General features: G+C 45.4%; 1 protein-coding gene across 1 annotated transcript; it reads left to right on the top strand.

Moving 5' to 3' along the window:
* Positions 1 to 61,609: 61,609 nt before the first annotated feature.
* Positions 61,610 to 121,462, top strand: LOC138666500 (zinc finger protein 250-like). The gene is made up of 8 exons (XM_069754715.1): positions 61,610 to 62,066; positions 62,549 to 62,601; positions 102,979 to 103,128; positions 103,256 to 103,435; positions 103,518 to 103,641; positions 103,720 to 103,817; positions 104,016 to 104,106; positions 117,873 to 121,462. The coding sequence occupies exons 1-8, from the start codon at positions 61,610 to 61,612 to the stop codon at positions 119,147 to 119,149; spliced, it is 2,430 nt and encodes an 809-aa protein (XP_069610816.1). The 3' UTR covers positions 119,150 to 121,462.
* The last annotated feature ends 22,717 nt before the right edge of the window (positions 121,463 to 144,179 follow it).

Raw genomic sequence — 144,179 nt, 5'->3', positions numbered from 1 at the left:
TTCTTCTCACCTTCCCCAATAGAAAAAAAAAAATTAAAAGTTGAGCTTAGCATATCTCACACTCCCGTGGTAAGACAGATTAATAATATCGTTTCTCACATTTATTTATACAGTATGTGAGATCACAAAAGAACCTAATCTGTATAGAATAAAATAATTATTAGCACTTGCACTTTATAAACATGTTAATTTGTAAAATGTTTATTCTTTTTCTCCTTCCCCAATATATAAAAATCTATCACGGTAGAATTTATTAGATTTAACACTCCCATGGTAGGATAGACCAATAACATTCTCACATTATTTACTTTGTCACCTCACATAATATGAGTATATAAAAAATATATTTTTATTTTATTTTAATGATTTACGCACATTTTTTTCCTTTTTATTTTATTTTTTTATTTTTTTGTATATTATTTATTATTTATTCATTCTTATCCTTCATTTATTTATTATCTATCCCTTTTCATTATCTTTATCTATATATATAATTGTCTAAGGGTTTTTCTGTCTGTCTGTCTGTCCTGGAAATCCCGCGTCTCTGATTGGACGGGCTCAGCATGGCGACGATGATGTCATAAAGGTTGCCTCGACCAATCAGCGACGGGCACAGTCTGCCGTGAATTCGCCTCGACCAATCAGCGACGGGCACAGTATCAACGTAGATGTCATAATGGTTGCCATGGCGATGATGATGTCATAAAGGTTGCCTCGACCAATCAGCAACGGGCACAGTCTGCCGCGAATTCTGGAATTATCATTGTCCATATACTACGGGGACATGCATATTCTAGAATACCCGATGCGTTAGAATCAGGCCACAATCTAGTATTTATATATTTATTTAATATTTTTTCACACCTTACACATTTATCTCCATTTATTTAATCTTACTTATTACAGTTTTACACTGCCACCTGGTCTAATTGCCAGTCTGCACTTAACTAGTTCCTTAAAAACAACACTATGCACTTTATCTACTATGGGTAACATGGACGTAGTTTATCAAATCCAGACAATTTGTCTCTTGCAATATCTCCCAGCCTTCCACTTTTGAGCTCACATACAACATCGGTGAGCGCTTCCTGAGACCTCCGGTTTGTGGGTCTCCATGGTGAAGCGTCTGCATCACTGCTGACTCCGCCCCCTCTCTGACGCATCGGAGAGGGGAGTGGATCCGCTGCGTGAGACGATGAGCTGTGGACACATCATATCTGGAATAGGACAACAGAAGCGCCGCTACTAAGCCGCTGCCACCACTGATATTTTCTGGTATAAAAGGATCTCAGTATCCATCTCCCTTTACACAAAAAAAAACCCCAGGAAGAAGCTACCGTGAAACACGCGTCGGGGCCGGTCTGCTCTCACAGGTCATGTATCAAACTACCTTCTAACCTCTTCCTTGCTCCCACTATGTGTATTAGCACACTATGCAGCTAAACCTGCCCAATTGTCTTCATATCGAGCATTTGGCACTTTAATCTCAGATTGTTATGTACAATTAATCTTTATTTACTGTTAGTCTCAGGCTTGGATATTTACTTAATATAGCATTCATTTGCATTTGCTGGAGACTTTATGTTTACTTCTAAGTACATAGATATTGATTTTGAATAATATTACATGGACTTTGTTGAAGTATCTTTTTTTGAAGCAAACTTCATATTGTATTAGGTTTGTTCATGCTTATAGTGGGACTTTAATTATTTAATTATTCAATTAAATTCATTGAAATGTGATTTATTATGGATATACATGAATTTATTGATAATTCATTACCTCAAACGATATAGTACCCATATTGATTAATAACTTATTTCAGCTCATTGGACCCAATTAATTTGCATTTGATACATATAGTGTGTTTAGCAGTTTTTTGTGTCTGTATTCCCTTTTATATGTACTGATTTTATGTGTTATGTATTCTTGTTAAATAAAATTTATATACTTTTTTCATAATTTGGCATTGAATTCCATGTGAAATTGTATGATGTATTGATAGTGGAAGTGGCAGCTATCTAGGCCTAGTATTTTTTGATGTTTTTTGATACTTAAATGGAAGACGTTTGGGACCACCAGAAGTCTTCCTAGACTTGGCCGTTCAGCCAAACTGAACAATCGTGGGAGATGATCTTTGGTGAGAGAGGTAAAGAAGGACCTCAAGACCACTGTGGCCGAGCTCCACAGATGCAATAGGGATATGGGAGAAAATGCCACAAAGTCAATTATCACTGCAGCTCTCCACCAGTGGGCCCTTTATGGCAGAGTGGCCCAAAAGAAGCCTCTCCTCAGTGCAAGACATATGAAAGCCTCCATAGAGTTTGCTAAAAAAAAGCAGTCCCAGACTAAGGACTCCCAGACTATGGGAAATAAGATTCTCTGGTCTGATGAGACGAAGATATAACTTTTTGGTGATAATTCTAAGCTGTATTTGTGGGGAAAGCCAGGCACTGCTGATCACTTGCCCAATACAATCCCAAAAGTGAAACGTGGTGGCAGCATCATGCTATGGGGGTGTTTTTCTGCTGCAGGGACAAAGCGACTGGTTGCAATTGAAGGAAACATGTATGCTGCCAAGTACAGAGATATTCTGGATGAAAACTTCTTCCAGAGTGCTCTGGATCTCAGACTTGGTCAAAGGTTCACCTTCCACCAAGATAATGACCCTAAGCGCACAGCTAAAATAACAAAGGAGTGGCTTCATAACAATTCTTTGACCACTCTTGACTGGCACAGCCAGAGCCCTGACCTAAACCCAATTGAGCATCTCTGGAGAGACCAGAAAATGGCTGTCCGCCAATGTTGACCATCAAACCTGATGGAACTGGTGAGGATCTGCAAGTAAGAATGGCAGAGGATCCCGAAATCCAGGTGTGAAAAACTTGTATCATTCCCAAGAAGACACATGGCTGTACTAGCTCAAATGGGTGCTTCTACTCGATACTGAGCAAAGGGTCTGAATACTTATGACCATGTGATGTTTCAGTTTTTCTTTTTTAATATATTTGTGAAAATTTCTACATTTCTATTTTTTTAGTTAAGATGGTTAAGAAATCATGGAAAGTCTACTTCTAAAGCAGATAGATGAAGCTGCAACCCATAATGAGGTCCTGGTTATGGGGGACTTTAACTACCCGGATATTAACCCCTTCCCGACCTTTGACGCATACGCTGCGTCATGAAAGTCGGTGCCATTCCGACCCATGACGCAGCATATGCGTCATGGAAAGATCGCGTCCCTGCAGATCGGGTGAAAGGGTTAACTCCCATTTCACCCGATCTGCAGGGACAGGGGGAGTGGTAGTTTAGCCCAGGGGGGGTGGCTTCACCCCCCCGTGGCTACGATCGCTCTGATTGGCTGTTGAAAGTGAAACTGCCAATCAGAGCGATTTGTAATATTTCACCTAAAAAACTGGTGAAATATTACAATCCAGCCATGGCCGATGCTGCAATATCATCGGCCATGGCTGGAAACACTTATGTGCACCCACCCCACCCCACCGATCGCCCCCCCAGCCCTCCGATCTGTGGTCCGCTCCCCTCCGTCATGAGCTCCGCTCCCCCGTCCCCCTGTCCGCTCCCCCCGTGCTCCAATCACACCCCCCGTGCTCCAATAAAACCCCCCCGTGCTCCAATAAAACCCCCCCGCATTCCGATCCCCCCCCGCACAGCGATCCCCCCCCGTGCTCCGATCCACCCCCCCGCACAGCGATCCCCCACTCCGTGCTCCAATCCACCCCCCCGTGTTCCGATCCACCCCCCCATGCTCCGATCCCCCCCCCACCGTGCCCTGATCTCCCCCCCCTTATACTTACCTAGCCTCCCGGGGTCCGTCCGTCTTCTTTCCTGGGCGCCGCCATCTTCCAAAATGGCGGGCGCATGTGCAGTGCGCCCGCCGAATCTGCCGGCCGGCAGATTCGTTCCAGAGTGAATTTTGATCACTGAGATATAACCTATCTCAGTGATCAAAATAAAAAAAATAGTAAATGACCCCCCCTTTGTCACCCCCATAGGTAGGGACAATAATAAAATAAAGAATTTTTTTTTTTCCCCACTAAGGTTGGGGTAAGAACTAGGGTTAGGGGTAGGGTTAGGGGTAGGGGTAGGGTTAGTGTTAGGGGTAGGGTTAGGGGTAGGGTTAGGGGTAGGGTTAGGGTTAGGGTTCGGGATGTGCACACGTATTCTGGTCCTATGCGGATTTTTCCGCAGAGGATTTGATAAATCCGCAGTGCTAAACCGCTGTGGATTTACCGCGGTTTTTCTGTGCATTTCACTGCGGTTTTACAACTGCGATTTTCTATTGGAGCAGTTGTAAAACCGCTGCGGAATCCGCAGAAAGAAGTGACATGCTGCGGAATGTAAACCGCTGCGTTTCCGTGCAGTTTTTCTGCAGCATGTGTACAGCGATTTTTGTTTCCCATAGGTTTACATTGAACTGTAAACTCATGGGAAACTGCTGCGGATCCGCAGCGTTTTCTGCAGCGTGTGCACATACCTTTAGAATTAGGCTATGTGCACACGGTGCGGATTTGGCTGCAGATCCGCAGCAGAGTTCCATCAGGTTTACAGTACCATGTAAACATATGGAAAACCAAATCCGCTGTGCCCATGGTGCGGAAAATACCGCGCGGGAACGCTGCGTTGTATTTTCCGCAGCATGTCAATTCTTTGTGCGGATTCCGCAGCGTTTTACACCTGTTCCTCAATAGGAATCCGCAGGTGAAATCCGCACAAAAAACACTGGCAATCCGCGGTAAATCCGCAGGTAAAACGCAGTGCCTTTTACCCGCGGATTTTTCAAAAATGGTGCTGAAAAATCTCATACGAATCCGCAAAGTTGGCACATAGCCTTAGGGTTAGGGTTGGGTTGGAATTAGGGTTGTGGTTAGGGTTAGGGGTGTGTTGGGGTTAGGGGTGTGTTGGGGTTAGGGTTGTGATTAGGGTTACGGCTACAGTTGGGATAAGGGTTAGGGGTGTGTTGGAGTTAGAATTGAGGGGTTTCCACTGTTTAGGCACATCAGGGGGTCTCCAAATGCAACATGGCGCCACCATTGATTCCAGCCAATCTTGTATTCAAAAAGTCAAATGGTGCTCCCTCACTTCCGAGCCCCGACGTGTGCCCAAACAGTGGTTTACCCCCACATATGGGGTACCAGCATACTCAGGACAAACTGCGCAACAATTACTGGGGTCCAATTTCTCCTGTTACCCTTGAGAAAATAAAAAATTGCTTGCTAAAACATCATTTTTGAGGAAAGAAAAATGATTTTTTATTTTCACGGCTCTGCGTTGTAAACGTCTGTGAAGCACTTGGGGGTTCAAAGTGCTCACCACATATCTAGATAAGTTCCTTGGGGGGTCTAGTTTCCAAAATGGGGTCACTTGTGGGGGTTTTCTACTGTTTAGGCACACCAGGGGCTCTGCAAACGCAACGTGACGTCCGCAGACCATTCCATCAAAGTCTGCATTTCAAAAGTCACTACTTCCCTTCTGAGCCCCGACGTGTGCCCAAACAGTGGTTTACCCCCACACATGGGGTATCAGCGTACTCAGGAGAAACTGTACAACAACTTTTGGGGTCCAATTTCTCCTGTAACCCTTGGGAAAATAAAAAAATCTGGGCTAAATAATTATTTTTGAGGAAAGAAAACGTATTTATTATTTTCTTGGCTCTGCGTTATAAACTTCTGTGAAGCACTTGGGGATTGAAAGTGCTCACCACATATCTAGATAATTTCATTTTGGGGTCTAGTTTCCGAAATGGGGTCACTTGTGGGGGGGTTTCTACTGTTTAGTCACATCAGGGGCTCTGCAAACGCAACGTGACGCCTGTAGAGCATTCCATCAAAGTCTGTATTTCAAAACGTCACTACTTCACTTCCGAGCCCCGTCAAGTGCCCAAATAGTAGTTTACCCCCACATATGGGGTATCACCATACTCAGGAGAAACTGGACAACAAGTATTGGGGTCAATTTCTCCTGTTACCCTTGGGAAAATTAAAAAATTCTGGGCTAAAAAATTATTTTTGAGGAAAGAAAACGTATTTATTATTTTCACTGCTCTGTGTTATGAACTTCTGTGAAGCACTTGGGGGTTCAAAGTGCTCACCTCACATCTAGATAAGTTCCATTCGGGGTCTAGTTTCCAAAATGGGGTCACTTGTGGGGGGTTTCTACTGTTTAGCCACATCAGGGGCTCTGCAAACGCAACGTGACGCCCGCAGAGCATTCCATCAAAGTCTGCATTTCAAAACGTCACTACTTCACTTCCGAGCCCCAGCATGTGCCTAAACAGTGGTTTACCCCCACATATGGGGTATCAGCGTACTCAGGAGAAACTGGACAACAACTTTTGGGGTCAAATTTCTCCTGTTACCCTTGGGAAAATAAAAAATTGCGGGCTAAAAATCATTTTTGAGAAAATAATTTTTTTTTTTTTTTTCATGGCTCTGCGTTATAAACTTCTGTGAAGCACTTGAGGGTTCAAAGTGCTCACCACACATCTAGATTAGTTCCTTTGGGGGTCTAGTTTCCAAAATGGGGTCATTTATGGGGGATCTCCAATGTTTAGGCACACAGGGGCTCTCCAAACGCGACATGGTGTCCGCTAATGATTGGAGCTAATTTTCCATTTAATAAGCCAAATGGCATGCCTTCCATTCTGAGCCCTGCCGTGCGCCAAAACAGTGGTTTACCCCCACATATGGGGTATCTGCGTACTCAGGACAAACTGGACAACAACATTTGTGGTCCAATTTCTCCTATTACCATTGGCAAAATAGAAAATTCCAGGCTAAAAAATCATTTTTGAGAAAAGAAAAATTATTTTTTATTTTCATGGCTCTGCATTATAAACTTCTGTGAAGCACCTGGGGGTTTAAAGTGCTCAGTATGCATCTAGATAAGTTCCTTGGGGGTTCTAGTTTCCAAAATGGGGTCACTTGTGGGGGATCTCCATTGCATAGGGACACAGGGGCTCTCCAAATGCGACATTGTGTCCGCTAACAATTGGAGCTAATTTTCCATTCAAAAAGTCAAAAGGCACGCCTTCCCTTCCGAGCCCTGCCGTGTGCCCAAACAGTGGTTTACCCCCACATATGAGGTATCGGCGTACTCGGGAGAAATTGCTCAACAAATTTTAGGATCCATTTTATCCTATTGCCCATGTGAAAATGAAAAAATTGAGGCGAAAAGAAATGTTTTGTGAAAAAAAAGTACTTTTTCATTTTTACGGATCAATTTGTGAAGCACCTGAGGGTTTAAAGTGCTCACTAGGCATCTAGATAAGTTCCTTGGGGGGTCCAGTTTCCAAAATGGGGTCACTTGTGGGGGAGCTCCAATGTTTAAGCACACAGGGTCTCTCCAAACGCGACATGGTGTCCGCTAACGATGGAGATAATTTTTCATTCAAAAAGTCAAATGGCGCTCCTTCCCTTCCGAGCCTTACCATGTGCCCAAACAGTGGTTTACCCCCACATGTGAGGTATCGGTGTACTCAGGAGAAATTGCCAAACAAATTTTAGGATCCATTTTATCCTGTTGTCCATGTGAAAATTAAAAAATTGAGGCTAAAAAATTTTTTTGTGAAAAAAAAGTACTTTTTCATTTTTACGGATCAATTTGTGAAGCACCTGGGGGTTTAAAGGGCTCACTATGCATCTAGATAAGTTCCTTGGGGCGTCTAGTTTCCAAAATGGGGTCACTTGTGGGGGAGCTCCAATTTTTAGGCACACGGGGGCTCTCCAAACGTGACATGGTGTCCGCTAAAGAGTGCAGCCAATTTTTCATTCAAAAAGTCAAATGGCGCTCCTTCCCTTCCAAGCCCTGCCGTGCGCCCAAACAGTGGTTTACCCCCACATATGAGGTATCAGCGTACTCAGGACAAATTGGACAACTTTCGTTGTTCAGTTTCTCCTTTTACCATTGGGAAAATAAAAATATTGTTGCTGAAAAATCATTTTTGTGACTAAAAAGTTAAATGTTCATTTTTTCCTTCCATGTTGCTTCTGCTGCTGTGAAGCACCTGAAGGGTTAATAAACTTCTTGAATGTGGTTTTGTGCACCTTGAGGGGTGCAGTTTTTAGAATGTTGTCACTTTTGGGTATTTTCAGCCATATAGATCCCTCAAACTGACTTCAAATGTGAGGTGGTCCCTAAAAAAAATGGTTTTGTAAATTTCATTGTAAAAATGAGAAATCGCTGGTCAAATTTTAACCCTTATAACTTCCTAGCAAAAAAAAATTTTGTTTCCAAAATTGTGCTGATGTAAAGTAGACATGTGGGAAATGTTATTTATTAACTATTTTGTGTCACAAAACTCTCTGGTTTAACAATAAAAATTCAAAATGTGAAAATTGCGAAATTTTCAAAATGTTCGCCAAATTTCCGTTTTTATCACAAATAAACACAGAATTTATTGACCTAAATTTACCACTAACATGAAGCCCAGTATGTCACGAAAAAACAATCTCAGAACCGCTAGGATCCATTGAAGCGTTCCTGAGTTATTACCTCATGAAGGGACACTGGTCAGAATTGCAAAAAACGGCAAGGTCTTTAAGGTCAAAATAGGCTGGGTCATGAAGGGGTTAACTGGGAAACAGAAACCTGTGAAACCCATAAAGGCAACAGGTTTCTGCTAATAACCAAGAAAAATTATCTTTCACAATTGGTGCAGAATCGAACCAGAGGAGCAGCACTTTTAGACCTAATACTATCTAATAGACCTGACAGAATAACAAATCTGCAGGTGGTCGGGCATCTAGGAAATAGCGACCACAATATTGTACAGTTTCACCAGTCTTTCACTAGGGGGACTTGTCACGGAGTCACAAAAACACTGAACTTTAGGAAGGCAAAGTTTGACCAGCTTAGAGATGCCCTTAATCTGGTAGACTGGGACAATATCCTCAGAAATAAGAATACAGATAATAAATGGAAAATTTTAAGAACATCCTAAATAGGCACTGTAAGCGGTTTATACCTTGTGGGAATAAAAGGACTAGAAATAGGAAAAACCCAATGTGGCTAAACAAAGAAGTAAGGCACCATGGAAGCGCTAAAAAACTATAGGGAGAAAAATACTTTATCTAAAAAACTAATTAAAGCTGCCAAAAAGGAAACAGAGAAGCACATTGCTAAGGAGAGTAATACTAATCCCAAACTGTTCTTCAACTATATCAATAGTAAAAGAATAAAAACTGAAAATGTAGGCCCCTTAAAAAATAGTGAGGAAAGAATGGTTGTAGATGACGAGGAAAAAGCTAACATATTAAACACCTTCTTCTCCACGGTATTCACGGTGGAAAATTAAATGCTAGGTGAAATCCCAAGAAACAATGAAAACCCTATATTAAGGGTCACCAATCTAACCCAAGAAGAGGTGCGAAACCGGCTAAATAAGATTAAAATAGATAAATCTCCGGGTCCGGATGGCATACACCCACGAGTACTAAGAAAACTAAATAATGTAATAGATAAACCATTATTTCTTATTTTTAGGGACTCTATAGCGACGGGGTCTGTTCCGCAGGACTGGCGCATAGCAAATGTGGTGCCAATATTCAAAAAGGGCTCTAAAAGTGAACCTGGAAATTATAGGCCAGTAAGTCTAACCTCTATTGTTGGTAAAACATTTGAAGGGTTTCTGAGGGATGTTATTCTGGATTATCTCATTGAGAATAACTGTTTAACTCCATATCAGCATGGGTTTATGAGAAATCGCTCCTGTCAAACCAATCTAATCAGTTTTTATGAAGAGGTAAGCTATAGGCTGGACCACGGTGAGTCATTGGACGTGGTATATCTCGATTTTTCCAAAGCGTTTGATACCGTGCCGCACAAGAGGTTGGTACACAAAGTGAGAATGCTTGGTCTAGGGGAAAATGTGTGTAAATGGGTTAGTAACTGGCTTAGTGATAGAAAGCAGAGGGTGGTTATAAATGGTATAGTCTCTAACTGGGTTGCTGTGACCAGTGGGGTACCGCAGGGGTTGGTATTGGGACCTGTTCTCTTCAACATATTCATTAATGATCTGGTAGAAGGTTTACACAGTAAAATATCGATATTTGCAGATGATACAAAACTATGTAAAGCAGTTAATACAAGAGAAGATAGTATTCTGCTACAGATGGATCTGGATAAGTTGGAAACTTGGGCTGAAAGGTGGCAGATGAGGTTTAACAATGATAAATGTAAGGTTATTCACATGGGAAGAAGGAATCAATATCACCATTACACACTGAACGGGAAACCACTGGGTAAATGTGACAGGGAGAAGGACTTGGGGATCCTGTTATGATCAGGTGGCCTTGGAGCAGCATGAAAAGACCTTCGCTGGAGCAGTGGTAACTTTACTGGCCGCAAACCCTGATCCTATCATCGCAACTAGAAGTAGCCGTGGGGTGTGCCTAACCAGACCTAGACACCTCGACACAGCCTAAGGACTAAATATCCCTAAAGATGGAAATAGAAAAACTCTCTTGCCTCAGAGTAGATCCCCAAAGGATAGGTAGCCCCCCACAAATAATGACTGTGAGTAGGAGAGGAAAAGACACACGCAGACAGAAAACAGGGATAAGCAAACGAGGCCACTTCTACCTAGATAGGAAAGGAAAGTACAGGATACTATGCGGTCAGCATAAAACACTACAAAATATCCACAGCAGAAAAATACAAAAACTCCACCACCTAACTAAAGATGTGGAGAGTATATCTGCGACTCCAGCGAGTCCAACTAGACTGAGAAAAACATCAGGCACAGTCTAGCAGGAACAAAATAGAAACAAGATAAGCACGGAAAATAAACACACAGAAGTGTGTCTAAAAAATGAAGCAAACACTTAGCTGAATTGGCAGCAAGCAGGAGAGGCCAGGCAGAGGACCAACACTTCCAAAGGAACATTGACTACTGGCAAGGACTAATGAGTCCTGCACAGCTAAATACCCCAGTCAGAATTGCAATTAGCAGAAACACCTGTCCAAGACTGCTGCTCAGGAATAACTGCATTACCATCAACAACCACCGGAGGGAGCCCAAGAGCAGAATTCAAAACAGTACCCCCCCCTTGAGGAGGGGTCACCGAACCCTCACCAGAGCCCCCAGGCCGGTCAGGACGAGCAAGATGAAAGGCATGAACCAAATCAGCGGCATGGACATCAGAGGCCGAAACCCAAGAATTATCCTCCTGGCCATAACCCTTCCATTTGACAAGGTACTGAAGCTTCCGCCTCGAAAAACGAGAATCCAAAATCATCTCAACCACATATTCCAACTCCCCATCGACCAACACAGGGGCCGGAGGATCAACAGAGGAAACAACGGGCTCCACATATTTCCGCAACAAAGATATATGGAAGACATTATGGATAGCAAAAGAGGCCGGAAGCGCCAGACGAAAAGACACCGGATTAATAATCTCAGAAATCCTATAAGGACCAATAAACCGAGGCTTAAACTTAGGAGAAGAAACCTTCATAGGAACATGATGGGAAGATAACCAAACCAGATCCCCAAACCGAAGCTGGGAACCAACACAGCGACGTCGGTTAGCAAAACGTTGAGCCTCCTCCTGAGACAACACCAAATTGTCCACCACCTGAGCCCAAATCTGCTGCAACCTGTCAACCACAGAATCCACACCAGGAAAGTCAGAAGACTCAACCTGCCCAGAAGAAAAACGAGGATGAAAACCAAAATTACAAAAAAAAGGCGAAACCAAAGTAGCCGAACTAGCCCGATTATTAAGGGCAAACTCGGCCAATGGCAAAAAAGCCACCCAATCATCCTGATCAGCAGACACAAAGCATCTCAAATAAGTCTCCAAAGTCTGATTAGTACGCTCTGTCTGGCCATTTGTCTGAGGATGAAATGCAGAAGAAAAAGACAAATCAATGCCCAGCCTAGCACAAAAGGCCCGCCAAAACCTAGAAACAAACTGGGAACCTCTGTCGGACACAATATTCTCAGGAATACCATGCAAACGAACCACATGCTGAAAAAACAATGGAACCAAATCTGAGGAGGAAGGCAACTTAGGCAATGGTACCAGATGGACCATTTTAGAGAACCGGTCACAAACAACCCAGATAACAGACATCTTCTGGGAAACAGGAAGATCCGAAATAAAATCCATGGAAATATGCGTCCAGGGCCTCTCAGGGACCGGCAAAGGCAAAAGCAACCCACTAGCATGGGAGCAACAAGGTTTGGCCCGCGCACAAGTCCCACAGGACTGCACAAAAGACCGCACATCACGCGATAAAGAAGGCCACCAAAATGACCTACCAACCAAGTCTCTGGTACCAAAAATGCCAGGATGACCAGCCAACACAGAACAGTGAACCTCAGAAATCACTCTACTAGTCCATCTGTCAGGAACAAACAGCTTCCCCACAGGACAACGATCAGGTTTGTCAGCCTGAAATTTCTGAAGAACCCGTCGTAAATCAGGAGAAACGGCAGAAAGGACCACCCCTTCCTTCAAAATACCGACTGGTTCCAAGACCTCAGGAGAATCAGGCAAAAACTCCTAGAGAGGGCATCAGCCTTAATATTCTTAGAACCCGGAAGGTACGAGACCACGAAATCAAAACGGGAAAAAAACAAGGACCATCGAGCCTGTCTAGGATTCAACCGTTTGGCAGACTCGAGGTAAATCAGATTCTTATGATCGGTCAAGACCACAATACGGTGCTTAGCTCCCTCAAGCCAATGTTGCCACTCCTCAAACGCCCACTTCATAGCCAACAACTCCCGATTGCCGACATCATAATTGCGTTCAGCAGGCGAAAACTTACGGGAAAAGAAGGCACACGGTTTCATTAAGGAACCAAGCAGGGGATCAATTCGCCACATCAGCGCCCTTCTTCGTCAAATCAGTCAAGGGTTTAACCACGCTGGAAAAATTAGCAATGAAACGGCGATAAAAATTTGCAAAACCCAAAAATTTCTGAAGGCTCTTCACGGATGTGGGCTGAATCCAATCATGAATGGCCTGAACCTTAACCGGATCCATCTCTATAGACGAGGGAGAAAAATAAAGCTTAAAAAGGAAACCTTCTACACCCCAAAAAGACACTTAGACCCTTTCACAAGCAAGGCATTGTCACGAAGGATCTGAAATACCATCCTGACCTGCTGCACATGAGACTCCCAATCATCGGAAAAAATCAAAATATCGTCCAAATATACAATCAGGAATTTATCAAGATAATCCCGGTAGATATCATGCATGAAGGACTGAAAAACCAATGGAGCATTAGAGAGTCCGAATGGCATCACAAGGTTTTCAAAATGGCCCTCGGGCGTGTTAAACGCAGTTTTCCATTCATCACCCTGCTTAATACGAAAAAGATTATAAGCCCCCCGAAGGTCAATCTTAGTAAACCAACTAGCTCCCTTAATCCTAGCAAACAAATCAGAAAGCAAAGGTAAAGGATATTGAAACTTGACCGTGATCTTATTCAAGAGGCGATAATCAATACAGGGTCTTAAGGAACCATCTTTTTTAGCAACAAAAAAGAACCCCACTCCCAACGGTGAAGAAGATGGCCGAACATGCCCTTTCTCCAAAGACTCCTTAATATAGCTCCGCATGGTGGTATGTTCAGGTACAGACAGGTTGAAAAGTCGGCCCTTAGGAAACTTACAGCCTGGAATCAAGTCAATAGCACAATCGCAGTCCCTGTGTGGTGGAAGGAAACTGGACTTGGGCTCATCGAATACATCTTGAAAATCAGACAAAAACTCCGGAATTTCAGAAGAGGGAGAAGGGGCGATAGACATCAGAGGAACATCATTATGAACCCCCTGACAACCCCAACTAGTCACAGACATGGACTTCCAATCCAAAACAGGATTATGTACTTGCAACCATGGAAAACCCAGCACGATAGCATCATGCAAATTATGCAACACCAGAAATCGACAATCTTCCTGATGGGCTGGCGCCATGCACATGGTCACCTGTGTCCAAAACTGGGGCTTATTTTTAGCCAAGTGTTGTGAATTCTGTTGTCAAGCTCCCTCCTGTGGTCATGAATGGTACTTCGGCTGGTTCTGTCCATGGGCTTCCTCTGGTGGTTGTGAGTGGGGCTGCGGCTTCTGAGTTTCCTTCCACAGGTGACAAGGTTAATTCGTTAGCTGGCTGCTCTATTTAACTCCACTTAGATCTTTGCTCCATGCCACCTGTCAATGTTCCAGTATTGGTCTAGTTCGCTCCTGGATCGTTCTTGTGACCTGTCTTCCCAGCAGAAGCTAAGTTCCTGCTTGTTTTTCTCTTGTTTGCTATATTTCTGTCCAGCTTGCTATTTTGATTTTTGTCTTGCTTGCTGGAAGCTCCGTGACGCAGACGGAGCGCCTCCGCACCGTGAGTCGGTGCAGAGGGTCTTTTTGCACCCTCTGCGTGGTCTTTTTGTAGTTTTTGTGCTGACCGCAAAGTTACCTTTCCTATCCTCTGTCTGTTCAGTAAGTCGGGCCTCTCTTTGCTATATCTATTTCATCTCTGTGTTTGTAATTTTCATCTTAACTCACAGTCATTATATGTGGGGGGCTGCCTTTTCCTTTGGGGATTTTCTCTGAGGCAAGGTAGGCTTTATTTTTCTATCTTTAGGACTAGCTAGTTTCTTAGGCTGTGACGAGTTGCCTAGGGAGCGTTAGGAGCAATCCACGGCTATTTCTAGTGTGTGTGATAGGATTAGGGATTGCGGTCAGCAGAGTTCCCACGTCCCAGAGCTTGTCCTGTATTATTAGTAACTATCAGGTCATTCCGTATGCTCTTATCCACCAGGTCCATTATTGTCCTAACCACCAGGTCATAACAGCCAATGGTGTAGCATCAATGCCCCTTAAAGGAATAGGGTTCTGCAAAGGCTGCAAAGGAAAACCACAACGCCTGGCAAACTCAAAGTCCATTAAGTTCAAGGCGGCGCCTGAATCCATAAACGCCATGACAGAAAATGATGACAAAGAACAGATCAAGGACACAGATAACAGAAATTTAGGTTGTACAGTACTGATGGTAAATGAACTGGCGATCCTCTTGGTCCGCTTAGGGCAGACAGAAATGACATGGGAAGCGTCGCCTGTTATGACCTGGTGGTTAGGACAATAATGGACCTGGTGGTTAAGAGCAAACGGAATGACCTGATAGTTACAAATAATACAAGACAAGCTCTGGGACGTGGGAACTCTGCTGACCGCAATCCCTAATCCTATCACACACACTAGAAATAGCCGTGGAATGCTCCTAACGCTCCCTAGGCAACTCGTCACAGCCTAAGAAACTAGCTAGCCCTAAAGATAGAAAAATAAAGCCTACTTTGCCTCAGAGAAAATCCCTAAAGGAAAAGGCAGCCCCCCACATATAATGACTGTGAGTTAAGATGAAAATTACAAACACAGAGGTGAAATAGATATAGCAAAGAGAGGCCCAGCTTACTGAACAGACAGAGGATAGGAAAGGTAACTTTGTGGTCAGCACAAAAACTACAAAAAGACCACGCAGAGGGCGCAAAAAGACCCTCCGCACCAACTCACGGTGCGGAGGCGCTCCCTCTGCGTCCCAGAGCTTCCAGCAAGCAAGACAAAAATCAAAATAGCAAGCTGGACAGAAAAATAGCAAACAAGAGAAAAACAAGCAGGAACTTAGCTTCTGCTGGGAAGACAGGTCACAAGAACGATCCAGGAGCGAACTAGACCAATACTGGAACATTGACAGGTGGCATGGAGCAAAGATCTAAGTGGAGTTAAATAGAGCAGCCAGCTAACGAATTAACCTTGTCACCTGTGGAAGGAAACTCAGAAGCCGCAGCCCCACTCACAACCACCAGAGGAAGCCCATGGACAGAACCAGCCGAAGTACCATTCATGACCACAGGAGGGAGCTTGACAACAGAATTCACAACAGTCGCCACAATAATAACACAACCTATTCTGATGTCTAAAACCTTGTCGTTCCATTCTAGACAGAATCCTATCACATTGCATTGGCTCAGGAATTTGCTCTGAGGATAACGCCATAGCGTGCACAGTTCTGCGCTCCCGCAAGCGCCGATCAATCTGAATGGCCAGAGACATAGAATCACTCAGATTGGAGGGTGTGGGAAACCCCACCATAACATCTTTAACGGATTCAGAAAGACCCTTTCTGAAAATTGCCGCCAAAGCATCATTATTCTATTTAGTCAATACAGACCATTTTCTGAATTTCTCACAATACAATTCTGCCGCCTCTTGACCCTGAGACAGGGCCAACAAGGTCTTCTCAGCTTGATCCACCGAATTCGGTTCATCATACAGTAATCCTAACACCTGAAAGAAGGATTCTACATTAAGCAAAGCAGGATCCCCATATTCCAGGGAAAATGCCCAATCCTGTGGATCACCATGCAGCAGGGAAATGATGATTTTAACTTGTTGAATGGAATCACCGGAGGATCGAGGTTTCAATGCAAAAAACAGTTTACAGTTGTTTTTAAAACTCAAAAATTTGGACCCGTCACCAAAAAACAAATCAGGAGTAGGTATCTTCGGTTCTAAAGCAGGAGTCTGAACAATGTAATCAGAAATACCCTGTACTCTAGCAGCAAGCTGGTCTATACGAGAAACTAATTCCTGAAAATTCATGCTAGCACAAGGCTCTTCAGCCACCCAGAGATAAAGAGGGAGGAGAAGACAAAACAGAATGGAGAAAAAAAAATGGCTCAAGATCTTTCCTCCCTTCTTCTGAGATGCAATTAACTCATTGCTGGCCAGTAGTACTGTTATGATCAGGTGGCCTTGGAGCAGCATGAAAAGACCTTCGCTGGAGCAGTGGTAACTTTACTGACCGCAAACCCTGATCCTATCACCGCAACTAGAAGTAGCCGTGGGGTGTGCCTAACCAGACCTAGACACCTCGACACAGCCTAAGGACTAAATATCTCTAAAGATGGAAATAGAAAAACTCTCTTGCCTCAGAGTAGATCCCCAAAGGATAGGTAGCCCCCCACAAATAATGACTGTGAGTAGGAGAGGAAAAGACACACGCAGACAGAAAACAGGGATAAGCAAAGGAGGCCACTTCTACCTAGATAGGAAAGTACAGGATACTATGCGGTCAGCATAAAACACTACAAAATATCCACAGCAGAAAAATACAAAAACTCCACCACCTAACTAAAGATGTGGAGAGTATATCTACGACTCCAGCGAGTCCAACTAGACTGAGAAAAACATCAGGCACAGTCTAGCAGGAACAAAATAGAAACAAGATAAGCACAGAAAATAAACACACAGAAGTGTGTCTAAAAAATGAAGCAAACACTTAGCTGAATTGGCAGCAAGCAGGAGAGGCCAGGCAGAGGACCAACACTTCCAAAGGAACATTGACTACTGGCAAGGACTAATGAGTCCTGCACAGCTAAATACCCCAGTCAAAATTGCAATTAGCAGAAACACCTGTCCAAGACTGCTGCTCAGGAATAACTGCATTACCATCAACAACCCCTGGAGGGAGCCCAAGAGCAGAATTCACAACAGGATCCTAGTTAATGATAAACTTACCTGGAGCAGCCAGTGCCAGGCAGCAGCTGCCAAGGCAAACAGGATCATGGGGTGCATTAAAAGAGGTCTGGATACACATGATGAGAGCATTATACTGCCTCTGTACAAATACCTAGTTAGACCGCACATGGAGTACTGTGTCCAGTTTTGGGCACCGGTGCTCAGGAAGGATATAATGGAACTAGAGAGAGTACAAAGGAGGGCAACAAAATTAATAAAGGGGATGGGAGAACTACAATACCCAGATAGATTAGCGAAATTAGGATTATTTAGTCTAGAAAAAAGACAACTGAGTGGCGATCTAATAACCATGTATAAGTATATAAGGGGACAATACAAATATCTCGCTGAGGATCTGTTTATACCAAGGAAGGTGACAGGCACAAGGGGGCATTCTTTGCGTCTGGAGGAGAGAAGGTTTTTCCACCAACATAGAAGAGGATTCTTTACTGTTAGGGCAGTGAGGATCTGGAATTGCTTGCCTGAGGAGGTGGTGATGGCGAACTCAGTCGAGGGGTTCAAGAGAGGCCTGGATGTCTTCCTGGAGCAGAACAATATTGTATCATACAATAATTAGGTTCTGTAGAAGGACGTAGATCTGGGGATTTATTATGATGGAATATAGGCTGAACTGGATGGACAAATGTCTTTTTTCAGCCTTACTAACTATGTTACTATGTTACTATGGGGTGCAGAGTGTACATTAATGAAAAAAATGAACTTTTTTGAATTTACCATATGGCTGCAATGAAACAAAGAGTGAAAACTGTCAAGGGGTCTGAATACTTTCCATACCCTCTGTATCAGTAAAAATAACTCATCTTTATTAGATAAAGTATAAAAGAATTGCACCATTCTCCGATACCCATCACGTCTCCAATTTTCATAATCTCAGGTTGGGTGAGGGCTTATTTTTTTGCACTCCGAGCTGATGTTTTTAATGGATACCATTTTGGTGCAGATACGATCTTTTGGTCACCCTTCATTGCATTTTAATGCAATGTTGTAGCGACGTAAAAAAGAAATTCTGGTGTTTTGACATTTTTTTCTAGTTACGCCATTTGGCGATCGGGTTAATTCTTTTTTTATATTGATAGATTGGGCGATTCTGAATGCGGCTATACAAATATGTGTATGTTTGATTTTTTTTATTGCTTTATTTTGAATGGGGCAAAAGGGGGGTGATCTGAGCTTTCATATATTTTTTTATATTTTTAAAAACCTTTTTTTTAACTTTTGGCATTGTGAAGACATACAGCATTGTATCTTAATTAACCAGACGACTATTTTTTAGCAGACGAAGAATAATATAATGTTATCTGTATGTTGGCTTTAAATTTAAGTGTTAATTTCTGGTTGGTCAAGAAAACAGACTTTTGTAAGTGTGTGTAAGTATGGAATATTGACTTTTATTGTGTGCTTATCATTAAAGCACTACCTAATTATTTAATAAGTTAATTATGTATTGTGTTATGGAGTCAGTTTGTTGACTTCTAAAGCAGAGAGAGAAAAACTATGCAAATAGTATAATCAAGTAATCCTACTTGATCTCATCTCCATTCTTACAGTTTATGTAAATAATGAATGAGGTGTACACTTGTTAAGTCTAAAAATAGTTTACATGCCTCTGTATAAAGAGACTGATAAAGAGAGAGAGAGAGAAACAGCCAGAGAGATTCTGCCAAGACATCTATACATCCAAAGGACAAAAGACAGGACAGCAACCACAACATCATAAGGGACACTGATCTATCATTCTATAGGAAACAATCTAGGGGTTTTCAGCCTCAGTTGAAAGAATACAGATCTGCTCCATTAACCATCACTGAACCATGGATACATTTGGAGACGCCAGGTTGTGATCCTCAGATCACCTGGCTTTGTACCTTGAATGCAATAAATGGACTGTCATCTTCCTACACTTGTTGTTACCTCCTCTCTGTGTGCATGCTTTATCCTCACATGGAGGACGCCGCTGAATGAGGTTATGTCTGCCACTGCAGAATACCTCCACTAACCTGGACATTTAACCTGGACATTTTATTCCCCTGATGAACCCCCGTAACGGGGAGGGAAACGCGTTGGGAAGAGAAAGAGGACATATCATCCAGGGTGGTTATACTAACTAAAGGGCTTCACTAAGTAGGCTCAAACTTGGGGACTGCCCTTGTTAGGGCGGGAGTCTTATACACGGGGCACGACAGGGAAGATAGCTTCAAACCCTTCCCCCCCCCACCTATCTATATCTTTTTTTTTTTCTTTTCTCCCCCCCATTGGAAAAGGTCTATTGGTCTCCGTCCCATGCCATGCTCTCAATAAGCACAAGAATCTATAACAAGAAGAGAGACAGCAATTGGGTGAGATCATGCCATTTTTCTTGTCTAGTGCACGTTTAAACATGAGCACCAAATTGTTTTTAAAGTACACATAATTTTAGAGGTATACATATTAAATGTTAAGTTTTAGAGTCTAGTGGCTGGCTATGCTGGGTTGTTAGTTAAAAGTGGTCAGACGTGATTAGGAACGATACGTTCTGGTTTCTTTCTTTTTTCCTGCTGAATTCACATGCCACAGGAGGAGTAGTCGACCCTGGAAGATGAAGCCAGGTTGTGATCCTTGGATCAACTGGCCTTGTATGGACTATCGTCTTCCTACGCTTGTCATTACCTCCTCTCTGTGTGTGCCACAGGTGGGGTAGCGACCCTTGAAGTCACAGCAGCCATTTTCCTAGCGAGTTAGTGGAAAGGTGAGTGTTATCATCCAGACCGGGGTTTGTTGACTCGTCTGACCACTCCTTCGCCACCTAGCGGCGTCTGCACTGCCGCACTGTGATGCTACACTGAGAGCGCAACCTCTCTTCCTTCACCAGCTCCCCCTCGTGAAGGTTGCTCATATTGCACTGCAGCAGCATTACAGTGAGACTCTGTAATGGGCGCCATCTTGGGTATTTTGCTTTGCTGGGACTGTTCTATGTGTATTCTGCCTATTTTATGGTTCAATAAAGCATTGCTACACTATTTAACCCTCACCCTGTGTTGTCTGAGTAGCATTTTGCCCATGTTAAAAGGAGATTCAGAGGAAAAGGCGTGCACTCTGTAGGAGTGAAGCTGGTGCAGGCTGAACCTGGAATTAATCCAGCGAACTCATAAATTTGGACAAACAACCGCACTCAGAAACTGTATTCAGTGAGGTTTCATAAAGACCCATAGGGTCGAAACGTTACCTCAGAACCCCATTGACCACTGTGGTGTTACTCAATAAATACTTCACTCTTCTGATGCAATCTGAATACAGTTTCTGAGTGCGGTTGTTTGTCCAAATTCATGTTAAAAGGAGAGCGGGAGTTCGGCGGCACGATGCCTGGTCCATGCGATTTTGGCTAGCGGGCGGCGCTCATAGCAATCGAACAGTGACAGCCATAGAGGTCTTCTGGAGACCTCTGGTTGTCATGCCAACCAATCAGTGACCCGCAATCACGTGACGGAGTCACCCATGGACGGGATTTTCGGCGCGCTTGCTGGAAGTGCACGTTAAATGCCGCTGTTCAAAACAGCTGACATGTGCCAGTAAGGTGTGGGCTCAGCGCAGGAGCCCACATGAAAGGAAGGAAGTGCGACATTGGCGTACATTTACGCCCAATATCGGAAATGGGTTAAAGGGGATTTTTTTTACAGAGACAGAAGTGGTAATGAATCATGTACATGTACAAATAATTACAAAAATACACAGTTTATAATGATAAATAGTATATAGTTAAGACAAATATATATAATCTGTGTAAACTATGTGTGGATATAAAAATTCAGGCAAATGTTAAAACCTACAAGAGAAAAAGTAAGCAAAAACCCTGATGTAACTAAGTAAAAAAGCAAAAGTGCATTTAAATAACACAGAGTTTTTAGTAATACTGTTTTTTGATCAAATAATAGCACAAAAGCCATCCCACCGCGTCAAGGTAACTCTGATCGGAACAGTCTTACACTGTCTAATATTAAATCCTTACCATGTGTCAATGTTGACCTCAGTGTGAATAAGGCTAGGTTCACATTGCGTCAAGTACATGGCGTTAAACGGATTCGTTAAACGCATGTACAGAAAAGGAGCCAAAATATGTGTAAAATCGTCGTCACGGTAACGCTAGCGTTAACGCATGTGATCGCGTTTTTTTGTTTGGATGTCCATTACCGAAGTATCCGTTTGTCTGCGTTTGTCACTGTCAATAAAGTTGTTCTTTTTTTTTTCTTCCTTTTGTCATCGTCGGGTGTGGGTGCAGACTCATTCTCCATTTTGAAAGCATTGAGTGTACTTCTGCTAGCAAGATGTTTGTGTCTGAGCTTGTTAGATTTCGCTTGATGCGGTTGCGACTTCGGCAGAGAAAGCGTAGTTCACAAAGGAGATATTGGATCCACGAAGTGAATTTCTTGCGGAATACATATGGTGCCTTTCACACCCTGTATGTTCAGCTTCGGGATCATCCCTTCAAATTCCAACGCTATCTACGGATGTCCATTGAGACCTTTGATGTTCTGCTCTCACATGTGAATAATAATAATAATAATTTTTATTTATATAGCGCCAACATATTCCGCAGCGCTTTACAAATTATAGAGGGGACTTGTACAGACAATAGACATTACAGCATAACAGAAATACAGTTCAAAATAGATACCAGGAGGAATGAGGGCCCTGCTCGCAAGCTTACAAACTATGTGAAGGATGAGATACATCATCATCGCAGCACTTTTCGTGAAAGCATCTGTGCGGAGCAACGTTTAGTAGTGACTGTGAGGTAATTATACATTTTTTTATCATTCTATTGACAAAGACTAGATCTCGGTATCGTGTGGCCTAATGTTCATTTAGCAATTGTATGTTCTATTGTAACTAGCCTTTTAGTTGTTCTTTAAAATCCTAATTTTTTTTTCTTTTTGAATGCAGACAGATATCTGGCTACCGGAGAATCTTTTGCGTCACTGCATTATCAGTTTAGACTTGGGAAGTCAACAATTTGCCAACTGGTTCGGGAAACTTGTGATGCCATTTGGAACAACTTGCAACCACTTCTGCTACCAACACCAACATCAGAAATGTGGCTAGTAGGGTTGAGCGAAACGGGTCGTTCATTTTCAAAAGTCGCCGACTTTTGGCAAAGTCGGGTTTCATGAAACCCGATCCGACCCCTGTGCGGGGTCGGCCATGCGGTACGCGACTTTCGCGCCAAAGTCGCATTTCAATGACGCGAAAAGCGCCATTTCTCAGCCAATGAAGGTAAACGCAGAGTGTGGGCAGCGTGATGACATAGGTCCTGGTCCCCACCATCTTAGAGAAGGGCATTGCAGTGATTGGCTTGCTGTCCGTGGCGTCACAGGGGCTATAAAGGGGCGTTCCCGCCGACCGCCATGTTACTGCTGCTGATCTGAGCTTAGGGAGAGGTTGCTGCCGCTTCGTCAGAAGCAGGGATAGCGTTAGGCAGGGTCCATTAACCACCAAACCGCTTGTGCTGTAGCGATTTCCACTGCCCAACACCACCTTCGGTGTGCAGGGATAGTGGAAGCTACATTTTTTTTTTTTTCCTCAGCGCTGTAGCTCATTGGGCTGCCCTAGAAGGCTCCCTGATAGCTGCATTGCTGTGTGTACGCCGCTGTGCAAACCAACTGCTTTTTTCAAAGCACAAATCCTCTTGTTCCTTCCTTTCTGCACAGCTATCTTGTTTGTTTGTCCACACTTTTTATTTAATTTGTGCATCAGTCCACTCCTTATTGCTGCCTGCCATACCTGGCTGAGATTACTGCAGGGAGATAGTAATTGAAGGACAGTTCCTTTTTTTTTTTTTTGTGGGAGATTAAGATTGGCATGTCTGCTAGAGTGCCATCCCTGTCTGTGTCATCTCTCACTCAGTGGGCCATAGAAAGCCTATTTATTTTTTTGCTTGATTTGGGTTCTAAAATCTACCTGAAAAAATCACAACATCAATCAGTGGGAGAAAAATATTGGCTTCAGGGCTTGTGTGCCACTCCTGACTCCTGTGTGTGCCATCTCTCACTCAGTGGGCCATAGAAAGCCTATTAATTTTTTTGCTTGATTTGGGTTCTAAATTCTACCTGAAAAAATCAATAAATCAATCAGTGAGAGATTAATATTGGCCTTTGGGCTTGTGTGCCAGTCCTAAGCGTGCCATCTCTCTCTCTCAGATAGTGGGCCATAGAAAGCCTATTTATTTTTTGGGTTGATTTGGGTTCTAAATTCTACCTGAAAAAATCAATAAATCAATCAGTGGGAGATAAATATTGGCCTCTGGGCTTGTGTGCCACTCCTGACTCCTGTGTGCGTCATCTCTCACTCAGTGGGCCCTAGAAAGCCTATTTTTTGTTTTATTTGTTTTCTAAATTCTCCCTGAAAAAATCATTTTATTTTATTTGGTTTCTAAATTATTCCTGAAAAAATCATTTTTTTGTATTTTTTTTTTCTAAAGTCTCCCTGAAAAAAAAAAAAAAAATCAAATCAGTGGGAGATTAATATTGCCCTTTCTGCTTGTGTGCCAGTCTTGACTCTTGGGTGTGCCATCTCTCTCTCTCCAATTGTGGGCCATAGAAAGCCTATTAATTTTTTTGCTTGATTTGGGTTCCAAAATCTACCTGAAAAAATCACTAAATCAATCAGTGGGAGATAAATATTGGCCTCTGGGCTTGTGTGCCACTCCTGACTCCTGTGTGCGTCCTCTCTCACTCAGTGGGCCCTAGAAAGCCTATTTTTTGTTTTATTTGTTTTCTAAATTCTCCCTGAAAAAATCATTTTATTTTATTTGGTTTCTAAATTATTCCTGAAAAAATCTTTTTTTTTGTATTTTTTTTTTCTAAAGTCTCCCTGAAAAAAAAAAAAAAAATCAAATCAGTGGGAGATTAATATTGCCCTTTCTGCTTGTGTGCCAGTCTTGACTCCTGGGTGTGCCATCTCTCTCTCTCCAATTGTGGGCCATAGAAAGCCTATTAATTTTTTTGCTTGATTTGGGTTCCAAAATCTACCTGAAAAAATCACTAAATCAATCAGTGGGAGATAAATATTGGCCTCTGGGCTTGTGTGCCACTCCTGACTCCTGTGTGCGTCCTCTCTCACTCAGTGGGCCCTACAAAGCCTATTTTTTTTTAATTTGTTTTCTAAATTCTCCCTGAAACAATCATTTTATTTTATTTTGTTTCTAAATTCTTCCTGAAAAATTCATTTTTTTGTATTTTTTTTTTTGCAAAGTCTCCCTGAAAAATAAAAAAAAAAATCAAATCAGTGGGAGATTAATATTGCCCTTTCTGCTTGTGTGCCAGTCTTGACTCCTGGGTGTGCCATCTCTCTCTCTCTCTCCAATTGTGGGCCATAGAAAGCCTATTTATTTTTTTGCTTGATTTGGGTTCCAAAATCTACCTGAAAAAAATCACTAAATCAATCAGTGGGAGATAAATATTGGCCTCTGGGCTTGTGTGCCACTCCTGACTCCTGTGTGCGTCCTCTCTCACTCAGTGGGCCATAGAAAGCCTATTTTTTTTTTATTTGTTTTCTAAATTCTCCCTGAAACAATCATTTCATTTTATTTGGTTTATAAATTCTTCCTTAAAAAATCATTTTTTTTTATTATTTTTTTTTTTCTAAAGTCTCCCTGTTAAAAAAAAACAAACAAATCAGTGGGAGATTAATATTTACATTTGCGCTTCAGTGACAGTCCTGCGTGTGTGGCATCTCTCTCATTTGTTGCCACCAACAACAGAGTGTGTAACATTGTGCCTGATTTTCGTTGTGGTCTCACCCACCTGTAAAGGGGTAGCTAAATCATACTGAAGTTATAGCTCACCGTGTAAGTTGTGTGACAGCAACAAATACCGTTAGTTTGGTAACGTTTTTAAAACAATGAGGAAGTCTGGTGGAAGAGGTCGTGGCCGGGGGCGTTCATTGTCAGCTGGTAATGAGGGTAGTGGTAGTGGTGGAGCATCAGGTGGTCGTGGGAAAAAAAATATTGCACCTAAGTCTAGAGCTGTGGAGCCAGGTTCGTCGTCTGGCTACACAAGGCCTCGAACGCTCCCTTTTCTGGGAGTAGGAAAACCGCTTTTAAAGCCGGAGCAGCAAGAGCAAGTTTTGGCTTATCTTGCTGACTCAGCCTGAAGCTCTTTTGCCTCCTTTCGTGAAACTGGTAAATGTCAAAGCAGCGCGTCGTTAGTGGATGTTCACGGTCAGGGACAAGTCGCTTCCTTGTCCTCTTCAGCAAAAACAACAACAGAGAAGAATGCAGCAGGCGACACAACGGGTTACTCCATGGAGCTCTTTACACATACCGTCCCTGGCTTAGAAAGTGAAGCAGTTAACAGTCCATGCCCATTACAAGTTGAATCTGACATGGAGTGCACTGATGCACAGCCACAGCCAGACTACTATGCTGGTCCTTTGACTCAGACCACAACATTGCCCTCGCAGGGTGCTAATCAAGAATCAGACCCTGATGAGACTATGTTGCCCCATCACGAACGCTATACCACCGACTGACACGGTGACACAGACGAAGTCGCACACGAGCTACAAGAAGAGGTAATAGATGACCCAGTTCTTGACCCCGATTGGCAGCCATTGGGGGAACAGGGTGCAGGCGGCAGCAGTTCTGAAGCGGAGGAGGAGTGGCCGCAGCAGGCATCAACATCGCAACAGGTTCCATCTGCCGGGCCCGTATCTTGCCCAAAACGCGTGGCAAAGTCAAAACCTGTTGGAGTACAGCGTGGCCATCCGGTTAAAGCTCAGTCTGCAATGCCTGAAAAGGTATCCGATGCTAGAAAGAGTGCAGTCTGGCATTTTTTTAAACAACATCCAATTGATCAGCGCAAAGTCATCTGTCAAAATATGTTCAACTACCTTAAGCAGAGGGCAGAATCTGAAAAGTCTCAATACAAGTTGCATGCATAGACATTTAACCACCATGCATTTGCAAGCTTGGACTAACTACCAAACGTCCCTTAAGGTTGTAGCACCCTCGGCCAATGAAGCTAGTCATCAACGCAACATCCCTTCCGGCAGTGTAGGGCCACCATTTTCTGCACCACCTGCAGTATCTGTGCAGGTTTCTTTGCCAGGCCAAAGCAGTCAGGGTCAGGGAATCACCAGTTTCGTAGTAGCAAACACTGCATCTAGGGCACCGGCGGCAACAATACCATCTCCCACCGTCTCTCAGTCTGCCATGTCCACCGGCACCCCCGCTAGTTCCATGATCTCCAGCTCTCCAGTCCAGCTCACCCTACATGAGACTATGGTTAGAAAAAGGAAGTACTTAGCCTCGCATCCGCGTACACAGGGTTTGAACGCCCACATAGCTAGACTAATCTCGTTAGAGATGATGCCCTACCGGTTAGTTGAAAGCGAAGCTTTCAAAGCCCTGATGGACTACGCTGTACCACGCTACGAGCTACCCAGTCGACACTTTTTTTCCAGAAAAGCCATCCCAGCCCTCCACCAGCATGTTAGAGAGCGCATCGTCCATGCACTCAGGCAATCTGTGAGCACAAAGGTGCACCTGACAACAGATGCATGGACCAGTAGGCATGGCCAGGGACGTTACGTGTCCATCACGGCACACTGGGTAAATGTGGTGGATGCAGGGTCCACAGGGGACAGCAAGTTTGGGACAGTTCTGCCTAGCCCACAGTCTAGGAAACAGTTGGCTGTAGCCGTTCGCACCCCCTCCTCCTCCTCCTCGTCCTCCTGCAGAAGCGAGACCTCGTCCACAGACCGCAGTCGCACAACCACTCCATCCGCAGCTGCCACTGTTGCACACCAGGTCTCCCATTATGGGGCAGCTACTGACAAACGTCAGCAGGCTGTATTGGCTATGAAGTGTTTGGGCGACAACAGACACACCGCTGAAGTTCTGTCCGAGTTCTTGCAGAAAGAAACGCAGTCGTGGCTGGGCACTGTAGATCTTGAGGCAGGCAAGGTAGTGAGTGATAACGGAAGGAATTTCATGGCTGCCATCTCCCTTTCCCAACTGAAACACATTCCTTGCCTGGCTCACACCTTAAACCTGGTGGTGCAGTGCTTCCTGAAAAGTTATCCGGGGTTATCCGACCTGCTCCTCAAAGTGCGTGGACTTTGCTCACATATCCGCCGTTCGCCCGTACACTCCAGCCGTATGCAGACCTATCAGCGTTCTTTGAACCTTCCCCAGCATCGCCTAATCATAGACGTTGCAACAAGGTGGAACTCAACACTGCACATGCTTCAGAGACTGTGTGAACAGAGGCGGGCTGTTATGTTTTTGTGGGAGGATACACATACACGGGCAGGCAGTAGGATGGCAGACATGGAATTGTCAGGTGTGCAGTGGTCGAAGATTCAAGACATGTGTCAAGTCCTTCAGTGTTTTGAGGAATGCACACGGCTGGTTAGTGCAGACAACGCCATAATAAGCATGAGCATCCCCCTAATGCGTCTGCTGATGCAAAGTTTGACGCACATAAAGGATCAGGCGTCTGCAGCTGAGGAAGAGGAAAGCCTTGATGACAGTCAGCCATTGTCTGGCCAGGGCAGTGTACAGGACGAGGTAGCGGGCGAACAGGAGGAGGAGGACGAGGAGGATGATGGGGATGATTATATTTTTAATGAGGAAGCTTTTCCGGGGCCAGTGGAAATTGTTGGCGCGGCAAGGCCGGGTTCTGGTTTTTGGAGGGACACAAGTGACGTGGATTTGCCTGAAACTGCCCCTCAACCAAGCACAACCACAGATTTGAGAACTGGAACTTTGGGCCACATGGCGGATTATGCCTTACGTATCCTCAAAAGGGACACACGCATAACAAAAATGATGAACGATGACGATTACTGGTTGGCCTGCCTCCTTGATCCTCGCTATAAAGGCAAATTGCAAAATATAATGCCACATGAGAACTTGGAACTAATATTAGCAACCAAACAATCAACTCTTATTGACCGTTTGCTTCTGGCATTCCCTGCACACAGCGCCCGTGATCGTTCTAACACGAGCTGCAGGGGCCAGCAGACCAGAGGTGTTAGAGGGGCAGAAATCAGAAGTGGCGTTGGCCAGAGGGGTTTTCTGACCAGGTTGTGGAGTGATTTTGCTATGACCGCAGACAGGACAGGTACTGCAGCATCAATTCAAAGTGACAGGAGACAACATTTGTCCAGTATGGTTACAAACTATTTTTCATCCCTTATCGACGTTCTCCCTCAACCGTCATTCCCATTTGATTACTGGGCATCCAAATTAGACACCTGGCCAGAATTGGCAGAATATGCATTGCAGGAGCTTGCTTGCCCGGCAGCTAGTGTCCTATCAGAAAGAGTATTCAGTGCTGCAGGTTCAATACTAAAAGAAAAAAGGACTCGTCTGGCTACCCAAAATGTAGATGATCTAACCTTCATTAAAATGAACCACAACTGGATTTCGAAATCTTTTGCCCCACCTTGCCCGGCTGACACCTAGCTTTCCTATGTAAAGGTCTTGCCTGTGGACTATTCTGAACGACTTTTCCAATCTCGTAATTTGCAGCAACTGATTGTCCAGCATCCGACATGTTAACACCTCCCTAAATGGCCAAAGTCCCCACACGGGGCCGTGGTATCGCCACTTGGCGCCAGCACCCGTGAGAGTACTGTTTGTCTGAAGAGGTGGGTGTACCCGCTTTTGGTCGACGGCACTGCCACTAGGTCCCTCATAGTACAATAAAGTGTCTGGCGGTGGTGGTGCACACCCAACGTCAGACACACCGTTGTAATATGAGGGGCCCTGGGCCTGTACCGCCGGCCACAAGACAGTCCCCCCCCCAGGTCAAACAGTGCTCTACCACTTGCAAAATTTTCTCTCACAGCTCCACCAATGTTTAGTCTATGCGCTGACATCCTTCAATGCCTGGCACTGTCAATACCATTGTATTGACATTTTTCTTATGTTAGGCCTTCGAAGCCTGTCTGCGGTCACTCCTTCCACTAGGCCTCCACTGACCTGTCTACTGCTGCCCGTGTTCCCCTGGAACCAATTTTAAATTGCCTACAGCCAGCCCAATTTATTATGTTAGGGCTTCGAAGCCTGTCTGCGGTCCCTCCTTCCACTAGGCCTCCACTGACCTGTCTACTGCTGTCCGTGTTCCCCTGGAACCAATTGTAAATTGCCTACATCCCAATTTTTGTTATGTTAGGCCTTCGAAGCCTGTCTGCGGCCCGTTCTTTCCACTACTACTACACTGACCAGGCCACTGCTGCCCGTGTTCCCCTGGAACCAATTTTAAATTGCCTACAGCCAGCCCAATTTATTATGTTAGGGCTTCGAAGCCTGTCTGCGGTCCCTCCTTCCACTAGGCCTCCACTGACCTGTCTACTGCCACCCGTGTTCCCCTGGAACCAATTTTAAATTGCCTACAGCCAGCCCAATTTATTATGTTAGGGCTTCGAAGCCTGTCTGCGGTCCCTCCTTCCACTAGGCCTCCACTGACCTGTCTACTGCTGCCCGGGTTCCCCTGGAACCAATTTTAAATTGCCTACAGCCAGCCCAATTTATTATGTTAGGGCTTCGAAGCCTGTCTGCGGTCCCTCCTTCCAATAGGCCTCCACTGACCTGTCTACTGCCGCCCGTGTTCCCCTGGAACCAATTTTAAATTGCCTACAGCCAGCCCAATTTATTATGTTAGGGCTTCGAAGCCTGTCTGCGGTCCCTCCTTCCACTAGGCCTCCACTGACCTGTCTACTGCTGCCCGGGTTCCCCTGGAACCAATTTTAAATTGCCTACAGCCAGCCCAATTTATTATGTTAGGGCTTCGAAGCCTGTCTGCGGTCCCTCCTTCCACTAGGCCTCCACTGACCTGTCTACTGCTGCCCGTGTTCCCCTGGAACCAATTTTAAATTGCCTACAGCCAGCCCAATTTATTATGTTAGGGCTTCGAAGCCTGTCTGCGGTCCCTCCTTCCACTAGGCCTCCACTGACCTGTCTACTGCCGCCCGTGTTCCCCTGGAACCAATTTTAAATTGCCTACAGCCAGCCCAATTTATTATGTTAGGGCTTCGAAGCCTGTCTGCTTTCCCTCCTTCCACTAGGCCTCCACTGACCTGTCTACTGCTGCCCGGGTTCCCCTGGAACCAATTTTAAATTGCCTACAGCCAGCCCAATTTATTATGTTAGGGCTTCGAAGCCTGTCTGCGGTCCCTCCTTCCACTAGGCCTCCACTAACCTGTCTACTGCTGCCCGTGTTCCCCTGGAACCAATTTTAAATTGCCTACAGCCAGCCCAATTTATTATGTTAGGCCTTCAAAGCCTGTCTGCGGTCCCTCCTTCCACTAGGCCTCCACTGACCTGTCTACTGCTGCCCGTGTACCCCTTGAACCAACATCAGAAAATATAAAAATAAGTATTTTGCTTATAAAAAAGAAAATACTGGAGAGATATCAAATGCAGACATTTTAACATTAAAAACAAACACATACAACAAAAATCTGGTACAGTACTAAAAATGGCCACCAGCTACAATAACTTTCTCCTGCAAGTAGTTAACTGAAAGTTTTTTTCAATTTAAAACACAGATATGGCATCCACCGAGTGTTGTCCTGTCGCGTCTTCTTTATATTATTGCCAAGAAGATGCAAAACAATGAAAATAATAAAATCATTATTTACCAAAAAAATAGAGTAAGTCAAAACCACATTGCAAATAAACATTCATTACAAATAAAGAAGCAGGGCGCGTCCGAGGGTGAGTATATACCTAATAAGAATATAATCACCCTCGGACGCGCCCTGCTTCTTTCCGACAGCCTTCCTTCCTAAGAATCAGCCCTTCCGTGGTGTAGAGAGAGGGTGTGTTACACTCCAAGGTGTTCCCCAGGTTGCCTTTCCTGAGCTTCGATCTTCATGCTCTCGTTTAGTAGTTGTCGGAAAGTAGGCTGCATTAGGCCTACAAATTGGGTATGGGGTGAAGAGAGATGGTGTGTTACACTCCAAGGTGTTCCCCAGGTTTCCTTGCCATTGCTTCGGTATTCCGACTCTCGTTTAGTAGTTGTAGAAAACTACACTGCATTAGGCCTACAAAATGGGTATCGGGTGGAGAGAGATGGTGTGTTACACTCCAAGGTGTTCCCCAGGTTTCCTTGCCATTGCTTCGGTCTTCCGACTCTCGTTTAGTAGTTGTAGAAAACTACACTGCATTAGGCCTACAAAATGGGTATCGGGTGGAGAGAGATGGTGTGTTACACTCCAAGGTGTTCCCCAGGTTTCCTTGCCATTGCTTCGGTCTTCCGACTCTCGTTTAGTAGTTGTAGAAAACTACACTGCATTAGGCCTACAAATTGGGTATCGGGTGGAGAGAGATGGTGTGTTACACTCCAAGGTGTTCCCCATGTTTCCTTGCCATTGCTTCGGTCTTCTGACTCTCGTTTAGTAGTTGTAGAAAACTACACTGCATTAGGCCTACAAAATGGGTATGGGGTGGAGAGAGATGGTGTGTTCCACTCCAAGGTGTTCTCCAGGTTGCCTTTCCTGAGCTTCTATCTTCAGGCTCTCGTTAAATTGTGGTTAAATGGAACAACTGCATTTGGCGTACTAGTTGGTTTGGGGCCTACTAACAGTGTCTGCCGCTCCTTGCTGTTCTCCTGGTTTCCTGTCCTGAAATTCCGTTTTCAGGCGCTCGTTAAGTAGTTGTTAATGTTAGACTGCATTTGGCCTACTAGTTGGGTTGGGGCCTACTATCGGTGTCTGCCACTCCTTGCTGTTCTCCTCCACTGAACAAAGCTGTGCCGCCTGTTTACTACGGTTGCCAATTTTGAACTGCATTTCGACTACTTACTGATTTGGGCCTACTCTCTGTGTCAGCCTCTCATTCCAGTTGTCCTCCACTGCAATGCCCACTGGTTATTCCTGTGTTACCAATTTTGAACTGCATTTAGCCAACTTTATTCTTTGGGCCTATATCTGTGTTTCCTCCTCATCCTGCCCATTTCCCAGCCAGTGATAGATGAGTCTGCTGGTACATTGACCCATAACGCAACATTCCCCGTGCACGCTACACAACAACATTGTGACCCTGCTGAAAGTCAGGTTGCTCTTCCCGCATACCATACCACCTTACATGGGGACAAAGAGGAAGGTGCAGATGAAAGTGCAGGTTCCTTCATCAGGTGGGGGGAGGAATACTAGTTGGCGACGTCACTGGCACAGGGCCTCTCATAGTACGCAAAAGTGTTGCTGCCGGTGGGAGGCGCCCCCGCCGTGCAAACACACCGCTGTACTTTGAGGGGCCCTGTGCCAGTGCCAATGCCAACGAGTGGGCCCCCCTGCTTGCTCAGGTTCACAGCACTTGCAAAGTTGAAATACTTACCTCTCCCTGCTCCACTGCCGTGACGTGGTCCAGATTTCCTGGGCCCACTAATTACTTGAACCAGCCCTACCCACCACAACTTTAGCCAAATGACCCCCAATTTCAAATGCCTTCCAATTATTATAAGGTAAATTACGCTTGACAAGCTTCATTAAGAAGAATGGATGGTTTTGACATTAAAATGGGCACTCTAGGTGTTTTCCTGGCCCCCACTCACTGCCGACTATGCTGCCCCATTGACTTGCATTGGGTTTCGTGTTTCGGTCGATCCCGACTTTACGTCATAATCGGCCGATTTCACTCGACCCGACTTTTGAGATAGTCGGGTTTCGCGAAACCCGGCTCGACTCTAAAAAGGTCAAGGTCGCTCAACTCTAGTGGCTAGCGATTTCCCAACAGTTTGAGGATGTGGCTAATTTCCCCAATTGTATTGGTGCCGTGGACGGCAAGCACATTCGGATTCAGAAACCTGCGCATAGTGGATCCCTCTACTATAACTATAAGAAATACTTTTCCATAGTATTGATGGCAATTGCGGATGCCAGGTACCGTTTTGTTGCTGTGGATATTGGTGCTTATGGCCGGACTAACGATTCCAGAGTCTTCAGAGACTCCAACATGGGCCGATGTTTGTACAGCCAAAATTTCAACATACCCTCATCACGACCTCTTCCGGGGACCGAAGGCCCAAGTTTGCCCTATGTTTTAGTTGGTGATGAGGCGTTCCAACTCGGACAAAATCTCCTCAAGCCGTAGTCTAGACTCCAGCAGGCGCATTTTTAATTATCGCTTGAGCCGGGCAAGACGTTATGTGGAGTGTGCCTTTGGGATTTTGACATTAAAATGGCGGATTTTACTAACCTGCATGCAACTGCAACCAGAAAATGTGGACCATGTTGTGAAGGCGTGCATCTGTCTGCATAATTTTGTGGCGAGACATGAACCCCAGGTGGTAGACCCCGATGATTGTGAGTCGAACCTCATTAGCATTGAATCGAATGCAGTTCGGTCTACAGCACAAATAATGAGGATTCGTGATCAGTTTGCACATTACTTCACGCATGAAGGCCATGTTCCATGGCAAGACAGATACGTGTGAAAACAATTTAAAGTCTTCCTGATGTCGTGTAAAAAGTTACCATCAGCTATGGAGGATTACCATTAATTAAAACTTAACCTTTAATGGGTATAGCCTAAAATATAAGAACCCAACAAACAAACACATATATATATACACAAAAGTGCCCAAAATAACCAGTGCTCAAAAAAATATATAACAGAATGGAACGATCTCACCATTCATGACGGACACTTGGATCTTTCTCAGCCAATGGGGCTATGATGAGTAACGGTCCAGGGGAAAAAGCAACAGGCTAGGGCACCAATCCTGTCTACCCTGTAAACCCTGTGTAGCTCCTGTCCTTACAAGGACAGGCCCCAAGTGGACCCTGCTATGGACAACCACCAGGTGAGTAGGTGTAGATGAATGAATATCCTCTTCTCCCTACGCGTTTCATCACCAGTGTAGGAGACTCATCAGGGGAGTTTGAACAAGTATGTGTGCTAAAATGCACAGAAGTCCAAGCAAAAGACAGAAGGAAAGGAGGTCCGTATTTCAATGTGGGTCCCGCAGTGGCTGGGTACCCATCAGCAAGGTATGGCTGTAGTGTTTGCAGTCAAAATGTGTCCTCACTCACACCCCCACAAAAACTCCCTTTTATAATGCTAATCACCACCCCTCATTTGATAATATCCTATGGTAAGTCAGTGTAACCCAGATAGACATATATCATACTCACTCAGCATGTGTACACAGCGTGCAGCGATGTGTGTACCGGATGTGTGGCCGCGATATTGTGCGCATCACTTCCGCACATGCGCAAGAGAGGTGCGCTCCAAAGCTGGAACGCACAATCGCCATATTGTGGGCGTCGCTGAAGATACGTTACAGCGGCGCCAAATGGATATGCACAACAACATCGACAGCGCGCTCCACATAATGGAACGCATTGTTGTATACCCAAAAAGTTGTAAATATGTAGGGCTGCCTAACAGATAAAGACACAGAAATAAGTGAGGACACAACATAATTGAATAAAAAATTAAAAGGATACCAGTGCTATGCAAATATCCATCATTGAGGCAATACTCAATATGCAATAATATAGAAAGGAGGACTTTGAGTTTTAGCACAAAATACAAACTTTATTAGAAACCAAAAAAACAATACAACAATAAAAATGGATATCATAGGTCAAACAAGTAGTGATCAGTGAACCATACCCAGGTAAAGTTACTAAACCAGAGATTCACACTTAGAAAAATTCTATCTGGGTAATGATATAGAGTGTGGGTATATTGTGAATGTTTTCTCAGGGACTAATATTCCCAAGTTCCCAAACACCCACTGCTCATATACATAAGCCCACATGGGACACTCGTAGCCAGTACATCAATATCAAGTTTCAATCAATAATTCCCTAACCAGGGATTCAAGCTTCAGGAGGCTAATTTGCATATTCCAGGTGCTACATGTTCACAGATCGACCAGAAGAAGAATCCAATTTTACCTGTCAGAAGTGTAGACTAGTGGCCCTTTTAGAAGAAAAGGTGCGGGGTCTGGAAGAAAGAATAGCAACTTTGAAACTCATCAAAGAGAATGAAGACTTTCTAGACAGAACAGAAGCATCTCTACTGGTCACAGAAGGTGCAAAAAGTGTCAGAGAACCTCCAAAAGCAGATGAGTGGAAGCATGTGACCAAAAGAAGCAAGAAGACCATGGAGAAATCACCAACCACACAACTGAAGAACCGATATCAAATCTTTGTAGAGGATGAAGATGGCACACCTAAGAATGAAGCAATACCAGCAAGCAAAAAAGAAAAGGGCACACAGCAACAAGTGACAGCAAAAAGTACAGCCAAGAAGCAACGAAGAGTGGTGGTGGTGGGAGACTCACTACTGAGAGGCAGCGAAGCAGCCATCTGCAGACCGGACATAACTGCAAGAGAAGTATGCTGCCTTCCAGGTGCGATGATCAAGGATGTGACCGATAGGATACCAAAGCTCTTCAGCTCCAAGGACGTCCACCCATTTCTTCTGATACATGTTGGCACCAATGACACGGCAAGGAAGGACCTACCGACAATCTGCAAGGACTTTGAAGAGTTGGGGAAGAAAGTAAAGGAACTGGATGCACAGGTAGTTTTTTCTTCTATCCTTCCAGTAGACGGGCATGGCACCAGGAGATGGAACAGGATCCTTGATGCAAACAACTGGCTAAGACGATGGTGCAGACAACAAGGATTTGGATTCCTGGACCACGGTGTGAATTACTGGTATGATGGACTCCTCGCCAGAGACGGACTACACCTCAACAAACCTGGGAAACACACATTCGCCAGAAGACTCGCTACACTCATCAGGAGGGCGTTAAACTAGAAGAAGAGGGGACGGGAAGAAAAACATTAGACTCGAACAAAGACGACCCAGGAAAACATACTCAGAAGGGAGGTAAGAACATTTCTAAAACAATCCACAGTGAGGAGATTGGAACAAAACAAAATCCTCTAAACTGCATGCTCGCAAATGCCAGAAGCCTGACAAACAAGATGGAAGAACTAGAAGCAGAAATATCTACAGGTAACTTTGACATAGTGGGAATAACCGAGACATGGTTAGATGAAAGCTATGACTGGGCAGTTAACTTACAGGGTTACAGTCTGTTTAGAAAGGATCGTAAAAATCGGAGAGGAGGAGGGGTTTGTCTCTATGTAAAGTCTTGTCTAAAATCCACTTTAAGGGAGGATATTAGCGAAGGGAATGAGGATGTCGAGTCCATATGGGTTGAAATTCATGGAGGGAAAAATGGTAACAAAATTCTCATTGGGGTCTGTTACAAACCCCCAAATATAACAGAAAGCATGGAAAGTCTACTTCTAAAGCAGATAGATGAAGCTGCAACCCATAATGAGGTCCTGGTTATGGGGGACTTTAACTACCCGGATATTAACTGGGAAACAGAAACCTGTGAAACCCATAAAGGCAACAGGTTTCTGCTAATAACCAAGAAAAATTATCTTTCACAATTGGTGCAGAATCCAACCAGAGGAGCAGCACTTTTAGACCTAATACTATCTAATAGACCTGACAGAATAACAAATCTGCAGGTGGTTGGGCATTTAGGAAATAGCGACCACAATATTGTGCAGTTTCACCTGTCTTTCACTAGGGGGACTTGTCAGGGAGTCACAAAAACATTGAACTTTAGGAAGGCAAAGTTTGAACAGCTTAGAGATGCCCTTAATCTGGTAGACTGGGACAATATCCTCAGAAATGAGAATACAGATAATAAATGGGAAATGTTTAAGAACATCCTAAATAGGCAGTGTAAGCGGTTTATACCTTGTGGGAATAAAAGGACTAGAAATAGGAAAAACCCAATGTGGCTAAACAAAGAAGTAAGACAGGCAATTAACAGTAAAAAGAAAGCATTTGCACTACTAAAGCAGGATGGCACCATTGAAGCTCTAAAAAACTATAGGGAGAAAAATACTTTATCTAAAAAACTAATTAAAGCTGCCAAAAAGGAAACAGAGAAGCACATTGCTAAGGAGAGTAAAACTAATCCCAAACTGTTCTTCAACTATATCAATAGTAAAAGAATAAAAACTGAAAATGTAGGCCCCTTAAAAAATAGTGAGGAAAGAATGGTTGTAGATGACGAGGAAAAAGCTAACATATTAAACACCTTCTTCTCCACGGTATTCACGGTGGAAAATGAAATGCTAGGTGAAATCCTAAGAAACAATGAAAACCCTATATTAAGGGTCACCAATCTAACCCAAGAAGAGGTGCGAAACCGGCTAAATAAGATTAAAATAGATAAATCTCCGGGTCCGGATGGCATACACCCACGAGTACTAAGAGAACTAAGTAATGTAATAGATAAACCATTATTTCTTATTTTTAGTGACTCTATAGCGACAGGGTCTGTTCCGCAGGACTGGCGCATAGCAAATGTGGTGCCAATATTCAAAAAGGGCTCTAAAAGTGAACCTGGAAATTATAGGCCAGTAAGTCTAACCTCTATTGTTGGTAAAATATTTGAAGGGTTTCTGAGGGATGTTATTCTGGATTATCTCAATGAGAATAACTGTTTAACTCCATATCAGCATGGGTTTATGAGAAATCGCTCCTGTCAAACCAATCTAATCAGTTTTTATGAAGAGGTAAGCTATAGACTGGACCACGGTGAGTCATTGGACGTGGTATATCTCGATTTTTCCAAAGCGTTTGATACCGTGCCGCACAAGAGGTTGGTACACAAAATGAGAATGCTTGGTCTGGGGGAAAATGTGTGTAAATGGGTTAGTAACTGGCTTAGTGATAGAAAGCAGAGGGTGGTTATAAATGGTATAGTCTCTAACTGGGTCGCTGTGACCAGTGGGGTACCGCAGGGGTCAGTATTGGGACCTGTTCTCTTCAACATATTCATTAATGATCTGGTAGAAGGTTTACACAGTAAAATATCGATATTTGCAGATGATACAAAACTATGTAAAGCAGTTAATACAAGAGAAGATAGTATTCTGCTACAGATGGATCTGGATAAGTTGGAAACTTGGGCTGAAAGGTGGCAGATGAGGTTTAACAATGATAAATGTAAGGTTATACACATGGGAAGAGGGAATCAATATCACCATTACACACTGAACGGGAAACCACTGGGTAAATCTGACAGGGAGAAGGACTTGGGGATCCTAGTTAATGATAAACTTACCTGGAGCAGCCAGTGCCAGGCAGCAGCTGCCAAGGCAAACAGGATCATGGGGTGCATTAAAAGAGGTCTGGATACACATGATGAGAGCATTATACTGCCTCTGTACAAATCCCTAGTTAGACCGCACATGGAGTACTGTGTCCAGTTTTGGGCACCGGTGCTCAGGAAGGATATAATGGAACTAGAGAGAGTACAAAGGAGGGCAACAAAATTAATAAAGGGGATGGGAGAACTACAATACCCAGATAGATTAGCGAAATTAGGATTATTTAGTCTAGAAAAAAGACGACTGAGGGGCGATCTAATAACCATGTATAAGTATATAAGGGGACAATACAAATATCTCGCTGAGGATCTGTTTATACCAAGGAAGGTGACGGGCACAAGGGGGCATTCTTTGCGTCTGGAGGAGAGAAGGTTTTTCCACCAACATAGAAGAGGATTCTTTACTGTTAGGGCAGTGAGAATCTGGAATTGCTTGCCTGAGGAGGTGGTGATGGCGAACTCAGTCGAGGGGTTCAAGAGAGGCCTGGATGTCTTCCTGGAGCAGAATAATATTGTATCATACAATTATTAGGTTCTGTAGAAGGACGTAGATCTGGGTATTTATTATGATGGAATATAGGCTGAACTGGATGGACAAATGTCTTTTTTCGGCCTTACTAACTATGTTACTATGTTAATTACCCATGTCCAGAAAGTATGTGAATCCCGGTAACCCCAACGCGCGTTTCGCGTGCCAATAGTAGCCTCGCTTCCTCAGGGGGCCAATTAAAGGGAAATTATTGATTGAAACTTGATATTGATGTACTGGCTACGAGTGTCCCATGTGGGCTTATGTATATGAGCAGTGGGTGTTTGGGAACTTGGGAATATTAGTCCCTGAGAAAACATTCACAATATACCCACACTCTATATCATTACCCAGATAGAATTTTTCTAAGTGTGAATCTCTGGTTTAGTAACTTTACCTGGGTATGGTTCACTGATCACTACTTGTTTGACCTATGATATCCATTTTTATTGTTGTATTGTTTTTTTGGTTTCTAATAAAGTTTGTATTTTGTGCTAAAACTCAAAGTCCTCCTTTCCATATAATTGAATAAAAGTTGGATTCGCAAAATGGTGAAGTTACACCCCTTATTAATAGTGCAATATATCTAAGTGGATAAAGCACTAAATTAAGACACGCGGGGTGTCACCAATGGAGGGGAAGAGACAGTGGTCAAACCCCTGAGGGTCACAGTGAACCCATTAAAGACACACAGTACCTATAGTAGACAGTCACCAATGACCTATAGGAGAAATGGCCTAACAGCTGAAATTCACCAAGGGCCTTTCCTTCATGGATATTGACAAAGTTCGGATGTCACCTAGGGGTGGCGATCTAGATAGAATGCTCCTCCAAAGAGAGGCCAAATGGATATTTTTGCTCGATACATGTGATCCCAAAGGACTGAATGAACAGCTGAATTTCAGCTGTTTCCTTTGAATATGTCTCTTATGTTGGGTCAACCCAGTGATTTTGTTTTTCTCTCCCTCCATGCCTTCTCCCCCTCCCCCTCTCCTGCTCCCCCTCTCTTGCTCCCTGCTCATGTTAGGCCATTTCTCCTATAGGCCATTGGTGACTGTCTACTATACTGTGTATCATTTATCTGGGCGCTAGCTATTCAATCAGTCAAAGAAAGCAGAGTCTTTAATGGGTTCACTGTGACCCTCAGGAGTTTGACCACTGTCTCTTCCCCTCCATTGGTGACACCCCGCGTGTCTTAATTTAGTGCTTTATCCACTTAGATATATTGCACTATTAATAAGGGGTGTAACTTCACCATTTTGCGAATCCAACTTTTATTCAGTTATGTTGTGTCCTCACTTATTTCTGTGTCTTTATCTGTTAGGCAGCCCTACATATTTACAACTTTTTGGGTATACAACTACAGCATCATCCACTATTCTTTATGGCATTTACTATGTATAACTATCAAGTAGTGCCCCCCTATATACCAATAACCATTTCTCTCAGCCCTCATTGTTACACTATGTGTACTCTGTAAGTCGCTGTACCGTGGTACTCTAACTATGTCCACGGCATATTTTCTGGTGGCTGTTGTGACTATGCCCCGCCGTGTTGTACGATCAGTTATGCTCACAATACGATCATAGTGTTCATGCTTTCCATGAATTGGAGCCTGTTCTTATTTACATGCTATTACTATTTAGCGATGCGAACAATATGGTTACTAGACCTTCCTTTATAGGTGTGTTCCAGAGTGTGGGTCACGCTCTTCTTGGCAGGTATTGGTTGATATGGCATCGCTGCAGCGTTCTCACTGCGACACCCATATGTATGCGACTTCGGTGCGTTCCAAGACTAGGAGCGCACTATCTTAGCGCAGTGATACTATGCATGTCTCCTTTGTATCTGGCTCCGCTGCCTTGTATTTTCGGCCACGCCCCCAGTGGGACGCTCTTATTGCTACGCCCACAAGACGGCGATGTCTGTGCGTTCCATTATGTGGAGCGCACTGTCGACGTTGTTGTGCATATCCATTTGGCGCCGCTGTAACGTATCTTCAGCGACGCCCACAATATGGCGATTGTGCGTTCCAGCTTTGGAGCGCACCTCTCTTGCGCATGTGCGGAAGTGACGCGCACAATATCGCGGCCACACATCCGGTACACACATCGCTGCACGCTGTGTACACATGCTGAGTGAGTATGATATATGTCTATCTGGGTTACACTGACTTACCATAGGATATTATCAAATGAGGGGTGGTGATTAGCATTATAAAAGGGAGTTTTTGTGGGGGTGTGAGTGAGGACACATTTTGACTGCAAACACTACAGCCATACCTTGCTGATGGGTACCCAGCCACTGCGGGACCCACATTGAAATACGGACCTCCTTTCCTTCTGTCTTTTGCTTGGACTTCTGTGCATTTTAGCACACATACTTGTTCAAACTCCCCTGATGAGTCTCCTACACTGGTGATGAAACGCGTAGGGAGAAGAGGATATTCATTCATCTACACCTACTCACCTGGTGGTTGTCCATAGCAGGGTCCACTTGGGGCCTGTCCTTGTAAGGACAGGAGCTACACAGGGTTTACAGGGTAGACAGGATTGGTGCCCTAGCCTGTTGCTTTTTCCCCTGGACCGTTACTCATCATAGCCCCATTGGCTGAGAAAGATCCAAGTGTCCGTCCTGAATGGTGAGATCGTTCCATTCTTTTATATATTTTTTTGAGCACTGGTTATTTTGGGCACTTTTGTGTATATATATATGTGTTTGTTTGTTGGGTTCTTATATTTTAGGCTATACCCATTAAAGGTTAAGTTTTAATTAATGGTAATCCTCCATAGCTGATGGTATCTGTTTCCCCAGAGGGTGTCGTACGGTGTAGATTAGTCTGCACTATTGCTTTGTGCCGTGTAAAAAGTTACCTTATGTCGTGTAAAAAGTTATGTTGTTTAATACCTGATGTCGTGTAAAAAGTTACCTTAGGTCGTGTAAAAAGTTATGTTGTTTAATACCTGATGTCGTGTAAAAAGTTACCTTATGTCGTGTAAAAAGTTATGTTGTGTTAAAAGTTTAAGTCATACAAGAATCTTAAATTTGAAACAGTTTACTAAATGTTTATGGATTTTTCCAACAAACTGTTGGTAGACAGGTTTAACATATGATATCCCATAGGGATGAAAAAAAAGGAACATAGAAATTTACACAAAAAAAAAACAAAAAAAACATAAAACAAAACTTGCAACGCGGTAATTGCACCTGGCTGGGGACAGTGAACAGTACTAAAGACTTTGGTACTGCACGGGCGTATTGTCTGCCCAACTGTATGATGGACTGCTACATTGTCTATGAGGTTCCATGCTCGTTTCACCCCGGCCTCTATATTGAGGGTTGTAGGCCGGCATGTCCATTCTTCTTGTTCCCGATGGAGCGGGTTCCTGGGGGCCCACAAATTCCTCAAGAAGGTCGTTCAGTCTTTGCCTAAACATAAGGTTTCTATGTGCCGGGATATTTTGAGTGACAGGCACATAGGATAAGAAAAGTAGCTTCCATTCATTAGCAGAGTATACCGACTCGCGGGCTTGCAGGTCGGTAATTTCCCGCCTCAGGTCTTTGAGCTCACTGCGACACATGTCCTCTACCCGTTGGAGTCCATCGACTATAATTGCATCAGCTTCATCTTTTTGTGATGCTCGCTTGCGTCCATGCTGTGATTGCAACCGGGCACTCACACCTGCAGCAACAGTGCTTCTCTCCACAGATCGTGGCTCGCTGATGCCAGACACATCTTCAGGTTGGGTTGGTTCCACTGGAGAAGGCTCCAGCTCCTCTGCTGGTCTAGGCGCAGCGGTACTGCATATTGTGCTGTAACCCCCAAAAAAAAAAATTATTATTTTCCTTTAAACAAATATGTCTCGCACACAGACCTATTTCTACTTACGAGCGCTGAGACAATGTTTTTTGAAGGAAGAGCAATTGGTCGTAATGCACATACGGGGTCACCCGTTTGCCACTTGATCCGCTTGGTGCATTCTGACTGTTCCGGTAGTCACGGACAAAGCGATCGCGTATGGACTTCCAACGGGTATGGACAGCATCGGCTTTAAATGTAAAAAAAAAAATATATATATATATAAAAATAGTTGATAGATAGTTTGAAGATATAGAATGAAAAATTGATGATAGTTTGTTACGATAGTTGATATATAAATAGTTGATAGATAGTTGTTAGATAATAGAGAAATAGTTTAGAAATAGTGTATAGATAGATATATAGTGTACAGATAGTTGAGAATTGAGAGATAGATAGCAGACAAGTGGATAGGTTGATAGGATAGAAATTTGTTTTTTTATTTTTTCACATTTTGCAATGTAACGTCACCAATATTTACCAATTTTTTTCTTTGAGGTTGTCGACTTCTCCATGTATCGGGGATCAAAGTGACAGATAATTTGATCCCATAACTTGCGGTTCTTCACAATGTCATGGTGGGAGCTGTCGCTCTGGTCCCATATGGAGGGGTTGGCTTCCACAAGGTTGATCAGTGTCTCGTTGTGAATAGTCAATGGCTCTTCGTCAACGACAATCCTTTTTTTTTTGGTCGCTGACTTGGACTATGTAAACACAAAACGTTATGTTGATAGTGTCAATTTCACTGGATGGCCATATTCATGGATACAGAGATAGATAGATAGATACATACATACATAGATATAGCGATAGATAGATACATAGATATAGCGATAGATAGATACATAGATATAGATAGATAGATACATAGATATAGATAGATAGATAGATAGATAGATAGATAGATAGATAGATAGATACATAGATAGAGCGATAGATAGATACATAGATATAGCGATAGATAGATAGATATAGATAGATAGATACATAGATATAGATAGATACATAGATAGAGCGATAGATAGATACATAGATATAGCGATAGATAGATAGATATAGATAGATAGATACATAGATATAGATAGATACATAGATAGAGCGATAGATAGATACATAGATATAGCGATAGATAGATACATAGATATAGATAGATACATAGATATAGATAGATAGATACATAGATAGAGCGATAGATAGATACATAGATATAGCGATAGATAGATACATAGATATAGATAGATAGATACATAGATAGAGCGATAGATAGATACATAGATAGAGCGATAGATAGATACATAGATATAGATAGATACATAGATATAGATAGATAGATAGATACATAGATAGAGCGATAGATAGATACATAGATATAGATAGACAGTTGATAGATAGTTTATAGATATAGTAGATAGAAAGTGAATAGATAGATTGTTGATAAATATTGGATAGAATATTTCTAGTTTTATATTTACCACTGGCAGTTGTGGCGACGACAGACGGCTAGGGACCTTCTTTCTTTTGTGTCCTCCATGTGCCACAACCTATTGTATATGTAAAATGAAAAAAAAATTAACATTCATTGGATCAATAAATTTATGCCTGAAAAATTCAAAATGTGTGCCATGTACCTTTGTGGTTTTTGCCTGTTTTTTGGGGGGAGGTCTAGCAGCCTCGGGCTCAGAAGACTCCTATTCACAATAAAAACATGATTTTTATTACGTGCTTAGCTCAATACAATGGAGTTTCACACAACATTATTGTGTTTTTTTAAAGTGCAAGCCTACCGATTGAGAAGAAAAAACTGCAGACACGCTGCTGCTGCTGCTGACATCAGTATCCGACATCTGCGTGCAACAAAGCAATACATTTTTAGTACACACACATCCGACGGACATTACAGACTCCCATGATGTATACAGAGATATATAATATATAGAAATGTACTTACATTTCCTGTGATCTCTTGCAAGACTCTGTCACGTGCAGTAGGCCTCAGGAGAAAGGCCTCATTTGGCCGAAATCACATTTCCTGTCACATGACCACATGTGACCACCCTCAAACGCTATTAAAACGTGTGGTTCTATTTGGAAATGTTACATGATTTGCGTCTGACTGCGTCTGAAAGCATATAAACAATTAACAAACCAACAAACGAACAGACAACAGGGTAGGAGGCAAGGGAGGGGGGAGGGATGCCCGAGGAGGAGGGTATATTGTGTCCAATTCCAGTTAAATGATTCAATCAGAATTAGAAGGAACAGGATAGGTTAGATGAAATACAGGGTTGGCAAAGGGGGTGTAGTTGGCATACTCCGCCCAGGGAAGCCATATTTTCTCAAATTTGCTAACTTTGTCTCTAAGTATGGTGGATAATTTTTCGTTAATCATATACCACGAAAGGCGTGTTTTAACCGCAGATAACTCTAGATTTGGTTTTTTTCATGCCAAAGCTATGGTTTGTTTGGCTGCCAGGAATATGAATGTAATGAGGGCCTGAGTGTGTTTAGGAGTATTGGGGATACGTTTGTTAAGTAAAGCCTCCAAAGGGTTTTTTTTAGGTTTATATTTGTTATAGAGAAGATCAGGTGATATATTCTAATCCAAAATCTACGTACAGTCGGGCATAGCCATGATATATGGAACATATCTCCTGTGGAATTGCACCATCTAAAGCAATTTGGAGAGTAGTTAGCGACTACTTTAGCTACTCTGGCTGGGGTCAGGTACCACCTGGTCAACACCTTATAGTTAGTTTCCAGCATAAGGGTATTTAATATTCCACCAGTAAAGGAGGACCAAATTCGGGACCATTCTGAATCAGACAAAGTGGACCCAATATCGGACTCCCAGTGAGAAGTGTAGTTCAAACAGCGCCTATGGGAGGGGGAGTTGATATATGAGTAGAGGAGGGATATAGTGCCTGGTACATGTGGATTTTGACGGCATCTTTGTTCAAAAGGAGTAAAGGTATAGGGAGGGGTAGAATTTTTTTTATTTCTAAAGATTAATTCATTCAGGGTTATCATTTCCAAAATGGAGTCACTTTATGGGGATTTCTACTGCTCTAGTTTTCTGCCCTTATGTCATATTAGGTCTTCTGCACATAGTGTGCCCCATCTCCTCTGGGATCTGCTCGCGCAACGTCAGTTTCTGTCACCTGGAACCGCCTTATTCATTCTGCAGGCAGTGCAAGTAATGGAGGAGACCTTTGAACCAGAAGTTCCCGGCAGCACAGGTTTTGTCCAGCCAATAAGATTAGGGTACCTGAGTCCAGTAGTGCCATCCAGTCTGGCAGTATTGGTGTGTGTGCTATCCAGCTGTAATAATCTGCTTCCTGCTTCGACCAATTGAAAAGCACCACATGCTTGAAGGAGATTGCCGAAACCTGCTAGATACAGCCTTGTTCTCCACTGGTTCAGTCCTCTGTGATCAGCTCCCAGCTTGTTTGCTGTTGTGACACCGGCCTGTTTACAGACTACTCTTGCGTCTTCTGATTTTGTATTTTCTCTGCTTTCTTGGTTTTGACCTGACTATCTGACTACGAGAGTATTCTTCTTGCCATCTCGTGCCACTGAACAGCAGGTAACACCGTGGCCCAAGCATAAGTCTCTCTGTAGAAGTCCATATTCTTGTAGTGGGGTCAGTAGCGTAGCTACCAGGGGGGCAGAGGGGGCCCACGCTCTGAGGGGGCCCACCCGGAGCAACGCTCCTGTAACTGCATTGGTGCGCACAGCGCGCCTATATGTTACATTCTGCGGCAGAGCAGGGAGAATCAATCTCCCTGCTCTGCCGCTATGGGGCCCCTGAGCACGAGGAGGGGGCCCGGTGCCAGCAGTGGGCCCCCTGCCCGTCATCGCATGGTGAGCTGTATCGGCATCTAGCCAATACAGCTCACCGGATTGATGAGGGAAGGAGCGCTGCGCTCCTTCCCCGTCATCCCCCTGTCAGTGTCTGACATCGCAGACGCCGACACTGACAGCGGTCGCGATGACGTCACCACCCGGAGCCCGCTGTCAGGGCAAGAGCAGGAGCAGCGCTGGAACAAGGAGGAAAGGAGATGAGTATTTATTGTGCTTTTTTTTATGGGGGCTGCCTTATTACACTACAGGATCTGCCTATGGGGGGCTGCCTTAAATACTATAGGATCTGCCTATGGGGGGTGCTGCCATATATACTATAGGATTTGCCTATGGAGGTGCTGCCTTACATACTATAGGATCTGCCTATGGGGGGGTGCTGCCATATATACTATAGGATCTGCCGATGGGGGCTGCCTTATATACTATAGGATCTGCCTTTGGGGGTGCTGCCATATATACTATAGGATCTGCCCATGGGGGGGTGCTGTCATATATACCATAGGATCTGCCTATGGGGCGGTGCTGCCTTATATACTATAGGATCTGCCTATGGGGGGTGCTGCCATATATATTATAAGTACGTAGACTAATCCGAGGACTCAAAAACCGTCTCCCTCCTCTTTCTCTCTTGGGACCACTACATTATAGTATTATATATCTTTAGCTATCTATCTAGCATGCATGTACGACATTATGGGATGATGTCTTTATCTGATATGTCCACATATGTTGAAAATTCTATGCGCTGCTTGTCCGTTTTTTCTTGTTTCCCTTTAGGACATGTTCTTACTCCACGGCTATATGGGACCTATGTAATTTAATTTGTCCATTTGGCTATAGATTTCTTTTCTGTTATATGCACAACCTGTCTGTATGTTGATATATATGTGTAATGATTTGTACTTACTTTGGTTTATTATTTTTGTAGATAAATGCCTTGATAAAGGCTTTTTGGGGCCGAAACGTTGGCATCCTGTATGACTGGTTGTGACTTTAATAAATCTACTTTGTTCTCACCACTTTTTGAGTCCTCGGATTAGTCTACGTATATATTGTGACTTTTTTCCGAGAACTCTGCTATTCTTGGATTAAGATCCCCCTGACCTTCTTGTATATATATTATAGGATCTGCCTATGGGGGGGGGTGCTGCCCCAACCAAACTCCTGACTGGAGGTGCTGGTATTCTAATGGCTTTTACAGCCGACCCTGACCACAGGCATACATGACCACACTGGTGCAAAGCACATAAAATGATTAATACTAGCGCATGGCTGTGCGGTCATGTGAACCTTTTATAGCTGCAGCAACTACAGGACCTTCCTAGAAGGATCAATGGGAGGCTGCCACAGAACTTGAGCAACTTTAGGACCTTCCTAGAGGACCAATGGGAATTGCTGCAGTACCTGAGCATGTGACCCTTGATCTCCAATGAGAGATCTTACCCTGGGCATGCTCAGAAGGGGAAAAGTAGGACTTAGTCCCAAAGACGTCTGCTCACTGCTGACCAGTACTGGCTACAATGAAAGAAGCTGAAAACGCAGCAGTAACCCTTTGCACAATGTCAGACTGAGCGAGACGCTGGGACCGACGCCTCCGCTGAGCAGGCTCCACTGCGGCAGGAGAAGAATGGGAGACCGCAGCGGAGATGCCTTGAGATTCCCCCTGTGCAGAGGTGGGAACTCGACATCTAACATTACTCCCCCTCCTTGGACCTCGCTACGCTCGAAGGCAGCAATGAGCTGCAGAGCCTGAATGTTCTCAGCAGGCTCCCAGGACCTGTCCTCAGGACCATAAGCCTTCCAGTCCACCAAATAAAATTTTTTGCCACGTACCACCTTTCACCCCAAAATAGCAATCACCTCGTAATCATACGTACACGAACCCGATGTCCCGGCAGATGACTCGGAAAACCGGGACATGTATACGGGCTTCAAGAGGGACGCATGAAAGGTGTCGGTGATTCTCAGGCGTGGCGGAAGGGCCAGACGATAGACCACAGGGTTAACCTGTTCGAGAACCTTGAAGGGGCCCAAGTAGCAAGGTGCAAACTTAGTGGACTCAACTCGCAGCCTGATGTTATGGGCAGAGAGCCACACTAAGTTGCCAGGAGCAATGGTCGGAGCGGGGCGCCGATGTGCAAAGGCGGACGACCTCATTCTCTCCTTGGAGGCCCGAATGGCATCCTGAGTGCGGTACCAAATGTCCCATGCCTCCACAGCCCAGTCTGCTACTCTGGAGTCGGCGGAAGACACGGGCATAGGCACAGGAACCCGCGGATGCTGACCATAGTTAAGGAGAAATTGAGTCTGTCCAGTGGAGTCAGCTACAGCGTTGTTCAGCGCAAACTCCGCCCACGATATTAAGGATGCCCAGTCATCCTGCCTGGCTGACACAAAATGTCGCAGATATGTGACCAAGGTCTGGTTGGCCCTCTCTACCAACCCATTCGTCTCGGGATGATATGCAGAAAAGAGATTCAACTCAATGCTGAGAAGATGACAAAGCTCTCTCCAGAACCGAGACGCAAACAGGGGACCCCGGTCACTGACAATTTTGTCCGGCATACCGTGTAGGCAGAAGATGTGTTTTATAAACAACGCTGCCAAGACCCGTGCAGAAGGTAGCCGTGGAAATGGCACCAAGTGCACCATTTTAGAAAAATGATCGGTGATAACCCAAGTAATGGTGCAGCCACGAGACTTGGGTAAGTCCACCACAAAGTCCATCCCGACCATCTCCCAGGGTCTGTCTGCCACCGGCAAGGGATACAACAACCCAGCCGGCCATTGTCAAGGAGACTTAGTTTTGGCGCAGGAGACACACGCCCAAATATGATCTCCGACATCACTGACCATATGCGGCCACCAGTACGTCCTCGCCAGCAGCTCAGATGTCCTCTTTGTCCCAAAATGTCCACCCACCCTGGATGAATGAGCCCAAGAGAGAACCTCCGGTCGCAAATTAGTAGGTACAAAAGTCTTGCTCGCAGGCACTGACTCTAGCGAAACCGGAGCTATGGTTCTCAGGCTCTCAGAAGAGACAATAAGCCGAGGCTCCCCTACCTCCTCCTCAGAAGACACAACGTAGTGAGAGAGAGCGTCAGCATGAATGTTCTTCTCCCCAAAGAGAGATAATGGAGGGTGAAGTGGAACGGGGATAAGAACAAAGACCATCTGGCCTGACGAGAATTTAGCTGCTGGGCTGTTTGTAAGTATACCAAATATTTGTGGTCAGTGAAGACTTGGAAGGGAAAGCAAGCCCCCTCCAAAAGATGTCTCCAGTTTGAGAAGGCCAACTTCATTGCTAGCAACTCCCTGTCCCCGATGGAATAATTCCTCTCTGCTGGTGTGAAGGTCTTGGAGAAGAAGAAGCAAGGATGCTTCCGACCTTGAGCATCCTTTTGGAAGAGGACTGCTCCAGCACTAACGGATGAGGCATCCACCTCCAATATAAACGGCTTATCAACATTGGGATGATGTAGGGTGGGAGTGCTAGCAAAATGAAACTTAATAGAAGTGAAAGCCTTAGAGACCTCTTCAGACCACAATTTGGGATTTGCTCCCTTCTTGGTGAGGGCTACCAAGGGAGCTACCAAAGTTGAGAAGTGGGGAATGAACTGGCGATAGTAATTAATGAACCCCATAAAGCACTGCACCGCTTTAAAAGAATGGGGTTCTTGCCAGTCCATCACAGCCTGTAGTTTGGCAGGATCCATAGCCAATCCCTGGGCGGAGATGATATAGCCCAGGAAAGGTAAAGACTCCTGCTCAAACATGCACTTCTCCAACTTTGCATAGAGGGAATTTGCCCGTAAGAGGTCGAAGACTCTGCAAATATCTCTCTGGTGGGAGGCAATATCTGGAGAGAAGATCAGAATATCATCCAGATAGACTATGACCGAGGTAGAGAGCATATCCCGGAAGATATCGTTAACAAAGTCTTGGAAAATGGCTGGGGCATTACAGAGCCCGAAGGGCATCACCAGATATTCATAGTGCCCATCCCTGGTATTAAAAGCCGTCTTCCATTCGTCCCCCTCACAGATGTGAATCAGGTTATAAGCACCCCGCAGATCTAATTTGGTAAATACTTTTGCTCCCCGTAGCCTATCAAAGAGCTCAGAAATCAGGGGCAATGGGTACTTATTCTTAACAGTAATGGCCTTAAGACTCCTGTAATCTATGAATGGACGTAATTCTCCATTCTTCTGCATGAAGAAGAACCGCGCCGCTGCAGGTGACACTGACTTCTTAATGAACCCTCTTGCCAAATTCTCCTGGATGTATTGGGACATAGCCTCCATTTCTGGGAGAGAGAGGGGAAAGGCCCGTCCCTGAGGAGGTTCTGCTCCAGGCATGAGATCAATAGGACAGTCATAGGGGCAGTGAGGCGGAAGGGTCTCCGCAGTCTTTTTGGAGAACACGTCCACATAGGACCAATAGAACTTGGGAAGGGAAGTAAGATCTGCGGGTATCTCTGTAGTGGTAACCTGAACGCACTCCCTCACACATCTGCCCTTACATGATTTACTCCAACCCAATATCCTCCCAGAGGTCCACTCAATATATGGGGAGTGGAAACGGAGCCAGGGTATTCCCAGCAGAATCTTGTCTATTCCCTCGGGAAGGACAAGAAGGGAAATAAACTCCTGATGGGAAGGGGACATGGAATAATGTGAAAGGGATAGTCTGATGTGTGATTTGTGAGGGCAGTGTCGACCCATTCACTACTCGAGCAGTCACCGGTTTGGCGAGCATCACCATAGGTATGGCGATGAGCAAAGGCAGAGGACATGAAATTGCTCCTGCTCCTGAGTCCTCACAAAGCTCGACTGTTAGAGTGGATGAGCATAATAACTTTTTTTTATTTTTTTTATTGTCCCTTTAAAGGACAGCTTGGAGGAAAATGCCGCTGTGTCTAATGAACCACCTCTAATGGTTACTAGGCGCAATCGTTTTCCCGACCACTGTGTACATTTATTAGCATAATGTCCTAACTGTTAGCAAATATTACAGACCATGGGTACTCGAGCGGCCAAGGACTTAGGTCCCGCTCGAGAAACCTCCATGGCCTCATGGGAGTCGGACGCCTGAACGGAAGATTATAGAGGTCTGGCGAAGGTGGGAGCCAGCCGGAACCTCTGCCTACACTGGGTCCGCTCTAACCTCCACTCGTTAAAACGGAGGTCGATGCGGGTAAATATCGTAATGAGCTCCTCCAGAGTGGCGGGAATCTCCCTGGTGGCCAAGGCGTCCTTCACATGGTTTGCCAGTCCTTTCCAGAACACCGGAATAAGGACTTTATCCGGCCACTCCAGCTCTGAGACCAGAGTCCGGAACTGGAAGGTGAACTTGCTGATCATGGATAAACTGTTGTGAATTCTGTTGTCAAGCTCCCTCCTGTGGTCGTGAATGGTACTTCGGCGAGTTCCGTCTATGGGCTCCCTCTGGTGGCTATGAGTGAAGCTGCGGCTTCTGAGGTTCCTTACACAGGTGACGTGGTTTATCCTTTGGTTGGCTGTTCTATTTAACTCCTCTCAGATCGTTACTCCATGCCAGCTGTCAATGTTTTTGCATTTGTTCAGTTCGCTCCTGGATCTCTCTGGTGACCTGCCTTCTCCTGCAGAAGCTAAGTTCCTGATAGTCATTATTTGTTCACTGTTTTCTTGTCCAGTTGGTTATCATGATTTTGTCTTGCTAGCTGGAAGCTCTGGGATGCAGAGTGGCCCCTTCCGCACCGTGAGTCGGTGCGGAGGTCTTTTTTGCACACTCTGCGTGGTCTTTTGTAGGTTTTTGTGCTGATCGCAAAGTTACATTTCCTATCCTCTGTCTATTTAGTTAGTCTGGCCTCCCTTTGCTGAAACCTGTTTCATTTCTGCGTTTGTGACTTTCATCTTTACTCACAGTCAATATATAAGGGGGGCTTCCTTTACCTTTGGGGAATTTCTCTGAGGAAAGGTAGGCTTTATTTTCCTTCTCTAGGGCTAGATAGCCCTTAGGCTGTGACGAGGCGCCTAGGTCTAGTCAGGAGCGCTCCACGGCTATTTCTAGTGTGTGTGATAGGATTAGGGCTTGCGGTCAGCAGAGTTCCCACATCCCAGAGTTCGTCCTGTATGTGGTTTAACTATCAGGTCATTCCGGGTGCTCCTAACCACCAGGTCATAACAGTACAGCTGGCCCAAAGTATTAATACATCTCAATAGAGGGATAAGAGAACTTCTGAGACCATTTTTTTTCTTTGCACTGTGTTTTGTCTTTCTTTTCCCCTAGACCTTTGGGTGGTTCAGGACACAGGTGTAGTTATGGACATTCAAGGTTTGTCCTCTTGTGTGGATCATCTCACTGCAAGAGTACAAAACATTCAAGATTTTGTGGTTCAGAATCCTATGTTAGAGCCTAGAATTCCTATTCCTGACTTATTTTCTGGGGATAGATCTAGGTTCTTGAATTTCAAAAATAATTGTAAACTGTCTCTAGCTTTGAAACCCCGCTCCTCTGGTGACCCCGCTCAACAAGTAAAAATCATTATTTCTTTGTTACGTGGTGACCCTCAAGACTGGGCATTTTCCCTTGCACCAGGAGATCCGGCATTGCGTGATGTTGATGCGTTTTTTCTGGTGCTTGGATTGCTTTATGATGAACCAAATTCAGTGGATCAGGCAGAGAAAATCTTGCTGGCTTTGTGTCAGGGTCAGGATGAAGCGGAGGTGTATTGTCAGAGGTTTAGAAAGTGGTCTGTGCTTACTCAGTGGAATGAATGTGCCCTGGCGGCAGTTTTCAGAAAGGGTCTTTCTGAAACCCTTAAGGATGTCATGGTGGGATTTCCCACACCTGCTGGTCTGAATTAGTCTATGTCTTTGGCCATTCAGATCGATCGGCGCATGAATGAGCGCAAAGCTGTGCACCATCTGGCGGTGTTCTCTGAGCATAGGCCTGAGCATATGCAGTGTGATAGGACTTTGACCAGAGCTGAACGGCAGGAACACAGACGTCAGAATGGGCTGTGTTTTTACTGTGATGAATCCACTCATGCTATCTCCGATTGTCCTAAGCGCACTAAGCGGTTCGCTAGGTCTGCCACCATTGGTACGGTACAGCCTAAATTTCTTTTGTCCGTTACTCTGATTTGCTCTCTGTCGTCCTTTTCTGTAATGGCATTTGTGGATTCAGGCACTGCCTTGAATGTGATGGACTTGGAGTTTGCCAGGCTCTGTGGTTTTTTCTTGGAGCCCTTGCTGTATCCTATTCCATTGAGAGGAATTGATGCTACGCCTTTGGCCAAGAATAAGCCTCAGTACTGGACTCAATTGACCATGTGCATGGCTCCTGCACATCAGGAGGATATTCGCTTTTTGGTCTTGCATAATCTGCATGATGTGGTCGTTTTGGGGTTGCCATGGCTACAGGTCCATAATCCAGTGTTGGATTGGAAATCTATGTCTGTGTCCAGCTGGGGTTGTCAGGGGGTACATGGTGATGTTCCATTGCTGTCAATTTCGCCTTCCACTCCTTCTGAAGTCCCTGAGTTTTTATCAGATTTCCGGGATGTATTTGAAGAGCCCAAATCCGGTGCCCTACCTCCTCATAGGGATTGCGACTGTGCTATTAATTTGATTCCTGGTAGTAAGTTTCCTAAGGGCCGTCTGTTTAATTTATCTGTGCCAGAGCACGCCGCTATGCAGAGTTATATAAAGGAATCCTTGGAGAAGGGTCATATTCGTCCGTCGTCGTCACCATTGGGAGCAGGGTTCTTTTTTGTGGCCAAGAAGGATGGTTCTTTGAGACCTTGTATTGATTACCGCCTTCTTAGTAAGATCACAGTCAAATTTCAGTATCCTTTGCCGCTGCTGTCTGATTTATTTGCTCGGATTAAGGGGGCTAGTTGGTTCACCAAGATAGATCTGCGTGGTGCGTATAATCTTGTGCGAATTAAACAGGGTGATGAATGGAAAACGGCATTTAATACGCCCGAGGGCCATTTTGAGTACCTGGTTATGCCATTCGGGCTTTCTAATGCTCCATCTGTGTTTCAGTCCTTTATGCATGACATCTTCCGAGAGTACCTGGATAGATTCATGATTGTATATTTGGATGACATTTTGTTTTTTTCGGATGATTGGGAGTCTCATGTGAAGCAGGTCAGAATGGTGTTCCAGGTCCTTCGTGCGAATTCCTTGTTTGTGAAGGGGTCAAAGTGTCTCTTTGGAGCTCAGAAGGTTTCATTTTTGGGTTTCATTTTTTCCCCTTCTACTATCGAGATGGACCCTGTTAAAGTTCAGGCCATTTACGATTGGACTCAGCCGACATCTGTGAATAGCTTGCAGAAGTTTCTGGGCTTTGCTAATTTTTATCGTCGCTTCATCGCTAATTTTTCCAGTATTGCTAAACCGTTGACTGATTTGACCAAGAAAGGTGCTGATGTGGTCAATTGGTCCTCTCCGGCTGTAGAGGCTTTTCAGGACTTGAAGCGACGTTTTGCTTCTGCCCCTGTGTTGTGCCAGCCAGATGTTTCGCTCCCTTTTCAGGTTGAGGTTGATGCTTCTGAAATTGGAGCAGGGGCTGTGTTGTCGCAAAGAAGTTCTGATGGCTCGGTGATGAAACCCTGTGCCTTCTTTTCTAGAAAATTCTCGCCTGCTGAGCGCAGTTATGATGTGGGCAATCGGGAGTTGTTGGCCATGAAGTGGGCATTCGAGGAGTGGCGACATTGGCTTGAAGGAGCTAAACATCGCGTGGTGGTCTTGACTGATCACAAGAATTTAATTTATCTCGAGTCTGCCAAACGGTTGAATCCTAGACAGGCTCGATGGTCGCTCTTTTTCTCCCGTTTTGATTTTGTGGTTTTATACCTTCCGGGATCTAAGAATGTGAAGGCTGACGCCCTGTCAAGGAGTTTTGTGCCTGACTCTCCGAGTGTTCCGGAGCCGGTGGGTATTCTTAAAGAAGGGGTAATTTTGTCTGCCATTTCCCCTGATTTGCGGCGTGTGCTGCAAAAGTTTCAGGCTGATAGACCTGACCGTTGTCCTACGGAGAAACTGTTTGTCCCTGATAGATGGACTAGTAGAGTTATCTCTGAGATTCATTGTTCAGTGTTGGCTGGTCATCCTGGAATCTTTGGTACCAGAGATTTGGTGGCTAGATCCTTTTGGTGGCCTTCTTTGTCACGGGATGTGCGTTCTTTTGTGCAGTCCTGTGGGACTTGTGCTCGGGCTAAGCCCTGCTGTTCTCGTGCCAGTGGGTTGCTTTTGCCCTTGCCGATCCCGAAGAGGCCCTGGACGCATATTTCCATGGATTTTATTTCTGATCTCCCTGTTTCTCAAAGGATGTCGGTCATTTGGGTGGTTTGTGATCGCTTCTCTAAGATGGTCCATTTGGTACCCTTACCTAAATTGCCTTCCTCCTCTGATTTGGTGCCTTTGTTTTTCCAGCATGTGGTTCGTTTGCATGGCATTCCAGAGAACATCGTCTCGGACAGGGGTTCCCAGTTTGTTTCGAGGTTTTGGCGGTCCTTTTGCGCTAAGATGGGCATTGATTTGTCTTTTTCTTTGGCTTTCCATCCTCAGACTAATGGCCAAACCGAACGAACTAATCAGACTTTGGAGACATATCTGAGATGCTTTGTTTCTGCTGATCAGGATGATTGGGTGTCCTTCTTGCCTTTGGCTGAATTCGCCCTTAATAATCGGGCCAGCTCGGCTACTTTAGTTTCTCCTTTTTTCTGTAATTCTGGTTTCCATCCTCGTTTCTCTTCAGGGCAGGTTGAGCCTTCGGACTGTCCTGGTGTGGTGGACAGGTTGCAGCAGATTTGGACTCATGTGGTGGACAATTTGACATTGTCCCAGGAGAAGGCTCAACGTTTCGCTAACCGCCGGCGTTGTGTTGGTCCCCGACTTCGTGTTGGGGATTTGGTTTGGTTGTCATCTCGTCACGTTCCTATGAAGGTTTCCTCTCCTAAGTTTAAGCCTCGTTTCATTGGGCCATATAAGATTTCTGAAGTTCTTAATCCTGTGTCATTTCGTTTGGACCTTCCAGCTTCTTTTGCCATCCATAATGTGTTCCATAGGTCGTTGTTGTGGAGATACGTGGCGCCTATGGTTCCCTCCGTTGATCCTCCTGCCCCGGTGTTGGTCGAGGGGGAGTTGGAGTATGTGGTGGAGAAGATTTTGGATTCTCGTGTTTCGAGACGGAAACTCCAGTACCTGGTCAAGTGGAAGGGTTATGGTCAGGAAGATAATTCCTGGGTTTTTGCCTCTGATGTTCATGCTGCCGATATTGTTCGTGCCTTTCATTTGGTTCATCCTGGTCGGCCTGGGGGCTCTGGTGAGGGTTCGGTGACCCCTCCTCAAGGGGGGGTACTGTTGTGAATTCTGTTGTCAAGCTCCCTCCTGTGGTCGTGAATGGTACTTCGGCGAGTTCCGTCTATGGGCTCCCTCTGGTGGCTATGAGTGAAGCTGCGGCTTCTGAGGTTCCTTACACAGGTGACGTGGTTTATCCTTTGGTTGGCTGTTCTATTTAACTCCTCTCAGATCGTTACTCCATGCCAGCTGTCAATGTTTTTGCATTTGTTCAGTTCGCTCCTGGATCTCTCTGGTGACCTGCCTTCTCCTGCAGAAGCTAAGTTCCTGATAGTCATTATTTGTTCACTGTTTTCTTGTCCAGTTGGTTATCATGATTTTGTCTTGCTAGCTGGAAGCTCTGGGATGCAGAGTGGCCCCTTCCGCACCGTGAGTCGGTGCGGAGGTCTTTTTTGCACACTCTGCGTGGTCTTTTGTAGGTTTTTGTGCTGATCGCAAAGTTACCTTTCCTATCCTCTGTCTATTTAGTTAGTCTGGCCTCCCTTTGCTGAAACCTGTTTCATTTCTGCGTTTGTGACTTTCATCTTTACTCACAGTCAATATATGTGGGGGGCTTCCTTTACCTTTGGGGAATTTCTCTGAGGCAAGGTAGGCTTTATTTTCCTTTTCTAGGGCTAGATAGCCCTTAGGCTGTGACGAGGCGCCTAGGTCTGGTCAGGAGCGCTCCACGGCTATTTCTAGTGTGTGTGATAGGATTAGGGCTTGCGGTCAGCAGAGTTCCCACATCCCAGAGTTCATCCTGTATGTGGTTTAACTATCAGGTCATTCCGGGTGCTCCTAACCACCAGGTCATAACAATGAACCCTGTGTTATTGCCAACAGTTGGAGCGCCATATCGTTGGTGACATGAGGTCCTAGAAAGACCTGTTTCAGAGAGTCCAGGAAGAGAGGAGCACTCTGCACCACACGATCATTGAGCTCCCACAGTGCCGTTGCCCACTCCAACGCCGTGCCCGACAAAAGGGATAAGTTAAACCCACTTTTGCCCATTCCGTAGGAAAGTATGCAGCCAGAAGCTCTAGATGTATGGAGCACTGACTCCCGAATCCCCAACATTGCTTACTGTCACCAGCAAATTTGTCTGGAAGCGGGAGACGGGATAAAGTCAGAGCAGGAGTGATAGAGGACAAACTGGCTGTAGGTACACTATCAGCCTGAACAGCTACTGCGGTAACATCCACAGCTGAGGTTGTGTGTTCTAGAGCCGCCAACCTACCCTCCGGCTGCTGGATGTACTGCTGTAGACGCTGATCGTCCGCCATTTACTAGCCAGACCCTGGCGCTAGTATTCTGTTAGGGCTAGCGGAACGCACCGAGTAAATATAGATGATGTTATTGGTGCGTTCGCAGCCCGGGGTCCACCGTGCAGGAGGAACCTGCTGCTAGTAAATGGCACTATATGGCGGTATACGCGAACTCTGTTACCTCACAGAGTTGCTGATATAGAAAAGGACTGTGTCCTGTTAAGCTCACAGGAGCACATGGATAACTGCTGAGCAGATAGCAGTCAGTGGTCTTGCAGTCAGGAAGGCACAAAACCAATTCCTCACCGGATGAGCCAGTATTCTAGTGGCTTATTTCAGCCGGGCCCTGAATACATGCAACCAAACTCCTGACCGGAGGTGCCGGTATTCTAATGGCTTTTACAGCCAACCCTGACCACAGGCATACATGACCACACTGGCGCAAAGTACATAACAAGGCCTGATACTAGCGCATGGCCGTGCGGTCATGCGAACCTTTTAAAGCTGCAGCAACTACAGGACCTTCCTAGAAGGATCAATGGGAGGCTGCCACAGAACTTGAGCAACTTCAGGACCTTCCTAGAGTACCAATGGGAATAGCTAGAGTACCTGAGCATGTGACCCTTGATCTCCAATGAGAGATCTTACCCTGGGCATACTCAGAAGGGGAAAGTAGGACTTAGTCCCAAAGACGTCTGCTCACCGCTGACCAGTACTGGCTACAATGGCAGAAGCTGGAAGGACAGCAGTAACCCTTCACACAGTGTCAGTCTGAGCGAGACACTGGGACCGACGTCTCCGCTGAGCAGGCTCCACTGCGGCAGGAGAAGAATGGGAGACCGCAGCGGAGATGGCTCGAGATTCCCCCTGTGCAGAGGTGGGAACTTGACCCCTAACAGGATCTGCCTATGGGGGGGTGCTGCAATATCTTCTATAGGATCTGCCTATGGGGGGGGAGTGCTGCATTATATACTGTAGGATCTGTAATCTATAATTTAATTTATGACGTGAAGTGAAACCATGAAACCAGGGCTCGAGCCATGCCAACACATTTCCTGCAGGCGTGAATAAATGCATATTACAGCCATCAGTTGGAACGACCGCCAGGGCAGCGGGGTACTCGGTAGCGGGTCTGGTCTTAAAGGGCATGCCACGGTGGCTGCAACCTGGTCCGTGGCCCTGGGCGCCCAATAAAAGGGGAAAGGAAAAGGACTATAAAGGGGATTTGTGGATAATATCTATTGTTCGTGACGCCACCTGTGATGTTCGGTCAGTAGGGACCGACGCTGCTTAAAGGGGTGTTCTAGGGTGATGTTGTTGCAGCAAGATGGTAACGCTTCCCACAGGTGAAGCGCGGTCCCCAGGGCTTCCCAAGGAGTGTGGCAAGGATGGTGTATGCCGATAAATAAGTGGAGGACACAAAGATTGCAGTGTTTTACCTGGTTTACTGATGTTAGCAGTCCTCAGTCCAGGGTAGCAGGGTAGCAGGCTTGGAGGCAATAGGAGATCCCTCTCGCAGGTGAGGTCCGTAAGCCTTTCCTACTTGCACTACTTTAGCTGGCAGAGTCCCTGCGGCTTAAAGCTTCGTTGCAAAGTCCCCTCTCTCCTGTCCTAAGACAGATGTCTGTATGATAGGCAGTTCGAGCCTGTTTATAGGATCTCTTAGATGACCCAGCTCTTTGGGTTACTGCTTCATCTTAGACTTGATGCAGGCAATTGACATATAGTCCTATCGATCTGCAAGAGAGCACAGCTGACCGCACCACTGCTCAAGAGGATAATTATGCCTGCTCACCTGCGATGGGAGTGTGGCCGCCGGATCACGGGTGCTTCAGCCCAAACATGTCATAAAGTCCATCCAAGTAGAAAAGAAAAGGCAGCACTCACCGATCCTTCCAAGAGAGGTAACTTTATTTGCTTACATTGAAATCTTCATGGCCGGGAGTGCAGATTTACAGAGTGCGGCAAGCCTGACGACGGCCGTTTTGCACCCACCTGGCGCTTCCATGGATCAGTGAGTGAGCATTCAGGGTGACCGAGGAAGTAGGTGCACGGAGGTGAAACCCCTCCCCCCACCAGACTTACTCCGCCCCACCCAACGCCCAATTCCTATACAAAATACATAAAAACAACTTAAAAACAACAATAACTTTGTGCACAAATCACCTTAACAAGTAATGCTCTGAACCATAATCATTATATATGAAAATGCTAATAATCTACAGGCTGGCGCTATCCTATCTGATCACACAGAGACTAATCCCATATTCACTGGTCAATGGTAATGTCAGTTTGTCACCTTTAACTCTACCTCCCGAACCACATTTTTCATACATGTCGGTAACAACTCATGAGTGTAAGCATTTACTGCAAATTATTAGAAGACCCAATTAATCTTTTCAGATGACATCGATGGTAGGACAGCTGGACTTAAGGAAGAATATTTATGCCAACTTTTAAAGTCAAGGTCTGATGGTTCCTATAGCAAATGAAGACCCAACATTTTTACAAATTTACTGTTTGGGAGATGAACCGATACAAGCTGATCGACGTTGTGAAGTTATACCTGAGACAAAAAGACATTGTTTTGAATTTGCAAAGATTTTTCCACCAACACAATCAGTAAACCTTTATAATACGGCCTTATAAAGAATGTAAGTGCGGAATATCAGGGTGTAATAAGAGCAGACAAGACATCGGTTGGTGGCGCAAAAGGAGATTTGATTCCCCCAGTGTTAATGAAGTAGCTATTGTAATGGTTGGACGGGACTTTCTAAGCCGAGATATAATTATTCAGTGACGGAGAGAACATGTTCAGCGTATTACAGAAACACATAGATCATATGATGCTCTGCAATATCCTATAATATTGTGGAATGGCCAAGATGGCGATCACTATAATCTAACAGACTGATCCCAACACTGCGAGGCCGACCAATAAACCAACCAATAAAATATCAGCTATGGACGTCTACACCTACCAAATAATGATCAGACAATGGAGGCAACTTTCTCATCAATGTATAGTAGATCTGTATGCCAAGGGGGAATGCGAGCGTCTTCTGTACATACAGCTGAACCAACAAACACTTACAGGGAGGCCATGCCAAAAGCGTGGTCTGATGGAGGATGGTCCACACTGGGACCTGACATTGCAGGAGGCGTCCCTCACTCGCTTTCCTCCTCATCTTCTAACCTGTTCCCTATAATAACTACAACCTGTGCACCTTCCAATCCCCGGGCTCTGTGGGACAAATACACAGAATATCCTAGAGAAGATCTTCATAGAGAGCGCAGGAGAGGTAATCCGGACTTAGACATCAATGTCACTGCCGACAGATTCACCACAGTCCTCCTGACTCTAGAAGAAAGGAGCCGATGTATCAGTAGTGACCCTCTAATGGCATCAGGTTACCGGCACCAGCTCCACCAGCCTCTGTGTTATGGGCAGAGATATTCTGGGAGAGAAAAGCCAGGATGTGGGAAAGATGAGAGGATTTGTCCCAGTAAATAAGCCTCTTCTGGGTGATGACCACAGATCGGGGGATTTGGCAATTATGGCTCAGATTCCAGGTGGAAATGGGAGACGGTTTTCCTTGATGCCCCAGGAGGTTCCGGTAAAACATTCTCATTAAATTGCTGCTCTCAGAAATTCCCTCCATCAATAACATTGCTCCGGCCGCTGCATCGTCTGGGGTTGTGGCCGCTCTCTTAGATGGAGGCGCACGGCTCAGTCAGCACTAGGATTACCCCTGAATCCAGCGCTCTTGGAATCTCCCGTCTGTAATATCACTAAGATCTATGAATGATCTGGGGGGATCCAATCACTTAATGGGGGGAATTGTTCTACTTTTGTAACATTACTTGATCTTAAAGGAGCAGCACCAGCAGAGGAGCTGAATACTCATCAGCACAGCAGAGTCCTGCATACACTGAGGGCCCTGATCATGTGACCCCAGACTCCTCCCCTTCTGTGACCTCATCACAGGTCCTGTGCGCATAGAAAAGCCATATTTGTGGAGTGCGGCTCTGCGGGTGGAGGTAGGTGCTGGAGATTCCCCATTACTGGGCGCAGGGAGGGAGGGACATTAACCCGTTCAGCACTGAGGCTCTTTTGAGGTCTCTGTGTGGTGTGAACAGTGATGTAACACAGAGGCGTAGCTAGGATTTTGGTTCGAAACTTCTGAGTGGCCCCAACCCGGTAACCTTGATTACAACTCGGTGACGCCCCCTAATAGTGGAGGAGAACCTCAGCAGATGACCGCTCTGTTACTGAAGATAATCTCTATATAAAGACCAACATGGATATTACCACCATATGGTCAGTGGTAGATACCAGCCCTACAGAACATATAAGAGATCACAGCACAGTTACAGATAATCTCTTACCGCTGACGTTCTTTCTGATGGAATCATTCACTTTTCCCGTCTTTTCCATCTGGCCCAGACCGACATGACAACTTCTCCAGCCAGGACTCGTCTGCAGAGAATAGAACAAAGACACATTTCACTTCTCACATTCCAGCCCCATCTCCATCTATCCCAACCTGCACAAACTCCTCATCCTACTGATACCCCAACTCTGAGCCGCTGCTGCCATATGTGTCCCTATTACTGCCCCTGATACCCCAATACTGAGCCTCTGCTGCCATATGTGTCCCTATTACTGCACCTGATACCCTAATACTGAGCCGCTGCTGCCGTATGTGACCCTATTACTGCACCTGATACCCTAATACTGAGCCGATGCTGCCATATGTGACCCTATTACTGCCCCTGATAACCCAATACTGAGCCGCTGCTGCCATATGTGACCCTATTACTGCCCCTGGTACCCCAATACTGAGCCGCTGCTGCCATATGTGTCCCTATTACTGCACCTGATACCCTAATACTGAGCCGCTGCTGCCGTATGTGACCCTATTACTGCACCTGATACCCTAATACTGAACCGCTGCTGCCGTATGTGACCCTATTACTGCCCCTGATACCCCAATACTGAGCCGCTGCTGCCATATGTGACCCTATTACTGCCACTGATACCCCAATACTGAGCCGCTGCTGCCGTATGTGTTGTGAATTCTGCTTTTAGGCTCCCTCCGGTGGTTGTAGATGGTAATGCAGTTGTGCCTGGACTGCAGGATTGGACAGGTGTATCTGCTAATTGCAAGGCTGACTGGGGTATTTAACTTTGCAGGACTCTTTAGTCCCTGCCAGTTGTCAATGTTCCTTGTGAAGTGTTGGATCACTTTCTGGCTTCTCCTGCTCGCTGCCAATTTCAGCAAAGATAAGTGTTTGGTTTTTGTTTCTGTGGCACACTGCCGGTGTGCTTGTTTCAGTTTTATTCCTGCTCTGATTGTAGGATTCACTGGAGTTGCAGATATGCGCTCCTGCATCTTTTAGTAGATGTAGGAAGTTTTTGTATATTCTGCTGTGGATGTTTTGAAGGGTTTTTTACTGACCGCACAGAACTCTGTCCTATCCTGTCCTATCTAGCTAGAGTGGCCTCCTGTGCTAATCCTGTTTTTCTGCCTGTGTATGTTTTTTCCTCTCCGACTCACCGCCAATATTTGTGGGGGGCTGTCTATCCTTTGGGGATTTTCTCTGAGGCAAGATAGTATTCCTATTTCCATCTTTAGGGGTATTTAGTTCTCCGGCTGTGACGAGGTGTCTAGGTGTGTTAGGTACACTCCACGGCTACTTCTAGTTGCGGTGTTAAGTTCAGGATTGCGGTCAGTACAGTGGCCACTTTCTCCAGTGAAAGTCTCATGCAGCTCCTAGGTCACCGGATCATAACAGTACAACTGGCCAACGATGAGTTAATTGCATCTCAGAAGAAAGGAGGAAAGGTTTTGAGCAATTTTTTTTCTCAGCCTGTTTTGTCTTCCCCTCCCTCTTAATCTCTGGGTGGCTGAGGAACCTAGTACTAACATGAATGTTCAGGAGTTAGCTTCTCGTGTGGATCAGCTTGCTGCTAGGGTACAGGGTATTTCGGATTATATTGTTCAGACTCCTGCTTTAGAACCTAAGATTCCCACTCCTGATTTATTTTTTGGTGACAGATCCAAATTTTTGAGTTTCAAAAATAACTGTAAACTGTTTTTTTGCATTGAGACCCCGGTCCTATGGTGATCCCATTCAGCAGGTTAAAATCATCATATCCCTGCTGCGTGGTGACCCACAGGATTGGGCATTTTCCCTGGAATCTGGCAATCCTGCTTTGCTTAATGTTGATTCTTTCTTTCAAGCATTGGGGTTATTGTATGATGAGCCTAATTCTGTGGATCAAGCTGAGAAGACCTTGTTGGCCCTATCTCAGGGGCAAGAGGTGGCTGAATTGTATTGTCAGAAATTCAGGAAATGGTCCGTGCTGACTAAATGGAATGATGATGCTTTGGCGGCAATTTTCAGAAAGGGTCTTTCTGAATCCGTTAAGGATGTTATGGTGGGGTTTCCCACACCCTCCAATTCTGAGTGATTCTATGTCTTTGGCCATTCAGATTGACCGGCGCTTGCGGGAACGCAGAATTCTGCGCGCTATGGCGTTATCCTCAGAACAAATTCCTATGCAGTGTGATAGGATTCTGTCTAAAACGGAACGACAAGGTTTCAGACGTCTCAACAGGTTGTGTTTTTATTGTGGCGACGCTTCTCATGTCATTTCTGTCTGCCTTAAGCGGACAAAAAGGATCGCCAGTTCATTTACCATCAGTACTGTACAACCTAAATTTCTGTTATCTGTGTCCTTGATCTGTTCATTGTCATCATTTTCTGTCATGGCGTTTGTGAATTCAGGCGCCGCCTTGAATTTGATGGACTTTGACTTTGCTAGGCGTTGTGGTTTTCCCTTGCAGCCTTTGCAGAATCCTATCCCTTTAAGGGGCATTGATGCTACACCCTTGGCTAAAGATAAGCCCCAGTTTTGGATACAGGTGACCATGCGCATGGCGCCAGCCCACCAGGAAGATTGTCGATTTCTGGTGTTGCATAATTTGCATGATGCTGTCGTGCTGGGTTTCCCGTGGTTGCAGGTCCATAATCCTGTTTTGGATTGGAAGTCCATGTCTGTGACTAGTTGGAGTTGTCAGGGGGTTCATAATGATGTTCCTCTGATGTCATTCGCCCCTTCTCCCTCTTCTGAAATTCCGGAGTTTTTGTCTGATTTTCAGGATGTATTCGATGAGCCTAAGTCCAATTTCCTTCCACCGCACAGGGACTGCGATTGTGCTCTTGATTTGATTCCAGGCTGCAAGTTTCCTAAGGGTCGACTTTTCAACCTTTCTGTACCTGAACATACCGCCATGCGGAGTTATATTAAGGAGTCTTTGGAGAAGGGGCATATTCGTCCATCTTCTTCACCGTTGGGAGCAGGGTTCTTTTTTGTTGCTAAAAAAGATGGTTCTTTGAGACCCTGTATTGATTATCGCCTCTTAAATAAGATCACGGTCAAGTTTCAATACCCCTTGCCTTTGCTTTCTGATTTGTTTGCTAGGATTAAGGGAGCTAGTTGGTTTACTAAGATTGACCTTCGGGGGGCTTATAATCTTGTTCGTATAAAGCAGGGTGATGAATGGAAAACTGCGTTTAACACGCCCGAAGGCCATTTTGAATACCTTGTGATGCCATTCGGACTCTCTAATGCTCCATCTGTTTTTCCGTCCTTCATGCAGACCTTCATAAAGATTATTATTAATAAAGATTATTATTATTCATGCATGATATCTTCCGGAGTTATCTTGATAAATTCTTGATCATTTATTTGGACGATATTTTGATTTTTTCCGATGATTTGGAGTCTCATGTGCAGCAGGTCAGGATGGTATTTCAGATCCTTCGTGACAATGCCTTGTTTGTGAAAGGGTCTAAGTGTCTTTTTGGGGTGCAGAAGGTTTCCTTTTTGGGCTTTATTTTTTCTCCCTCATCTATTGAGATGGATCCGGTTAAGGTTCAGGCCATTCATGATTGGATTCAGCCCACATCCGTGAAGAGTGTTGTGAATTCTGTGGCAGAGCTCCCTCCTGTGGTCACAAGTGGTACTTCGGCTGATTCTCTCTGTGAGCTTCTGTTGGTGGAGGGAAGTGGTACTGCGGCTTCTGAGTTTCCTCCCTCAGGTGATCTGGTGAGGTCGTTAGGTGCTTCTCTACTTAACTCCACCTAATGCTTTGATCCTGGCTTCCTGTCAATGTTCCAGTGTTGGACTTGCTTTTCCCTGGATCATTCCTGTGGCCTGCTGCTCTGCATAGCTAAGTTCTTCTTTGCTATTTGTTTGCTATTTTTTCTGTCCAGCTTGTCTAATTTGTTGCTGGAAGCTCTGGGACGCAAAGGGTGTACCTCCGTGCCGTTAGTTCGGTACAGAGGGTCTTTTTGCCCCCTTTGCGTGGTTTTCTTTAGGGTTTTGTGTAGACCGCAAAGTTATCTTTTCTATCCTCGCTCTGTTAAGAAAGTCGGGCCTCACTTTGCTGAATCTATTTCATCTCTACGTTTGTCTTTTCATCTTAACTCACAGTCATTATATGTGGGGGGCTGCCTTTTCCTTTGGGGTATTTCTCTGAGGCAAGGCAGGCTTATTTTCTATCTTCAGGCTAGTTAGTTTCTCAGGCTGTGTTGAGTTGCATAGGCAGAGTTAGGCGCAATCCACGGCTGCCTCTAGTGTTGTTTGGAGAGGATTAGGGATTGCGGTCTGCAGAGTTCCCACGTCTCAGAGCTCGTTCTATGATTTTGGGTTATTGTCAGATCACTGTATGTGCTCTGACCGCTTTGTCCATTGTGGTACTGAATTGCCTTTCATAACAGTACAGGAAGCCCAAAGTACTAATGATTCTCAATAGAGGGAAAAAAGAAGTTCTGAGACCATTTTTTTTCTTTGCACTGTGTTTTGCCTTTTTTTTCCTTTAGACATTTGGGTGGTTCAGTACACAGGTGTAGCGATGGACATTAGAAGTCTGTCTTCATTTGTGGATCAGCTCTCGGCAAGAGTACAAAAGATTCAAGACAATATTGATCAGAAATCTATGTTAGAACCAAGAATTCCTATTCCTGATTTGTTTTTTGGAGATAGAACTAAGTTTCTGAGTTTCGAAAATAATTGTAAATTATTTCTGGCCTTGAAACCTCGCTCCTCTGGTGATCCAGTTCAACAGGTTTTGATTGTTATTTCTTTTTTGCGCGGCGACCCTCAGGACTGGGCATTTTCTCTTGCGCCAGGAGATCCTGCATTGAGTAATATCGATGCGTTTTTCCTGGTGCTCGGATTGCTGTACGATGAACCTAATTCAGTGGATCAGGCAGAGAAAAATTTGCTGGCTCTTTGTCAGGGTCAGGATGAGATAGAGGTATGTTGTCAGAAATTTAGAAAGTGGTCCGTGCTCACTCAATGGAATGAATCTGTGCTGGCAGCTATGTTCAGAAAGGGTCTCTCTGAAGCCCTTAAGGATGTCATGGTGGGATTTCCTATGCCTGCTGGTTTGAATGAGTCTATGTCTTTGGCCATTCAGATCGGTCGACGCTTGCGTGAGCATAAATCTGTGCACCATTTGGCGGTATTACCTGAGCTTAAACCTGAGCCTATGCAGTGCGATAGGACTTTGACCAGAGTTGAACGGCAAGAACACAGACGTCTGAATGGGCTGTGTTTCTACTGTGGTGATTCCACTCATGCTATCTCTGATTGTCCTAAGCGCACTAAGCGGTTCGCTAGGTCTGCCACCATTGGTACGGTACAGTCAAAATTTCTTCTGTCCGTTACCTTGATCTGTTCTTTGTCATCGTATTCTGTCATGGCATTTGTGGATTCAGGCGCTGCCCTGAATTTGATGGACTTGGAGTATGCTAAGCGTTGTGGGTTTCTCTTAGAGCCCTTGCAGTGTCCTATTCCATTGAGAGGAATTGATGCTACGCCTTTGGCCAAGAATAAGCCTCAGTACTGGACCCAGCTGACCATGTGCATGGCTCCTGCACATCAGGAGGTTATTCGCTTTCTGGTGTTGCATAATCTGCATGATGTGGTCGTGTTGGGGTTGCCATGGCTACAAGCCCATAATCCAGTATTAGATTGGAAATGCATGTCGGTGTCCAGCTGGGGTTGTCAGGGGGTACATGGTGATGTTCCATTTCTGTCTATTTCGTCATCCACCCCTTCTGAGGTTCCAGAGTTCTTGTCTGATTACCAGGATGTATTTGATGAGCCCAAGTCCGATGCCCTACCTCCGCATAGGGATTGTGATTGTGCTATCAATTTGATTCCTGGTAGTAAATTCCCAAAAGGTCGACTGTTTAATTTATCCGTGCCTGAGCACGCCGCTATGCGCAGTTATGTGAAGGAATCCCTGTAGAAGGGGCATATTCGCCCGTCATCGTCACCATTAGGAGCAGGGTTCTTTTTTGTAGCCAAGAAGGATGGTTCGCTGAGACCTTGTATAGATTACCGCCTTCTAAATAAGATCACGGTTAAATTTCAGTACCCCTTGCCATTGTTATCTGATTTGTTTGCTCGGATTAAGGGGGCTAGTTGGTTCACCAAGATAGATCTTCGTGATGCGTATAATCTGGTGCGAATCAGGCGAGGAGATGAATGGAAAACTGCATTTAATACGCCCGAGGGTCATTTTGAGTATCTAGTGATGCTGTTCAGACTTGCCAATGCTCCATCAGTGTTTCAGTCCTTTATGCATGACATCTTCCGAGAGTACCTGGATAAATTCCTGATTGTGTACTTGGATGACATTTTGATCTTCTCGGATGATTGGGAGTCTCATGTGAAGCAGGTCAGAACAGTTTTTCAGGTCCTGCGTGCTAATTCTTTGTTTGTGAAGGGATCAAAGTGTCTCTTTGGTGTGCAGAAGGTTTCATTTTTGGGGTTCATCTTTTCCCCTTCTACTATCGAGATGGATCCTGTTAAGGTCCAAGCCATCCATGATTGGACTCAGCTGACATCTCTGAAAAGTCTGCAAAAGTTCCTGGGCTTTGCTAATTTTTATCGTCGCTTCATCTGCAATTTTTCTAGTATTGCCAAACCATTGACCGATTTGACCAAGAAGGGTGCTGATTTGGTCAATTGGTCTTCTGCTGCTGTGGAAGCTTTTCAGGAGTTGAAGCATTGTTTTTCTTCTGCCCCTGTGTTGTGTCAACCAGATGTTTCTCTTCCGTTCCAGGTCGAGGTTGATGCTTCTGAGATTGGAGCAGGGGCTGTTTTGTCGCAGAGAGGTTCTGATTGCTCAGTGATGAAACCATGCGCTTTTTTTTCCAGGAAGTTTTCGCCTGCTGAGCGAAATTATGATGTGGGCAACTGAGAGTTGCTGGCCATGAAGTGGGCATTCGAGGAGTGGCGTCATTGGCTTGAAGGAGCTAAGCATCGCGTGGTGGTATTGACTGATCATAAGAACTTGACTTATCTTGAGTCTGCTAAGCGCTTGAATCCTAGACAGGCTCGTTGGTCGCTGTTTTTTGCCCGTTTTGACTTTGTGATTTCGTACCTTCCGGGCTCTAAAAATGTGAAGGCGGATGCTCTGTCTAGGAGTTTTGTGCCCGACTCTCCGGGTTTGTCTGAGCCGGCGGGTATCCTCAAGGAAGGAGTAATTGTGTCTGCCAGTAATTGTGTCTGATTTGCGGCGGGTGCTGCAAAAATTTCAGGCTAATAAACCTGATCGTTGTCCAGCGGAGAGACTGTTTGTCCCTGATAGGTGGACCAATAAAGTTATCTCTGAGGTTCATTGTTCGGTGTTGGCTGGTCATCCTGGAATCTTTGGTACCAGAGAGTTAGTGGCTAGATCCTTTTGGTGGCCGTCTCTGTCGCGGGATGTGCGTGCTTTTGTGCAGTCCTGTGGGATTTGTGCTCGGGCTAAGCCCTGCTGTTCTCGTGCCAGTGGGTTGCTTTTGCCCTTGCCGGTCCCGAAGAGGCCTTGGACACATATCTCTATGGATTTTATTTCTGATCTTCCCGTTTCTCAAAAGATGTCAGTCATTTGGGTGGTCTGTGATCGCTTTTCTAAGATGGTCCATCTGGTACCCTTGTCTAAATTGCCTTCCTCCTCTGATTTGGTGCCATTGTTCTTCCAGCATGTGGTTCGTTTACATGGCATTCCAGAGAATATCGTTTCTGACAGAGGTTCCCAGTTTGTTTCAAGGTGTTGGCGAGCCTTTTGTGGTAGGATGGGCATTAACTTGTCTTTTTCCTCGTCTTTCCATCCTCAGACTAATGGCCAGACCGAACGAACCAATCAGACCTTGGAAACATATCTGAGATGCTTTGTTTCTGCCGATCAGGATGACTGGGTGTCCTTTTTTGCCTTTGGCTGAGTTCGCCCTTAATAATCGGGCCAGCTCGGCTACCTTGGTTTCGCCATTTTTCTGCAATTCTGGGTTCCATCCTCGTTTCTCTTCAGGACAGGTTGAGTCTTCGGACTGTCCTGGTGTGGATACTGTGGTGGACAGGTTGCAGCAGATTTGGACTCATGTAGTGGACAATTTGACCTTGTCCCAGGAGAAGGCTCAACGTTTCGCTAATCGCAGATGCCGTGTGGGTCCCCGACTTCGTGTTGGGGATCTGGTTTGGTTATCTTCTCGTCATATTCCTATGAAGGTTTCCTCTCCTAAGTTTAAACCTCGTTTTATTGGTCCGTATAGGATTTCTGAGGTTCTTAATCCTGTGTCTTTTCGTCTGACCCTTCCAGATTCTTTTTCCATACATAACGTATTCCATAGGTCATTGTTGCGGAGATACGTGGTACTTATGGTTCCATCTGTTGATCCTCCTGCCCCGGTTTTGGTGGAGGGGGAATTGGAGTATATTGTGGAGAAGATTTTGGATTCTCGTGTTTCTAGACGGAAACTCCAGTATCTGGTTAAATGGAAGGGTTATGCTCAGGAAGATAATTCCTGGGTTTTTGCCTCTGATGTCCATGCTCCCGATCTTGTTCGTGCCTTTCATGTGGCTCATCCTGGTCGGCCTGGGGGCTCTGGTGAGGGTTCGGTGACCCCTCCTCAAGGGGGGGTACTGTTGTGAATTCTGTGGCAGAGCTCCCTCCTGTTGTCACAAGTGGTACTTCGGCTGATTCTCTCTGTGAGCTTCTGTTGGTGGAGGGAAGTGGTACTGCGGCTTCTGAGTTTCCTCCCTCAGGTGATCTGGTGAGGTCGTTAGGTGCTTCTCTACTTAACTCCACCTAATGCTTTGATCCTGGCTTCCTGTCAATGTTCCAGTGTTGGACTTGCTTTTCCCTGGATCATTCCTGTGGCCTGCTGCTCTGCATAGCTAAGTTCTTCTTTGCTATTTGTTTGCTATTTTTTCTGTCCAGCTTGTCTAATTTGTTGCTGGAAGCTCTGGGACGCAAAGGGTGTACCTCCGTGCCGTTAGTTCGGTACGGAGGGTCTTTTTGCCCCCTTTGCGTGGTTTTCTTTAGGGTTTTGTGTAGACCGCAAAGTTATCTTTTCTATCCTCGCTCTGTTAAGAAAGTCGGGCCTCACTTTGCTGAATCTATTTCATCTCTACGTTTGTCTTTTCATCTTAACTCACAGTCATTATATGTGGGGGGCTGCCTTTTCCTTTGGGGTATTTCTCTGAGGCAAGGTAGGCTTATTTTCTATCTTCAGGCTAGTTAGTTTCTCAGGCTGTGTCGAGTTGCATAGGCAGAGTTAGGCGCAATCCACGGCTGCCTCTAGTGTTGTTTGAAGAGGATTAGGGATTGCGGTTTGCAGAGTTCCCACGTCTCAGAGCTCGTTCTATGATTTTGGGTTATTGTCAGATCACTGTATGTGCTCTGACCGCTTTGTCCATTGTGGTACTGAATTGCCTTTCATAACAGAAGAGCCTTCAGAAATTTTTCGGTTTCGCTAATTTTTATCGCCGTTTCATTGCTAATTTTTCCAGCGTGGTTAAACCCTTGACTGATTTGACTAAGAAGGGCGCTGATGTGGTGAATTGGCCCTCTGTGGCTGTCTCTGCCTTTCAAGAACTTAAACGTTGTTTTTCATCTGCTCCAGTGTTGCGCCAGCCGGATGTTTCTCTTCCGTTTCAGGTTGAGGTTGACGCTTCTGAGGTTGGGGCAGGGGCCGTTTTGTCTCATAGGGATCCTGTTGGTTCCTTGATGAAACCGTGTGCCTTCTTTTACCCTAAATTTTCGCCTGCGAAACGCAATTATGATGTCGGCAATCGGGAGTTGTTGGCTATGAAGTTGGCGTTTGAGGAGTGGCGACATTGGCTTGAGGGAGCTAAGCACCGTATTGTGGTCTTGACCGACCATAAGAATTTGATTTACCTCGAGTCTGCCAAACGGTTGAATTCTAGACAGGCTCGATGGTCCTTGTTTTTTTCTCGTTTTGATTTTGTGGTCTCGTACCTTCCTGGTACTAAGAATGTTAAGGCTGATGCCCTCTCTAGGAGTTTTTTGCCTGATTCTCCTGAGGTTTTGGAATCAGTCGGTATTTTGAAGGAAGGGGTGGTCCTTTCTGCCATTTCTCCTGATTTACGACGGGTTCTTCAGAAATTTCAGGCTGACAAACCTGACCGTTGTCCTGTGGGGAAACTGTTTGTTCCTGACAGATGGACTAGTAGAGTGATTTCTGAGGTTCATTGTTCTGTGTTGGCTGGTCATCCTGGTATTTTTGGTACCAGAGACTTGGTTGGTAGGTCCTTTTGGTGGCCTTCTTTGTCGCGTGATGTGCGGTCTTTTGTGCAGTCCTGTGGGACTTATGCGTGGGCCAAGCCTTGTTGCTCCCGTGCTAGTGGGTTGCTCTTGCCATTGCCGGTCCCCGAGAGGCCCTGGACACATATTTCTATGGATTTTATTTCCGATCTTCCTGTTTCCCAAAGGATGTCGGTTATCTGGGTTGTTTGTGACCGATTCTCTAAGATGGTTCATTTGGTGCCTTTGCCTAAATTGCCTTCTTCTTCTGATTTGGTTCCGTAGTTTTTTCAGCATGTGGTCCGTTTGCATGGTATTCTGGAGAATATTGTGTCCGACAGAGGTTCCCAGTTTGTTTCTAGGTTTTGGCGGGCCTTTTGTGCCAAGCTGGGCATTGATTTGTCTTTTTCTTCTGCATTTCATCCTCAGACAAATGGCCAGACTGAGCAAACTAATCAGACCTTGGAGACCTATTTGAGATACTTTGTGTCTGCTGATCAGGATGATTGGGTGGCTTTTTTGCCATTGGCCGAGTTTGCCCTTAATAATCGGGCTAGTTCGGCTACTTTGGTTTCGCCTTTTTTTTGTAATTTTGGTTTTCATCCTGGTTTTTCTTCTGGGCAGGTTGAGCCTTCTGACCTTCCTGGTGTGGATTCTGTGGTCAACAGGTTGCAGCAGATTTGGGCTCATGTGGTGGATAATTTGGTGCTGTCTCAGGAGGAGGCTCAACGTTTTGCTAACCGTCGTCGGTGTGTTGGTTCCCGGCTTCGTGTTGGGGATCTGGTTTGGTTATCTTCCCGTCATGTTCCTATGAAGGTTTCTTCTCCTAAGTTTAAGCCTCGGTTTATTGGTCCTTATAGGATTTCTGAGATTATTAATCCGGTGTCCTTTCGCCTGGCGCTTCTGGCCTCTTTTGCTGTCCATAATGTCTTCCATAGCTCTTTGTTGCGGAAATATGTGGAGCCCGTTGTTCCCTCTGTTGATCCTCCGGCCCCTGTGTTGGTCGATGGGGAGTTGGAATATGTTGTTGAGAAGATTTTGGATTCTCGTTTTTCGAGGCGGAAGCTTCAGTACCTTGTCAAATGGAAGGGTTATGGCCAGGAGGATAATTTTTGGGTTTCTGTCTCTGATGTCCATGCCGCTGATTTGGTTTGTACCTTTCATCGGGCTCATCCTGATCGGCCTGGGGGCTATGGTGAGGGTTCGGTGACCCCTCTTCAAGGGGGGTACTGTTGTGAATTCTGCTTTTGGGCTCCCTCCGGTGGTTGTAGATGGTAATGCAGTTGTGCCTGGACTGCAGGATTGGACAGGTGTATCTGCTAATTGCAAGGCTGACTGGGGTATTTAGCTTTGCAGGACTCTTTAGTCCCTGCCAGTTGTCAATGTTCCTTGTGAAGTGTTGGATCACTTTCTGGCTTCTCCTGCTCGCTGCCAATTTCAGCAAAGATAAGTGTTTGGTTTTTGTTTCTGTGGCACACTGCCGGTGTGCTTGTTTCAGTTTTATTCCTGCTCTGATTGTAGGATTCACTGGAGTTGCAGATATACGCTCCTGCATCTTTTAGTAGATGTAGGAAGTTTTTGTATATTCTGCTGTGGATGTTTTGAAGGGTTTTTTACTGACCGCACTTAACTCTGTCCTATCCTGTCCTATCTAGCCAGAGTGGCCTCCTGTGCTAATCCTGTTTTTCTGCCTGTGTATGTTTTTTCCTCTCCGACTCACCGCCAATATTTGTGGGGGGCTGTCTATCCTTTGGGGATTTTCTCTGAGGCAAGATAGTATTCCTATTTCCATCTTTAGGGGTATTTAGTTCTCCGGCTGTGACGAGGTGTCTAGGTATGTTAGGTACACTCCACGGCTACTTCTAGTTGCAGTGTTAAGTTCAGGATTGCGGTCAGTACAGTGGCCACTTTCTCCAGTGAAAGTCTCACGCAGCTCCTAGGTCACCGGATCATAACACGTATGTGTCCCTATTACTGCACCTGATACCCCAATACTGAGCCGCTGCTGCCATATGTGTCCCTATTACTGCACCTGATACCCCAATACTGAGCCGCTGCTGCCGTATGTGACGCTATTACTGCACCTGATACTCCAGTACTGAGCCGCTGCTGCCGTATGTGTCCCTATTACTGCATCTGATACCCCAATACTAAGCCGCTGCTGCCGTATGTGACCCTATTACTGCACCTGGTACCCCAATACTGAGCCTCTGCTGCCATATGTGTCCCTATTACAGCACCTTCTGTGTGGTTCTCTGTGCCCTCCAAATTCAAAAGCAACCCTTTTTTAATATAGTAATAGCGGGTGCAGGTGCCCTAGAAAACAAATTTTGCCCCCTAGAAAGCAATATTGCCCTGTGTGCCCCTTTGACAGTCACAGTAACCTGAGTTCCCCTATAACAATAAGTGCCCACTTTACATTTTACAATGTCCCGAGTATCCCCCCTGTGCAGCTTCCCTATACACAGGATGAAGCTCTCTTATACAGTCTAATGCCCCCTCACTGTATATATACTGACCCCTTAGTATCCCCCAAACTATTTGATAGCTCCAACACTGTAATCTCCACACTGTACGATAACCCCATAGATAACCTCCATATAGTATAACGCACCAGACAATCCTTAATATAGTCCTTAATATATAATACACTCCCCATAGGCCTCCATGTAGTATAATGCACTCCCCATAGGCAGCCTCCATATTGTATAACGCACTCTCCCATAGGCAGATTCTATAGTACAATGCAGCCCCCCATAGATAGTCTCTATAGTATACTGCAGCCCTTAATAAAATGCACCCCCTAGGCAGACTCTATAGAATAATGCAGCCCCTAATATAATCCACACCCAATAGACAGCCTCTATAGTATAATGCCGCCCTTGAAAGGAACCTCTGACCAGTTTTGGCCTATATAAGTTACAGCCATCACTTTTCAAGGCTGATATACAGCATTCTATAATGTTGTATATCTGCCCCCAACCCGACCTGTAAGAGAAGAAAAAGATCTTTTATTATACTCACCTACGGGGCAGTCCAGTTGAATGGGTGTCGCAGGCTTTGGTCCAGCACCTCCCATCTTTTTGCAATGCCGCCCTCCTGCTTGCATCATGTGGCTGATGCGTCTCTGCGTCATCCAAACAGACTCTTTGGCACTGCGAACAGGTGTTGTGAAAGGTCAAAGAGCCCTGGCACCTGCACGCTGCAGTACTTTGCTCCGCCCTCAACAGGGCAGAGAAGTACGCCTGCGCAGGAGCGCGATGCTGAGGAGACTGTGGATGACGCAGTGACGCATCATTCACATGAAGCAAGCAGGAGGACGGTGATCATAAGATGGGAGGCACTGGACCTAAAAGAGCGAGACCCCTCTGACCAGACCGCCCCACAGGTGTGTATAATAAAAGTTATTTTTCTTCTCTCACAGGTTGGGTTGGGGGCAGATATTCTGCATTATAGAATGCTGTATATTAGCCCTGAAAGGTGATGGCCGTATCTCTTATGTGCCAAACCTGGTGACAGGTTCCTTTTAATATAGTGCACCCCCATAGGCAGACTCTATAGTATAATACAGCCCTTCATATAATGAACCCCCATAGGCAACCTCTATAGCATAATGCAGCCCTTCATATAATGCATCCCCATAGGGAGCCTCTATAGCATAATGTAGCCCTTCATAAAATGCACCCCCATAGGCAACCTATATAGCATAATGCAGCCCTTCATATAATGCACCCCCATAGGCAACCTCTATAGCATAATGCAGCCCTTCATATAATTCACCCCCATAGACAGCCTCTATAGTATAATGCAGCCCTTCATAAAATGCACCCCCATAGGCAACCTTTATAGCATAATGCAGCCCTTCATATAATGCACCCCCATAGGCAACCTCTATAGCATAATGCAGCCCTTCATATAATGCACCCCCATAGGCAACCTCTATAGCATAATGCAGCTCTTCATATAATGCAGCCTATATAGCATAATTAAGCCCCATAAAAAAATAAATCCAATACTCACCTTTCTTCCTGGTTCCTTCACTGCTCTGAGTGCCCGCACATCTCCAGACAGTGGGTGTCAGGTAATGACGTAATCGCGACCCAGTGTCGGTGTTGGTGGAGTCAGATGCTGACAGGGGTATAATGGAAGAGGAAGCGTAATGCTCCTTCTCTCATCGGGTATTGTCAGCTGTATCGGCATCTAGCCGATAGAGCTGAACTTGTGATGATGGGGGGCCCCTTGCTGGCATCGGGCCCTCCACCTGCTCAAGTGCCTCATAGCGGTGGGGCGGCAGAGCTGGGAGATCGATTCTCCCTGCACTGCTGCAGAATGTAACCGTATGGGTGCACTGTGCACACCAATACAATTACAGTAGTGTAGCTCCTGGTGGGCCCCCTCAGAGCACGGGGCCTGGGGCGACCTCCCGCTCTCCCCCTAGTAGCTACGCTACTGCATAACAGCTGTGGACAGAATGCAGCCACATTAGATCCATTCAGAAAACTGCAGGATGGGAGGACAGAAGCCCAGAGAAGTTCTCCCACAATGCGATGATTCCTCTCCTGGCTCCAGCACAATAATGTAGATACTAGTGATGAGTGACCGCTCTCCACTACTCGATCCGGCATCGGGAGCTCGGACAAGCTTGTTACTGGAGTATCGCAGGTGATGGAGCGCCATGCTTGAGTTCCCAGCCAATAAACATGCGGGGATTGCCCGCCATACACGGTAATGTTATAGTCATGTTGGCTACAGGTATTACTGTGACTGTCCGGCCGCATCACGTTATCGGGTTTATAGAAGACCCAGTGATGCGACGCACGGCACACCGTCCTCAGGAAGCAGCTCAGGGAGAGTTGTTATAGGAGGGAGCGCTTAGATTATTGTCAGCCCCCTGAGGATTATAAAGTTGTATCCTTTAGTGTCTTTCATGTGGTGCTATAGGGTGTATTTAACCCCTTCAGCCCAAAGCCTGTTTTCACTTTCCTGACCACTTCAATTTTTTCATTTTTGACCACTGTCACTTTGTGAGGTAATAACCCTGGATGCTTCAGTGGATCCTGGAGATTATGACATTGTTTTCTTCATGTCATATTGTACTTCATGATAGTCCTAAAATTTCTTCAATATGATGTTTATTTGTGAAAAAATTGGAAATGTGTCAAAAAGTTTGAAAACTTTGCAATTTTCGAACTTTGAATTCTTGTGCCCTTAAATAAGAGAGATATATCACACAAAATAGTTAATAAATAACATGTCTACTTTACATCAGCACAATGTTGAAAACATATTTATTTTTTGGTTATAAGGGTTAAAAGTTGTCCATCGATTTCTCATTTTTACAACATATTTACAAAACTATTTTTTAAGGACCACATCACATTTGAAGTGACTTTGAGGGGCCTATCTGACAGAAAATACCCAAAAGTGACACCACTGTAAAAACTGCACCCCTCAAAGTGCTCAAAAACCCACTCAAGAAGTTTATTAATCCTTCAGGTGCTTCACAGGAACCGAAGAAACGTGGAAGGAAAAAATGAACATTTAACTTTTTAGCCACAAAAATGATATTTTAGCACCATTTTTTTATTTTCACAAAAAGAAAAAGAAAAAGTGGATCACAAAAGTTGTTGTGCAATTTCTCCTGAGTACGCCAATACCCCATATGTGGGTGAAAACCACAGTGTGGACGCTCGGAAACAAAGGTATATTGTTTTGGAATTCAGACTTTGATGGAATGGTGTGCGGTTGTCATGTTGCGCTTGAAGAGCCCCTGATGTGCCTAAACAGTAGCAATACTCCATAAGTGACCCCATTTTGTAAACTACACCCCTCAAGGAATTTTTTATCTAGAGGCATAGTTTTATAGTAATGATTATAATTCTTTTGGTTTTACTAGTGTGTGAATTTATAATGTGGTGTTATGTGTAAGATGTGTGGAGATTATAAAAGTGTGTTGTGTGTCAACAGGGTAAAAATTAATTTTATTAAAATCCCTTTATTGACACATTGCCGATGTGGGGAGGTTACAGTGCAGGGAGAGGTGCAAGAGTGTTAGCAGGGAGGCCACAGAAAAGGATGTTGCAGTAGTCAAGGTGGGAGATGATGAGGGCATGCACAAGCATTTTAGTAGATTGACGGTTGAGGGAAGGACGGATTCTGGAGATGTTTTTGAGCTGAAGGCGACAGGAGGTGGAAAGATATTTCAAAAACCTGACCTGCACATCCAAACATAGACTCAGTGTGAACAGGTGCTGAACCTAGAGTCGCCAACTCGTATATAGTTAAGTAAAGTAAATAAGGCAGCACACTGCAGCGCTAGAACATACAAACTTGAAATACGAAATTTGAACTGCATTACTGCACTAGAAATATGAAAAATGAGAGTGTTTAGAGCATAAAAATGGGCAATTTTATGTGTACCTGGAAGCCCCTTTACGGCATCTCTCTTATACCAGGTCCTACGCTTGCCTTACCTCGCTGAGAATAAACGTCTCCATCTGAATGGGTACATGTGAAAACCTCTTCCTAGACTAGAATTCTCTCTCTCTGTGGAGGGGTATTGGACCTGCTGTAATTAAAACACCTGTAGGCAAGGAGGCGGAGTGCACGATCAGAAGGCTAGAGAATACATTTCAAAAACCTGACCTGCACATCCAAACATAGACTGCCTTATTTACTTAACTATATACGAGTTGGCGACTCTAGGTTCAGCACCTGTTCACACTGAGTCTATGTTTGGATGAATCAATCGTAAAGAGATCAGGTGCACCACTATAATGTAGTAATATATAATATATTCTAATAAACATTAAAACACTAAATGCATGGAATATGCAATATAGGACCAAAGAAAGAGAAAGCCCATGCATAAAAATGTGCACACCTGTTCCAAGAATACTGAAAATATATAAATTTATTTATATGAACACCAAAAAGACACAAGAATATAAAACCAATTAAAACCACAACAATACACCCATCCCCATATAAAGATGTACAATATAATGCTCTCTAAGTACATGCATGTTAGAGTTGCAATATGCAGGGAAATAATCCAAATTGTACTGTAATAACAATCATGTACACAAAATTCCCCCAGAAAAATAAACCAAAACAATTATACCAAAATATATAAATGACCAAATCCCTAATATTTGTATGAGAAAGCAAAATAAGGGCGTCCCCAAATTTGCTAAAGGACAGTGGTCACAGCACATGTATGTGTGGGGGGAGGTAGATATAAATAAAGTCCCTACTGGAGTCGTAGAAAAAGCACAATGCAGAGTTGTGTCTAGCAAATACAAGACCTGTGGAATACACCAGTGTTGAAATTCAATGGTATCTGCATAAGGCTAGGGTCACATTGCGTTAGTGCAACTCGTTTAGCGCTAGCGCTAGCGGGTTGCGCTAACGCAATGTTTTTAATGTGGCCGCGTCCGCGGCGCGCCAGGAAACACCGGCGCGTCGCTAGCGCGTGCCGAACATGGCACGCGCTAGTGCTGCGCGTTCCCAATGCCGTGAATGGGCGCGCTAACGGACGCGTTGCACGGCGTTAATTTCGCCGTGCAACGCTGTCCGTTAGCGCTTTCCCATTAACGCAATGGGAACCAAGCCTAATACAACTGGACTAGGCATACAATACTAACCAGCCTGTCCTGAGTGCAAAGCCCTCTGTAAAGCCCAGAGCCCGCAGTAAGATAAGATCTGCTGCTGTGCAGAGAAAGGCTTTGGATAATCCGACCCCAGTATGAGGACTGAAAGGGAGAGAAGAAAGAAAAGGAGGGTGTTGTGAAAAAGAGAAATTGCTGGTCAAATTTTAACCCTTATAACTCCCTAGCAAAAAAAAATTTTGGTTCCAAAATTGTGCTGATGTAAAGTAGACATGTGGGAAATGTTACTTATTAATTATTTTGTGTGTCATATCTCTGTGATTTAAGGGCATAAAAATTCAAAGTTGGAAAGTTGCGAAATTTTCGCCAAATTTCTGTTTTTTTTCACAAATAAACGCAAGTTATATCGAATAAATTTTACCACTATCATGAAGTACAATATGTCACGAGAAAACAATGTCAGAATCGCCAAGATCCGTTGAAGCGTTCCAGAGTTATAACCTCATAAAGGACAGTGGTCAGAATTGTAAAAATTGGCCCGGTCATTAATGTGCAAACCACCCTAGGGGCTTAAGGGGTTAATAAATTTGCAAAAATTTCTACATTTCTTTTTTTTTCAGTCAAGATTGGGTGCAGAGTGTACATTAATGAGAAAAATAGAAACTTTTTTGAATTTACCAAATGGCTGCAATGAAATAGAGTGAATAATTTCAAGGGGTCTGAACACCTTCTGTACCCACTGTACGTGACATAAAGACAATAAATGAAACAAGAAAATAAGGAAAGAAACAAACAACCTCCACACGTCCATACAGTGACAGGATTATTACTTATTACAGCAAACCTGTCACCAGCTTTGGCCAATACAAGTTATTGCCACCACCTTTCAGGGCTTATACACAGCATTCTATAATGCTGTAGATAAGCCCTCGATCTGACCTGCAAGAGAAGAAAAATAACTTATTATAGTCACCTGCGGGGCGCTCTCCTGCTTGCTTCTTGGCTCCCCGGAATCACGCTCACGCGCAGACATACTTATCTGCCCTGATGAGGACAGAGCAAAGAACTTCTGTGCGCAGGTGCTGGGCCTCTCTAACTTTTCCTGGCGCCTGTGCAGGAGCGTGATGTCCTGGATCCATGAAGCAAGCAGGACAGCAGCATCGCAAGAAGATGGGAGGTGCCGGACCAAGACCTGCGACATCCCTCGGACCTGACCGCCCCGCAGGTGACTATAATAAAAGTTATTTTTCTTCTGTTGCAGGTCGGATCGGGGGCTTTTATACAGCATTATAGAATCTCGTAGATAAGCCCTGAAAGGAGGAGGCCGTAACTCGTATTAGCCAAATCTGATGACAGGTTCTCTTTAATACTAGAAATATATTGCACAGGGGATATCCCAGCCAATTCCCTGGAAACACAGAATTAGAAATGATTCTTTCTCCACAGTTTCTATAGGACTTAATACATTCCTGATTCCGGAGAGTAATAGAAATACGGCAGAAAACAGAGGAAGAAAGTTCGGAGAAGAAGCTTCATAGAAAGACACTGAAGTTACAGACGCCGTTTAACCCTTTGGGAGAAAGTGATTCCAGCACTTTACCGAGTAAATCCCACCAGAACTGTAGCATGTAGAGACCCCAATATCTACAGGTGTCCCTTCTAATTGGGGGGGAACCTCTAATAATCCTCGGACAGTTCTGACAAACACGGAAAAGTGCCCCTTTATGGAGGTGACAGAAAGTCTGTTTAGTCACTTTAGCTTCATAGTATCAGCTCTAATCCAATGGGGAGAGAGCGATTTACCCTGAAGAGTCACAGATTGTGGGGGTGTTATAAAATGTTATAGTTAGGGGGGTTTTGTGTTGCCTCCTTATAAAAATCACAATGGTTTTGTTCCTTTTCCGCTGAAAGATACAAATGACCCAACTATGATAGACGGGAATCAAGGAAACATGTATTAGGCCGGAGCCACACTAGAGTGGAATAGGGATGAGTGCTATGCGAGAAAAAATCACATAGCACTCGGACCAATGTTAATCTATGGGGAATCTCTCATCATCCGTTGTTTTCTCGGCCGTATTATACGTGCGAGAGAAATCACAGCATGCTGTGATTTGCATCGTATATCGGCCGAGACTCGCCAATGAAAGTCTATGGGTGCGAGAAAAACTCCCACCACAAGGACCATCAGTGTGACTTGTGAGAAATAAGCACCGGTGTCCTATAGAAAAGCCGGCAATTCAGTGCAGTGTAATGTAGAATCACACTGACAGGTTAGAATAAAATAGATAAAATAAATATCTACACATAGTATAGACGTATACACTGCTCAAAAAAATAAAGGGAACGATAAAATCCCACATCCTAGATATCACTGAATTAAATATTCCAGTTGTAAATCTTTATTCATTACATAGTGGAATGTGTGGAGAACAATAAAACCTAAAAGTGATCAATGTAAATCACAACTAATATTCCACGGAGGTCTGGAGTTTGAATGATGCTCAAAATCAAAGTGGAAAATGAAGTTACAGCATATGGTCTCACAAGGGGTCTGAGGATCTCATCTCGGTACCTAATGGCAGTCAAGCTACCTCTGGCGAGCACATGAATGGTTTTGCGGCCCTCCAAAGAAATGCCACCCCACACCATTTCTGACCCACTGCTAAACCAATCATGCTGAAGGATGTTGTTGGCAGCAGATCGCTCTTCACGGCGTCTCCAGACTCTGTCTCGTCTGTCACATGTGCTCAGTGTGAACCTGTTTTCATCTGAGAAGAGCACAGAGCGCCAGTGGCGAATTTGCCAATCCTGGTGTTCTGGGGCAAATGCCAAGCATCCTGCACGGTGTTGGGCTATGAGCACAACCCCCATCTGTGGACGTCGGGCAGTCAGATCATCCCCTTGGAGTCGGTTTCTACCCGTTTGTGCAGACACATGCACATTTGTGGCCTGCTGCAGGTAATTTTGCAGGACTGTGGCAGTGCTCCTCCTGTTCCTCCTTGCACAAAGGCTGAGGTAGCGGTCCTGCTGCTGGGTTGTTGCCCTCCTACGGCCCCCTCCATGTCTCCTGGTGTACTGGCCTGTCTCCAGGTAGCACCTCCAGCCTCTGGACACTACACTGACAGACACAGCAAACCGTCTTGCCACAGCTCGCATTCATGTGCCATCCTGGATGAGCTGCACTACATGAGCCACTTATGTGGGTTGTTGAGTCTGTCTCATGCTACCACGAGTGTGAAAGCACAACCAACATTCAAAAATGACCAAAACATCAGCCAGAAAGTATTGGTACTGAGATGTGGTCTGTGGTCCCCACCGGCAGAACCACTCCTTTATTGAATGTGTCATGATAATTGCCAATAATTTCAATCTGTTGTCTATTCCATTTGCACAACAATATGTGAAATTGATTGTCAAACAGTGTTGCTTCCTAAGTGGACAGTTTGATTTCACAGAAGTTTGATCTACTTGGAGTTATATTCAGTTGTTTAAGTGTTCTCTTTATTTTTTTGAGCAATGTAATATATATATATATATATATATATATATATATATATATAGTACAAACATTCGGACACACCTCATTTAAAGATTTTTCTGTATTTTCATGACTATGAAAATTGTAAATTCACACTGAAGGCATCAAAACTATGAATTAACACATGTGGAATTATATACTTAACAAAAAACTGAAAATATGTCTTATACTCTAGGTTCTTCAAAGTAGCCACCTTTTGCTTTGATGACTGCTTTGCACACTCTTGGCATTCTCTTGATGAGCTTCAAGAGGTAATCACCGGAAACGGTGTTCCAACAATCTTGAAGGAGTTCTGTTGTGAATTCTTGGGCTCCCTCCGGTGGTTATGAGTGGTAGTGCTGCTGTCTTTGGATCACAGCATTTATCAGGTGTGTCCACTTATTGCAATTTGGACTGGGCTATTTAGTCTTGCTTGATCCTTCAGTCAGTGCCAGTTGTCCATTGTTTTTGGAGGATTCACATCCCTACCTGGTCTCTCCTGTTTTGCTGTTCTTTTCAACAAAGATAAGTTCTGGCTTTGTTTTTGCTGTCCACATGCTGTGGGCCTTATAGTTTAGTGCATTTTCATGTTTTGTCTTGTCCAGCTTGTCTGTGTAAGGATTTTTTTGCAGCCAAGCTGTATCTCTGGAGATGCAGACATACCCTCCATGTCTTTAGTCAGATGTGGAGATTTGTATTTTCTGTGGTGGATATTTTCTAGTGTTTTAATACTGACCGCATAGTACTCTGTCCTATTCTTTCTTTTTAGCTAGAAAGGCCTCCTTTGCTAAATCCTGATTTCAGTCTGCGTATGTCATTTCCCTCTCCTCTCACAGTCAATATTTGTGGGGGGCTGTCTATCCTTTGGGGATTTTCTCTGAGGCAAGATAGTTTTCCCGTTTCTATCTTTAGGGGAAGTTAGTCCTTAGGCTGTGTCGAGGTGTCTAGGGAGTGTTAGGTACATCCCATGGCTACTTCTAGTTGCGGTGCTAAATTCAGGGTCTGCGGTCAGTACAGGTACCACCTTCTCCAGAGTACGTCTCATGCTGCTCCTAGGCCACCAGATCATAACAGAGTTCCCAGAGATGCTTAGCACTTGTTGACCGTTTTGCCTTCACTGTGCGGTCCAGCTCACCCCAAACCATCTCGATTGGGTTCACTTCTGGTGACTGTGGAGGCCAGGTCATCTGGTGTAGCACCCCATCACTCTCCTTCTTGGTCAAATTGCCCTTACACAGCCTGGAGGTTTGTTTGGGGTCATTGTCCTGTTGAAAAATAAATGATGGTCCAACTAAACGCAAACCAGATGGAATAGCATACCGCTGCAAGATGCTGTGGTAGCCATGCTGGTTCAGGATGCCTTTAATTTTGAATAAATCCCCAACAGTGTCACCAGCAAAGCACCCCTACACCATCACACCTCCTTCTCCATGCTTCACGATGGGAACCAGGCATGTAGAGTCCATCCGTTCACCTTTTCTGCATCGCACAAAGACAAGGTGGTTGGAACCAAAGATCTCAAATTTGGACTCATCAGACCATAGCACAGATTTCCACTGGTCTAATGTCCATTCGTAGTAACATAGTAACATAGTAACATAGTTAGTAAGGCCGAAAAAAGACATTTGTCCATCCAGTTCAGCCTATATTCCATCATAATAAATCCCCAGATCTACGTCCTTCTACAGAACCTAATAATTGTATGATACAATATTGTTCTGCTCCAGGAAGACATCCAGGCCTCTCTTGAACCCCTCGACTGAGTTCGCCATCACCACCTCCTCAGGCAAGCAATTTCAGATTCTCACTGCCCTAACAGTAAAGAATCCTCTTCTATGTTGGTGGAAAAACCTTCTCTCCTCCAGACGCAAAGAATGCCCCCTTGTGCCCGTCACCTTCCTTGGTATAAACAGATCCTCAGCGAGATATTTGTATTGTCCCCTTATATACTTATACATGGTTATTAGATCGCCCCTCAGTCGTCTTTTTTCTAGACTAAATAATCCTAATTTCGCTAATCTATCTGGGTATTGTAGTTCTCCCATCCCATTTATTAATTTTGTTGCCCTCCTTTGTACTCTCTCTAGTTCCATTATATCCTTCCTGAGCACCGGTGCCCAAAACTGGACACAGTACTCCATGTGCGGTCTAACTAGGGATTTGTACAGAGGCAGTATAATGCTCTCATCATGTGTATCCAGATCTCTTTTAATGCACCCCATGATCCTGTTTGCCTTGGCAGCTGCTGCCTGGCACTGGCTGCTCCAGGTAAGTTTATCATTAACTAGGATCCCCAAGTCCTTCTCCCTGTCAGATTTACCCAGTGGTTTCCCGTTCAGTGTGTAATGGTGATATTGATTCCCTCTTCCCATGTGTATAACCTTACATTTATCATTGTTAAACCTCATCTGCCACCTTTCAGCCCAAGTTTCCAACTTATCCAGATCCATCTGTAGCAGAATACTATCTTCTCTTGTATTAACTGCTTTACATAGTTTTGTATCATCTGCAAATATCGATATTTTACTGTGTAAACCTTCTACCAGATCATTAATGAATATGTTGAAGAGAACAGGTCCCAATACTGACCCCTGCGGTACCCCACTGGTCACAGCGACCCAGTTAGAGACTATACCATTTATAACCACCCTCTGCTTTCTATCACTAAGCCAGTTACTAACCCATTTACACACATTTTCCCCCAGACCAAGCATTCTCATTTTGTGTACCAACCTCTTGTGCGGCACGGTATCAAACGCTTTGGAAAAATCGAGATATACCACGTCCAATGACTCACCGTGGTCCAGTCTATAGCTTACCTCTTCATAAATACTGATTAGATTGGTTTGACAGGAGCGATTTCTCATAAACCCATGCTGATTCTCATAAACCCATTCCTTGTGTTCTTTAGCCCAAACAAGTCTCTTCTGCTTGTTGCCTGTCCTTAGCAGTGGTTTCCTAGCAGCTATTTTACCATGAAGGCCTGCTGCACAAAGTCTCCTCTTAACAGTTGTTGTAAAGATGTGTCTGCTGCTAGAACTCTGTATGGCATTGACCTGGTCTCTAATCTGAGCTGCTGTTAACCTGCGATTTCTGAGGCTGGTGACTCGGATAAACTTATCCTCAGAAGCAGAGGTGACTCTTGGTCTTCCTTTCCTGGGGCAGTCCTCATGTGAGCTAGTTTCTTTGTAGTGCTTGATGGTTTTTGCAACTGCACTTGGGGACACCTTCAAAATTTTCCCAATTTTTAAGACTGACTGACCTTCATTTCTTAAAGTAATGATGCTCACTCCTTTTTCTTTACTTAGCTGCTTTTTTCTTGCCATAATACAAATTCTAAGTCTATGCAGTAGGACTTTCAGCTGTGTATCCACCAGACTTCTGCTCAACACATCTGATGGTCCCAGCCCCATTGATAAGGCAAGAAATCCCACTTATTAACCCCTTCACAAAAATGATCTTTTCACCCCAATTTTTTTATTTTTCCAAGGGTAACAGGAAAAATTGGATGACAAAAGTTGTTGTTCAATTTGTCCTGAGTACGCTGATACCCCATATATGGGGGTAAACCACTGTTTGGGCGCATGGCAGAGCTTGAAGGGAAGGAGCGCCATTTGACTTTTCAATGCAAAATTTGCTGGAATTGAGATGTGACACCATGTCGCATTTGGAGAGCCCCTGATGTGCCTAAACAGTGGAAATCCCCCACAAGTGACATTTTGGAAAGTAGACCCCCTAAGGAACTTATCTAGATGTGTGGTGAGCACTTTGAACAATTTTTTATTTTCCCAAGGGTAACTGGAGAAATTGGATCCCAAAAGTTGTTGTCCAATTTGTCCTGAGTACGCTGATACCCCATATGTGGGGGGGAACCACTGTTTGGGCGCATGGCAGAGCTCGGAAGGGAAGGGGCGCCGTTTGGAATGCAGCCTTAGATGGATTGGTCTGCAGGAGTCACATTGCATTTGCAGAGCCCCTGATGTACCTAAACAGTAGAAATCCCCCACAAGTGACCCCATATTGGAAACTAGACCCCCCCAAGGAACTTATTTAGATGTGTTATGAGATCTTTGAACCCCCAAGTGTTTCACTACAGTTTATAACACAGAGCCGTGAAAATAAAAAATCATTTTTTTTTCCACAAAAAATGTTTTTTAGCCCCCGATTTTGTATGGATAACAGGAGAAATTTGACCCCAAAAGTTGTTGTCCAATTTGTCCTGAGTACACTGATACCCGATATGTTGGGGTAAACCCCTGTTTGGGTGCATGGGAGAGCTCAGAAGGGAAGGACCACTGTTTTACTTTTTCAATGAAGAATTGGCTGGAATTGAGATCGGATGCCATGTCGCGTTTGGAGAGCCCCTGATGTGCCTAAACAGTGGAAACCCCCCAATTCTAACTAAAACCCTAACCCAAACACACTCCTAACCCTAATCCCAACCCTAATCCCAACCGTAAATGTAATCCATACCCCCCTAACTTTAGCCCCAACCCTAACTTTAGCCTCAACCCTAACTTTAGCCCCAACCCTAACTTTAGCCCCAACCCTAACTTTAGCCCCAACCCTAACTTTCGCCCCAACCCTAACTTTAGCCCCAACCCTAACCCCAACCCTAACCCTAATGGGAAAATGGGAATAAATACAATTTTTAAAATTTTATTATTTTTCCCTAACTAAGGGGGTGATGAAGGGGGGTTTGATTTACTTTTATAGCGTTTTTTTTGGCGGATTTTTATGATTGGCAGCCGTCACACACTAAAAGACGCTTTTTATTGCAAAAAATAGTTTTTGCATCATCACATTTTGAGAGGTATAATTTATCCACATTTTGGCCCACAGAGTCATGTGAGGCCTTGTTTTTTGTGGGTTGAGTTGATGTTTTTATGGGTATCATTTTCGGGCACATGACATTTTTTGATCGCTTTTTATTCCGATTTTTGAGGCAGAATGAACAAAAACCAGCAATTCCTGAATTTCTTTAAGGAAGGGCGTTTATACCATTTCACGTGTGGTAAAATTGATAAAGCAGTTTTATTCTTCGGGTTAGTATGATTACAGCGATACCTCATTTATATAATTTTTTTATGTTTTGGCGCTTTTACACTATAAAAACTATTTTATAAAAAAAAAATAATTGTTTTTGCATCTCTTTATTCTGAGAGCTATAACTTTTTTATTTTTCTGCTGATGATGCTATATGGCGGCTTTTTTTTTGCGGGACAAGATGATATTTTCAGCTGTTCCATGGTTATTTATATCCGTCTTTTTGATCACATTTTATTGCAATTTTTGTGCAATATTGTGTAAATCCATCAGAAGGGGTTAAATAATTTTACAAGCAGAAGCTCTGCTGTTGCAGCTCTGCTCCTGCCTGTAAAAAGTGGGGAATGAATGGAAAGCAGGGGAACGTAGCTACCTAGACTTGCGGTGCTGCGCCCCCTGCTGGCATAACCTCATATGAACTTGAGTGTGAGAAAATATTGAGAAAAATTCCCAAGCTCGAATTCATATGAGTTTATGCCAGCAGGGGGCGCAGCACCGCAAGTCTAGGTAGCTACGTTCCCCTGCATTCCATTCATTCCCCACTTTTTACAGGCAGGAGCACAGCTGCATTAGCAGGCTCCTGCTTGTAAAATTAATTAACACCTTCTGATGGATTTACATTGTGGGACTTGACTGTAACGCCGGAGAGGTATGGGATATTGTTGATTTTTATTTTAACTTTGTTTCAGGTGACAAGGGTCTTCAATTGGATTGAGCATTTAATAAACTATTACAACACCATGTGTCTTTATTTCATTAAAATACTTTTTTCCTAATGTGTGTGTGTGTTTTTAACCCTTTATGAACATAGGATTAACAATAGATAGGTGTCTTATTGACACCTCTCCATTATTAACCTGGCTTAATGTCACCTTACAATAGCAAGGTGACATTAACCCCTTATTACCCCATAACCCACCCCTACTCGGGAGTGGGAAGAGAGAGGCTAAGTGCCAGAATAGGCGCATCTTACAGATGTGCCTTTTCTGGGGTGGCTGGGGGGCAGATGTTTTTAGCTAGGGAGGGCCAATAACCATGGTCCCTCTCAGGGCAATTAATATCTGCCCTCAGTCACTGGCTTTCCCACTCTGGCGGAGAATATTGCGCGGGAGCCCACTCCAGTTTTTTCCGTGATTTAACCCTTCATTTTAACAGAACTCCCAAATTTTGCACATACACTTCTAACATTACTAGTGAGGAATATGTAAAAAAAAAATAAGGGATATGAAATGGTTTACTGTATGTAAACCATATCTCATATCCTGTCGGGTTTGATAAGGAGATAGCAACAGCCGGCAATTGAATTACCGGCTTTTCTGCTATCTAGCGCTATATGAAATATAAATATATGTATATATATATGTGTCTCACTGACATATATATATATATATATATATATATATATATATATAGACTGTATATATGTTTTTATGAATATTTGAGGCCATGGATCCATTCTATGTCCATTTGCCATACGGATGACACACGGATAATTTTTGGAGAAAAAATCGCATCCTCGCATTGAATACGGATCACTGTTCAGGAAATTTTCTGCGTATCTCAGCCATCAAAAACGGACCGTATTTTTATACGTTGTTTGTGACTCCGGCCTAATCCAGATAACGGAATGGTGAAAGTCAGCACTCCTTTTAGAAGATAAATCAGTCCTTCTACTAGTCCATGTTCATAGACCAGTGGAACATGGACTAGTAGAAATGCAAAGTCCGAAAAGTTCGTTGTCCGTAATGTATTTTTTTTTTTAAATCACTGCAACTGCTGTCACACTGCTAGCACTGTTGCACTTTATGTCATTGTCCTGAATCATATGAAAATTAAAAAGGACTGAAGTATTTTCTAAAAGGGGTTAGTGCTGACTTTCTTCATTCTGTTGTCTTGATTAGGCCGGGGTCATATTAGCGTGTAACACGGACGAGTGCTACGTGAGAAAACATCGCATAGCACTCAGACCAGTGTTACTCTATGGGCCAACTCACATCTGCAGTTATTTTCTTATGCTCAATCGTCATGAGAGAACAATTGGAGCATGCTGCGATTGGCACCGAGACTCGTACGAGTCTTGGCTCACTTGCACTCATATAAGTCTATGGGTGCGAGTGACATAGCGCACAGCGCTCGGATATCATCTGAGTGCTGTGTGATATACACCGACCCCCAGGGCCGTATTTAGAGTTTATGCTGCCCTAGGCACTTTTAGTGCTGTCTCCCCCTTTGGTGAGTATGACACTATCGGCAGTGACTTTGGCAAGAATCGCTGATGTGAAAGTAGCCTTTTGCAGCAGATATGGCAGTTTTACCGCATCTGCGGCGTAACGGATCACTTACGGCAACACTGCGTTTGGCTTCATTCATTCCCTATGGGATTTGCGACACTAGCTGTGATCTGGCAAATGCGGTACCGTACCTCCCAACATTTGAAGAAGGGAAAGAGGTATAAAGTTTGCGGCTCACGTAGTGCGCTGCGGCAAATTTTAGGCCAAGCCACTGACCACACCCATTTCACAACTAGTCACACCCATAACCAAGTCCCAACCACACCCATTTAGCACTGCTGATCACACTGTTTCATATACAATAATTATAACAAAAAAAAAATATGGCCACACAGTGCTCCATACTGTATAATGGCCACACATGATGCTCCATACTGTATAATGGCCACACATGATGCTCTATACTGTATAATGGCCACACATGATGCTCCATACTGTATAATGGCCACACATGATGCTCCATACTGTATAATGGCCACACATGATGCTCCATACTGTATAATGACCGCACATGATGCTCAATACTGTATAATGAACGCACATGATGCTCCATACTGTATAATGGCCGCACATGATGCTCCATACTGTATAATGGCCACACATGATGCTCCATACTGTATAATGGCCTCGCATGATGCTCTATACTGTATAATGGCCACACATGATGCTCCATACTGTATAATGGCCATTGGCCACACTTGATGCTCCATACTGTATAATGGCCACACATGATGCTCCATACTGTATAATGGCCACACATTGCTCCATACTGTATAATGGCCACACATGATGCTCAACACTGTATAATGGCCATTGGCCACACATAATGCTCCATACTGTATAATGGCCACACATGATGCTCCATACTGTATAATGGCCACATATGATGCTCAATACTGTATAATGGCCACACATGATGCTTCATACTGTATAATGGCCACACATGATGCTCCATACTGTATAATGACCCCACATGATGTTCAATACTGTATAATGGCCCCACATGATGCTCAATACTGTATAATGGCCACACATGATGCTCCATACTGTATAATGGCCACACATGATGCTCCATACTGTATAGTGACCCCACATTATGTTCAATACTGTATAATTCCCCCCTCCCATCTTGTATGCATGACTCATCTCCACCCATCCTGTATGCATGGCTTATCTCCCTCCCATCCCATATGCATGGCTCATATTCCCCTCTCCTGTATGCATGGCTCATTTTCCCCCTCCTGTATGCATGGCTCATATTCCCCCCCCCCTCCTGAATGCATGGCTCATATTCCCCCCCTGTGTATGCATGGCTCATATTCTGTTATGATCTGGTGGTTTAGGAGCAACATGGGACGAGCTCTGAAGGAAGTGGTACCTGTACTGACCGCAGTCCCTAAGCTCAACACAACACTAGAAGTAGCCGTGGGATGCTCCTGACACTCCCTAGGCACCTCGTCATAGCCTGAGAACTAACTACCCCTAAAGATAGAAACAGGAAAACTATCTTGCCTCAGAGAAAATCCCCAAAGGATAGATAGCCCCCCAAAAGTAATGACTGTGAGTGGAGAGGGAAAAGACATACACAGAATGAAACCAGGATGAGCACAGGAGGCCAGTCTAGCTAGATAGATAGGACAGGATGGAATACTGTGCGGTCAGTATAAAACACTACAAAAAATCCACACAGAGTTTACAAAAATCTCCACACCTGACTAAAGGTGTGGAGGGTAAATCTGCTTCCCAGAGCTACCAGCTTCACAGAATTAATTCATACTGACAAGCTGGACAAACATAGAAAGCACAGAACGGATAAGTCCACAACCTGTGGACAGAAAAGAGCAAGCAAGGACATAGCTTTGCTGAACTGGTCAGGATAACAGGGAAATCCAAAGAGAAGTGAATCCAACCAGAAACCATTGACAAGTGGCACAAGCTGAAGGAAAGAGCCAGGCTAAATAGCAGAGCAGAATAGACAATCAGTGGAAGCAGCTGCTGACTGCTAAATCCAAGGAGCAGCCATTCCACTTAAAACCACCGGAGGGAGCCCAAGAGCAGAACTCACAAAAGTGCCACTTACAACCACCGGAGGGAGCCCAAGAGCGGAATTCACAACAGTACCCCCCCCCCCCCTTGAGGAGGGGTCACCGAACCCTCACCAGAGCCCCCAGGCCGATCAGGACGAGCCAAGTGAAAAGCACGAACCAAATCGGTGGCATGGACATCGGAGGCAACAACCCAAGAATTATCCTCCTGGCCATAACCCTTCCACTTGACAAGATACTGAAGCCTCCGCCTCGAAAAACGAGAATCCAAAATTTTCTCAACCTCATATTCCAACTCTCCCTCAACCAACACCGGGGCAGGAGGATCAAAAGAGGGAACAACGGGCACCACATATCTCCGCAGCAAAGATCTATGGAAAACATTATGAATGGCAAAAGAGGCTGGAAGAGCCAAACGAAAAGACACCGGATTGATAATTTCAGAAATCTTATAAGGACCAATAAACCGAGGCTTAAACTTAGGGGAAGAAACCTTCATAGGAACATGACGAGAAGACAACCAAACCAAATCCCCCACACGAAGCCGGGGACCAACACACCGACGGCGGTTAGCAAAACGTTGAGCCCTTTCCTTAGACAACGTCAAATTGTCCACCACATGAGTCCAAATCTGCTGCAGCCTGTCCACCACAGAATCCACACCAGGACAATCAGAAGGCTCAACCTGCCCAGAAGAAAAACGAGGATGAAAACCAAAATTACAAAAGAAAGTTGAAACCAAAGTAGCCGAACTAGCCCGATTATTAAGGGCAAACTCGGCCAATGGCAAGAAAGCCACCCAATCATCCTGATCAGCAGACACAAAGCATCTCAAATAGGTCTCCAAGGTCTGATTTGTTCGTTCAGTTTGGCCATTAGTCTGAGGATGAAACGCCGAAGAAAAAGACAAATCAATGCCCATCCTAGCACAAAAGGCCCGCCAAAACCTAGAGACAAACTGAGAACCTCTGTCAGACACAATATTCTCCGGAATGCCATGCAAACGAACCACATGCTGAAAAAACAATGGAACCAAATCTGAGGAGGAAGGCAACTTAGGCAAAGGTACCAGATGGACCATTTTAGAGAACCGGTCACAAACAACCCAGATAACAGACATCTTCTGGGAAACAGGAAGATCCGAAATAAAATCCATGGAAATATGCGTCCAGGGCCTCTCAGGGACCGGCAAAGGCAAAAGCAACCCACTAGCGCGGGAACAGCAAGGCTTGGCCCGGGCGCAAGTCCCAGAGGACTGCACAAAAGCACGCACATCGCGCGACAAGGAAGGCCACCAAAAGGACCTAGCAACCAAATCTCTGGTACCAAAAATCCCAGGATGACAAGCCAACACTGAACAATGAACCTCAGAAATCACCTTACTTGTCCATCCATCAGGAACAAACAGCTTCCCCACTGGACAGCGGTCAGGCCTATCAGCCTGAAATTCCCGAAGCACCCGCCGCAAATCAGGGGAGATGGCAGAAAGAACACCCCTTCCTTAAGAATGCCAACCGGCTCAAGGACTCCAGGAGAATCAGGCGAAAAACTCCTAGAGAGGGGCATCAGCCTTAACATTCTTAGATCCCGGAAGATATGAGACCACAAAATCAAAACGGGAGAAAAACAGGGACCATCGAGCCTGTCTAGGATTCAGCCGCTTGGCCGACTCGAGGTAAATCAGATTCTTATGATTAGTCAAGACCACAACGCGGTGTTTAGCTCCCTCAAGCCAATGTCGCCACTCCTCAAACGCCCACTTCATAGCCAACAACTCCCGATTGCCGACATCATAATTGTGTTCCGCAGGCGAAAACTTTCTGGAAAAAAAAGCACACGGTTTCATCAAAGAACCATCAGAATCCCTCTGAGACAAAACGGCCCCTGCCCCAATCTCAGAAGCATCAACCTCAACCTGAAAAGGAAGAGAAACATCCGGCTGACACAACACAGGGGCAGAAGTAAATCGGCGTTTAAGCTCCCGAAAGGCCTCAACAGCCGCAGAGGACCAATTCGTCACATCAGCGCCTTTCTTCGTCAAATCAGTAAGGGGCTTAACCACACTGGAAAAGTTGGCAATGAAACGGCGATAGAAATTAGCAAAGCCCAAAAATTTTTGAAGGCTCTTCACAGATGTGGGTTGAATCCAGTCATGAATAGCTTGGACCTTAACAGGATCCATTTCCATAGACGAGGGAGAAAAAATAAAACCCAAAAAAGAGACCTTCTGAACTCCGAATAGGCACTTAGACCCCTTCACAAATAAAGCATTATCACGAAGGATCTGGAACACCATCCTGACCTGCTTCACGTGAGACTCCTAATCATTGGAAAAAATCAAAATATCATCTAAATATACAACCATGAATTTATCAAGATAATTGCGGAAAATATCATGCATGAAGGATTGGAACACAGATGGAGCATTAGAGAGCCCGAATGGCATCACAAGGTACTCAAAATGGCCCTCGGGCGTATTAAATGCAGTTTTCCACTCGTCACCCTGTTTAATACAAACAAGATTATATGCCCCTCGGAGGTCAATCTTAGTAAACCAACTAGCCCCCTTAATCTGAGCAAACAAATCAGAAAGCAAAGGCAAGGGGTATTGGAATTTGACCGTGATCTTATTAAGAAGACGATAATCTATACAGGGTCTCAAGGAGCCATCCTTCTTAGCAACAAAAAAGAAACCCGCTCCCAATGGTGACGAAGACGGCCGAATATGCCCTTTCTCCAAAGATTCCTTAACATAGCTCCGCATGGCGGCATGCTCTGGCACAGACAGATTGAAAAGTCGGCCCTTAGGGAACTTACAACCAGGAATCAAGTTAATAGCACAATCACAGTCCCTATGTGGAGGAAGGGAACTGGACTTGGGCTCATCAAATACATCCTGGAAATCCGACAAAAACTCAGGGACCTCGGAAGAGGGGGAAGAGGAAATTGACATCAAAGGAACGTCACTATGTACCCCTTGAAAACCCCAACTAGTCACAGACATAGTTTTCCAATCCAACACTGGATTATGTTCCTGTAACCATGGAAAACCCAGTACAACAACATGCAGGTTATGCAACACCAGAAAACGGCAATTTTCCTGATGTGCAGGAGCCATGTACATGGTCATCTGCGTCCAGTACTGAGGTTTATCCTTGGCCAATGGTGTAGCATCAATGCCCCTCAAAGGAATAGGGCTCTGCAAAGGCTGCAAGGAAAAACCACAGCGCCTGGCGAATTCTAAGTCCATTAAGTTCAGGGCAGCGCCTGAATCCACAAATGCCATGACAGAAAAGGACGACAATGAGCAAATCAGGGTCACAGATAAAAGAAATTTAGGCTGTACAGTACTAATGGTAACAGACCTAGCGACCCTCCTAGTACGTTTAGGGCAATCAGAAATAACATGAGCAGAATCACCACAGTAAAAACACAGCCTATTCTGACGTCTGAATTCCTGCCGTTCTGTTCTAGTCAAAATCCTATCACATTGCATAGGTTCAGGACTCTGCTCAGAGGACACTGCCATATGGTGCATAGCTTTGCGCTCGCGCAGACGCCGATCAATCTGAATGGCTAGAGACATAGATTCGCTCAAACCAGTAGGCATAGGGAAGCCCACCATAACATCTTTAAGGGCTTCAGAAAGACCTTTTCTGAAAATAGCAGCCAGAGCATCCTCATTCCATTTAGTGAGCACAGACCATTTCCTAAATTTCTGGCAGTATAATTCTGCCGCTTCCTGACCTTGACACAGGGCCAACAGGATTTTTTCTGCATGATCCACAAAATTAGGTTCGTCATACAATAATCCGAGCGCTTGAAAAAATGTGTCTACATTCAGCAATGCCGGATCCCCTGATTCAAGGGAGAATGCCCAGTCCTGAGGGTCACCACGCACCAAGGATATGATGATTTTAACTTGCTGAATGGGATCACCAGAAGAACGGGGTTTCAAAGCAAAAAACAATTTGCAGTTATTTTTAAAGTTCAAAAACTTGGATCTGTCCCCAAAAAACAAATCAGGAGTAGGAATTCTAGGCTCCAAAGCCGGAGTCTGGACAACATAATCTTGGATACTCTGTACTCTTGCAGCAAGTTGATCCACACGAGAAAACAAACCCTGAACATCCATGCCAGAGCATAAATCCTGAACCATCCAGAGATCAAGAGGAAAAAAAAGACAAAACAGAGCACAGAAAAAAAATGGCTCAGAATTTTTTCCTTCTTTTGAGATGCATTTAATTCATTCTTGGCCACTTGTACTGTTATGATCTGGTGGTTTAGGAGCAACATGGGACAAGCTCTGAAGGAAGTGGTACCTGTACTGACCGCAGTCCCTAAGCTCAACACAACACTAGAAGTAGCCGTGGGATGCTCCTGACACTCCCTAGGCACCTCGTCATAGCCTGAGAACTAACTACCCCTAAAGATAGAAACAGGAAAACTATCTTTCCTCAGAGAAAATCCCCAAAGGATAGATAACCCCCCACAAGTAATGACTGTGAGTGGAGAGGGATAAGACATACACAGAATGAAACCAGGATGAGCACAGGAGGCCAGTCTAGCTAGATAGATAGGACAGGATGGAATACTGTGCGGTTAGTATAAAACACTACAAAAAATCCACACAGAGTTTACAAAAATCTCCACACCTGACTAAAGGTGTGGAGGGTAAATCTGCTTCCCAGAGCTACCAGCTTCACAGAATTAATTCATACTGACAAGCTGGACAAACATAGAAAGCAAACACTATACAATAGAATACACTGGCGCTAAAACTATATGTAGGGCCTCCACAAGTGCCGCTGGTATCCCAGTCGGATAATGTGCCCAATCCGACAAGCAAACAAAAGAAACTACTATATAACAGTGGGAATACCGCGCTACAGGTGGCTAGAACTGATGAACGTGCGAGATAATTATACAGAACCGCATATGGTCCTGAGCGGTGACTGCTATAAGATATGTAAATAACCGATTAGGGATCGCACTCATTGATAGTGACTACTAATGATATAGTCCTTACTTGGTACCGCCGTATAGATATCGCCACACGGGTGAACTGTGAGCCTCAGATGCAGATGACGAACTTGCGCTCATAGAAGTCCGATGTGCCGGAGACAAGTCCCGTCCCTCTGGTAGGTGAGTATGCAGCTATCAGGAACAGCCGTTAGCGGTGGCTGTGGGTATGGCAGGCAAGGGCTGCTTGAGTTGCGTGTAGAGCCAGAGACGTCCCGGCCGGAGGCGTCCCTGGATACACGTGGAAGATGGCCGACACCGCTGAGCAGTGAGTGACGTCACTTGGCCTAAGGAGACTCAGTAGGGCCAATCCAAACCTACGCGTTTCAAAGTGTCACGCACTTCTTCATCAGGGTTACCGCCCACTGTCTCCAGACCCATATATAGGTACCCTGCCCATACCCCGCTGTGCACCACCACCTACAAACAATAGCATTAATACCTACAAACAATAGTATGTTACAGGACTTTCTAAATCCCCCATAGAACCATGGCAACTGCATGTGTGCCCTCAGTACTTGCAAGCCGGCATGCATTTGCCTGCTGGGTATAATGGATTATAAAGTGTTTATTAAATTACACATTAAATAAAACTGGATATACTGTGAGCTGGGAAATAAAATTAAAAACCAGCTAGTGATATGCTGAATGCATGATGCAAAATAAGAGGTGCAATTGGAAGGAAAACCTGTCGTGGCCGTGAATTAAAACTTCACTTTTATTAATAACATACACATAAAAAACCCCATAAATATGTAGGGGACATACATACCTAAAAAACGAAGGGATAATTGTAGAAAATATCAGAACAATATAAATATATTAAAATATATAATAAAAATGATAATAATACTACCCTATAACAATATGGGGCATCCATCAGGGATGTATAGCAAATGAAGTCCCAACACCGTAGGGGCATGAATTTACTCCCACGTGGTGGACTGGCTATTCCCCCTCAGGTCCCCGATCATAGCAGCAGGCAGTAAGGGGTAATAATAGTAACTAAAAATGCCGGACAGTAGAACTTAAAATGCATATAGTTCTATCTCGCAATTAAGGCCCTTCAGTTTTAAACTGTCCAGGGTGTAGATCCACTGCGATTCTATTCTTGACATTTGTTTAATAAAATCGCCCCCCCCCCTTTTATTTGGGCGTACAGTTTGGATACCGTAAAAAACTGTTCCTTTCAAGGATTGTCCATGCTTCTCCTTAAAATGGCATGATAGGGGGTGTTCAAGGAACCCTTTTTGAATGTTCTTGAAGTGTTCCCTAACACGTATCTTCAATTGCCTTTTGGTGCACCCTACGTACATCTTGTTGCACGGACATTGTATTACGTAGATCACCCCAGCGGAATGACAGGACATATTGTCTTTGGTGGAAAATACTTTCGTACCATCAGCATCCTGAAAGGTTAATTTTCTGATCTTCCTAAAGGTAGTCTGCGTGCAACCATAGCATCCACCACATGGTAGAAACCCCCCTTTATTTGATGTCTTGATACTGGACTTCCCTCTTTGGACGTCTGTGAGTGTCATTTTCGTAGTGGGAGCTATTAGATGGCCCAACGACTGGGCTTTCCTATAAATAAATCTCGGATTACTAGGGAGTAGCTCACCCACCACCTTATCAGTTTGCAAGACTGACCAATGTTTTCGTATGATATTGACAAATCTACGGTGCCCGGTATGGAATTGAGTTATGAAGGACAAGTTACGAATTTGTTCTTCCATGGGGCCTTCTCCTGTCCTAGTAGGTTTATTGTGATTATGAAGTACAGATTCTCTAGATACTCTAGATACTTCAGTTATTTCCTTTCGGGCATTCTTCAATAATGGTTCGGGATATCCTTTCTCCAGAAATTGCTCAGTTAGGTGCTGGGCTTCCTCATTGAAATCAGTCAGATTAGAGCAATTACGGCGTATTCTGGTAAACTGGCTTTTTGGAATGTTCGTTAACCATACTGGTAGATGGCAACTAAACATAGAAAGCACAGAACGGATAAGTCCACAACCTGTGGACAGAAAAGATCAAGCAAGGACTTAGCTTTGCTGAACTGGTCAGGATAACAGGGAAATCCAAAGAGAAGTGAATCCAACCAGGAACCATTGACAAGTGGCACAAGCTGAAGGAAAGAGCCAGGCTAAATAGCCGAGCAGAATAGACAATCAGTGGAAGCAGCTGCTGACTGCTAAATCCAAGGAGCAGCCATTCCACTTAAAACCACCGGAGGGAGCCCAAGAGCAGAACTCACAAAAGTGCCACTTTCAACCACCGGAGGGAGCCCAAGAGCGGAATTCACAACATATTCCCCCCCTGTATGCATGGCTCATATTCCCCCCTCCTGTATGCATGGCTCATATCCCCCCCTCTGTATGCATGGCTCATATTCCCCCACCTGTATGCATGGCTCATATTGCCCTCCCCCTCCTGTATGCATGGCTCATATTCCCTCCCCTCCTGTATGCATGGGTGGCTGATCTCCCCTTCCCTGGCTGTATGCATGGGTGGCTCAGTCATCTCCCCCCCTACCTGTATGCGTGGCTCATCTCCCCCTCCCTGTATGCATGGTGGGTGGCTCTGGCTCATCTCCCCCAACCCCCCCCTGTATGCATGGCTCATCAGCTCCCATCTTGCAGGGCTCGGCTCCCCGTCCTCCTTCATCCTCTCCCCTTCCTCCCTGGCTGTCATACAGTCAAACTCACCTTTTCCACACCGCCCGCACAGAACAGAATCCTCCACCTCTGTCCCGGCGGCCAGCGCAGCACCTTCTGCCTGCGTGAGCGGTCACGTGGTACTGCTCATTAAGGTCATGAATATGCGTCCATATTCATCACCTTAATGAGCGGTACTACGTGACCGCTCGTACAGCACTAGCTGCCATCGCTGAGACCAGACCAGGCATCGCTGGAGTAGGTGAGTATGAACCATACAGTATGAGTCATGCTATATGATGTCTTCAGGGAGGTGGGCGGACGGGTGGGTGTGTTGGGGGGGCGGGGTTTTAAGGTGACTCCGGCTGGACTTTATAAAAAAAATCTTGCTCAGGTGCCGCCACCCCCCCCCCCCCGCATTGTGCCGCCCTAGGCACCTGCCCTCAGGTGCCTAGTGGCAAATATGGCCCTGCCGACCCCGGCAATGGAGGAGATGGAGAAATTAGTTTCTTTGGCTCCACAGCTGTGCTCTGATCCTCTGTGTGTGGGAGGCTCAGAGCACAGTAGCATGACTCTCAGCTCCCCTTCACCGAGAGTCATTAGCATATCACATTCGATGCTCTTGCGTCGGATGCCAAACGCTAGTGTGACCACGGCCTTATAAATAGTCTCACGTCTATGCACCACCCTGAAGATTTATTATAGTGGAGGTGGTAACATTGGTTCAAGGTGTCCATATCCTGGGTAAAAATTTTCTATTTGGTGCCTTAACAGTTCTCTATAATTATTTTTGGAATATTTTCACACCTGTGTTTTTTTGTGTTTTTCATGTAATAAATGGAAACCTACATGGAGACATTGACAATTGACATCAAATAACTACTGTCTTTTTGTTCTTACAAAAAATCTCTTATAAAAGTCTCAAACTTCTGTGTGTGAATCAGACCTGAGATCTAACTTGACAGAAGATTACAGTGCGGGGAAGACGGGAACCCTTCATATAGAAGGCCGATGGTGATGGAGTCAGTGACCGACTCTGGACAAATATGTTTTTAGAGCCGTAAAGATGAAGAAGATGAAGATGTCGTCCTCATCATGAAGTAGTTATTTCTCCTCTCACGTGTAATGAATATCTCCTGCAGTATTGCTAATGTTGATTCCAGTGTCGGTAAATGAGACGAGAATTAGCGTTATGGAAGATGAGTCTATGAGAAACGTATTCAGCTGCCGACTCCGAGGAAGAAACTGCTTGTTGTCTGTGACCTAAAATATATAGGTTTTATTAGTAGATGTCAGGGAAAAAAACAAAATGTTGTAAAATAATAAAAATACCATTTGTGCTTGGGTCCCCGCCAGTCTCTGTATCTGGTCAGTCTTAACGAAATTGTAATTCCTACAGCTAATCAGATGCCGAAACAGTGAGTAACATAGCCAGAGATTGGGGGAATGGAGGAGATGTCTTAGTCAGCAATTCAGCTTATGTTCCAGTCCATATAAGACTAGAGAATACAACATCTACACGTTCTATCTCCTATGTTTCCCTTATTATCTCCAGTAATTGTATTATTACACAGGATTTTATGATGTTACATCGGCTCATCTTCTCATTCAGGTCTCTACAATATCGGATCCTCTCAATGAAGATCTTCTATATAAGAGAATTTTCCTGATTTACCCATCAAGGATGGCTATGGACAGAGACAAGATGGCGGAGAGGATATTACACCTCACCCTAGAGATCCTCTTCCGGCTTACTGGAGAGGTGAGAGATTCTGATGATGTCACATTACATCATTCTTATCTATGGGAATAACAGATGGACAGAACTGGGGAGATGAGGACTCTGGAAATGTCTGTAGTGAGATTTATTAATGTCTCTCCATAACCAGGATTACACAGTAGTGAAGAAGACCTCTAGTGAGCGCTGTCAGGACCCTGTGTCTGAGGGATGGGGAAGACCCCTGAGCCCAAACAATGAGCCTCCACCTTACCCCCTGATACATGAGGACATCAATGACCTGAAGATCCTAGAACTCACCTACAAGATGATTGGGCTGCTGACTGGAGAGGTAACACTGCTGGGAATGCTGGGACATTATACAGTAACACTATGAAGGGATCGGGGGATGACGGTATCATTGTGTATGTCAGGTTCCTATAAGGTGTCAGGATGTCGCCGTCTATTTCTCCATGGAGGAGTGGGAGTATTTAGAAGGACATAAAGATCTGTACAAGGACGTCATGATGGAGTTTCCCCAGCCCCTCACATCACCAGGTAATAGACAGGACTAAATACACACAGCCTATTATCTGTATGTAAAGAATGAATTCAGTCCCTGTATGTTTCCTCCAGTTCTATCCAGTAAGAGGACAACACCAGAGAGATGCCCCCGTCCTCTTCTTCCACAGGACTGTAAACAAGAAGATCTCAATGTTCCTCAGGATCATCAGGTAGGTGGAGAGAAGGTGACATGAGATCTCCCCTATGATGTGTAGGCGGCTGTGAAGGTCTTGTGCTCAGTCTTGTTTTATGCCCCAGTATTATATGATTTATACTTGTATAATGAGAATAGTGGAGATGGCAGGATTAGAGCTGATCATAGATGTGACTTCTCCATCTGTCTGTGACTTTTACAATTTTTGTTTCAGGGTGAAGATCTGACCCATATTAATACTACAGAGACCTATGTGAGGGGTGATGAGCGGTGTAAAGAGGAGATTCCTACATATGACTACCCAGGTGAGTAGTAACCACTAAATGCAGATTCTTCTCAGTCACCGGCTGTGGCTGCTTTATCGATGGTGTAGTCCGCCGGCCTTATTACAATAGTGTGATTACAAATTGGCCTCAAATCCACAACACTCTCCTCCACCCAAAACTGTTCAAATGACTTTGGGCATTGAAAGCCCTTTTCTAAAGAACTTACCTCCTGGAGGATCCACCTACTCCCTGGGATTAGAAGACTCTGACCTTTACCTGCCCAGATCTGTAAGCAACAAAGCCAAATGACAGCGTACGTAGAATGTCCTGACAAGTTAGAAAATCATTTGAAGAAAAATATTATGATCAGCCTGTAAGAGAAAGTGGAGGATAATGATGCTGTTGGCTTCCTAGAACTCTGATATCTTATTGGATGAATCTACCTTCTCTCCCTTCTGTGCTTCTGAATGTGCTCATATGGTCCCTACAAGACCAGGTCCAGTCATTCTAGTCGAACTTTGCTTTTATGAGCGACAACTAAGGTCGGGGAACGTCATTGATGGAGTAGCGGGTCACAGGGGCTAGAGCCGTCGGCACCAGCTAACTCCTGTTGCCACTGCTAAAGATACATAAATATTCACTGCATTCCACGCCAATGGGCTTGGAGGGCAATGAATATTCATTTCTCTTTAATAATAATATCTTGGTATGTTTGGCCCCCAACCCCGGTCCTAGTATGCATGACCTCATCCTTATAATTGGCCCACACCCCCATCCCCAGTCTGGTATGCATGACGCCATCAGAAAACATTAAAATAAACTATTACACTTACCTTCCCGGCGCTCTCTTCCATCGTCCTACTCCGGTGTCAGCAACTGCTATATGCTTGTAAACAGCGCGTGGCAGGGACGTCATATCCTGCTCACAAGCAGAGCACAGCCGCCAGGACTGTGTGCACAAAGAGCAGTGAGTATTCATTGCTCTTCAGTAGCACGCAGTGTCAGCCGCCGGCTTTCTGCTGCTACCGGCGGTCACGTGTGCCGATTCTTAAGAGAAATGAATATTCATGAATACTCACTGTTCTCTGCACTGCTTACCAGCATAAAGCAGTTGTTGGCACCGGAGCAGAAGGCTCCGAGGGAGCGCCGGGTAGGTAAGTGTAATGGTTTGTTTTTTTATTGCTTTCTGATGGGGCCATGCAAACCAGGATAGGGATGGGGGTGGGGGTCACTTATAAGGATGGGGCCCTGCATACCAGGATGAGATGGGGCCCTGTATACCAGGACGAGATGGAGGCCCTGCATACCAGGATAGGGATGGGACCATGCATACTAGGACAAGATGGGGGCCCTGCGTACCAGGATAGGGATGATGGGACCATGCACACCAGGATAGGGATGAGGCCCCATGCATACTACAACAAGATGGGGCCCTGCATATCAGGATAAGGATGAGGGGGCCATGCATACCAGGGTAAGGATGAGGGGGCCATGTGTATCAGATAGGGGATGAGGGGACCATATATACCAGGATAGGGGATATTAAGTACAGAATTAACCACATTTTGTGCTTCAATTTTTTTCCTCATTTCCTCCTTTAAAACCTAGGTGCTTCCTATGGTGCGGTGTATCTTATAGTCTGAAAAAATACAGTAGTTTCAAGGAGGATTGTGATAAACTACAGGAAAAACATTACACCTGTGCCATGTGCAGGGGTGGATTAAGGGTAGCCAGGGCCCCGGGCTGTTCACACACTGTGGGCCCCCCCGGTCATGTGACGGGGATCATGTGACGGGGGTCATGAGACGGGGGTCATGAGACGGGGGTCATGAGACGGGGGTCATGATATACCCGAACCAGATTATTCCAGAAAAATGGCCGGGCCCTACTCTACTGTAACCTATTAAATATTTGTTAAAATCTGCAATACAATTTAGGTATATCTTGACCAATAATATCACATACAAGGAACAAATACCACCGCACCATGACCAGACCACAAATTACAACCACAGTGATCGAATAATATCACATACAAAGAACAAATACCACCGCACCATGTCAAGACCACATATTACCACCACTTGATGACCAAATAGCACATACAAGGGACAAATACCACAACACCATTTCCAGACCACATATTACCACCACATAGTGACTGAATACTACAATACTGATCAGTAATGAAAAAAAAGCAAAAAAACACAATGCTATCACCATAAGTGCCAGTATTCACAGGAGATCTGTAATTAGTATGCAGTGTCTGTGTAGAGGTAATACAGAGATCACTGGTGGTATTATACACAGGAGCTCTGTATATAATGTATAGATAATACAGTGATCACTGGTGACATTGTACACAGGACCGCTGTATATAGTATACAGTGTATAGTGTCAGTGTATAGGTAACACTGACTCACCAGTGACGTCTCTAGGTGAAGTCCTTCATCTTTCATCCAGCACAGACCGCCATCATTTCTTCCAGCCAGGACTCGTTTCTGCAGGAAATAACACAGTTATCTCGAGCTCCGCTTGCAGAACACATTACTTAATTTTTCACAACTTCTACATTACACCACATGAAGATAAAAAGGTGATATAGTGTCACTCTGCACAGTAACAGGACCGCCCCCCCATTTAGAACAGTATACTCAAAAAATAAAATAAATACATCACTGCAGTAATAATATCCCTTAATTAGCCCCTATGGTAATAATATTCCCCACCCTGGCCCCGTTTATCTCATTCCTGGCTCCAGCCATATGTTCTCCCATCCTGCACTCATGAGTATCCATTCTACACCATATGATCTCCCCATCCTGCCCCATCTGTCTCCATCGTATCCATCCTGCCCCATGATCCAATCCTGCCCCGTGTCTCCAATCATGCCCCGTGTCTCCATTCTGCCCATGCCTCCAGTCCTGCCCCCAGTGTGTCCAGCATATTACCCCCAGTGTGTCCAGCATATTACCCCCAGTGTGTCCAGCAATCTGCCCCAGTATGTCCAGCATATTGCCCCCAGACAGTGTGTCCAGCAATCTGCCCCAGTGTGTCCAGCAATCTGGCCCAGTGTCTCCAGCATTGCCCCAGTGTGTCCAGCAATCATCTGCCCCAGTGTCTCCAGCATTGCCCCTGTGTGTCCAGCAATCATCTGCCCCAGTGTCTCCAGCAATCTGCCCCACTGTCTCCAGCAATCTTACCCACTGTCTCCAGCATTGCCCCCCAGTGTGTCCTCCAGCAATCTGCCCCACTGTCTCCAGCATTGCCCCACTGTCTCCAGCATTGCCCCACTGTCTCCAGCATTGCCCCCAGTGTGTCCAGCATTGCCCCCCAGTGTGTCCTCCAATCTGCCCCACTGTCTCCAGCATTGCCCCCAGTGTGTCCTCCAATCTGCCCCAGTGTCTCCAGCATTGCCCTTAGTGTGTCCTCCAATCTGCCCCACTGTCTCCAGCATTGCCCCCAGTGTGTCCTCCAATCTGCCCCACTGTCTCCCGCATTGCCCCCAGTGTGTCCTCCAATCTGCCCCACTGTCTCCAGCATTGCCCCCAGTGTGTCCTCCAATCTGCCCCAGTGTCTCCAGCATTGCCCCCAGTGTGTCCTCCAATCTGCCCCACTGTCTCCAGCATTGCCCCCAGTGTGTCCTCCAATCTGCCCCAGTGTCTCCAGCATTGCCCTTAGTGTGTCCTCCAATCTGCCCCAGTGTCTCCAGCATTGCCCTTAGTGTGTCCTCCAATCTGCCCCACTGTCTCCAGCATTGCCCCCAGTGTGTCCTCCAATCTGCCCCAGTGTCTCCAGCATTGCCCCCCAGTGTCCTCCAATCTGCCCCACTGTCTCCAGCATTGCCCCCAGTGTGTCCTCCAATCTGCCCCAGTGTCTCCAGCATTGCCCTTAGTGTGTCCTCCAATCTGCCCCACTGTCTCCAGCATTGCCCCCAGTGTGTCCTCCAGCATTGCCCCCCAGTGTGTCCTCCAGCATTGCCCCCCAGTGTGTCCTCCAGCATTGCCCCCAGTGTGTCCTCCAGCATTGCCCCCCAGTGTGTCCTCCAGCATTGCCCCCCAGTGTCTCCAGCATTGCCCTTAGTGTGTCCTCCAATCTGCCCCACTGTCTCCAGCATTGCCCCCCAGTGTGTCCTCCAATCTTCCCCAGTGTCTCCAGCATTGTCCCCCAGTGTGTCCTCCAGCATTGCCCCCCAGTGTGTCCACCGATAACTGATAACTGATCAAAAAAAACAAAAAACAAGCAGTCTCCTCACCTGTCCGCGCTCCAGGCGGCGAGCTCCCTGAAGCAGCGCACACTCGCCGGCGACTGACAATGACGTCAGACGCCGGCGACGTGTGCGCTGCGGCCGACTTCAGCTGCCAGCCTCCAATTGGCTGGCGGCTGTTGTTGTTAACTATTGATGTGCGGGCGCGTGCCCGCACGTCAATAGGAAACCGCCGCAGCGCCGGAAGGGGCCCGGTGAGCAGATGAGAAGGGGCCCGATGCGGGCCCCCTCTCTCTGTCCACCGGATCCGGGGGCACATACATGCCGGCCCGGCGGTGGGCATTCACAGACGATTAGTGGAGGGTCAATCTGTGCGGCAGCCCAGGGCCCCCCCAGACCACTGGGCCCTGGGCTACCGCCCATATTGACCCTCTGATAATCCGCCCCTGGCCATGTGTAAGATAGCGCTTACGGAATGTGTTGGGGGGACACGCTAATTCAAAGCAAACTTCATAACCCCGCCGAGTTACAGCAATCACCTCCACAAGTGCTTCCTGGACCGTTGATCGCAGTCTAGCACCATATGTAAGATAGCGCTTACTGAATGTATTGGGGGACACTCACTTGGCTGCGAGATTTAAGGCACACAGGAACATTTTCCACTTAAACAGTCTATGCGATTTATTATGCAGTCATAAACCGTACCACGTACATTCCATTACACACTGTACCGAAACATGACACTAAGTTGCGCTCACAAAACATGCTGGACCTTACTCCGTCCAGTTACCATGGGTGACCGCACAGTTCATTAACTGACCCGCGTCAGAACACACAGTCCCCCAACCCTCCGTTACCTTCCTGGAGCTCCTGCTCCACACGCAGACCTCCTCTCAGTCCTCTCTCCTGGGGAAACTGTCTAACTGGGATCACCATCCTTGTGACCATTGCACTCACGACAGTCCAGACCCGCAGAAGAAACAGTAGCTTCCCAACGCAGTGCCATCACAGACTCTGCACATACGGCCTCTCCATGTGCTATTCAGGAAGTCCTACTCCCAGGATCTTCCAACACAGACCTTCAGATCCATGGGCTCACCATGTGCTCTTCAGGTATCTGATCCTACTTCCAGGATCTCCCAACACTCAGGGCATCCAGGATCTTAGAACACACAGACCATTCAGGTCCATACACTCTCTCCCCCAGACACATGTGACCCAAACCATGGTCACGTTATGTACCTGTAACCACTCCCATAGGTGGGATGTGTGTGTGGTTAGTCAGACCTGCCCAGCTCTCCCTTTAAGCCTGTAAGCCTCCCTTTAAAGCTACACAAACACAACTCTTATGGAACTACAAGTCCCAGAACAACAATACTGGCTTACAGTGCAGACTCCCTCTGCGACACATACTGGCCATTTACAATTAAGCCAAACACTGTTTCACAAACCCAGTTACGCCTCCATGCGTATCCTGAGGAGCCCACACATCGCCCCCTAGCTGCAGCATGGGTCACTGCATCACACATGGTATATCTCTAAGCTGTACATGGCTGATGGCTGTAATATACATTTATTCACGCCTGCAGGAGATGTGTTGGCATGGCTCGAGCCCTGGTTTCATAGACTTAAACAACATGAATTCCATTATGTTTTCCATCCTAAGGAATTCAGATTACTGCACAATTTCTCCTGAAATGGGGGCGCTAATACATTCTCTATGCTTTTGGTCAGGACTCATAGTAGCTCCAATGGTCCACCATAAACTCCGGTTTAGTGTTCTCCCCTCTTACAAACATTGTTGTTGGGAATGTAACATTTTTTTTATTCTGTCTTTTTTTTACCTGTTCATTCTGTATGATAGTTTGATTGTGGTGGGATCGGCCTTCATGACTAATGTGAGTCTGTAACTCTCTGATAGTCTTGAAAAAAAAAAGCTCTTCATTGCCTCTTCCAAATGCTTAAGATCTAAATTTAAAGGGAACCTGTCAGCAGGATTGTGCACAGCAACTTACACACCGTGTCAGGTCAGTGCCGTTATACTGCTTAAAATGATACCTTGGCTGACGAAATCTGTCTTGCGGTTGTTGTTTAATCGTTATTTGTAGTTTTCGGTTAATGAGATTCTCGTGCTCTGGGGCGGGGCTGTGGGTGGGGCTGTGGGCGGGGCTTTATGTGTTGCTCTGCTTACATATTCATCTGTATTGGCTTATGACAGGTCCCTGATCCCTCAGTGACCTGCCCCCTATTTTACATAATGCATATAATAGTGTTAATATTATTGTTGATAATATATATAATATTGTGGCTAATGTAAGGAAAATTTTTTTTACAAATGACACTGGCGGCACCTGTGCAGTAGTATCTATCTCTTACTTACAGATGCTACTGCGCAGGCGCCGCCATCGTCGGTGACATTTTGCTGGAAGTAATTTTTTATGTAAAATAGGTGGCAGGTCAGTGAAGGATCAGTGACCTGTCATAAGCCAATACAGATGAATATATACGCAGAGCACCACCTAAAGCCCCACCCTGAAGCACAAGAATCTCATTAACTGAAAACTACAAATACAGATTAACCCCTTCCCGACCTTTGGCGCCACATAGGCGTCATGAAAGTCGGTGCCAATCTGACCTGTGACACCTATGTGGCGTCATGGAGGGATCACGTCCCTGCAGATCGAGTGAAAGGGTTAACTCCAATTTCACCCGACCTGCAGGGACAGGGGGAGTGGTAGTACAGCCCAGGGGGGGGGTAGCTTCGCCCCCCGTGGCTACGATCGCTCTGATTGGCTGTTGAAAGTGAAACAGCCAATCAGAGCAATCTGTAATATTTCACCTATGAAAATTGGTGAAATATTACAATCCAGCCATGGCCGATGCTGCAATAGCATCGGCCATGGCTGGAGACCCCGATCTGGCCCCCCCACCGACTGACGGCGGCGATCTGCAGCTGCTGTCAGCGTTCCGTACCCCTCCGTCCTGTCCTAAGCACCTTCCTCTCCCCTCCGACCCTCCCCCGTCCTCCCCTCCGCCCTAACCCCCCCCCCCCCCGCTGTCGGATCGCACCCCCCCATACTTACCTAGTCCCGGTGTCCCTCCCGGTGTCCTCGGTTTTCTCACATGGGCGCCGCCATCTTGGAAAATGGCGGGCGCATGCGCAGTGCGCCCGCCAAATCTGCCGGCCAGCAGATTCGTTCCCTGTACATTTTGATCGCTGTGATAGGTTCTATCACAGCGATCAAAATAAAAAAAATTGTAAATAAACCCCCACCTTTATCCCCCCCCATAGGTAGGGAAAATAATAAAATACAGAAAATATATTTATTTTTGTTTTTCCGTTAGGGTTAGGGGTAGGGTTGCACTTAGGGTTAGGATTGCACTTAGGGTTAGGGTTGCACTTAGGGTTAGCGTTGCACTTAGGGTTAGGGTTGCACTTAGGGTTAGGGTTGCACTTACGGTTGCACTTAGGGTTAGGGTTGCACTTAGGGCTAGGGTTGCACTTAGAGTTAGGCTTGCACTTAGGGTTAGGGTTGCACTTAGGGTTAGGGTTGCATTTAGGGCTAGGGTTGCATTTAGGGCTAGGGTTGCACTTAGGGTTAGGGTTGCACTTAGGGCTAGGGCTGCACTTAGGGCTAGGGTTGCACTTAGGGCTAGGGTTGCACTTAGGGTTGCACTTAGGGTCAGGGTTGCACTTAGGGTTATGGTTGCACTTAGGGATATCGTTGCACTTAGGGTTAGGGTTGCACTTAGGGTTAGGGTTACACTTAGGGTTAGTGTTGCACTTAGGGCTAGGGTTGCACTTAGGGATATCGTTGCACTTAGCGTTGCACTTAGGGTTGGGGTTGCACTTAGGGTTAGTGTTGCACTTAGGGCTAGGGTTGCACTTAGGCTGAGGGTTGCACTTAGGGATATCGTTGCACTAAGGGTTGCACTTAGGGTTGGGGTTGCACTTAGGGTTAGTGTTGTACTTAGGGCTAGGGTTGCACTTAGGGCTAGGGTTGCACTTAGGGCTAGGGTTAGAATTAGGGTAAGGGTTGCAGTTAGGGCTAGGGTTGGAATTAGGGTTAGAATTAGGCTATGTGCACACGGTGAAGGATTTGGCTGTGGATCTGCAGTGGATTGGTCGCTGCGGATTCGTAGCAGTTTTCCATCACGTTTACAGTACCACATAAAACTATGGAAAACCAAATCCGCTGTGCCCATGGTGCGGAAAATACAGCGAAGAAACGCTGCGTTGTATTTTCCGCAGCATGTCAATTCCTTGTGCGGATTCCGCAGCGTTTTACACCTGCTCCATAGTAGGAATCCGCAGGTGAAATCCACACAAAAAACACTGGAAATCCGCAGGTAAAGGGCAGTGCGTTTTACCTGCAGATTTTTCAAAGACGGTGCGGAAAAATCCGCACACAAATCCGCAATGTGGTAACATAGCCTTAGGGTTAGGACTGGAATTAGAGTTAGGGTTGGAATTAAGGTTAAGACTAGGGTTAGGGGTGTGTTGGGGTTAGGGTTGGAGTTAGAATTGAGGGGTTTCCACTGTTTAGGCACATCAGGGGGTCTCCAAATGCGACATGGCGCCACCATTGATTCCAGCCAGTCTTGCGTTGAAAAAGTCAAATGGTGCTCTCTCCCTTCCGAGCCCCGACGTGTGCCCAAACAGTGGTTTACCCCCTCATATGGGGTATCAGCGTACGCAGGAGAAACTGGACAACAACTTTTGGGGTCCAATTTCTCCTGTTACCCTTGGGAAAATGAAAAATTGCGGGCTAAAAATTATTTTTGAGGAAAGAAAAATGATTTTTTATTTTCACGGCTCTGCGTTATAAACTTCTGTGAAGCACTTGGGGGTTCAAAGTGCTCACCACACATCTATATAAGTTCCTTTGGGGGTCTAGTTTCCAAAATGGGGTCACTTTTGGGGGGTTTCTACTGTTTAGGCACATCAGGAGCTCTGCAAACGCAATGTGACGCCCGCAGAGCATTCCATCAAAGTCTGCATTTCAAAACGTCACTACTTCACTTCCGAGCCCCGGCATGTGCCCAAACAGTGGTTTACCCCCACATATGAGGTATCAGCGTACTCAGGAGAAACTGGACAACAACTTTTGGGGTCAAATTTCTCCTGTTACCCTTGGGAAAACAAAAAATTCTGGGCTAAAAAATTATTTTTGAGGAAAGAAAACTTCTGTGAAGCACTTGGGGGTTCAAAGTGCTCACCACACATCTAGATTAGTTCCTTTGGGGGTCTAGTTTCCAAAATGGGGCCACTTGTGGGGGAGCTCCAATGTTTAGGCACACAGGGGCTCTCCAAACGTGACATGGTGTCCGCTAATGATTGGAGCTAATTTTCCATTTAAAAAGCCAAATGGCATGCCTTCCCTTCCGAGCCCTGCCGTGCACCCAAACAGTGGTTTACCCCCACATATGGGGTATCAGCGTACTCAAGACAAACTGGACAACAACATTTGGGGTCCAATTTCTACTGTTACCCTTGGGAAAATAAAAAATTCCGGGCTAAAAAATCATTTTTGAGGAAAGAAAAATTATTTTTTATTTTCACGGCTCTGTGTTATAAACTTCTGTGAAGCACCTGGGGGTTTAAAGTGTTCACTATGCATCTAGATAAGTTCCTTGGGGGGGTCTAGTTTCCAAAATGGGGTCACTTGTGGGGGAGCTCCAATGTTTAGGCACACAGGGGCTCTCCAAACGCGTCATGGTGTCCGCTAACGATGGAGATAATTTTTCATTCAAAAAGTCAAAGGGCGCTCCTTCCCTTCCGAGCCTTACCATGTGCCCAAACAGTGGTTTACCCCCATATGTGAGGTATCGGTATACTCAGGACAAATTGGACAACAACTTTCGTGGTCCAGTTTCTCCTTTTACCCTTGGGAAAATAAAAAAATTGTTGCTAAAAGATCATTTTTGTGACTAAAAAGTTAAATGTTCATTTTTTCCTTCCATGTTGCTTCTGCTGCTGTGAAACACCTGAAGGGTTAATAAACTTCTTGAATGTGGGTTTGAGCACCTTGAGGGGTGCAGTTTTTAGAATGGTGTCACTTTTGGGTATTTTCAGCCATATAGAACGCTCAAACTGACTTAAAATGTGAGGTGGTCCCTAAAAAAAATGGTTTTGTAAATTTTGTTGTAAAAATGAGAAATCACTGGTCAAGTTTTAACCCTTATAACTTCCTAGCAAAAAAAAAAAATTGTTTCCAAAATTGTGCTGATGTAAAGTAGACATGTGGGAAATGTGATTTATTAACTATTTTGTGTCACATAACTTTCTGGTTTAACAGAATAAAAATTCAAAATGTGAAAATTGCGAAATTTTCTAAATTTTCGCCAAATTTCCATTTTTTTCACAAATAAACGCAGAAATTATCGACCTAAATTTACCACTAACATGAAGCCCAATATGTCATGAAAGAATAATTTTCAGAATCGCTAGGATCCGTTGTAGCGTTCCTGAGTTATTACCTCATAAAGGAACACTGGTCAGAATTGCAAAAAATGGCCAGGTCATTAAGGTCAAAATAGGCTGGGTCATGAAGGGGTTAAACATTTACCAACCCGCAGCTACCCAGAAAAGGCATATCTATTAGATGCGCCAATTCTGGCACTTTGCCTGGCTGTTTCCACTTGCCTGTAGTGGTGGCATATTTTTGGGGTTGATGTCACCTTTGTATTGTCAGGTGACATCAAGCCCATGGCTTAGTAATGGATAGGTGTCTATCCATTACTAACATCATAGTTACATGGTAAATAAAGACACAGCCAGGATGAAGTCTTTTATTCAAAATAAAACAAAACACAGTTTTCCATTTTTATTTAAGAATAACAAACACAGTTATACTCACCTAACACCTATTTCCACCGAAGCCCTCATTCTCCTGTAATAAAAATAAAATAAAAAACAACAATATACCATACCTGTCTGTCGTTCTGTCCCACGCCGTAATTCATGTCTGGGGGATAATTAATTGGCAACCTGGATGGTGCCAAATTGTGACTGTCCAGGCTGAGAACTACTGGTGAATGAGCTGCTGCGAGTGCAGCATCATTAACCAGCTCTGACATCATCGAGGCTCCCAGTCGGGCTGAACTGCAGTGACCTCAGGACCATGGGAAATATTCAGTGATGAGGTCACCACAGTTCAAGCTAAGTGACTTCACAGCAGATCACCATGAGAACTGTGTTTTGTTTTAATTCTAATGAAAGACTTTATTCTGGCTGTGTCTTTATTTACCAAATAGCTATAGGATTAGTAATGGGGAGGTGTCTTATAGGCACATTTCCATTACTAAGTCGTGGGCATGATGTCACCTGGAAATACAAGGGTGAGATCAACCTCACAAATATGAACTCCACTTTCCACCGCTACAGGGCAAGTGGAAAGAGCCAGGCAAAGCACCAGAATTGGTGCATCTAATAGATAAGCCATTTCTGGGCAGCTGCGGTCTGCTATTTTTAGGCTGGGTTGTCAATATCCATGGCCCCTTACCAGCCTGAGAATACCAGCCCCCAGTTGTCAGCTTTTTAGCAAGGCTGGTTGTCAAAAATGGGGGGACCCCCATATAATTTTTTTAAATTATTTATTTAAATAATTTAAAAAAAAAGTGTGGGGACCCCTCTATTCTTGACAACCAGCCTTTGCTGAAGCTGACAGCTGAGGGTTGCAGTCTCCAGTTATGAGTTTTGCCAGACTGGTTAAAGAAAATACAGGGGAACCCACGCCAGGTTTTTCATTAATGTATTTAGTTATAGAGCAGGCGGCGGGTAAGAAATACCCCCATCATCCGCTCCTGGTGTCACTGTTCTTAGCGGCAGCAGGTGTAGGTTAATGGGAGTAATAGTCCCAAAAGCCCCACCTGCTGTCATCATTCTGACTTTAATATAACTCTCATAATTCTCCTCGCTAGCAGAGCAGGGGAGAATGATGAGAGCATCTTCAGCACCCACTGCCTGGGAACAGTGCTTACTGTAGGTCTTCTTCCCTGCCAGCCGTCCATGTGGTACTGATGCTACATACGAGCGACACACGGTTGCCACACGTGTGCCACACGTGTGCCACAAGTATTACAAACATGGACATCTCTGGTACTGTTTTTTCCGGTGCCGGAAATATCAGGACGTATGAAACCGGCCTTATACACAGTTCTCTTTAAATGCCTAATATTTCTTCTTCAAACTCATCAGACTGAAAATATTGGAGGTTACGATAGTTTAGATTGTGAAGTCTCGGAGACTAATGTTAATTACACCAGAGAGATGCTAATAAGAGATAATCCACTGGGGCTTGACAAAAAAGAAATAATGAAGTTTCGAGCTGCCAATTGAGATAACAACCACCACCTGCTGTTACTAAATGAAAAGGTTTCACCACTAGTTACTCATTTATTACTGATGAAGACTGTTGAGTTTGATCATTTCAGTAGTTCCTAATCAGGCCCCATTTTTCATATCTGACATGTGTCACTTTATGTGGTGGTAAGTTTGGAATTCTTCACAAAGGATTATAGAAAACAAATGGATCTTACAAATTATTTTCCAGATTTGCACAATACCCTATATACGGTTGTACACTACTGTCTGGGCACATGGCAGTGTTCAGAAGGGAAGGAGCACCATTTAGCTATTAGAATACGGATCTTGCTGGAATAGTTTAATGACACAATGTATTGGGAGCACTGTTCATGGTCATTTGGCAGCTCAAAAGATGTCCACCATGAACATGCTTGGCACTATCTTCTCTGCTTTCCATATTCCAAGGATTGCCTTGCTCATCACTCTTTAGCACCCTTACATGGAATCTGGACTTACAAAGGTACCCCTAGGCTTGGACCATGGTGTTATCTGCTATTCTGTGGTGTTAGATGGTGAGAAGAATAGTCAGGTAGCTGGGTCAGAACCAGAAGGACAGAATACAGAATCAGAAGATGCAAGAGTAGTCAGTAAACTGGCCACGGTCACAACAGGAAACAAATACACAAGCCGCAAGCTGAGCACAGAGGACTCAACCAGAGAACAACGCGGTATCAGGCAGATTCCGGCAATGTGCTTTGAGGTTTAGTAGGGTGTGGTACTTTACAATTGGCTGAAGTAGGGAGCAGATTTCTCCAGCTGGACAGCAGGAACAGATCCCAGATGAGATTGGACACACCATATGCAGAAGCCCTAATATAACTAAATGACAGAAAACTAGAACAGTCAAAATCCCCATAAAGTGATTCCATTTTATAAATTAATTCACTGAGGGTTATGATCCTTAGGAGGAGTGACTATTTTGACTCCACAGCCACTTTCTGTAAATTAACACGCAGTGGATGTTGGAGAGTGAAAAATTACACAATTGCCATTTTATTACCAATATATAGTGCCCAAATTGTGCTCCAGGAGACACAAACCATAAATTAAATGGGTTCTTATCACTATAGTATTGCTAAATACAGGGATCCTAAATGTTGTTTGAGCACACTGCAAGAATGTCATTGTCTTGGTTAATAATTAAAGTTTTTATGGACAGTTTAAGTAGAAATGTTCAAAAATATAAAACTCAAGGATATTTTATTAGAAAATAGTTTTTTTTTATCTTAGCAGATGACTGTACCAGGAGATTAGAGGGACAGCTGACATCTTCAATTTTTAAATCTGATGATCTTGAGATCCTACAAGATACAACTGAAGTGATTGCTATTACTCCAGATATACCATCATCCATTCACAGCAAAGATCTGTCATCTGATCCTATGAAACATGTCCCATCTTCTGATTCATTACCGACTACTAAGGAAAATCAAAGTCCAAAAAGAGGCAATAAAAAACAAACTGCTCCTAAAGCAAAGAAGCCATTTTCATGTTCAGAATGTGGGAAATATTTTACATGGAAATCACATTTTGTTACTCACCAGAGAATTCACACTGGAGTGAAACCTTTTTCATGTTCAGAATGTGGGAAACATTTTTCACAGAAATCACATTATGTTACCCACCAGAGAACTCACACAGGGGACAAGCCTTTTTCCTGTTCAGAATGTGGGAAATGTTTTAATCAGAAATCGGCTCTCGATACCCACCAGAGAGTTCACACAGGGGAGAAGCCTTTTTCCTGTTCAGAATGTGGGAAATGCTTTAATCAGAAATCGTCTCTCAATACCCACCAGAGAGCTCACACAGGGGAGAAGCCTTTTTACTGTTCAGAATGTGGGAAATGTTTTAATCATAAATCGGTTCTTGATAGCCACCAAAGAGCTCACACAGGGGAGAAGCCTTTTTCCTGTTCAGAATGTGGGAAATGCTTTAATCAGAAATCGTTTCTTGATAGACACCAGAGAACTCACACAGGGGAGAAGCCTTTTTCCTGTTCAGAATGTAGGAAATGTTTTAACAATAAATCAGATTGTCTTACGCACCAGAGAATCCACACAGGGGAGAAGCCTTTTTCCTGTTCAGAATGTGGGAAATGTTTTGCACATAAAACAAATGTTGTTATACACCAGAGAACCCACACAGGAGAAAAGCCTTTTTCCTGTTCAGAATGTGGGAAATGTTTCGCACATAAATCACATTTTGTTACCCACCAAAGAACTCACACAGGGGAGAAGCCTTTTTCCTGTACAGAATGTGGGAAATATTTTGCACAGAAATCACATTTTGTTTCCCACCAGAGAACTCACACAGGGGAGAAGCCTTTTGCCTGTTCAGAATGTGGGAAATGTTTTATCAATAAATCAGATTGTGTTACGCACCAGAGAATTCACACAGGGAAGAAGCCTTTTTCCTGTTCAGAATGCAGGAAATGTTTTAACCGGAAAGCGCTTCTCGTTAGACATCAGAGCAGTCACACAAAGAACAAGCCTTTTTCATTTTCTTAATGTATGAAATATTTTACTTGGAAACTAACTGTTAATAAACATCAGAGATGTCACATAGGGGATAAGCCATTTTTATGTTCATATTGTTGGAATAGTTTTAACCAAAATTGGATCTTCTTAAATGGGTTGTCTCTTGTCATTCCTCATGTTTGCTGACAAAAGGATAAAACTAAACATTATTAATTCCAAATGTTAAACAATACCCATTCACCCCCTGAAGGTTAGTCAGAAAGTGGCTAATAGAAAAAACATATAACTCGCGTCTCAGTACATAGGGTGAGGTGACGTATACACACTCGCACTCCAAGCCTCTCATTTCTACAGATTTTGTCGTCCTCACCAAAGATGACTTATCAGGAGACTTTATGTAATATTGACCTATATTCAAGCGAGACTAGACAAAACTAAACTAAAATCTTGTATCATGTTATCCAAAACAGTCAGAAAACTAAGCTATATATAGACAGATCCCAGACGTCATCAAACTATATGCTTCATAAGTTTATAAGCCACTCCAGTGTCAGAAACTTACCTGCTCCAAAGATCATTAGCAGCTTCTAACTAATTGCCATGCTGTGGTTTGTCAGGGAATGAGTGCAATATCTTTATAAAGACTAGGGATATGTGTAACCATGATGTCTGGGAGATCAGTGCAATTACTTAGTATGAGTATGGAAATTATCTCTGGAAGTTAAGTGTACCCTTAGGAGTATATACTGTATTTTCACATACAATCCATTCCTGACATTGGAGTGGCTTAGAAACTTACAAAATATATAGTTTGAAGTCTATGATCTGCCAATATATGGCTAGCTTTCTGACTGTTTTGGATAACATGATATGTGATTTTAGTTTTTTTTTTCGTTTAGTCACGCTTGAATATAGGCCAACTAGCTATTGAACCCGTTCTACGCCCGGGTGGCGAGCATTTATATTGGCATATGGTCTCAATCCTGGTATGTGCTGCTTCCATCCTGGGCCCTAATCTTGTCGTGTGCTGTTAACATCTTGTGCCCCCTTCCTATCTATAAGGTAGCACCCCCCCCACAGGCAGACTCTGTAGAATAAGGCAGCACCCCCCCCCCCACAGGCAGACTCTGTAGTATAAGGCAGCACCCCCCCACAGGTAGACCCAGCAGTATAAGGCAGCACCCCCCACAGGCAGACTATGTAGTATAAGGCAGCACCCACAGGCAGACTCTGTATTATAAGGCAGCACCCCTTCCCCCACAGGCAGACCCTGTAGTATAAGGCAGCACCCCCCACACAGGCAGACTCTAGTATAAGGCAGCATCCCCCCCATAGGCAGACTGCAGAATAAGGCAGCACACCTGTGAAGAAACCAGATTGTATCTTAATTTCCCAGACAACCATGTTTTTGAAACCAAAAGAACTGGCTTTTTATCTGTATATTGGCTTGTGAATTTAAGTGTTTATGTCTGGTGGGTCAAGAAGACAGACTTGCCAACTGATATACTATCTAACATACTGTGTAAGTCTGTAATAGTGACTGTACATAGGGTGTTTTAAGCTTTGCTTATTGATTTGTGCTGATATGCTAATAGTGCTATGTGATCCCATTACTATTGTTTACCTTATCTTGATGTTGGACCGAAGGACACTGGGTAATTCTAAAAATTGCTTACATGTCTTGGGTATAAAAAGACTCAGAGATCACATCATGAGAGACTGAAGTAACACAGAGCTACCAGCCGGACATTCTGCAAACCACACAACAGACAAGAGAAAGGACTGCAGCCAATTCATCATGGCACCATCACGAGGGACACTGATCTATGATTCTATAGGAAACAAGCTAGGGGTTTTCAGCTACGGTTGGAAGGACACAGATCTGATCAAGTGACCATCTCTGAACCATGGATGTGTTTGGAGAAAGCCAGGTTTGGGACCCGCTGGTCGCCTGGTTCCATGGAGATGGTCAGATAAGCCAGGTGGTGACTCTCGTGTTAACTGGCTTTGGACTTTGTATGGACTCTATGGACAATTCTTGGTCATCTCCCTACGCTTTTCGTTACTTCTTCTCTGTGTGTGCATCACAGGTGGAATAGCGACCCTGGGAGCTCTGACATCATGTCAACTGGCTTTGGACCTTGTACGGGCTTTTCTGGATCTTAGCCAAGGGTCTGCTCTCGGATATCTCCCTACACTTGTCGTTACCTCCTCTCTGCCATTATCTCGGCGAGTCAGTGGAAGGGTGAGGCCCTGTAATGTGCACCATCTTGGGGTAATTGCTGAGAGTGTTCTGTTTGCTATTGTGTGTTGTGGTTCAATAAAGTATTGCCACAATGTTTTACCTTAACTCTGTGTTGTCTGTGTAGTGTATTGACCACCGGAAGATAGAGCGGGCGTTCAGTGGTATGAGCCTTGGTCTATGTGGATCGCCCCCAGACACAGGGCCACGCGTTTCGGTACTGGGCCTCTCTGGTTCGGTTCTGAGGGTGTCACGGTGGCTAGACCCGGTCCGCGACCCTGCTAAGGGGCGTCCAATGAAGGTGGTGGTACAGTCTGTCAGGGGTTCGTGACGCCACCTGTGGTGTTCGGTCAGGGTGACCGACGCTGCTATGGGGTCCGCTGGGGTGATGGAATGGCAGCTGGATGGTATACCTTCCCACAGGTGAAGTAGGTCCCCAGGGCTTCCCAGTGGTGTAGGTAGCGATGGTGTGAGGTGCAGGCAATAACGAGGACACAAGGTTGCAGTCTCTTTACCGAAGACTTCAGGATCCTCAATCCAGAGCACGTTTAACAGGGCTATCAGAGACCGGCCGGTCTGATGGACACTTCCAGAGTTTCCCTCGCAGATAGAAATCATTGCCTACCACTAGCGCCTGTGTGTTGTAGTCCTACCCTGCTGAGCATTCGGAATAGTCCTCACAACTGCTGTTCTCGTTTCGTCGTTCTCTACAGCTCTCTCTCTCTCTTTTGTTCCAGATATTACTAGTTTCTCGTCCCCTAGGTATGTTTTGGCTAGGACGCACCCGTATGACGGGAAGGCTTGGAGGTCTTCCGGGACCCTAGAGACGCCCCTCTCCCAATGTTGCCCCCTATGTCTTCTTAGGAAATTTAAGGTAGACAGCCAACCTATAATTAACTGTCCTGCGGAGTTCGAAGTAAGCCCTGAAGTCAGTTACTCCCGCGGTGTTCCGGCCACCGGCTACACGCCTCAGTAGGATGTTGCCTCGGTCTCACAGCACGACTCCTACTGGTACTCCTTTTTGCTTGATCTCGTTTACACTGTTCCACAATATCCTTCCGTTCTTATCTCTTTCTTAGGATACCGCCACAAGGAAGTGCAGGCGCGGTTCCGTAACGTTCTGTTCTGTTCGCTAGGCTCCTGCCAGATTCCCACGCCTGACAGGGACCCCCCTGTGTCCTCTCCCCGCAACACCCCCTGCCACGGGATGTTGCCTGAATCCAACCCAGTCAGCTTCTGACTAACTTCCTCCCCAGCCCCATACTGCAACGACCAGATCTCTGGGGCGCTGCACTCCCCCCCGGTTAAATCCAGTACTCCTGGACTGGGAAGAAGAACAACAATATAATACAGCAAAAGACATACAAAATTTTTGAAATGCTTAGAACAAGTAAATAGAAAAGATGCTTCCCTTTATGGGAGGTAAAGACACTTGAACGTTACAAACAAAACAAATAAAAGTTAAATATTTTTAAATAACATTTTGACTATAAATAACTCTCAGTACCCAGCCGGGTATTCTACCAAGTGCAAACTCTGAACAATAAGTTAACTTTTCCTTTAAGGGCGTATACGCTGAACCCACTAAAGGCCTACCATAAAATGCTATATAACTCAACTTTTCTTTCCGTTCTAACTTCCCCAATGCAGGACCGCCTAGCTCCTTGGCTGGGCCTACTGTCATTGTACCGACCATATTTCTACAGTTCTCAGGAGGACTCTCTCTCTCTAACCCCTATGGGTTCACTTCAGGCTTTCCTGTCCTCAATCTTCATTAACATTATCAAACTTTATTAACCTTCAACATTATTAACGTTTCAACTTTTATTAGAGCCATCATGTAATCATTCCCTTTAAGAGGGACCCAAGTCTCTAGTAAGTAGTGCAGATTCTCTCTCTGTCTGCAAGTCCACTGAAAGCAAGACCTTCTGCGTCATGTCCGGAAGCATTATCTTCGCAAAGTCTTCTTTCACTTGTAAAACCAGTAGGGAGCACCTTTGAGAAGGTGCAAACTATATACAAAAACAGTTTTGAATCATTAACCGTCCATGATCCGGCAGTCTTTGAAACAATGATGAACTTTGTGCAAAAGTAGAAAAGAAATAGAGAACATTAGGGATCCCGGGTAAACAAAGGGATCCCTAGGAGTTAACCCTGGTCGGGTTTAAAGTAGCAGCAACAGCAGGAAACAGTTAACTATATACATATTTTCAGGTCTTCGAGGTTTATTTCTGTGAAGGTTGTGGTCTTACCTCGCAGACCACTCCTCTCCGTTGAGCACGGGTGGGATCCACAGTTGCCTGCGGGGCCTGGTCAGCCCGGCGATCCGCAGCGGGGACCTCATCATCCGGGATCCCAGCTGCGACCTGGAGGACTGCGCACCGCTGAACGCCCCTGGCCGTCCAGCCGGCCCCCCTCGACCATCGGGTATAAGTTACCGCATCTCCAGGTCTTAAGTCGCGGTCTTTGACCGTTCCCCAACACGGCTCCACCTCGCTCCGATCAACACGGACCTGCAGGGACTCTCCAATCTCCTGGATGACCCCCCTCTCCTCCTTGGGGTTGTAGAAGACCACCACTCCCCAGTGCGACGGCAAGACCTCCACTTCCTCTGTGAGGTCAACTATGATCGCGGGTCGAGGCTGCTTCCTCCAGGCCGTCACCAGGCGTCGCTGATGCTCCGTCACCGTCAAGATCTTCAGATCCGACCCCTGCGGTACACAATCCCCTGGCCGGGTTAAGGGGTCCGCCGCGGCCGGGACGGGTAAACGAGGAGACATGGGCGACAGGCGAATCTCCGTCGGGTGGCCCAATCGGGAACTCACACGGGCTTGGGCCTTCAGGCAGCGCGCCAGCTGCTGGGCCTCGGCCGCGGCCATCCCACCGACGGGCATCCATCCGCCGGGTTTTCCCTCCGGCTGCTCCGCGATGGGAAGTCTCTGCAGCGGTGATGACTCCGAAGTCGCTGCAGGGGATGCAGGTCGCTGCCTGGCCGGGTTGTCGCCATGCGGTGGCCTGGACGTCGCCATCTTTGTCTCCTCCTCTGGGTCTTCTTCCCGGGCTCTTTTCCGAGGGCTGTCCCGTCTCCATTGTCTCCACCCTCCATGGAGAATGAGGAGGCGGATCTCAGCCGCTGACGGACATGCCCTCAGGATACAGCAATGCTTAGACTGGGCGGCCATTATCCTTCGCGCTCTCCAGCTTACTCTCGCCCACTGTTGTGAATTCTGTTGTCAAGCTCCCTCCTGTGGTCATGAATGGTACTTCGGCTGGTTCTGTCCATGGGCTTCCTCTGGTAGTTGTGAGTGGGGATGCGGCTTCTGAGGTTCCTTCCACAGGTGACAAGGTTAATTCGTTAGCTGGCTGCTCTATTTAACTCCACTTAGATCTTTGCTCCATGCCACCTGTCAATGTTCCAGTATTGGTCTAGTTCACTCCTGGATCGTTCTTGTGACCTGTCTTCCCAGCAGAAGCTAAGTTACTGCTTGTTTTTCTCTGGTTTGCTATTTTTCTGTCCAGCTTGCTATTTTGATTGTTGTCTTGCTTGCTGGAAGCTCTGGGACGCAGAGGGAGCGCCTCCGCACCGTGAGTCGGTGCGGAGGGTCTTTTTGCGCCCTCTGCGTGGTCTTTTTGTAGTTTTTTGTGCTGACCGCAAAGCTGCCTTTCCTATCCTCTGTCTGTTCAGTAAGTCGGGCCTCACTTTGCTAAATCTATTTCATCTCTGTGTTTGTAATTTTAATCTTTACTCACAGTTATTATATGTGGGGGGCTGCCTGTTCCTTTGGGGAATTTCTCTGAGGCAAGGTAGGCTTTATTTTTCTATCTTTAGGGCTAGCTAGTTCCTTAGGCTGTGACGAGGCGCCTAGGGAGCGTCAGGAGCGCTCCACGGCTATTTCTAGTGTGTGTGATAGAATTAGGGATTGCGGTCAGCAGAGTTCCCACGTCTCAGAGCTCGTCCTATATTATTAGTAACTATCAGGTCATTCTGTGCGCTCTTAACCACCAGGTCCATTATTGTCCTGACCACCAGGTCATAATAGTACAGGTGGCCCAAAGTACTAATGCATCTCAATAGAGGGATAAGAGAAGTTTTGAGACCATTTTTTTTTCTTTGCAGTGTGTTTTGTCTCTCTTTTCCCCTTTACCTCTGGGTGGTTCAGGATACAGGTGCAGATATGGACATTCAAGGTCTGTCCTCTTATATGGATAATCTCACTGCAAGGGTACAAAACATTCAAGATTTTGTGGTTCAGAATCCAATGTTAGAGCCTAGGATTCCTATTCCTGATTTGTTTTTTGGGGATAGATCTAAGTTTCTGAATTTCAAAAAAAATTGTAACTTGTTTCTTGCTTTGAAACCTCGCTCCTCAGGTGACCCTGTTCAACAAGTGAAAATCATTATTTCTTTGTTACGTGGCGACCCTCAAGACTGGGCATTTTCCCTTGCGCCAGGAGATCCGGCATTGCGTGATGCTGATGCGTTTTTTCTGGCGCTCAGATTGCTTTATGATGAACCAAATTCAGTGGATCAGGCAGAGAAAATCTTGCTGGCTCTGTGTCAGGGTCAGGATGAGGTAGAGATATATTGTCAGAAGTTTAGGAAGTGGTCTGTACTCACTCAGTGGAATGAATGTGCCCTCTCAGCAATTTTCAGAAAGGGTCTCTCTGAAGCCCTTAAGGATGTCATGGTGGGATTTCCCATGCCTGCTTGTCTGAATGAGTCTATGTCTTTGGCCATTCAGATCGATCGACGCTTACGTGAGCGTAAAGCTGTGCACCATTTGGCGGTATTATCTGAGCATAGACCTGAGCCTATGCAATGTGATAGGACTTTGACCAGAGCTGAACGGCAAGAACACAGACGTCGGAATGGGCTGTGTTTTTACTGTGGTGATTCCACTCATGCTATCTCCGATTGTCCTAAGCGCACTAAGCGTTTCGCTAGGTCTGCCACCATTGGTACGGTACAGTCGAAATGTCTTTTGTCCGTTACTCTGATCTGCTCTTTGTCATCCTATTCTGTTATGGCATTTGTGGATTCAGGCGCTGCCCTGAATTTGATGGACTTGGAGTTTGCTAGGCGCTGTGGTTTCTTCTTGGAGCCCTTGCAGTATCCTATTCCATTAAGAGGAATTGATGCTACGCCTTTGGCCAAGAATAAGCCTCAGTACTGGACTCAATTGACCATGTGCATGGCTCCTGCACATCAGGAGGATATTCGCTTTTTGGTGTTGCATAATCTGCATGATATGGTCGTTTTGGGGTTGCCATGGCTACAGGTCCATAATCCAGTATTGGATTTGAAATCTATGTCTGTGTCCAGCTGGGGTTGTCAGGGAGTACATGGTGATGTTCCATTTTTGTCTATTTCATCATCCACCCCTTCTGAAGTCCCGGAGTTTTTGTCGGATTACCGGGATGTATTTGATGAGCCCAAATCCAGTGCCCTACCTCCTCATAGGGATTGCGATTGTGCTATCGATTTGATTCCTGGTAGTAAGTTTCCTAAGGGCCGACTGTTCAATTTATCTGTGCCAGAGCACGCCGCTATGCGGAGTTATGTAAAGGAATCCTTGGAGAAGGGTCATATTCGCCCGTCGTCGTCACCATTGGGAGCAGGGTTCTTTTTTGTGGCCAAGAAGGATGGTTCTTTGAGACCTTGTATTGATTACCGCCTTCTTAATAAGATCACAGTCAAATTTCAGTACCCTTTACCGCTGCTGTCTGATTTATTTGCTCGGATTAAGGGGGCTAGTTGGTTCACCAAGATAGATCTTCGTGGTGCGTATAATCTTGTGCGTATTAAACAGGGCGATGAATGGAAAACAGCATTTAATACGCCCGAGGGCCATTTTGAGTACCTGGTTATGCCATTCGGGCTTTCCAATGCTCCATCAGTATTTCAGTCCTTTATGCATGACATCTTCCGAGAGTACCTGGATAAATTCCTGATTGTATATTTGGATGATATTTTGGTCTTCTCGGATGATTTGGAGCCTCACGTGAAGCAGGTCAGAATGGTGTTCCAGGTCCTTCGTGCGAATTCTTTGTTTGTGAAGGGGTCAAAGTGTCTCTTTGGAGTTCAGAAGTTTTCATTTTTGGGTTTCATTTTTTCCCCTTCTACTATCGAGATGGACCCTGTTAAAGTCCAGGCCATTTATGATTGGACTCAGCCGACATCTGTGAAAAGTCTGCAAAAGTTCCTGGGCTTTGCTAATTTTTATCGTCGCTTCATCAGTAATTTTTCTAGTGTTGCTAAACCGTTGACTGATTTGACCAAGAAGGGTGCTGATGTGGTCAATTGGTCTTCTGCAGCTGTGGAAGCTTTTCAGGAGTTGAAGCGTCGTTTTTCTTCTGCCCCTGTGTTGTGCCAGCCAGATGTTTCGCTTCTGTTTCAGGTCGAGGTTGATGCTTCTGAGATTGGAGCAGGGGCTGTTTTGTCGCAAAGAAGTTCTGATGGCTCGGTGATGAAACCATGTGCCTTCTTTTCGAGAAAGTTTTCACCTGCTGAGCGCAATTATGATGTTGGCAATTGAGAGTTGTTGGCCATGAAGTGGGCATTCGAGGAGTGGCGTCATTGGCTTGAAGGAGCCAAGCATCGCGTGGTGGTCTTGACAGATCATAAGAATTTGACTTATCTCGAGTCTGCCAAATGGTTGAATCCTAGACAGGCTCGTTGGTCACTATTTTTCTCCCGTTTTGATTTTGTGGTTTCGTACCTTCCAGGCTCTAAGAATGTGAAGGCTGATGCCCTGTCAAGGAGTTTTGTGCCCGACTCTCCGGGTGTTCCTGAGCCGGGGGGTATTCTCAAAGAGGGGGTAATTTTGTCTGCCATCTCCCCTGATTTGCGGCGGGTGCTGCAAAAATTTCAGGCTGATAGACCTGACCGTTGCCCAGCAGAGAAACTGTTTGTCCCTGATAAATGGACTAGTAGAGTTATCTCTGAGGTTCATTGTTCAGTGTTGGCTGGTCATCCGGGAATCTTTGGTACCAGAGATTTGGTGGCTAGATCCTTTTGGTGGCCGTCTTTGTCGCGGGATGTGCGTTCTTTTGTGCAGTCCTGTGGGACTTGTGCTCGGGCTAAGCCCTGCTCTTCTCGTGCCAGTGGGTTGCTTTTGCCCCTGCCGGTCCCGAAGAGGCCCTGACGCATATCTCTATGGATTTTATTTCGGATCTCCCTGTCTCTCAAAAGATGTCGGTCATTTGGGTGGTTTGTGATCGCTTCTCTAAGATGGTCCATTTGGTACCCTTGTCTAAATTGCCTTCCTCCTCTGATTTGGTGCCATTGTTTTTCCAGCATGTGGTTCGTTTACATGGCATTCCGGAGAACATTGTTTCGGACAGAGGTTCCCAGTTTGTTTCGAGGTTTTGGCGAGCCTTTTGTGCTAGGATGGGCATTGATTTGTCTTTTTCCTCGGCTTTCCATCCTCAGACAAATGGCCAAACCGAACGAACTAATCAGACTTTGGAAACATATCTGAGATGCTTTGTTTCTGCTGATCAGGATGATTGGGTGTCCTTTTTGCCTTTGGCTGAGTTCGCCCTTAATAATCGGGCCAGCTCGGCTACTTTGGTTTCGCCGTTTTTCTGCAATTCTGGTTTCCATCCTCGTTTCTCTTCAGGGCAGGTTGAGTCTTCGGACTGTCCTGGTGTAGATACTGTGGTGGATAGGTTGCAGCAGATTTGGACTCATGTGGTGGACAATTTGACATTGTCCCAGGAGAAGGCTCAACTTTTCGCTAACCGCCGGCGCTGTGTGGGTCCCCGACTTCGTGTTGGGGATTTGGTTTGGTTGTCGTTATGTTCCTATGAAGGTTTCCTCTCCTAAGTTTAAGCCTCGTTTCATTGGTCCGTACAAGATTTCTGAGGTTCTCAATCCTGTGTCGTTTCGTTTGACTCTTCCAGCTTCTTTTGCCATCCATAATGTATTCCATAAGTCATTGTTGCGGAGATACGTGGCGCCTGTGGTTCCATCCGTTGATCCTCCTGCCCAGGTGTTGGTTGAGGGGGAGTTGGAGTATGTGGTGGAGAAGATTTTGGATTCTCGTATTTCGAGACGGAAACTCCAGTACCTGGTCAAGTGGAAGGGTTATGGTCAGGAAGATAATTCCTGGGTCTTTGCCTCCGATGTTCATGCTGCCATCTGGTTCGTGCCTTTCATTTGGCTCGTCCTGGTCGGCCTGGGGGCTCTGGTGAGGGTTCGGTGACCCCTCCTCAAGGGGGGGTACTGTTGTGAATTCTGTTGTCAAGCTCCCTCCTGTGGTCATGAATGGTACTTCGGCTGGTTCTGTCCATGGGCTTCCTCTGGTAGTTGTGAGTGGGGATGCGGCTTCTGAGGTTCCTTCCACAGGTGACGAGGTTAATTCGTTAGCTGGCTGCTCTATTTAACTCCACTTAGATCTTTGCTCCATGCCACCTGTCAATGTTCCAGTATTGGTCTAGTTCACTCCTGGATCGTTCTTGTGACCTGTCTTCCCAGCAGAAGCTAAGTTACTGCTTGTTTTTCTCTGGTTTGCTATTTTTCTGTCCAGCTTGCTATTTTGATTGTTGTCTTGCTTGCTGGAAGCTCTGGGACGCAGAGGGAGCGCCTCCGCACCGTGAGTCGGTGCGGAGGGTCTTTTTGCGCCCTCTGCATGGTCTTTTTGTAGTTTTTTGTGCTGACCGCAAAGCTGCCTTTCCTATCCTCTGTCTGTTCAGTAAGTCGGGCCTCACTTTGCTAAATCTATTTCATCTCTGTGTTTGTAATTTTCATCTTTACTCACAGTCATTATATGTGGGGGGCTGCCTGTTCCTTTGGGGAATTTCTCTGAGGCAAGGTAGGCTTTATTTTTCTATCTTTAGGGCTAGCTAGTTCCTTAGGCTGTGACGAGGCGCCTAGGGAGCGTCAGGAGCGCTCCACGGCTATTTCTAGTGTGTGTGATAGGATTAGGGATTGCGGTCAGCAGAGTTCCCACGTCTCAGAGCTCGTCCTATATTATTAGTAACTATCAGGTCATTCTGTGCGCTCTTAACCACCAGGTCCATTATTGTCCTGACCACTAGGTCATAATAGCCCACTTCCACGCCCTTCTTCTTCTGCGCTCCTCGTGGAGCTAAAATGGCGGCAGTTTTGGCGGGAATCTTGCAGCAGATAGCAATACACAGTCCTTGCAATAAATCACAGTCCAACACGTTTCAATCACAGTTCCAAGGCACACATGACCCAATTCTTCAGGCTTAAGTACGATCCTGTTCGTGACGCCAAGTTGGATCGCCCCCAGACACAGGGCCACGCGTTTCGGTATCGGACCTCTCTGGTTCGGTTCTGAGGTTATCATGGTGGCTAGACCCGGTCCGCGACCCTGCTAAGGGGCGTCCAATGAAGGTGGTGGTACAGTCTGTCAGGGGTTCGTGACGCCACCTGTGGTGTTCGGTCAGGGTGACCGACGCTGCTATGGGGTCCGCTGGGGTGATGGAATGGCAGCTGGATGGTATACCTTCCCACAGGTGAAGTAGGTCCCCAGGGCTTCCCAGTGGTGTAGGTAGCGATGGTGTGAGGTGCAGGCAATAACGAGGACACAAGGTTGCAGTCTCTTTACCTCTTTACTGAAGACTTCAGGATCCTCAATCCAGAGCACGTTTAACAGGGCTATCAGAGACCGGCCAGCCTGATGGGCACTTCCAGAGTTTCCCTCGCAGATGGAAATCGTTGCCTACCACTAGCGCCTGTGTGTTGTAGTCCTACCCTGCTGAGCATTCGGAATAGTCCTCACAACTGCTGTTCTCGTTTCGTCGTTCTCTACAGCTCTCTCTCTTTTGTTCCAGATGTTACTAGTTTCTCGTCCCCCAGGTATGTTTTGGCTAGGACGCACCCGTATGACGGGAAGGCTTGGAGGTCTTCCGGGACCCTAGAGACGCCCCTCTCCCAATGCTGCCCCCTATGTCTTCTTAGGAAATTTAAGGTAGACAGCCAACCTATAATTAACTGTCCTGCGGAGTTCGAAGTAAGGCCTGAAGTCAGTTACTCCCGCGGTGTTCCGGCCACCGGCTACACGCCTCAGTAGGATGTTGCCTCAGTCTCACGGCACGACTCCTACTGGTACTCCTTTTTGCTTGATCTCGTTTTCACTGTTCCACAATATCCTTCCGTTCTTATCTCTTTCTTAGGATACCGCCGCAAGGAAGTGCAGGCGCGGTTCCGTAACGTTCTGTTCTGTTCGCTAGGCTCCTGCCCGGTTCCCACGCTTGACAGGGACCCCCCTGAGTCTTCTCCCCGCAACACCCCCTGCCACGGGATGTTGCCTGAATCCAACCCAGTCAGCTTCTGACTAACTTCCTCCCCAACCCCTAGTTTTACCAGTGTGAGGAGTGGCCCAATAAATAAAGCCTTTTTCTCCCCCTAGTGGCCGGAGTGTCATACTGCAACGACCAGATCTCTGGGGCGCTGCATATGCAGTCTTGCTAAAGACAGCCGGGCCAGCGGACGAGAGCACCCACTGACCCCGATTCTCCACAACCCCCACAGGCAGACTCTGTAGCATAAGGTAGCACCCCCCACACAGGCAGTCCCTGTAGTATAAGGCAGCACCTCCACAAGCAGACACTGTAGTATAAGGCAGCACCCCATCACATGCAGACACTATAGTATAAGGCAGCACCCCCCACAGGCAGAACCTGTAGTATAAGGCAGCACCCCCCACAGGCAGACCCTGTAGTATAAGGCAGCACCCCCCACAGGCAGACACTAGTATAAGGCAGCACCCCCCACAAGCAGACACTGTAGTATAAGTCATCATCCCCCACAGGCAGACCCTGTAGTATAAGGCAGCACCCCCCCACAGGCAGACCCTGTAGTATAAGGCAGACTCTGTATAAGGCAGCACCTCCCCACAGGGAGACTAGTATAAGGCAGCATCCCCCCCACAGGCAGCCCCCATAAAGATAAACAATAAATACCTCTCTTCCTGGTTCCTGTGCTGCTACCTGATCCCACTCACTTGCGGACCGTGAGTTCCGGGCAGTCACATCATCGCGCCCCCTGTCAGTGTCAGCGTCGGTGATGTCAGATGCTTACAGGGGATGATGGGAGAAGGAGCGTAATGCTCCTTCCCTCATCAATGCGGTCAGCTGCATCGGCTAGATGCCGATACAGCTGATCCTGTGATGACAGAAGGGGGCCCACTGCTGGCAACGCCCCGCCGCCTGCTCAGGGGCTCATAGCGGCCAGGCAGCAGATCAAGGAGATCGATTCTCCCTGCTCGGCCGCAAAATGTAACGAAGCGTCTTCCCCTGCTGCACGGCACATTGCTCTTTAGGATCCGGACCTCCAGCGCGGTACTCTTTGCAAGGCCTTGCTCCTTACCGTGGCGCTTTATCTGCATGCAGTGTCCTCCAATCCTTCAGCTTATACCTGCCGCAGCATCTCCTCTTTCTTCTGACACTTATTTATGCAATTTACTTGCTTCTACATCCAGTTCATGTTAAAGAAACGCTCTGACGAAGGTCCGGTGTGGACCGAAAACGTTTAGCAGTTTTTTTGTCTGGATGCACCAATAAAGAAGCTTTTCTCACATTGAGTGCCAAGTTTATTCATCTTTATTCTACGGGTTGGACACCCTACTTGAGCACCACCAACACCTATTTCTATAGAGTACCGTGTTCTCTGATATTATACTGACCTCCACAGTTACCAGACCTGAACCCAATCAAGATGATTTGGGGTGAGCTGGACCACAGAGTGAAAGCAAAAGGGCCAACAAGTGCTAAGCATCTCTGGGAACTCCTTCAAGATTGTTGGAAGACCATTCCCAGTGACTACCTCTTGAAGCTCATCAAGAGAATGCCAAGAGTGTGCAATGCAGTCATCAAAGCAAAAGGTGGCTACTTTGAAGAACCTAGAATATAAGACATATTTTCAGCTGTTTCACACTTTTTTGTTAAGTATATAATTCAACATGTGTTAATTCATAGTTTTGATGCCTTCAGTGTGAATGTACAATTTTCATAGTCATGAAAATACAGAAAAATCTTTAAATGAGAAGGTGTGTCCAAACTTTTGGTCTGTACTGTATATACAGTGGGTGAAAAAAGTATTTAGTCAGCCAGCAATTGTACAGGTTCTCCTGCTTAAAAAGATGAGAGAAGTCTGTAACTGACATCATAGGTAAACCACAACTATGGGAGACAAAATGGGAAAACAAATCCAGAAAATCACCTTGTCTGATTTGGCAACATTTTTTTTTACAAATTATGATGGAAAATAAGTATTTGGTGATTAGCAAAAGTTCATCTCAATATTTTGTTATATATCCTTTGTTGGATATAACAGAGGTCAAATGTTTTCTGTAAGTCTTCACAAGGTTGGCACACACTGTTGGTGGTATGTTGGCCCATTCCTCCATGCAGATCTCCTAGAGCAGTGATGTTTTGGGCCTGTCGCTGAGCAACGCGGACTTTTAACTCCCTACAAAGGTTTTCTATGGGGTTGAGATCTAGAGACTGGCTAGGCCACTCCAGGACCTTCAAATGCTTCTTACGAAGCCACTCCTTCGTTGCCCTGGTGGTGTGCTTGGAATCATTATCATGCTGAAAAACCCAGCCATGTTTTATCTTCAATGCCCATGCTGATGGAAGGAGGTTTGCTCTCAAAATCTCACGATACATGTCCCCATTCATTCTTTCATGTACACGGATCAGTCGTCTTGGTCCCTTTGTAGAGAAACAGCCCCAAAGCATGATTTTGCCACCCCCATGCTTCACAGTAGGTATGGTGTTCTTTGGATGCAATTCAACATTCTGTCTCCTCCAAACACGACGAGTTGTTTTTCTACCAAACAGTTTTACTTTGGTTTCATCAGACCATATGACATTCTTCCAATAATATTCTGGACAATCCAAATGCTCTCTAGCAACCTTCAGATGGACCCAGATATGTACTAGCTTACGCAGGGGGACACGTCTGGCACTGCAGAATCTGAGTCCCTAGCGGCATAGTGTGTTACTGATGGTAGCCTTTGGTACGGTGGTCCCAGCTCTATGCAGGTGTCATGATAATGTGAATATGCCATGTTTGAGAATCTGCATAGCTGTACAAGACACACGCTGCAGGCTCCAAACCCCCTTCTTCCCCTTCCTACTGCCTTTGCTGGCACAAACCCTGTGTAACTTGAAACTCCAGCGTGGGGCCTTGAAACTACTTACTGCTCCTTCCCCCCGTAGGAATTTCTTTGTCTTCAAACACATGAGGTTTGCTGTGTGTGGGGGAGATATTAAAGAAGCCATAATGTGCCGCCAGTGTATGATAGGAATATGACAGATACATATTCAGAACATGTTTTGATAGAGCTTCACTACAGGGCCTTTTGCTGGAGTCTGGCACCAAGAGAACCAGAGAAATGGATTTCTCCTAAACAGAGTGGAATAGCTAACCGAGCTTAGACTCATTAGAAAGCTAATTTCAATATAAGATGAGTGATGTGTGTGCCATTATTCTGATAGGTTCACAAGCACATTTATGAGTATTATACGTTTTCGTACCAAAATGTGCACCCTGGCAGCTAGGGGAGGGTGCAGGTAAACCAGCCCTTTAGTGATGTCACAAGCCTACCAATATAAGTTATTGCCAGTCAGCCCAGCCTTCATTCTTGCCTGAGAAGATGTTGCACCAGGACCCCCTGATGAACTGGGATATCTGGCTCCTCCCAAAAGCATGGATAACTAGGACAATCTAAGCAACATGTGAGTGTTCATTTCCTGTTTTAATCCATTTTCTTTGTAATTGCTTTGTACATACTTTGTCTCATATTGTAAAATCTTTAGATACCTTTTGTAAACACTGCCAACCTTTTTGGAGTAAAATATAAAATTTATTTGTTTTGGCTTCATGTTCTATGCAAATTTTCACGTGCCTGAAGTTAATTACGCTACTAATTTGGGTTGGCTCGAATCCCTCTGTTGAGAAATCTGAGCTGGTGGCAGCGAAATATGTTCTGGGCTAGGTGGGTACAGCTGGCAGTGACGGAATGGGGTTTTATAAGCTGTTGTCTGGCTGCGGCCTGAGCGTTTAGGCTATGTGCACACGATGCGGAATTTGTGCGGATCCGCAGTGGATTTTTCCACGCAGAAACGCTGCAGTTCCGCACAGTGATTTACAGTACAATGTAAATCAATTGGGAAAAAAAGCTGTGCTAATGGTGTGGAAAAATCCACATGAAAACCGCTGCAGAACAAAAGAAGTAGCATGCTACTTTTGTGCGAAACTGCAGCGTTTCTGACCCCTTCCATAATAGAAATCCGCAGGCGTAAAAAATGCAGAAAATCCAAACAAAATCTGCATCAAAACTGCGCAAAAACTGCAGCAAATCCGCACCTGCGGTTTCTGCCAGGAGATGTGGATTTTGTGCGGAAAATTCTGCACCCCAATCCGCAATGTGTGCACATAGCCCTATAATTCCCTCGCTGCAGCATGCCTGCTAGCTAGTCCACAGTGAAGTGGCCCATCCATGGATTAATTATCCTAGGTGTAGTTTCCTGACTGACCTGAGGGTAAGGCGGGTGCTGGACAGCTGCAAGTTCCAAAGCAGAACTGGAAAGCGGGATATTCATAAATCTCTGCAGTTCATGACATATTGTAGCAGCAGTGGGATAACTAAAACAAGCCCCTGCGGTAAATTGATAGGTCAATAGCCTGGTTTGTGTTTTCATCACATTGTAGCAGTGGTGGGATAACTAAGATAAGCCCCCTGCACATGTGGCAGCCGTGTGCTGATCAAAGGTCACCCCCTTTTCGTGACAGCAGGTCATTCACTAGGTCCCCCCTGTGTGGTTCTGCGATTTCTGCTAACTTTTTTTGTGATCATTTTGACCCCACAGGTTGAGATTTTGCGTGGAGCCCCAGATCAAGGGAGATTATCAGTGGTCTTTTATGTCTTCCATTTTCTTTTTATTGCTCCCACAGTTGATTTAATCACACCAAGCTGCTTGCCTATTGTAGATTCAGTCTTCCTAGCCTAGTGCAGGGCTACAATTTTGTTTCTGGTGTCCTTCAACAGCTCTTTGGTCTTCACCATAGTGGAGTTTGGTGTGTTACTGTTTGAGGTTGTGGACAGGTGTTTTTATACTCATAACAAGTTCAAACAGGTGCCATTACTACAGGTAATGAGTGGAGGACAGAGGAGCCTCTTAAAGAAGAAGTTATAGTTCTGTGAGAGCCAGAAATCTTGCATGTTTTTCGATGACCAAATACATATTTTCCACCATAATTTGCAAAAAAAAATCTTGCCAAATCAGACAAGGTGATTTTCTGGATTTGTTTTCTCATTTTGTCTCTCGTAGTTGTGGTCTACCTATGATGTCAATTACAGGTCTAGCTCATCTTTTTTTAAGTGGGAGAACTTGCATAATTGGTGGCTGACATTTGGTAAATTCAAAAAAGTTCATTTTTTTGTCATTAATGTACACTCTGCACACCATCTTGACTGAAAAAAACAAAACAAATGTAAACATTTTTGCAAATTTATTAAAAAAGAAAATCTGAATTATCACATGGACATAAGTACCATACTTTTCGCTTTATAAGATGCTCTGAAGTATAAAACGCACCCCAAATTTTGAGGAGAAAAATAGGAAAAAAATGTTTTTTAATAAAATGATGGGGCTTCTTATAGTCTATGCGTCTTATTGCTTACCAGGGGTGGAAGCTGGGGACCCAGGGTCGCTGCTGGAGGAGGCAGGAGTGGAGTGATGCTGCAGGGGTGTCCGGTGGGGCTGCTGGTGTCCGACACTGCTGCCGGTGCTCTGCGGGTGTCTCCAGTGCCTGGAGGTGTGAGGGTGTCCGGCGGTGTGGCTGGTGTCTGGCGCTGCTGCCCAATGCTCTGTTGGTGTCTCCAGTGCTGCGAGTCCCCGACCTATGCTACTGCGGCGGTCTCCAGTGCTGCCAGAGCTCTGCCGACCTTTTGTGAAAGGCCAGAGCCCCAGCAGTCCCATGGTCTCCTGTGCGGTGGACTCCGGGCAGATGGCCGCCTGGGGGGCGGCACATAAGCAGATGGAGATCTCGGCACAGAGATCTCGGGAGACGAGATTTCAGCAATGAAATTTCACCTCCCGAGATCTCTGTGCCGAGATCTCCATCTGCACATGCCCCGCTCCTCCGGCTGCCATTTTCCCAGAGTCCTCCGCACAGGAAACCATGGGACTCAGCATCGGAGACCGCCGCAGCAGCATCGGGCAGCACCGATCGCACATCCGCAGCACCGGAGACAACAGCAGAGCACCGGGCAGCAGTGCCGGACACCCCCAAAGCGCAAACGGACACCGGAGACACCCGCAGAGCATTGGGCAGCAGCGCCGAACACCCGCAGCAACGCCGACACCCCTTCATCCCAACCTGCAGCCTACCGCAACAGTACCGGTAAGGTACATATGCATTATAAGACGCACTCCCATTTTTTCCCAAAATTTGGGAAAAAGTGCGTCTTATAATCCGAAAAATACGGTATTCAGACGCTTTGGTCATGCACAAATATTTAAGTCAGATGCTGTCCATTTCCTTGTGATCCTCCTTGAGATGCTTCTACTCCTTCATTGGAGTCCAGCTGTGTTTAATTAAACTGATAGGACTTGATTTGTTAAGGCACATACCAGTCTATATAAGACCTCACAGCTCACAGTGCATGTCAGACCAAATGAGAATCATAAGGTCAAAGGAACTGGCTAAGGAGCTCAGAGACAGAATTGTGGCAAGGTTACAAAAGAATTTCTGCAGTACTCAAGGTTCCTAAGAGCACAGTGGTCTCCATAATCCTTAAATGGAAGAAACCGTTCTGGGCACAGTTTATTGATTACATTTTTCTGCTATGGCAGGGCACAGAACAGGACCTTCTCGCCTTCCTTGAGATCCTGAATGATAACAGGATTAATGTTAGACTCACATGCAAATATAGTCAGACAAATCTTGAATTTTTGGATGTCTTGATTACAAAAGGTGCTAATGATTGAATGCAAACAAATGTACATAGAAAAGAGACAGCTGTGAATTCACTATTAAATGCCTCATCATCACATCCTTGGCCATTAATCAATAGCATACCAACCGGTCAATTTTTGAGGATAAAAAGGATATGCTCTAATGATCATCTCTTTAATGAACAGGCTGAAGCTCTTTCTACAAGATTTGAGAACAGAGGTTACTCTAAACGTTGTATAAAGAGAGGATTGAAAAAAGCAACTCTCACTAAAAGAGAAGATTTGCTACAACCAAAAGCAAAACCCCCATCGATTCCAAGGTGAGATTTATATCCACTTATAGTGATAAGTGTTCTAGCGTCAGACAAGCGCTAAATAAATATTGGCCGATGATAAAAAACGGACCGGACTCTATCTAAATATTTGAACGACAAACCCTCTATTACATACAGGCAGGGGTGAACCTAGCCTTTCTGCTGCCTGAGGCGAACGGAAAAATGGCGCCCCCCCTCACTGTCCCTGCCTCACTGCCTGTGCACACACATCCCTCCACCAGACCCGGTAATCGCCGCTCACAGTAGCATACCAGCAGAGGTGTATCTAGGGTTTCTGGCACCAGGGGCAAGAATTCATTTTGGTGCCCCCCCTCCGCCAAGGACATATGCGATTTGCACACTCAGTCATGTAGCGATGAGCTCCTCTCCCTAATGCTCTCAATGTTCAGTGAAAAACTGAGAGAAGCAGAAGAGAAGCTGAAAGTCGCATATGAGTGAAGTGTCCATGTGACGACTACTGGAACCTGCAGAGCTGAATCCTGACATCGCAGCTTCTGAATTCTCACAACTCATGCACTGCACACTTGTAGGATTCTCCCTTGCCGATGGACGGTCATGTCAGCACAAGCATGCGATTTGTATACTTCTGACCACATTCCAACTAGATGTGCCCGACCTCGCTCAGTTCATTTTCATAGAGTGGGGCCACACATGTCTAGTCAGCATGTGACCATATTAATGTAAATCCCCAGCATGAGAGAATCCTGACAGCGTGCAGGGTGCACTGTGAGAACTCAGAAGTCTGCAGTCACAAAGAATGACTGCAGACTCACCACAAACCTGGACATCCCCTTTAATGCTCCTAACATAAATAAAAACATGAGAGTTAGTTAGTATCACAAATAACATTTACATCCAGGTACCTTAGAGATGACGTCGTCTCTAGAGCCATTGTTCTTTTCTTCATCTTGTCCAGACCCCATGATGAGTTTCCTCAGCCACAGCCGTCTCTGCAGACTTCCATCTTCTCCGCTCTTTTGCAGAAAGTCTCCACAAGACGCCCTTAAAGATACAAGTGTCATTATAATGCTCCTGAATAACAAATTGCCCTCACTATATTGTCTGCACAAAATATGACCCCCACACTGTCCCTCTTATGGTACATGCTCTTCACACTGACCTCTCCTTTCCATACCGGCCCCCTCTTCACACTGTCCTCTCACACTAGGTCCCCCCTATAGGGCCTAGTATTTATACTCCATATTTATACTCCATCCTCCAACCCTGTGTGCATGGCTCCCCCATGCTTATCCCCTGCTTTCATGGCTCCCCCATCCTCACCTGTGTGCATGGCTCCCCCATCCTTCTCCCCTGCGTGCATGGCTCCCCCATCCTTCTCCCCTGCGTGCATGGTTCCCCCATCCTTCTCCCCTGCGTGCATGGCTCCTCCATCCTTCTCCCCTGCGTGCATGGCTCCTCTATTCTCCCACCCTGCGTGCATGGCTCCCCCATCCTTCTCCCCTGCGTGCATGGCTCCTCTATGCTCCCACCCTGCGTGCATGGCTCTCCCATCCTTCTCCCCTGCGTGCATGGCTCCTCTATGCTCCCACCCTGTGTGCATTGCTCCCCAATCCTTCTCCTCTGCGTGCATGGCTCCTCCATCCTTCTCACCTGCGTGAATGGCTCCTCTACACTCCCATCCTGCGTGCATGGCTCCCCCATCCTTCTCCTCTGCGTGCATGGCTCCTCCATCCTTCTCCCCTGCGTGCATGGCTCCTCTATGCTCCCACCCTGCGTGCATGGCTCCCCCATCCTTCTCCCCTGCGTGCATGGCTTCGGGACCATCCTTTTTCCCTGTCATACTCACCTCTCACCGCGGCGCAGAACTTCCTGGCATCTCTGCTGCGTCTTCCTTCCTGTATGAGCGGTCACGTGGTAGCGCTCATTAAGGTGATGAATATGTGCATATTCATGTCCTTCATGAGCGGTACCATGTTACCGCTGAAGACAGGACGCGCTGTCGGCGCTGAGACGCAGTTGCAGCCACCACTGGAGGAAGGTGAGTATTACGTCTTCAGGGAGGGGGGCAGAAAGGAGGGAGGGAGGAGTGGGGCGGGCACTTGACCCCGGAGTTTTATAAAAAAAAAAAAGAGCTCAAATCGCCTCATGGTAGCAGCGTCACTGCATACAGGAGGTCTCAAAATGTAAAAGATTTACTTGTCCATAGCTATCATGCAGGACAAACTCCGGAAAAAGCATTTGGCTCAAGAGGGCCCAAATGTTTTTTTTTTCCCCTGTCATGACTGTATTGTCTGCTCCAATATGTCTCAAGCATCGCCGTTCGTGTTTAGTGATGGGAAGCCTGTATACACTATCACACAACACATTACATGCAACAGCATTGGTTTAGTATATTATGCTGTATGCCTTTGTAAAAAGATTTACATAGGCCTAACCTCAAGAACTTTGACGACACGTGTCAGAGAACATTCTAGAGATATTGTCAACGCCAGGGATGTCACTGACATTGCAACCTTAAAACCAATCCCAAGACATTGTAAGCTCAAACATGATTGCAATGCCAAACCCTTGAAAGTGACAGGTATTGACAAGGTTTACATTGACCAGAGAAGGGGGGGGGGGAGGGTAATTGGCGAAAAAATTTAGCCCAACTTGAGTTGAAATGGATTTTTAAAATCAATTTGGTTCAACCCCATGGATTAAATGAAGTCATGAGTTTCGCTCCTTTTCTTTAAAGTCTTTTGGCAGTTTTAATGCATTTTATTATTGGTGTGTTATTTTGTTTATTTGTGTCCTCAATTGGATATTTTTAATCATTCTTTTCTTTTAGTTTTTTTTAGCTTCTGTTATTATCATCATTGTTACTCCTGTATACATACCATGGTTGGATGGCTTGGTTCGGGTTAGCTGGATGGTTGGCCTTGGATCTGGTGGTGGTGTTCCCCATCTGATGTTCTTCACATGGATCACAAAGAACTCAATTTATATAGCATCAAATAATTTTAGCACTTGCATTTTATAGAAATGTTAATTTGTATAATGTTCATTCCTTCTTCTCACCTTCCCCAATAGAAAATTTTTTTTTTGTCAGTTGAGCTTAGCATATCTCACACTCCCGTGGTAAGATAGATTACCGTAATAATATCGTTTCTCACATTTATTTATATGTGAGATCACAAAAGAGCCTAATCTATATAGAATAAAATAATTATTAGCACCTGCACTTTATAAACATGTTAATTTGTAAAATGTTAAATTCAGCAAATGTTGATCTACTATTGTATCTAACGTCTCTGCCTCCAGGACACACTTTTTCTCTTGCGGCGTTGGTTGCCCATACTTCCTCCTTCCTCCTCGCCGCGTTCTTCTCCTAAAGGGAATCTCGATTGGGCACTGTCAACAGTAGTTAAATCCTCAGATGAACCCACTGAGGCTGCCGCTCCTTCGCTCACACTCGAATCAGACTCAGTGGTTAGATAGTCTTTTATGCAATACTGGTTGCGTTTTTTGTTCTTATAGTTTCTCCGGGGCGGTCGTACTGATCCTATATTTTCTCCTCTTTGTTGTTTTTTCCAAGTGAACACTCTTCCTGTTTCAAAGTCATTTTTGTCGCGACTAAACTTATCCCGTTTGCGCTGCTTGATGTCAGCTTGTATGGGAATCATCTTGGTGTCCAGTTTTTTATTTAATTGTATCAATTGGTTATCCGTCAGCCTGCTTTTTAGTTCCTCTTGCGTCTTTTGCATTTCCATATTTATTTGCTCATAGTTTTGTATATTTGACTTCAGCACTAATTGTAGCAGGTCTTGTGAGCATTTAAGCATAATATTCTCCCATTCGGTCTTAAAAGTAGTATCATTGGAAAAGTGGGCAACTTCCTTCCATACCCTCAATCCTCGAAGGACTCTTCCTGTATCTACATAATACCTAAGGGAGTTGTTAGTCCAGAACAGTCTTATTTCTTTTTCAGTTAAGGTAGTGAGTTTAAATTCAAGTGATTTAGTGCTCAATGTTTGTATTTTGTTCGCTTGCTCGCACTCTTTAAAATAATTGGTGACATTCTCCCGGCCGGCTTGTAAACCTGCTCTTACGGTCATCATATGACTCTCCATCAAATTTGTAATTAGCCACTAATAATTGTGGATAAATAATGATGGTGGCTACGGCAATTTACTATAGGCTGGTGTACAGGGTCATAAACATATAAACATATCGATCTGCAAGCGAGCACAGCTGACCGCACCACTGCTCAAGAGGATAATTATGGCTGCTCACCTGCGATGGGAGTGTGGCCGCCGGATCACGGGTGCTTCAGCCCAAACATGTCATAAAGTCCATCCAAGTAGAAAAGATAAGGAAGCACTCACCAATCCTTCCAAGAGAGGTAACTTTATTTGCTTACATTACATACGGCCGGGGGTGCAGATTTACAGAGTGCGGCAAGCCTGACGACGGCCGTTTCACGCTCACCTGGAGCTTCCATGGGTCAGTGAGTGAGCGTTCAGGGTGATGGAGGAAGTAGGTGTGTAAGGAGGTGAAGCACAATGAGAGTCTGGGTGCGGTTACCTTCTCGGCTCTGTGCCTGGAACCATTGAGCTGTGCTGCAGGTTCCCCAGGAACAGACTTAGAGACTGGGACAGGAAGAAAGCCAGGCAGAGAGCGGGAAAGGCACGCACGCAAGACACAGAGCAGCGTGAGCAGAGATCACAGCAGGGTGCAGCTGCGCTCCGGGAGAGAGAGAAATTTCCCGGTCAGAGGACAAATACAGGGAGATTGACCAGAAAGACTGCATCTTGTGAGTACCTGAAAGCGGACTCTACTGTGACTGGTGAGGGGCGCTTTGAGACCCATGTAGAGACATTGGCCCGTATAGAGACTGCGACCCCCTGGTACCCGCGGTATCAGCACAGAGACTGTGATTCCTGATACAGAGACTGTGATTCCTGGTGAGAGATTTAACAGTACAGAGCCCCTGATTCCTGGTACAGAGACTTAACAGTGCAGAGCCCCTGATTCCTGGTATAGAGACTTAACAGTGCAGAGCCCCTGATTCCTGCTGTGCTGTAAAGGCTAAAGACTCAGAACTTGTGCATATCACATTAACTCCCGAAACCCCAGGCAGCAGGCTCCTAGAGACTACTCAGGCCACGGACAACAGAGAAACGACAAGTGCCGCTGTTACTCGGCGCCTACGTTGGAGAATACGATCCTTCAAGCAAGTCCTCATCAGACTGATAAGTGTTCTTTTCTCAAGAAAATCCTGCTTAATTCTGTTACACTGTTTGACTCCCATATTTTTGCACTGTTTTATTGCTAGTTATTTTCCATGGCTTCCTCCCTGCGAGGAGAACCTTATTACTGTTATTAAACCCCTCAACTGTTGGTCTGTCTGTTCCGTGGTGACATACTCAGTACCTGCATACTATTACATTTGGCATAGTCAGCAGGATGTCACACGGTAGCGCGGACAGGGCAGACCAAGCAGCTGGGGAAGTTCCCAGGTCTAGCATTTCCCTGGGAGCCATGTTGAATAATTTGCCGAGGTTCACTGGGAACAATGTAATGCTGTGGAGTTGGACGG

The sequence above is a fragment of the Ranitomeya imitator genome, chromosome 2, assembly GCF_032444005.1.
Source record: "Ranitomeya imitator isolate aRanImi1 chromosome 2, aRanImi1.pri, whole genome shotgun sequence".
NCBI classification, from domain to species: domain Eukaryota; kingdom Metazoa; phylum Chordata; class Amphibia; order Anura; family Dendrobatidae; genus Ranitomeya; species Ranitomeya imitator.
The sequence above is the reverse complement of the archived record's forward strand: the minus strand, read 5'-3'. Positions and strand labels throughout refer to the sequence as shown.

Excerpts from the sequence above, each read along its gene's own strand:
- LOC138666500 (XM_069754715.1), top strand. The coding sequence starts at position 61,610 with ATGCGAGCGTCTTCTGTACATACAGCTGAACCAACAAACACTTACAGG. Across the intron at positions 62,602-102,978 it reads GTGCGGCTCTGCGGGTGGAG|GTCTCTACAATATCGGATCC; the intron begins GTAGGTGCTGGA and ends CTTCTCATTCAG. Across the intron at positions 103,436-103,517 it reads TTGGGCTGCTGACTGGAGAG|GTTCCTATAAGGTGTCAGGA; the intron begins GTAACACTGCTG and ends TGTGTATGTCAG.